The sequence below is a fragment of the Primulina tabacum genome, chromosome 15, assembly GCF_025594145.1.
Source record: "Primulina tabacum isolate GXHZ01 chromosome 15, ASM2559414v2, whole genome shotgun sequence".
NCBI classification, from domain to species: domain Eukaryota; kingdom Viridiplantae; phylum Streptophyta; class Magnoliopsida; order Lamiales; family Gesneriaceae; genus Primulina; species Primulina tabacum.
Window position 1 is genome coordinate 30,324,677 of NC_134564.1, and position 105,467 is coordinate 30,430,143.

Below are 105,467 nucleotides of genomic sequence, written 5' to 3' on the forward strand. Positions count from 1 at the left end.
TGATAACTCGAAAGATTATGCGTTTATTCGTAAAATCAGCTTTTAAAATCAGATCGGATCGACGAGGAACAAACCACTTGTTAGGTTTCGACCTACTCTATAAACAATTTCAACGATCGAACCGGTCAAAAATCGGTCAGTCAGACCAGTTAAAAACCGGTCAGATAAGTCGTGAACCTGCTGGTTCACCATATTTTTTTATTGTTTTAGAATTTAATTTTTTATATTAATTTTTATAAAAAAATATTTTTTATATTTAAATTTTTATTTTTTGTCATATATATGATTATTTGAATTTTAAACTTTGTTAAAATTATTATTTTAATACTATTAAAGCTTATTGTGATTTATTTTTTTTATAAAAAATGAGTAGATCTCTTATGAGATGGTCTCGCGAATCTTTATCTGTGAGAATGGTCAACCATACCGATATTCACAATAAAAAATAATACTCTTAGGATAAAAATTAATAATTTTTCATGAATGACACAAATAAGAGATCCGTCTCACAAAATATGACTCATAAGAACGTCTCACACAAAATTTTGTCCTATAAAATATAGATATAATTATACTTGATTATATGATGTTGTTTTTATTTCAAATTTTGATTAAAAAAATTTATTATATATATATATATATATATCTAATATTTTAAAATTTATTATTTACTATATTATATTATTATTTTATATATTATAATAGTTTTCGATTGAACCGTTTTTATAAGAGAAGTCGCTTTGATCATCGGTATGGTACGATTTATGATAACATTGCTTACAATTTGTATGCGTTATGTATTATTTAATCTTCCGTGACCCAAAAATTAATTTTATCTCAGAGAGAAAATAAAGAAAAATATCGAGGATTATGGCTCATTAGGGTAAAAAGAGTTCGATTGGCTGAATTGCAGGCGGTTGAATGGTCGACCAACTTTTGAGATGTCCTGACGCGACATCAACATCATGCAAACAGAATCAACAGAGAAAACCACAACTCAACCAATCACAAATACTGGGAACACTTGCAAATATTTTAGCTCTCAATTTTTAGCACTGTGTTTATATATTTTCCGGTCTAATTTCAATTTTCAGATTTTATTTTCTTCATTCAAGTTTGTAAAAATAATTATTTTTCAATTCTTAGTGGCATAATCATGTGTTCATACCACGTGAAAAATTTCTCTTGTATTTTTCAATAAATTCGTTTGTTTAATTGCGTCAAACCGAGGAGAACAGAACCAACGCTTGAATAAGGAGGATTCACATCGTTATTAAGTTTTTTTGTTGTTGTTGTTGTTTTATAGTCATCCTAAAATTGAAAATGTTTTTTATATTTAGTGGTTTACTTATTTAATCCAAACTAGATCCGAAAACCGTATACTGTACCGAAAATTACGGTATAAAAAAATATGTACCGATATACTACGTATAACTAGCATACCGATTATACCTAAATTTTGTGGTATATCAAGATTTAGGTACGATATCAATATATGTTTTCATACTGAAAAAACTTTATATTTTTTTAATTTATTACTTTATTATTTAAAAATATTATATATTTTAATTTATATTTTTTCAATGTTTCGGTATTTCAGTATATATCGAAAATTTTCAAATTTTATACCATTATTGTATTGAAAATTTTGGTATCGTTACTGATACTCACGGGAAATTTAGGGTCCGATCCCAACGAGCGTCACTACTTCAGACGTGGGCTTTAAGATTACCCTGAGCCTGAAATCAAGAAGAAGACCGTTAGGAGAAGGCCAGGAGGGTGTCCTGGCGTAGCCCCTCCGACGCTCAATTCAGTGACCGAGGATATATGAAGGGAGCATCTAAGGGTGCTGCTGAAAACAATATATTGAATTTTTGAACTGAACACTTAAACCTGGTATTTATATGAAAATACCTGGGCCCTTGATGAGCTTGTCTTCCATTTGGGCTAGGGATGAGCCAAGGATAAATACCTGAACTCTTGATGGACTTGTCTTCCATTTGGGCTCTCGCCTCCAAGATGTAATCCGGGCCTAGGGGCCCACGGGATATCAGTTACCATATCGTACATATACCAAAAATTTTGATAAATTTGGTATTTTTGGATACAGTAACCTCAGAATAATAATAAGGAAAATAATAATATTCAAAATATGGCATAGATAATTTGGCCCAACCCGCCCGTTGAAATCAAACATGATAGAATAAAATGTAAATATAACATTTGAGGGGAAAAACAATTGTTCCAACATAATTATATATATATATTTGAAATGAAACATAATTATATTTTAATATGTTAAAAAAACATAATTATTATATTTTAATATATTAAAAATATTATATATGTATATATATATATTAATACCAAAAAAAAACAATAAGCTTTTTCCCGCCAAAAACAATCGGTTCCATCGTTAGAACAGTGCCTTCCTCCTCCCTCCTCTCTCCTCTTAAAAATGGAATCTTTACTATTCAATAATTGCTTAAGATCCCCTAACTACGTCTCGCAGAATCCCACTGATTTTTCTAGGTTTCGCTTTCGTCGCAACCATGTCAGCTCGTAGCATTGGCCATTCTTCGCCGCTTTCTCTGTCGAAATCCGCCGCCACCACCTGTTCTTCTCTCCTCCGCGAACTCCAGGTACTTCACGGCGAAGTTTCTTCGTTATTACTCTATTAGCAAACATTCCGTTACTTTATTTGGGAAAAAAAATATTTGTTCCAGGTTACGTAACGTGGAATAATTGCTCCGACTGTTCACCCATTGTACTAATTTTAGTGATGTCTACATTCTATTGAGTAAAAGAAAATAGGGGAAATAAACCAAGGCCTTGCGTAATTTACTAGAATTCCTTTAATTTTTTTTAATTCCGTGTTAATACCCGAATTTTGATGATGATAAGGAAATGGGAAATGAAAGGTATCCGATACCAAAAAAATACATAGCATTTTTAGTACATGGTGCATGTAAATGAGTATCACGACGAAACCAGTAAACATCTCTCATCGTTATATTTGTACGAACGCTTCTTTATTGTTTTCCATCAAAACCTCTCAAAGATTTAGATTGTCACTTTGTCAGCGGACCATTTAATATAATTAGTGGCAGTAATATCTGTCAGCGCATCGTCTACATCTACCATGGACCTGAAATTTATTGAATGGATGCATGAAGAATTAAAAAGCACCATTCTGATATTGATTCACCTTTGGCTTTTCATATACCTGATAGCAAGCTGTCAATATACTGATCTAGCTATTAAAAGGTGATGATCACAACATTCAGATATCGTGTCAGTAGTTCCACTCACCTGACTTACTGAGCATAGAAAACATTTAAACGTTTCGATTTCATTTGAACTGAAAATTTTGGATTGGACATTAACCTACATTATCTTGTTATGCTGGTCCACTGTCGTGGTTCCTCTTGAATTTTACATATTTCGCAGTTTCTTTTCGCTGAACCTTCGAATACTTGTGGTTGTTGAACGTGCCCTTATTTGGTGAAATAGGAGACATGGGATGAAATTGGAGAGTGTAACACTGACATAGATAAGATGCTTCTTCAGTTGGAGCATGAATGCCTTGACATATATAGCAGGAAAGTGGAAAGAAGCAGAAAATACAAGGCCGATTTACTGCAGTCCTTAGCTGAGTCTGAAGCTGAAATTGCTGGACTTGCTTCTGCTCTTGGGGAGCAGATTTCCTATCCAAGGGTCTGATCGCAGTTATTGTTTTGATTTCTTTAATTGAATTTCAAAGTCATTGTTGTACAACTATTTCGACCGCAAAAGAATTTCATGTCATTTTCAATCTACAAAGGTTTTCTAAAAGGAATCTTCCTATCTTTTGATGCATCATTGTTGAATCCATAGTCGAAGTTTTTTATATTGAGTTAATCTATCATATTTTCTCTACTCTCTAGAAGCCATACCTTTAGTTATCGTCAGAGATAGATGTATAGTTTCACTTATTTTGAACTCTCTTGAATCTCTTCATAATTTGTTAGTTCCATAATATGAAAGAGAACCTCAAGCAGCAAATATCCATTATAAGCCCCACGTTGGATAATTTGAGGCTAAAGAAACAGGAGAGGATTAAAGAGATTGCCGAAGCCGAGTTCCAGATTGCTCGGATCTGTGCTGAAATATCTGGAGATGATCAGATATCTGATCGTGATGGAATTCGAGTGGATGAACTAGACCTGACAATCAACAAGTTGCGAGGACTGGAATCTCACCTTCAGGAGCTTCAGTGTGAAAGGGTTTGAATATAAGTCTATTTTTCCCTCATAATTTTGAAATTAAAAATTATTTGAATAATTTCTAACTGCACCATGTTTATCATTGCAGAATCTGCGTTTTCAGAAAGTTAATGCTCATATCAGTGCAATTCACGACCTCTCAGTTGTCATGTCTCTAGATTTTAAGAAGATAATGGCTGAAATTCACCCAAGTTTTCTCGATCCTGCAATTGGTCAATCAAAGAGCATAAGCAATGAAACACTAGCCAGATTAACTAATGAGCTAAATTTACTGAAGAAAGAGAAACAACAGCGACTATTAAAGGTAACCCCTTAACAACTCATCTTTTTCTTTTCTTCGTGTCAGAGACCTAATTATGTTACGGTGTTTCAGAATTTCCTCTCTTCCATCATATCCTTGGGTTGAACTGATTTTAGAATTTAAGTACTCATGTCAAATTAGAATTGAACCAGCTGGAGTGTAATTCAGTGAGTCGTTCCTATTCATCTTCTTACTGCTCTGGTTGCCTGCAGTTACAGAAGCTTGGAAGTACGCTCTCTGAGCTCTGGAACCTCATGGATACACCTGTGGAGGAGCAACAAAAATTTAAACCTGTCACTTGCTTAACTGCAGCAGACGTCGAGGAGGTTTTTAGCCAGGGATGTCTATCTTTTGATGTCATTGAGCAGGTAGTTAATGTTTTAGCACGCTTTTCCACATGAATTCTTATTTCGAGACAATTCGCCAAAAACTAGACTTACTGAGTTATTGTCCTCCTGATAGATTGGAGTTGAAGTTGAGCGATTGAATGATTTGAAAGCCAGTAAGCTGAGAGAGCTTATATTCAAAAGACAATCTGAACTCGAAGAAATCAACAATGCGGTTCATATGGATGTTGATAGTGAGAAAGCTCGGAAAATTCTCATCACTCTATTGGAATCTGGTCCTACTCAATTATTATTTTTTGATGCAGTCAACTACGTTTTTTGCTTCATAACTTTTGTAACCTTTAAAGTTACAAATTTTCTTAGTGTTATTCAGTATTCTCTTCACTTTTCCACTGTTAAAAAAAAAATTCAAAGTTCCTTGACTATCTGTTCTTTCATTTTTCTCGTATGCATATACCAACATAACTTTTATGAGCTATTCCTGTTACCTCATTGCACCTTTTATTATGCCCCTTGTCATGAGTCCACTACTCTATTTTAGTAATTGATAAGGGTTTCTAGTTTTGACAAAGATTTCCTTTGGTTCACATCTATATATTTCCTTTCAATTGTTGTTTTCAGTCTTTGAGAAAAAAAGAACCTTTCATCAACTATACTCAGGCACCTGCCTGCATTAGTACTTTTCTTTGATCACCTCTATTTTAAAATATTATTATTTTATTGGACGTGTAACTGCAGGTAACATTGATCTTTCTGATCTTTTGTCAAGTATGGATGACCAGGTCGCAAAAGCCAAAGAACATGCTCGAAGCAGAAAGGATATTTTGGACAAAGTGGAGAAATGGAAACATGCAGCCGACGAGGAACGCTGGCTTGACGAGTATGAGAGGGTAATGTTTATTATACTATAAACACCTAAACTTTATTACTCCTGGGTTTAGAGAGTATCTGTAATCTATAACCTCAAGAGGAAGTCGTACACTTGTACTCTTTTTTCTAGTCTTAAATGTTTTCCTCTATGATCAGTGCATACGTTACTGGCATACTATTGTTAAAGTAGAGGAAAGCTTAAGAATTATTAGTTTGAAAGTTGTCATTGTTGTATCATCTCATCGACTGATTGCTAAGTTAACAACCTCAGTCATGATAAGTTAGTTACCTTTAACTCACATTGTGAATACCGCCAATGTCATTTTTTTTGGTTTTGTGGCTGTCACTTACTTTCAACTTGTTTACACGTATAATTTGACGGGCTTAGTCACCAAGGACACCGACCTTTAGTCCACCCAAGCTTACCAACTTTTGTCATTAATTTTATGCCTTCAATGAATTTTATTGAAGTTTGTCAAAATCAAGTTTCTTTACGAGAAAATTATGCCTTTTCAAAGTGAAGAAAATTCTTGTGTAATTAGAATTATTTTCATGTATGCCATGCAGCCATGCTAGCTTTTGACCTTGTTGTTAAAAATAGAAATGATCGTTTTTCAATCGCACGTTTATAGTAAAGCAATTTATGTCGATTATGGCTCCAAATATATTAGCAATCAATTGTCAGGAAGTACGAACATACGTTATGCCCTATGATGGGGAATACGAAACATGTCCTTTAGTGGCTTACAGTAGTCATTTCCACAATCTACTGTAGGCAATAGACGAACATGACTTAAGATAGCTATGATAATTATTAATTTGTTTGTATGTTGCCTTGTCTGATTCATGCAATTCTGGAAGTATTATGAGTGGTTGGCCGAGATCCTATTGCATCAATGTATTATGTTTAAGGAGGGAAAATCACTCTGTAGTCCTGTTTTAGCACACCTATCAATATATTTTTCTGCTATTCTTGGAATTTCATCTCTTCTCCTCTTATATTTTTTAAATAATCCATAGAGTCATCTTCTAGACTAATAAAACATGTTTCATGCAGTGGTTCCGTTTCAAAAGTGGACATCTTTTGAAATAATTCGATAGATTAGTCGTCTTAGGACCACCAGGAAATGCTCTTGACCTTTTTGTTTCAGTTCATTTCGAACACCAATGATGTGTTTTTTTTCCCATTTTTATTAATTCGTTGATACTCTCTAGTTTTTGTTGTTAAAACTCTCTTATTTCAGTGTTTCTGCTTGAATTATTTATTGTGTCGAGTTTCATTAATATTGATCTCTTTTTTTAGGATGAAAATCGTTATAGTGCTGGAAGAGGAGTACACAAAAATTTGAAACGTGCTGAGAAAGCCAGAATTTTAGTAAGCAAGATCTCATGTGAGTTTTTGATCCTGAGGTATTTGTTTCACATTGTTTCTCTTTTAACAATTGAGTAGAGCTTATAGAAATTGATGAATGTGTTTTGGGTTTTGGGTTTTGGGGTTGAGCATATTATAGATTAAATATATGCCGTTAAAAATCGATGACTCCAACTCCTATATTCAACGTCCATGAAATCTCTCTTCCTACAAAATCCTGGAAGGGGCTTATTCACTGAAGGGGCAAAGCCCCCATGAAAAAGGGTGCGCCATTGACACTGACAAAAATAGATACATAGGCATGGAACATACATTTAACATCATAGTGCTCATCTAATTTTGATTAAAATCCAAGTCACTACACCAAAAACTGTGACGGGTGATGGCTTCACCCTACTCATTGATTCCATCTAAATCACAAAGTGTGATATTCTTCACGAGTGAAGCATTCGACACACTTAATATCAATTGAAATATCTAATTTAACCCCTTTTGAATACATAGTAATGAAGCATCACAATTAAATTCTCAGTCACCCACTCACCCTAATGTTCTTATTAGGTGTATCATATTTTTGGGGCCTTATTTTATGTACATCAAATAACATGAAAACTATGAAATTCCTTTAGTTGTGGCTGTTTTGCGGCAAATGCATTTTATCTCTGCCTTTGGTCTGGTAAGGTACCAATCTTTTTGCTCCTTCCATCATCAACGACGTTGTTCTTTATCTGTTTTTTGTTCCTTCCATCATCACCCTGAGAAATTTAGTTGGAAGGCATCATTCACTTTCTATTCGAGTAAGATTTTGGTATTTTTAGGCTTGTAATTGAGATATGTATGTTTGAGCATGAAATTCACAGCAAAGAGTGGAATCAAAATTTTGGTATCATGGCCGTTGGGCATGTAATGTATTTCTGACATCCAAGTAATTTGGTGGTTGCTTCACATTATAATGACTTGTTTAAGCCATCTGCTTGGTTTCATCTCAATTTGATTTTACTTGGGGTTGTATCAAACCAAGCAGGTTCAGTTTTCCAGCTGTTCTATTAACTCATGAAACTGATCTCGCAAGGCTAGATTCTATTGTTTGTAGTTTATTATTTACTTAAATGATGTGGTTTTAAATTGAAACTGATGTGTGAACTCTACTGCAGCTCTTGTTAAGTGTCTAACTGCTAAAGTAAGAGCTTGGGAGATAGAGAAGGGAATGCCGTTCATCTACAACAAGGTAAGCAGCTTCGCCTGTTTCATGTTTTATCTCTCCAACATATGTTCGAATCTTTGATTCTAGTTCTACTTTGGAGTTTCAGGTTCCTCTTTTACGGACACTGGAGGAATTCACTGTTTTCCGACAAGAAAAAGAAGAGGAGAAACGCAGATCTCGAGTACGTTATCGGGTTATCTTTTTTGTATCTTACAACAGATAAAAAATGTGAGAGATACTGGCACATAAACATTAAAATCTTTCTTTTAGAAGAAAAAATTTGATCCATTGTCGATCGCCATTAGTTTGATGAAATTTTGCATAATATAGGAACAAAGGAAGCTACAAGAACAGTTAGCTACAGAACAAGAAGCACTGTTTGGTTCAAAATCAGCTGTCAAGAAACCTTTGGCTCAAAGCACACACAGTAACACAATGGTGGCAACCCCAAATGGTCGTCGTTTGAGGACTCCATCCGCTAATCTTGGAATCTCAGGAGGCAAAGACAGAAGAGATAGTGGCAAGGCCGGTAGTGTAATTCCCATAAACTACGTTGCTCTTCCAAAGGATGATAGGTGTAGTTAAATCTCGTGGTTTTATTCTGTATACTTAGCTTGTCAATATTAACTTGATACAGCTTATTTCAAAGAGCTCGTTCGTGTTTGATTGATGGATTACACCAACACTAATTGATATTCTTCCACATTATGACCAGTAAAGCTGAGGTGTTAAAAAATCTCTCAATGTTGATGCTATATTCACACGATCAAAGTTCACTGAAAGCAATTACATGTTGGAAATTTAAGTTGCAAGTTCCAACATGTTAATTTTTCTTTGAACCAACATGCTAATTAGATTTAAGAAACTCAGTGGTTATTTTCTATGTGTATATTTTTAGCATGTGTTATATATATATATATATATTTTAGTCACCAACGTTCTAAATATTTATCAAATCTAATATGCAGTGGATGTATATATATGAGTTTGAATTCTCCCTCAAAAAGAGAGGTTTATACCACTTTATATGGAGGTGATGACTGTATTAGTTGTTATGTCTCGTGACCGAAGCTTGTTGACATCAGTGTTTTAAAAATTAAAATCGTAAAACAAGCCTCGTAGCACTAATCATGTCAAAACCAGTCCATATCATGATCAATCATTGTCTTTATAATGCAACAAAAAAAAGGTGTGGAAGTATACTGTAAGGCTCGAGATTTTATTACTGTGATCTGAGATTAATCTGAAATGATTTATTTATTAATTGAGATGATTATAGACGGAACGGATCAGACCGGGAGAGCCGAAAGAAGATTTGACATGAGGTGCAAGGAAGAGTGCCCGCGCACATGCGCGACGTGTTGGGCGCACATGTGCGAGGAAGACAGAACCATGCGCGCACATGTGCGGCTTGAATGCGCGCATATGCGCGGAACGTCCAGAGAGTTCGGCGCACATGCGCGGCGGAAGGCGCTCATATGCGCGAGTGAAGGTATGTCCGAGACAGAACATCTCGCGCATATGCGCGAGATATGTCGCGCATATGCGCGAGAAGATAAATGCGGAAGGTGACGGGCCGAACCTCCGGCGCATATGCGCGGCATGCAGAATGGAAAAATGCCACTTGGTCTTGAACCATGAAACATGTATATATATATATATATATATATATATATATATATATATATATATAAGACAAGCCAATCTTCAGAATAGGAAAAGAAGGAATCGAAGGAAAATTGTTGAGGAATTTCTTCGTGAAATTCTAAATCAAGATTTCATAAAATCCGCTCGTCCGATTTTAGATCCGACTTCAGTACTGTACTCCTACTAACGCAGGCTACAACTGGACGTAAGTTTTGTTACGTTTAGACACGATTTGAAATTATGATATTGTCAGAATTGAATATGAATTAGATATAGTGGTTCTGCTACAGTAGACATTGTATAATTGAAGTCAGATTAAAGAATAGACTGTTTATACAATTGTTATGATTTTTGAAAGATATTGATTGGGATTTGATATCAGAGTTGTGTTGTTACTGATATTAAGTGTACAGATATTGAGATTATGAATTGTACTGATACTGATTATGAATTCCGATATTATATCTGTGATGTTGAGATGGACGGGGATATCGAGATCGTATTGTTATGCCGTCGAAACATCAGTTGATTTAGAGTGATCAGATTCAGTAATGATTTCGATGATATCGTTGATATAAATTAGATTGTACCTTGTTCAGATATGGATCAAATTATTTACTGATTTGAGTATTGATCAGAACAGGTTTTGAATCGAATTATATACTGATATTGTATTTATGCGATTGTCATTGCCAGACTGGGTATGGACAGATTGGAATACAAGACTTCGTCTTCGTCAGACCGGGAAGACAAAGGTATAATTCATGTTTTGTTTGGGGAAGACACAACTCAAATGAGATTCAACTTGAGTTTCCCAACAAAATCACATGCTATAATTGTTGTTTATCTTTTTATATGATTATGCTTTGTTCATAGAATTATATTCAAGCATTTGAGATAGGAAAGTCATTTGGTAGATTCGCCAAATTACTAGATGTTCGGTGGTATCGACGCTTCGGATCAGAGTCACTTCGATTGTAGATATTCGATACAGACAGGGTCGAAGTCTAGGAATAAGACGTACAGTCACCCCGATTGGGAGGGTAGGTGACAGACAGTGACGTCTTATTCACACCGGGATCCCTAGAGTTAGAGTTGAGTTGAGTCAAGATATGAATTGAATTGAGTTGCGTGCTTATTTTATTTTGGTTTCAGAGATTATGGAACCCATTGTTACTGCATGCTTATTTTGATTTAGTTTCATAGACTATGAAACCTATTGTTATGGATTTTATGCATGATAATATATTGTGTATATGCATGTATACATGTTTTATACTGGGATTTATTCTCACCGGAGTATCCGGCTGTTGTCTTGTTTTGTATGTGTGCATGACAACAGGTGGGACAGGATCGGGGTCAAGAAGAGGATGAGAGAAGATGAGTTAGAGTGGTGATTCCGGACTTATTGTAGACTTTGTTTAATACTTGAAATTTAGTAGTTGAACCTTAGACTAGTTTGAATAATTGTTGTACATTATTGTACTTTTATATTGAGATGTATATTAGTTAAATTCCATTACGTTCCGCACTTACATTTTTTTAAAAAGAAAAATTTTTAGACCATGTTTATCTTAATTGATAATTAAATCTCAAAGATGATTAAGAAGATGATTAGCGTCCGGGTTCCCACATATACAACTTGAAATAAAAATAAACTAAAACAAATGCATGATTCTTTAGCTTGATCTTTATCACCGTTCTCAAAATATTTCTTGTTCTTTAGCTTCCAATTGTTCTTCATTCTTATCTGGGAAAAGAGAGTAAATGATAGATATTTTGAGAAATATTCAACAAGTTGGGCTGATCTGAGTACGTATAACAAATACATACGAATTCTTCGAAACATGAATATTTCTTAATAGAAATAGAGTATATCACAAGTATATAGTGAACATGAAGTACTTGAATTTCATCATATTTTCATGATTTACTGATATTAGTTTTTATTTGTTAATACTCTAAGGGACGATGTTATACAATAATTATAATCTCACTGTATGAAGACTCTATTTTATCATAATTCAGAAATTGTATACATAATCTTGAAACTAAGGAAACATAATCTTAAACGAAGAATGCGTACTCCGTCGGATTTTTTAAAAAACATATAATATAACGAAAGGGACTTTATGTATATTCAATCTTTTAAAAAAATAGTTTACTCACCAAAAAGACAAGTGTGCAAAATTTAGTTTCTTGGGTCGAAGGTTGGATATAAACTTTCTGAAACCCGGAATTTACAGCCTTCTTGCTCGAAATTTAGTCTTAATCTGAATATTTTAGGTGTGATTTGATATAGATTGATACACAATAAGCCGCCAAAAGAACACATGAAAGAAAGAGAATTACATGAATTTTTCGATTTGTATATGTCCGAAATTCAACCAATTTGCAAAAGCGTGTGCCATATGTTGAACTGTCGGATCGAGCTGAAATCTGGTCGGCATATTTAGAATGAAGTGAAGCAAATTGTGAACAGTGGAGATTAGTTTTGAACATTATATAAAGCAGTTTCTGAATGACAAACAAAAACTGTCGATTTATCATATAATCCATGAAGTTTTCTTGCGGAGGCATATTTGAAAATCGGACCATTGGATTGAGCTGAAATTTGGACAAGATATTCAGAATTTGGTCTGTTATATTTTGAATAATGGAGATCAGATCAAAATCACATTATAGATGGAAATAAGTTCCCGGACGGTAGCCTTTGGTGTGGCTTTGTTCAATTATAGATACACTAATCACTATTTAATGGAGAAAATCGGAGAGAAGAATAGGCAGCCAAATTATGGCTATTAACTGCTCGTTTAATGGCCTAAATTAACCATGAATTGACATTTGACAGCATAATAGATAATCAAAAGGTTACTAAACTGACTAATCAAGAGGCTATTAAAATGGCTAATCAAGAGACCATTAAATTGGCTATTCAAAAGGTCATCTGAAAAAAACTTTGTCAAATGTGTCATTAATTAGGTCATTCAATTTTTGAAAATGAGAAAATATGGCTAACTAAAAATCGAGTTTCATGGGCTGAAATTTTTGGTTTTATCTTGATCGGTTCGAATTTTCGGGTTTTTACATTAACAGATAACATGTAGCTAATACAATTGCTGTGGATTTAGTTTCAACATTGTTAAAGAAAACATTGTTACAATACATTACATTAAAGAGTAGGTATCTTGTGAGACGGTCTCACGAATCTTTATCTGTGAGACAGATTAATCATACCGATATTTACAATAAAAAAGTAATACTTTTAGGGTGTGTTTGGTTGATGTGATTAAATAAAGATAGATGATTAATCACATATTTATCTAATGTTTGGTTAAAATTTTAAGATATATTAATAATCATTTTGACCCGGTTTAAGACCTAATTTTATGATTAATTATTTGATTATTAATCTAACAAATTAAGTGGGATAAGTTTTCAACACACCATAAGTTACATTTTTATCCTCTTATGAAGATAAATATTTATTAAATTTTAATTTATTGTGTTTAATGATTACCGTAATATTTTCAAATATATTTATAATAAATATATTTAAATTAATTTTAATAAACATAAATTATAATTATAAATATTTAATTATCTATTTAATTATTTCAAGAATATTTTTAAAAAATAATAATATTATAATATCACTAAACTTTATTAAACATTAAAATTAATATTCATAATATTACTACTATTTTAATTATTAATTATAAATATTTAATTATCTATCAAATTATTTTAAAAATATTTATAATTATTTTAAGAAAAACAATAATATTGTAATTATTACTAAAATTTTATTTAACATTAACATTCAAATTATTATTGCTATTTTAATTATTAAAGTAAATACATATTTACAAATTTATTTCTAATAAATATATTTAAATTAATTTTAATAAATGTAAATTATAATTATAAATATTTAATTATCTATCCAATTATTTTAAGAATATATATATAATTAGTATTTGGGGCATTTTGGTCATTACAATAAAATTTACAAAATTAATCCATCATTTTAAAATCATAACGAACACCATGTTATTTATCCTACCATACTATTAATCCATATATCTCATTTTTTAATCACTCTAATTATTAATCATTTACTTATCCAATCACACGTACCAAACGCAGCCTTAGCATAAAAAATAATATTTTTTCATGGATGACCTAAATAAGTATTTGTCTCACAAAATAAGCATTTGTCTCATAAAATAATATTTTTTCATGAATGACCCAAATAAGTATTTGACATTTTTTTATAAATTAAAATTATTGATCCGAAAATAGTATTTGTTAAAGGTTTTTTTGTCTCGGGAAAGATTGGCAAATTTAAGAAGGTGGTTTGGTAATTTGTTCCCTCAAAGCCCAACCTGAGTTGTATTAATTGCTGACGTGAAGACCAAAAGTCTGGTGAATTTGTTGTTGTTTTCGACATCTCTAGAAAAAAATTTGTTTTTGGCATTTTTTTATCATTATCTATTCTAGTCGGAAATTGTTTCAGCTGTAAAATCCAATATCACGGAAACAAATTTGGGGATTGTTGAATTTACTTTTAATATTAATATATATATATATATATATATCAATTTGGTTTTATGTCGTGGAATTTTCAGTCGTATTTCAATTAGAATTATTTCCTTTCAAATTGAAAAATTCTCAAATTTGTTGTCATGCTATCGGATTTTACAATCTAGTCAGAAATTTTCTATTAAAATTGAACACCCCGATAAAATTATAAAATATTAGAAGTTAGCAAATCAATCCTGAAGATTGACTACTTAAGGGTCCGTTTGGTGTGTGTGATGGGATAACTAAATGATTAATAATTTGATTGATATGTAGTTGATAAGGAATGATGTGTAATATTGTTTGATTAATTATTTCATGTGTGGTACACTTTTTGTTAGTTGGATAATATTTTGTTTGACTAACATGCCCTCTACTACCTCAATGTAATTCCAAAATTACCCTTGAAAACACAAACCATATTCCACAATCGAAGTTGACAAAATTAAATACCCTACTTTGTGGACAGAAGGTATAAAAGATTTTTTTTCAACTTTTCCCTTGAAGATGTTGTGGACGGCGTTATTTCTTCTTCACCTGCAGTGCTTCTTAGGAAATGAATGGTGAAAGGACGAAGCACGATTCATCGATGACTTGCGATTCTGCTTGTTAAAAGTATTTTCATATCTGCAAATACTGGTAACTTATTTTTTTCCGTTTTACACAAACCACACAACTTATAGATCTGAAGATGGCAGGTTTCAATCTGTGGGAGATGGATGGTTGTTGTAAGTAATATCTTCGTTGCAAACTTCTGATTTAATATTTTTTTTTACGGAGACGAAATTATAAATCTGTTCGGAAGCTGTCGTGCAAAGCCCGGCGAAGGAAAAATTGGAAGTTAGGAATACCTATTTCTGAGTAAGCTTTGATTTTCAGTAATTTCCGTATTTTTATTTGTTCTAACAATTTTGTTATGTAAATTTTAATTTAGATTTTTTAGTGGTTGACTATGAACTCATTCCATGTTGATACAGTAGTTACATTTTGTTTGAGAAAAGTGGTAATCGTGACTTTTTTTAAACTGGAGAAAATTTTATTGAAGTAATAATATTAATTACTTTTGTATACAGAACAAGTGTTAGTTTCGTTTCGAACTTGTTGACTTGCCGTGAAAACCCATTTGAAGAACACATATGAAGATAAATAAGGGATTTTGTGAGTAGATGTCCTGTGCATAATTCTTATCAGTGTACTTTTATTAGAATACAATGTGGAAACTTTAATCTTAAACGATAATAATTGTTTAATGTATTTGCATTTTGCTTTTGATATTCATGCAGTAGTTAATTGTGGGTGGAGAAATTTGGTTGACAAAAATTATATTGTTTGTGAAATGTACTTTAACTTAACATACCTTAAATTTTAAGATGATTCTCATATATCAATGTTTCTAATATTGTTGTAAGACAACAATTGAACTACTCGGTTTCTAATTTATGAGTACTTACAATTTCAAACACCGTTCTTTGTTCTTGCGTAGGTATCATGGAATTGAAGATGCCACCACAATGTGAGTGTGGGAACGGGGCCATGGTTTTAAGGACAGCTGGTAACTACTCAACCCGTCCTGGTGAACAATACTACATATGTCCTGTGGGACTAAAACATCGGAAGAGATTCTTCTGGTACAATGAGTACCATTCCAGAAATGCAACATCCACCGCTGAACGATCGTTTAACAACGAAAGCAACTCAACTGCTTTTGAAGATCATTCATGTTATAGTAGTAATAGAAGGTGTTGTATGAACAACACAATGAATTCATCCTCTACCCCATATGATTATCCTTCGAACCAAGGTCAGCCTTATTCTAAGAATAAATATGACGAAACAGTATGTGCCATGTCCTCTGCAACACAAGAGTTACCCGTTGAGACCATGAAGAGCACATCTTATGGACGTGAACAAGCTTGTTGCTGTTTTGGATTCCTTTGCGCGTTGATCTGTCTCCTGTTTGTACTCATCATAATCCTTATCATTAGAATGTGATATATGTTGTCTATGTATGCTTATAAATTTGAACCACTGCATTGTTGAACCCCATATGTCATGTATTTTCCGTAACTTCGTTATTAACGTATTGTGTGCAAGTTTTTAATTCAATTTGTTACTGATTGTTCATAAAAAAAATTTTGGCTTTCAAACTAACATGGAATAAAATTGCAGCAATGTTTGTACGTACATGAAACAATCATCAGTAAGGTATGTTTCCCAGTAATTCAATATTTTGTTACTTCTTATTTTCTTTTCATATGCAGTGCATAACAAAAAACTAAGAACAAATGATAGTGTGACAATGTTTCTTATTCTTCCTACTATATTCAGAAACTTGTAAATTGAATTTCCCTTTTATTTGAAGTTTAACCAAGGTGGTAGACGCTGTTCATACTGTAATTTATAAATTCCTCATATTTTGGTAAGTTTTACTAATGACTTGAGAATATATTATTTGTATTTGTTCCAGCACGTTTTTGCTTTTTTTTTTTTTTGTATTTTTTCCTCATGAGTTTTCATAATTACACTAGGTGTTGACCTATATTGGTATATCACATCATTATTATGCATTTTCCCTTTGGAATGACCTGCATTTATAGTTGGGTTGGTAACTACATTTAATGGTAAGTTAACTTTTCCTATACTTAAATACCACGTTCCTTTCCTTTTTACGGTTCAAGTCACGTGAGTGGTTTTCTGAAGTTATTTTCAACAGGCATACAATGTCAGTGATATACAAAGCAGCATCCGAGGAAAGTGTAACAACGAAGTACAAAGTCGAAGTTGTTACCCTCTCAGATGATGAACATGAGATGCAAAAAGACATAGTTGTTTGTCACCAGACGAAGACAGAAGCTGCTGCAAACAAAAGTCCAACTGTTGAGTTGAAGCCCACGACACAGAAGGAGAAGAAAAATTGCATGTGGATGGCGGAGCACAATAAAGTTATGCAGCTGGCTATTAAAACCTCAAGAAAATGTTGTGTCAATACTCCCGAAACTAACTCTGCGAAGCGGCTTCTGATCAGGAATGACACAACTCCGTATATAGTACTTGAGAGCTCCGACGACGAGAAAGATGCACAATGAGACTTCATCTACAGATCCCATCAGTGTAGTTCATTTTATTGGATGTGTTTGTTGCTGCAGTTTGTTGTTGTAGTTGCTTTCGTTGTGTGGCTTCTACCCTTTTGCTTCATTTTCCTAGTCGTGTCCTAACTTCAGTGTATTGTACTAGTGTTGGTACGTACTGAATATTTGGTTTTGGTGTCTACCAACGTACTTAAAATGCATCCTAGGTCTGTTTAATATTGTGTGTGTTTGTGTAAATAGTTGTTCCCAACTAATGCAATTATGTGTGTTTGTGTAAATAGTTGTTCCCAACTAATGCAATTTGTTTCATTATGTCAATCATCATTAGTTGAGCGCTATTTCGGTAGTTTATTTTCTTTCACAACATGTTTGAACTTGTTTCAAATATTTGTAACTATATCGGAAAATATTCTGTACTGCTTTCAGACTTCATACTCAATCTGGATAATAAGGTTTCGCATATGAATATGTAGCAAAAAATGTGCAGTAAGAGGTAGTTGGTCAGATTACTTTGTAACAATTAATTTCTGATTGTGGTTTCTAGTGTCTGTGTAAGAACGCTGTTGTAATTGCAGAAGAAAAATTGGTACAGAAGACTCGGTGATCTTATATACTTACGACTCATGTGAATTGTAAACATACTCAGACCAAAATTAAATATAGGTTTGCAACAAAGGGACCAATATTATTATACAAATTTCAATTACATAAGCATATGTGATATTAGTATGTCAACAAACTTAAAAAAACATAATAGAACATTATGAGCAAAACATACGATAGTTACTAGACAAACACACTTCACTTGTACACAAGTTACACACCGAAATCAAACAAAATTAACAAAACCAGCCTAGTCGTATTCGATCCCATACCACAACGTTATCCCATCAAAAAATTCAAAACAGAAACCAGCAAGACTTAGGGATTCAACAGCCTTTTGCTTAAGCTAAGCCTACCGTCATGATCAAGCTTCAAGAACAGACTTATTTTGTTCGGGTTATCCACCAACACCTCCGCAACACAGACTTTCTCATCAGAAGTTAACTCCGTAATGGTTTGTAATGTCTCCAGCACGCTGTCCATAGCAGTTGTCATCTGTGATTCAGCTAACTTCTTTTCAGCAGCCATTTCTTTTATGAGATTTGTCATGCTCTCTTTCGTGATATCTGCTAGGTTGTTGATTGCAACAACAATCTTATCATCTCCTTCACTTATTTTTTTCCGTTTCTTGGACTTCACCTTGCTACCTACACTCGGGGTCGATGGTGATGTATGTTTTACGGACATTGATTCTCCATCTCCTTCCACGAGCCGATAAATATCTTCCATCTCCACTTCGACATCATTACGTACTTGTTCTGTCAAATTTAACACACCATGGACAGCAGCTACAAAACTCTCCGCTCGGCTACCCGTTGCCTTATCATTACCAAAAATTTCACACCAGTCTTCATAGTATGGCCACCGCTTGTATCGCATAACATGTACACTATCGTCCACCTACAAAATGTTTTGGCAAGGACATCACATAATGCTAACAAAAGCGAATGTAAACAGTTTCACGGAAACAAAGTACCTTCAATTGTGCTTCCCACGCCTCATTTGTAGCGTCAAGCATGTTTTCCGTATGATTCCAACCAATTCCACTTTTCGCTAACATAGACGACAAAGAACTGTAGTTTTTCTTCCACACGTGGATTTTGGAAGTTATATGTGGATGGCCGCGTATATCAGTATCCGAAAACGCACTTTTCATGGCCGATTCCAATAAAGGTAAATAGCCGTTACGAAATCCATTTTCACTTTTATATCATTTGCTTATTACATCTTTCAAAGCTACAATTAGCACATCTTCCTCAGGTGTTGTCCAACAACGACGCGACTTATCCGTCTTTTTACCTTGGCAATTAATGCTCTCGTTTGTTGCTAAGCTATCCATCGCTTCAGATATTCCTTTGACGTTTTCCTGGAAAAAAAAAAGACCAGAGTTATATGAACAAAAATTGAGTTATAAAATGGTATACAGAAGAGCACATGTTAACAACAAATTATGTACGAAATGTTTTGGAATTTCATAACAAATACTTGATACACAACATGTGTGCATCCAGAGTTCCAAACATAAGCAAACAACATCAGTATATTAATTGCAAAGGAAAGTAAGTTTACAAACACAATACAAAATCAGCCACAACTTTTTATTAGTTGTCGTGGTACATCGACATTGCAAAGTTATCTCTCCACGTATCCCACGCATTTGAGGAATTGAAATTGTCAACGAAATCATCATCTGTCTCGGAAGGTGGGTTGAGGGTGTCATCTTCCATGTCCTCGAGAAGATTGTCCGGCATCTGAGATCGAATGAAATTGTGTAGCAAAATGCAAGCCATAATGATTCGATTCTGAGTTTTCAGAGGGTAGAAACAAGGACTCCGCATGATAGCCCATCTTTTCTTAAGCAAACCAAAACCTTTTTCTATCACGTTTCTCGCTTTGCTGTGTCTCCAATTGAAGAGCTCTTTAAAATTCTGTGGGTAACATGTGCGATTGCCCCAAGCATCCCTATGGTATGATACTCGTCTATGGGGTCAAAAATCGATGTACGTTTGCGTATCCGTTGTCACACAAGTAATAACAACCTACAATTAAAGGCATATATTCATTTCAATACGTAATGTTGATTTTAATTCATGATAACATGAATACTACATATTGAACTGATACCACAATTTAAAAAAAATAATAGTTTAACCTCTTTGAACTTTTAGTCCATCCTCCTGAGTTAATGCATCACGAAGAACTCTTGCATCTGCGGCTGATCCTTCCCATCCACATAGTGCGTAAATGAAGTTCATATCCCGGTTGCACACACCCAAGACATTAACGGCAATGGTTCCTTTTCTAGTTCTATACTTTCCCTTTTCAGAAATTGGTACATGAACGTTTACGTAGGTACCATCCAATGCACCAACACAGCCCTGCAAACAAAAAATGCGCTTTAAACAATTATGTGTCAATGTCGGTATTGCACATCATTATGCTTGACAATTAAGTATTACCTTGAACCACTTCCATGTCTCATCGGTGCAGGTATCATCGATTGCAGAAGGCCTTACAAGCAATATAGTATGTAACTTGAGGACCGAGTCTAGAACTTCATGGAAATGAGCGCTAATTGTTTGACCGCTTCGTACATAATCATGACCAATTATTCGATTCTTCTTATGATGTGCCAAAATAGACAAAAACATTGGTCATGATTATGCCCAGCAAATGTACATAATCATGACCAATTATGGTATATATGTTAATACGACATCGTACGAAATTATACGTTTTTTATGGTATATCTGTTAATACGACATATCCAGCAAATGTTTATGACATATATATTATCGAATCTAAAACACTTTTCATAACAAATTCACAAAACTTTCGGAATCGATTTATTCGTGGTAAGCAAATAAAGAACGACAAGCTTCGAAATTTCACCTACGAAACAGGTGGATTTGTCTTCAGATCTGTTCTCCGATGTTGGTTGTCTTCAATCGTTCCATTTGAAAGCTACTGTTTCAGATGTGGGTTGGCTAAGAAAGATCCGCCGGCAATGAGATTGTGAGAGAAGATATGATTAAGAATTGTCAAATTTGGTTGATTTAATAATGCAGGGACAATTTCGTATTTTCCCAACAATTTGCTTTTGTACTTGAGAAGGATTGATGTAATACCTGGCAAATGGATGGACCGATTTTCCCACACAAACAGTAAAGTAATATGTGATATTGACAGTCAATATATTTAAAATCGAGTCAAACATTGGATATAAAATCTATCAACATTTAGTCCATCCTACCAAACGGGCCCTTACATGACTAAAAGAGGAAGAAAAAAGTTTGAAGACCAAAATAGTTTTTTTTCCCCAAAAATAAAAAACTTTTTGTAGAAATATATTTTTATAAATTAAAATTAAATTGAAAACTATGATACTTATATTACAATAATGAGAGAAATTACTGAGCCGATAGTAGTTTAATAATAGTTAAGGTATTTTTATTCTAAAAATATATATATTTAAAAATTTATAATATTGCTAGAATATTATAATAGCAAAATTAATTTTAGGTATAACTTAAGGTCATTTGATTTTTAAACCAAGAGGTCCCCACATGTGATGATTTAGGGAACCAAAATTTCTTTATCTGAGATAATGAAAATATAATAGAGGCATTTTCGTACGAGGAATTGAAAAATTAATTGACATTGTAAAAGGTAAAAATGAAATTTAAATGATTTATTCAATCCTCAATAAAATATAATTAATAGATCAAACTTCATTGAAACAAAAAATGCCGCATAACAATAATGAGTAGCGAGGGAATTTTAAACATTAAAATTACCGAAATTCCCATATTATTCAACAAAGTAAAAGTGAAATGTACTCATGGTAAACACAAGCAAAACTAATATACTCCTATGATTTCATTCTTTCCCACAGAAATCTAAATGAGACGACCAAATTTCAAAGAGGAGGCGAGGCAACTCACACAAACGCTGCATAAAATCTTCTAAGCTGTCACAAACACTTCTCCTAGCACCACGAGACCAGCACGTCTTCCATCGCGAACAACCAGACCCGCTTGGAAGCAGAAAAACGCAATTCCCATTACACGTTAAGTTGTCCTATGCTATGAAGCTCATTTTTCGAGAGAAGAACAACTAAACCTCCATAAATTCCATATCCGATTATCATGGTCTGGAGTCTGCCTTCCTTTGACAAGGCAACTACCTTACCTGCAATAACGTAATAGGACACGAGATTGAGAGAAATCACAGTAGGTGCTCAGACAATAATTTCTTATTTACAAAAGTTTGTACGCAGGAAATATCTCACCTGGACGAAACAGCACTTATCCAACTGCTATACCTACTGTGATCTTTTATTCTGCATTGGCGAATTCAGATTATCAGTTTACATGGTTGAAAAGAGATGAAAGCGTAACATTAGAAAAACGCAAAGAAAAGTGACCATGGAATGAATATGTAGCCCAGTTGGCTCTAAATTTGCTAATAATATGAAAGACAGACCAAGTTAAATTTTGGGGGAAAAATGCACGCTACACTAAGATAGCTATGGATGACATTTTTAATCACAATTTATCACCCATATTTTCAACCCTATTCTTTCTGATGACGAGCATTAAAATCAGTTTCATATGCAAATCTGGAAAATATTAGTACTTAAATACGGAAAAAAACTAAGTAATCTGTGGAGATAACTAGATGATCACAGAGGAATATGAAACTGCATTTTATCTTCCTTGATGCTTTCATGCATGATTTATTCTATACATGCAAGCAGCTTCCTTTCGGATTGAACTGTTTTCTTCTTTCTTTCTAAGATTTGAGTACTAGGGGTTCTTAGTTTGTCTCACCGACAGCCTTCAAACAGAAGAGGCGATTGTTAGATAGTTACATTTCTTACATAAAAGGTCAATCCTTTTTTGTGGGGTTGTTACATCACGCGCTACCAGTGATTTGGGTATAGTGTATCAGGAAAATTCTTATCAATTCATCACATGATTTGTTAAACTCAAAACAATTGGTGCTAATCGCCACCCCCAATTTTCTACGATAGTGATGTCACAATTTGTTTAGTTTATACCTCACATTCAAAAGTGCAAAGTTATGTGTAAAATATTACATCTCGGTAATATTAAAAGTATAGCACAGAAGAATGGTAATTACCCAAAGGAAGAAGCAAAAAAAAAAAATCCATGTAATGCAATCACAAACACGTGCAACATCAACCAAGGGAGAGAAGAAAACTGTCAACCAGAATATAACATTTTGCAGAGCAGGAAAGCATAGTCAACAGTATATTTTCAACTTACAGGTACATATTTTGTGGATCAAGTTCATGAAAAAAATTGACGTAAAAGCGAAACCCATCGGGACTAACATCTCTGCTCAACAATCCTGCAAGAGAAACCAATCATCAAATCATAAACATCACTTAAGCTTGTCATTAACAGAAACTACATGCCTTTGCCTTCAGCAGCAAGGAGATACTCTTTAGCCATAGCTGGAGCAACACCCAAAGTCCTTGCAGCATCACTGGCACTGATACCAGCTAGCAAGGCCTCTGGCTTCATTATTAAAGAACTTACTCGGGCATATACCTTAAAGAAAGAATTATTCAGATAATAATGACTCAATAATGGCATACATCAACATTTTACCTGAGAGTCAGAGACAATATACAATTTAAAAATATGCAGACTATGCCACTCCCCTGAGTACATATCACTACCTTTACTTCATTTGTTGGTTATAACCAATATCTCAATCAGAAATGTCCCCTTAAATTTTGTTTTTCATCATATTTTCTTTTACAATAAAATCAGTTTGGTCACCAAAAGAGCTTATAGAAGATTGGAAGTTTTTTAATATGTAACACGAATGTAAGAGAACTACATTCATGAACAAGTTCAAAGAACTATTCTTTAGAGTAGCAAAAAAATAGAAATTTTACAAATATCGAATGTTTCAGATGCCTTTCTTACTGTAAATCATTTGTTGGCATTACTAGATAGTAGCCAATCTAACCCCAAAAATCAAAATGTGAAATTCAAGAGGGCACCAAATTAAACCTTTTATTTTACCTCCTCAAACCAAATAGAAACAGTATTAGTAAACATCTCTGTCATTTAAGCGCACTCCGGGAGGGGGAGTCATAATTTAAGGAGAGATATTCCAATTTGAATCACACAGCACTGGAGATAGAAGATATATTTGTATGGGATAAACAGCTCGCAGATAATCAAAATCTTTTCAAAGTTTTTGAATAGAAAACTGATATAAAGTTCCTTTATAATCCTCGCTTTCTATCTCCTAGATATTAGAAGAAGTATGTTGGAGCATAATGTATCCACAAACAATGACAAGGAGAAGATTCCAAAAATAACAACATTATAAAAACATGTCATATCTAAAACGAATCACCTCATCATCACTGTGGGATTTACTCTGGATCACCATGACACCACTATCAAATTTCCGAAGCATAACCGAACTGGCGGAATTAAAAAAAAAATTAGAATTATTAGTTAAAGAAGAATACAAACATCAAAGCATCAAACATGTATTAAAAATCTCAATTTTCTTTAAACTATCAGAGAAGTAGCAGAATACGATTGACACAAAATCGTACGTACACATCAAACTTTTCCCAGAGAGAACATGCTTGTAGCAAATCATCAGGGGAGATCAATTCTGAGAAAGAAAGCAATCTCATTATAATCAAATCTTTTTAAACATATGCACAACGAGCAGTATTTTGAAATGACACACTTGAAACAAAAAGGATTTATAAGCATACGACAAAAAGAAACAAAAAGATGAAAGAAAACCTGTCCCACGGGCTCGATTGAAGAGGCAATATATATCAATAAGATTAATCATTCCTCCAGCTCTTTCAAGAGGTTTCTTGACAAAATCTGCAAGCTAACAACCAACATATTCGTAAACACCAGTAGCCAAATCACGGTAAAATTAAAAGCTCAAAAAGTCGCATAATATAAGAAATGTCACGGTACAGTACTAGTACATGTAATTCAACAGGAAGTTCAGATGAACATGTTCAATAAGTCTTAAATAAATGAAAACAATCTTTAGCAGCCAAATTCTGGACTCCTGACTTTTCTAATTTGAAGCCTGGGCGTTCGCTTTAAGAAGAATTTTGGATATATGTCCTTCTCATTTGTGTCCAATATAGGTATCTGCTTCTGTCTAGCAGTATGATCAGCGTAAGAGACTTAAGTTATTATGTTTGTTGCCTAACGTTGTCTCATTGAAGCATTATTCTCATCTTCTCCTGTTCATCAGTGCTATCATCACTCATAAGAACAATCAAATAGTGGTCGACAATCACTAAGACATTTCCATTTCTCCAGTAAATTATCTACAATCCATTGAAACACCCCATCTCATACATCTGCACAAATGAGAAAACTGGAGGCTGTCCCTCGAAATTTCAATTCTAAATCATTTAGTATCCTATCTGAGTGATCTAATATATCTACTATGTTGCTGTATTGTAAACCCACAAAAATATACCCACTCTGTGGAAGTTACACGTGTATAAAATCTCGGGATTCCCAGCAGAAGCCTTGATTAATTTAGTGGATAACAGTTTCCCATTACAATAAACATGTTTATGTTCCTTCATAAAGGTGGTATATTTCTATAATAACATTTCTCCAATAAAACTCTTATAGTGTGATTCCTTCAAAAAAACTGCAAGAATTTTAAAATAACATGAGAAGTAATGAAACCTCTTCAACAAATATCCAGAGCAGATGCACGTAGTTTACGAGATTGGATGAATCAATAAGACTAGCTCGTTCAGGCTTATATTTACAGGTTTATCACCCATCCAAAAGCGAGCAACATTTATGAGAGAGTTAAATAGTTACTTGCTAATAATTAATGCATTTAATGATATTTGTATACAATAAAAGCAGCCATAAATCAGGTGGTATTTTTCCGTAAAATTTAAAAGGATGGTCTTGAGACTTGAACTCATTACCCATCCTTGGTTTGGTATTGTCAAATGACTACATCGTCCAAAACCTCAAGTAATTTAAGAAATGAAACATAATTGTAAATCCAAAAATGGGCAATCTAGGTAAAGAAATATTGGGTTAAGATGTTAAAATAATTTAGTAAGAGATCAACATAACCTTTAGTTTGTAAAAAAGTAAGGCAACAACAATATCCACACTCCTTGTGGCCATTGATAGGATTGGAGGCCTTTTTTATAAGTGGCCATGGAAAAAATGGAGTGAAAGAAAAGACAAGAGTACCACAATGTAATTGTTGACCAAAACATTTATGCATGGTTAAAAATTAACAACTAAGACATATTCTACAATGGTAGATCTGATTCCAGGATGAAAAGCTTTCCCAATCCTGTTGGACAAAATAGCACATGAAACGGATAAAACATACCTGACGAGATAGTTGTTGATGATATAAAGCACCAGCGGACTCTTTTGTAACTGGAGATACAATACCAACACTCAACAGCCAATCTTGCATCTCTTCCTTACTACCCATCTCATCGTCACCTGCCCCAGAAGTTTGATTATTTGAGCCTGATAGAAGCTTTGACCTCATTTTCTCAGCAAGTAGCACCATCTCCTTTGCCTTACTCTATTTTTCCATTATATTTCACAATTAGAGAAGCAAAAAAATAAAGTAATATTATTTAACAGAAAAGGACAACTGAACTCAGTGTCAAACTAAATCATTATCATTTAGTTCCACAACATTTAGAAGTACTAGAGTTACAGATGCCAACAACAAGTCATGTTGATAGATATAAACCTCACAGCTGGATAGGATTTTTCGGGTTGTTAAATAGTCCGTTTAGAGATTAATAACAGAAACCCTACAAGTAAAAAAATGTCCTTCAAAATAAGTATTTAAAGTAGTTGTCGAAAAAATACTATCCTCCAAATGCTGTGTTAAGGTCCAACAAAAGAATGGTCACAAACTTTCGGTGACATACTCATATTCAGCAGTAAAATATATTTAGTGTCACAGTAGGATAAGGACTGCTAAATGTATCAATTTTCATGTAGCTTGGCCTGCTTCTTAATTTTATTATCACCCCTTCATGATGCAATAAATCCAGAGCCACGCCCATACATGGTATATCAATTCAAGAATACGCCTACTTTTAATCATTGTGGACATGTTTACATGACCGTCTAAATTCCTATTTCATCATTTAAAGCCTGGTACCATAAGGTATATATAGTAAAATTTGCATCAATGCACAACTATCCTATAAAACTTGACTTTTCCTGCATCCTCCTGGTTAATGTAAATCTTCATTAATTATTAACGCATACTAAATCAAACAACTTGACAGAAGCACATTAGTTGGATGCATTTCGTTAATCATTCATCAATTTGACAGTTTGATGCCACATCATGAGATAAAAGTAATATAAGTACATAATCAATTCAGTAAACCAAACCATTGCCAACATTACCATCTATGTAATTCATATCCTTGCACAATAAAACCAAAGTTCAGGTAGAAATACTAGCCCACTTAGTCTTTCAGTATAATTAAAGTTAATATGAGAAGAATTTTCAGCAATCAGATAATCTATATTAAAAAACACAGACCATCAGAGCGTTTAAATCCTGAAAAGCATCCTGCAAGCTCTTGTCAGTACTCTCCCACATATCCTGCTCTTTCCTCAATATCCCAGCCACCCCCACCACCGGCATCCTAATCGCCAACGAACTTTCTCCCGAGCCCACCCCCGAAATCGAACCCGAGGAAGACCCAGTAGCTTCCCAGGCTTTTCCTCTCCAGGCATCCCAAAACTTTTCCAAAAATGAATCGGGGTCTGTTTTCCCTCTCAATACCAACGTAATCACAACATGTTGGGCACCATTTTCGGTAATTTTACCATCCGGCGTAGCGCCCACCTGGAAGCGGATTCTGGGACTTTGGAACATGGACTTCAGAGATTTCTTGGCGGATAAAATCTTTTGGATTGCGGAGAGAGGGACGTAATGAGACTCAGAGTTTGCAACAGTTGTTTCTTGAGGGAGAAAGAGGAGGCGGTGTGTGGTGAGAATTAGGAGGCCTGATTTGAGGTGGGGGAAGGAGATTAGGTCATCGGAGAGAAGGTCAACGGAGGATAGAAGAGAGCACTCTACCTCTCCGGGGCTCAGAACTGGGCGGCCGTTGGCCGTCAGCGTTGCCGCCGGGAGGAAGTTCCCGGCCATCACTGTTGAGAATTTAAATGGCAACTTCGAAAAATGATTAGTCGTACTCGTAATTTGTCAATTTTGGAGGAAAATTATAATTTAAACATGACTAACCTACTCACTATAAATATTCTAATTGGTTCACAATCCCTTAATTATTTTAATAGATTCATTAATTTTTTTAGATTAGGTCTCTTATGAGATCATCTCATGAATCTTTATATGTGAGACGAGTCAACTCTACCGATATTCATAATAAAATTTAAATACGACCCATGAGACCGTCTCACACAAGTTTTTATCATCCTCCTATATTTAAAATATTAGATTAGATCATGTATTTAATCGCATTTATAAAAGAAAAATAAAATATTTGTGATTATGAAATGACTTGTATACTCTATATATATATATATATATATATATATATATATATAAAATGTTATATTAGTAAGAGCACCCACAATAGGGTATTAAATGAGTGTTATAACACCCATTTAATACCCCCTCTCCATTGTGAGTGACGTTATAACGCCCACCCACGAGAGAGAGAGGCGTTCACTTGTTTGAACGCCCCTCTGTCAGTTTATTTTTTTTTTTTAAATTGGACAATTTGCGACGATTTTTTAAAAACCGTCGCTAATTGCGCCGGATTTTAAACGGATTTTTAAAATCCGTCGCTAATTTGCTTGAATTATTTTAATTTTGTTTTTAAATTTTTAAATTGTGACTTTCCCTTCAACGATAAGATTGGTTTTTTTACAATTTTTTTTTTAATTTTCATTTGTAAATCGTTGTATATATTTTATTTTTTATTTTAAATATTTAATTAAATTCGAATTAAAAATTCAAAAACTTTGTAACGGTTAGTTTCAATTATTTTCTATAAATACCCACAAATGTGCACACATATTTTCATTCTTCCAAAAATGTCTCATTCTACAAGCAGTTGTAGCTCAAATTCTAGCTCGACAAGCAACGACAAAATCCATGTCGAAATCGATGCGCAAGCTTATGATCCGGTTGAAGAAATGATGTCATTGGTACTTCAACAACACAAACAACTTATGGAATCATATCAGATGAGGGAAACACGCAGAAGAAGAAGGTTCATCCAAAGAAATCGTGAGGCCGGGAATGAGAGGCTCGTCAATGATTATTTCTCTACGAACCCGGTGTATCAGGATGAAATATTTCAAAGACAATTTCGAATGCGAAGAGAGTTCTTCCTCAGTATAGTGAATGCATTAGAGAATCATTCAACGTTTTTTCAACAGAGGGACGATGCTGTGCGAAGAAAAGGGTTCTCACCGCTACCAAAATGCACAGCTGCGATTCGTCAACTGGCTTACGGAGTCCCCGCCGACAATCTTGACGAGTACCTACGTATGAGTGAATCAACTGTCATCCAGTGTCTTTTCAATTTCTGCGAATACGTGGTTGAAATATTTGGTGATAGGTACTTGAAAAGATCAAATGCTGATGATGTTCAACGTCTTCTTCAAATGCATGATGAGAGCCACGGCTTCCCTGGCATGTTTGGTAGCCTTGATTGTATGCACTGGAAATGGAAAAATTGTCCAGTTGCTTGGAAAGGTCAATTTACAAGGGGACATGTGTCACCAACAATCGTGCTTGAAGCGGTCGCGTCTCATAACTTGTGGATATGGCATGCATTCTTTGGGGTCGCCGGTTCACGTAACGATATTAACGTGTTATATGAATCTCCCATATTCAACGTCTTGCAAGGAAATGCACCAGAGATTAATTTCACGGTGAACGACATTACATATACGAAAGGTTATTATCTAACAGATGAAATATATCCTGAGTGTGCTACTTTCGTTAAGGCTTTTCCTTGCCCGGAGGATCCCAAGAGGAAGTTGTTTAAGGAAAGACAGGAGTCCGCAAGAAAAGATGTCGAACGGGCATTTGGGGTGCTTCAATCTCGATGGACGATTGTCAGAGGTCCAGCTCGTTATTGGTAAAGGAAAAGGTTAAAACAAATCATGTTAACATGCATTATTTTGCATAACATGATCGTTGAGGATGAGAGAGGTCACGTGACAAATTGGTACAACGATGAAGGTGAAGAACCCGCACAACCTATCCATGGCTCAAACCGAGGATTTCAAGATTATCTTCGGACAAATTCTGAGCTACGTGACACTCAAGTTCATCACCAACTTCGTGCAGACTTAGTTGGGCATATCTGGGGACGATGCAACAACAATCTGTGAATTATTATTTCATATGTTAGTTTTAATTTCATCAAAGTGTGGTTTATTTCTAAGTTATTGTTTCATTTCAATTTCATATATTTTTTCGAACACCTACTTTATTTAAAAAATATATTTTTTAAAAAATTAATATTATTTATTAAAATTATTTTATTAAAAAGTAAGATGGTTTTAAAATTAGAATAATGATTTAAATAATGTAAAAATATATTTAAAACATATTTAATTAATTAGTGGACTGTGGGACCCATATATAATGAGTTTGAATGTTAAAAAAATGTGAGTAAAAGAGATATGTTGTTATAATAAGTACGTGGTAGTGGACCCCACGTTTTTTGATGAGCCCACCCATTGTGGATGCCCTAATCAAGCATACACACTATGTATGTTTAATATAATACATATAAATATTGTTTTTTTTTTAAAAAAAAATAAGAGTGAATAATATTAAATTTTATAGCATTAGCAAATTAGAAAAAAAATAATAATAAAAGAAATAAAGATCATATAAAATGGAAGTTAGGAAATTTTGATGTTAGTGTGATGTTACAACCGTCGATAGATTAAAATTTGAAAGAAAATATATTTTTTTACATTTTTGTCCATAAATTGTTAGTTAACAATAATTATATTTTAGAGTTACATATAGAATTCGACATTAGTATAACTAAGTTGAACATAAACAAGATAATATTGAAGCAGTACAATTGTAGAAAATCATGCATGATCAAATATAAATAATACATTCATCTTGACAAATATGTAATTTCATATTGAGTAATTCTCTTGTGAGACGATTTCACGAATCTTTATCTGTGAGACGGGTCAATCCTACCGATATTCACAATAAATATTAATACTTTTAGCATAAAACATAATACTTTTTCATGGATGAAACAAATAAGAGATTCGTCTCACAAAATACGACACGTGAGACCCTCTTACACAAGTTTTTACTTTTCATATTATAATCATAGTCATCGTTTAAAAATAGATTAAGAATCCCAATGGTCACTAAAATATATATGATTTCCCATCAATTTATTTTAATTGAAACTGATATAACTTTTTAAATTTGATCAAATAGAGTGACTTAAAGGGCAAGATAATATTTACACGTGCTTGTTAAAATAAAATAAAAAAATAACATCACATTTTGACACAATCTAGATTCAAACCATGTGTTTTTGTACAACATAACACCTTGATGTAAATAATTATATACATATCATATATGGGTCGAGTTTTTTCACATTTGGATCGAGTTTGGGTTGAGCTTATCTTATTTAGATCGAATTTTAACATTTAGCCCGAGTTTTTCATATGTAGGTCGAGTTGTTTACAAATGGATTGAGTTTTCACATTTTGATCAATGTTTTCATATTTAGATCGAGTTTCACACATTTGAAATGAAGTTTGAGGTGGAGTTTCTATTTTGACTACTTTTAAGTTTTTATTTTTATTGGCAAAATAGTAAAATCAAAATGACTCCATTTTTTTATATTTAGAACTTAACTGACTCTCAATTACCTCATTTCCCCGAATCCTAAAGTAGGCTAAGGATTTGGTTTCCAATTTCTAGACTGTGTTTTCACGGGCCTATGTGATTTGCCAGAAAATGTTCCGACAGACCAAACACTTCCTAAAGGTGTATGATATAGTAAAGAATAGCAAAGATATGTGGTCTTTTTCACAACCCGATTCGTCGCTGTTCTGTTCCAACCTGGTGACCAATTTCGATATACTGCCCAAATATCACCACCCCTAGGATAGATTCTCACACAACCTCCCCTACCAGTCTTCTCCATTCTCAGAAGAAGAGAATATATATTGACCTGCTCCACCATTTCAGAATATAAAACTCTAAGACTTCCCCAAGATTTCGTAAACCCGCAATCCAACCAATACACTGGCCCGAATTCACTATCAGATCAATGAGATGACTTCACGGATTAGACAATACAGGCGCGGCATGCCATCTTCCTCGTCATATAGTGCCCATATCTGCTTGGGTTTAAAACATTCTTCTAATTAATCCTGGCCAAAATCAGGGAAGTCAGAATTTGTATCTGTTATTGTAATAGAAACGGATATCTTCAGTTCTGGTTGACGAGTAGTGTCAATTGATCCGTTTATAAGCTTCGGTTTTCTTTGTGGAGTTCAACGCTGCTGCTTCTTCTTATGGTTAATGTAAAAATAATATGGAAAGTCGGGCAGATGGAAGATCATCCAAAATTTGAGAAGTGGTGAGACAAATAATTTTCTATAGTCAGGGGTAGAGCAGAGGAGCAGCAGCAGAAACAAAGAAGAGAGCTGAACGAATTGGTGAAACAAATAGTTTTCTATAGTTTAAAAATCTAAAAAAGGCATTCAAAAATCCAAAAACCGGAATAACACAACAAATATACATAAACGATCAAAATTACTCAATAGTTTCTTAGAAAGCAAAACAAAGTATGGATTCTAAAATCTGTCAATTGAAAGTTTTAAATCAGCTCACAAAAGTGTTAATGAAACCGCAGCAGAGCGAAGCCTAACACCATCGTCATCCCATCTGCTTTGAGGCGCAGTTGCTCCGGCAACAATCGCCTAAAATCATGCACGAAAAGAGGGTGATTTAACAAAAAATATTCACAAACAAGTATTTTAAAATCCCATATGAGAATTCTAGGCGGGAAATAAATTTCACAAAAAACTAGCATGTTTCGTTATTTTTCAGCTTAAAGGAAGAAGGTTGAACTATGGCAAGAAACAAAAAGGGTAACCTTTCCACTATTAACAGCAGCTACTAGCGCAATATGTTGTTCTCCTTTACCAAATTCGTAGAAATAATAGTTCCTGAAATATAATGAAATAAATCATTTTCACCTCATTTTCAAGTTCTTTGCACAATACAAATATCTCCAACTCATTTTGCATTTATCCTAAATAGGCAATTTAACTCTCACCAAATCAAGAAATGGCCTCGATTATATATTCTATACCAACACACTCAAAGATATTCTCAAATTTTAAAGTACCCCACAAACTATTAAAACAACTAAATAATTCAACATACTTCTAAAACATATTTTCAGGAAAGCAATTCCCAGAACATCCAAAAACAATACCAAAATATTAGCTAGATAACCTTTTAGAATGTTTATTGATCATTGTATCCTTAATCATATACTCTACCAAGATGTAAAATGATACTTATTTGGAGGGTGAACCTAGCATTCTAATTACTAAAAGCTACCATTTTGTTCTACATACTTTTTTTCACAAACATGGATAGTTTCACTATTCAACGTTAAACTGATGATAAAATTTGGCAAAAATGCTACCTATAACCTCCGTCTTCCTTAATTTTGATGGTACGGGCGGAGTATAGAGTTGATCCACCTGTAAAACATGATGTAAATAAGTAAATAAATGTTAAGTGACCACCATAAATCAATTCGATAACACGCAAACCTCAAAGGCACACCACAATAATTACCTGGAACAAATATTTTGGCTGCCTCCTTCAGTGAACCTAAATCAGTAACGTCTTTGGCCTGTCTAAATTATAACAATAAGCTTATGATGAGATGGTGAAACACTTGACATATCTTTTTGCCTACGGCTGAAGCGTTCCCAAATTTTATACATTGCAACAAGATGAACACACACACACACACACATACACATACACATACAAATAAATATTCTAATTTTGAAGTTCAATAAGAGAAATTGAGTGCTGCTGAAACCAATCAATAAATTCCAAGTAATTGATTGAATTACACAGAACCCAGCTTAAACGTGAGAAGGGTCTTTAAAAGAGAAGATCAGAAAGTGTTCCATAAAGATTTTCCTCCGCCTATCCTCCTAAAGGGCATGTAGCCAAAAGAACGGATTGACTTTTTAACCCCAGTTTAAAAGATTTTCTTTGGCCTTTCTTCCTAATGGGCACATAGCATAAATTTAAAATATAAATTTTGACCTCGATTGGATTTTCTAGACAGCCACAACCAAAACTGTGTTTTAATTGGCATTATTCTTTAACAATAAATTGGAATAACCAACTATAATATTATGTATGCCACAGATAAAACTAATTTCTGTATCTTATACTTTTGAGAGGTAACACAGAAGGATTTGTAATTACAAACCTCTAAGAAGGTGATCTTTAGTCGATTACATGGGAGGGCAATAACGCTAAGAACTTCAGATCTGTATCACATTTCAACTGTATAAGGATGCATCCTTGCAGGATAATAAAAAAGGACAGAGTATAAATTCCAACACAGAATCCAAATGAAGGCTCAGTTACTAACATAGAAACATGTTCACATGACTGGCAAACAATGAAATCAGCCTTTTAGGACTGTCTGAAATGACTAAGAAGTTGCTTAGTGTCTAAACACAATTGATATAGATTTCTACCGCACAGGACCAGTAAATAGATATAATACGGTTACAATACTAGTAAATTAAGTCTATTTTTCATTTTAAGAGTAACTCCTCTTAAAGAAGTCAAGTTCTCAGCCAAACACCTTAATACTTCTCTGATGAAGAAAAGGGCCAATAGTTTCACTTACCTAAGCTACGTAAGTCACATCACAACAAAGATAAATGACTGATAAATGGAAGGTAGCAAATATAACACAATTTGAGGTTATACAATAGTCAGTCAGGTTAAATCATGAACCTTGTAGCTTCCCACATGATGCACCAACTGCTCTGATATTAAAACTTAATTGCATGACTAGAACAGCATTGCAAGCATATTTTAACATGGAATTTCTAGGAATTTTCATTCTCTGGCTGGACATAGAATTTTCCAAAGATCCTCGACAATTTGATGCTAGAATTTCAGTAAAATATCTCAAATCATCAAAGGCTAAACATATGTCATTAAGACCAAATAACTTGGGTAAATAAGCGAAGCACCAAGGTTCATTGGGAAGGAAATACACCAAGAATCCTTCGTTGTTCCAGTCTTACATATGCCAGTCAAATTATATGCTTATAGTGATGGGATTTTTGGATTTAAACAAGAAGACTTTTCAAATTCGAGAATATATGAAAAATGAGGAAAAAACGGAAATTTTCACAATGAAATAACAAATAAAAAACCCTGCATACTGATCATTGCTAGAATAGGCAAAGTTGCATGCAAGATGGAATACTTTTTTGCATCTTGGCACCACAAACTGTTGTCCAATTCCGAATTACAGTTAGCTGACACTGTGACACCGGGCTTTGGCTGATATCGATAAACAATATTGTACTCAATAAAGTCATTTATCACAGTCTTATCCTTGAACTATTCAGTCCTGAATCTTGTTGATATGATTCTTTTAAGTTAGAGGCAGAATGATTAGGGAGAGGTTTTACCCATCGGCAGTTGCAAAACGTGCAGCAAATGTCTTTGGCTTAGCTTTGTCACCATAAAGAGACAACCCAGCATTGTAATCCTAAAAAGGTTGAGAGAACAATTTAGCCAATCGCAAGCTCAAAAGACAGTCGCTAGTAAGCAATAATTCAGTATAATTGGGAGTAAAATGACCATAGATTGCATTTGGATTGATGAAAATACAACCATCGTGTTCCACCATACCATAATGACATATTCCTTGATCATTCATCTCCTACCCAAAAAAGAGAAGGAAAAACAAAGAAATACCTCAGGTTCCATGATGTCCTCAAATGCAGGCGGGACACGAATGGAAAATCCATCGCCGTAGAACTGGAACCAAGACTTCGTGCTAGAAATCCCAGAAAGAAAAGATTTTGACGGTGGCGTTCCAGCAGATGAAGCAGAAGATATCATCACAAGGGAAGATATAGAAGAAGCCAAAGTGAAAAGTCTTCTCGGAACAAGATTCACACCATTTGTAGGCTCCAAGAAAAAGGGTAACGTCGAGTTTATGTCGGATTTTGGCACCGTTGGTTGGCTTCCATAAAGACACATTGGGGTTTTAGAAATGGCCATGGCAGGGAATGAAAGAAAGTGGATAGGATGGATTCATTGCTGCAAATTTACATTTAGTCATTTTTACCCTTTTTTTTTTGCACCGAACATCGAATATTTACGTTTAAATAGGTATCTTCAACCTTATTTTTTTGTATAAAAGTTGTAAAAAAACCTCTTGCACTACCCATAAATCTGATATATTGATAATATCTACGTTTAAATAGGTATATTAAACCTTATTTTTTTGTATAAAAGTTGTAAAAAAAACCTCTTGCACTACCCATAAATCTGATGAGTTAAAATATTTTGATAATATCTCATGAACTAGTGATAAAAATGATTATCGAAAAATAGTTAGAAAGAAAACTCAATTGACTACAAATTATATTTTAGGTCGTCTAGTTCAGAAGTTATCTGTACTAATCGAACATTGTCGGTTGTTGTATCTGTGTCATCTAGCTCGATCATGCAACGTAGAATTAGCATAGATAACTTTTAAATTAGTCTAGTCGTCTGAAATGTGACTTATAACAAATTAAGTTTTCTTTGTCATTGTTTTGTCCGTTTGTCATTTTGATAATTGGTCTATGAGATATCATCAAAATGCTTCAACTCGCTAGATTTTCAGCTGATACATAATGTGTTTGTGTAATTTTTATAAAAGATTAAAGTTTAAGATGCCTATTTAATTTTCAAATGTGAGATGTGTGATTTTTCGATATTTCACAATTTGATGTTAAAAAAAACTTCTTTTTTAACACTTCACTATTTTATTATTCTTTTTTCCTAATTTTCTTACAAAAATAATTTTATAGTACAAAATAGTAATCGGCCACAATTATCAGTTATCACAATTGTTGCACGTGATTAAGGTAAGATGGATTAACCTTATTACCACAAAAAAGAAGAAGAGAATACTATGAGGCTAAAATCCGGCCTTGTAATAGTTAACGAGATCTATATTATAGGCAAAATTTAATTTAAGAAATGGATTCGAAGATGTAAATAGCACTTTTTGGAATTGAATCAAGGATATCAATTATTATTTTCAGTTCAGAATTGGCTAAAAACAAACATTGGTAAGAGTTATAGGACCAAGTTTTTTATATACATTTAACTACATAAAATATTTAAATTAATAATAAATAACTAGTTACGAAATTAATTTTTGATGCTCGTTAGAAAAATATCTAACATTCATGTGACCGAGTAAAAATGGCTATGATATGTGTGGGTATTTTACCGGGTCGGGTCATGAGAATGATGAGAGATGAGAGCACAACAAGATGTGTCCAAACCGAAGGTTTTTCTCCTGAGAAAACTGGTGTTGTCATGCAAATACGAAGATAACCATGTGAATGGGCCGTCAGAGGGATGTCCGACGTGGCCACTCCGATGCTAAAGTCAGTAGGTGAATGGAGAAAAAGTCATGTAACAAAGAGAAATGCTATATAAATGGTGTATATGCTAGTAAAAAAATGATGTGGGCAAGATATATGTGAATGAAATTAAATTCTAGTAAATTCTAATTTATTTTGTTTATTGATTTAAATTAAATTTAATAAATATAAATTATAATTATAAATATTTAATTATCTATCAAATTATTTTAAAAATATTTATAATTATTTTAAAAAAACAATAATATTGTAATTATTACTAAATTTTATTTGACATTAACATTCAAATATTATTGTTATTTTAAATATTAAAGTAAATGCATATTTACAAATTTATTTCTAATAAATATATTTAAATTGATTTTAATAAATGTAAATTATAATTATAAATATTTATTTATCTATCCAATTATTTTAAGAATATATATTTAATTAGTATTTGGGGCATTTTGGTCATTACAATAAAATTTACAAAATTAATCCATTATTTTAAAATCATACCAAACATCATGTTATTTATCTCTCCATACTATTAATCAATATCTTTCATTTTTTAATCATTTTAATTACTAATAATTTACTTATCCCATCACACATACCAAACGGAGCCTAATGTTTAAACAAACATGGTGTTTATAGAAAGTCAATGATGACCTTGTTTTCAGTATCTACTTACTAATTATGGCAAGATGATTACTCATATCCTGCTTGTCTGACACGTCAAACTGTCCCTTTCGCCTTGTCAAATCCATATGATTTTGACAGTAATGATTACCGAAATAATGTATCACATACTTGTGCACTCGAGTTCGGTGCTATTATCGAAGTAACCCGGGTGGAAAGCCATCACCCGAGAACTCGTTTGGAAGCCCGGGGAGATGATATCTCGGACATACATTTGTCCGAATGATATCGGACAGGTCCAAAACTTTTAATAACCTGATCCACGAGCCGGGATCATCCAGAACCCACGACCCGAGCCTCCCGGGGTATCAAACATAAAACACAAGGAGTTCTCACACCAAAAAGCAATTCCCCGAGCATGCTTCGTATTATAGCCGCTAGAAATATTGATTCTGCTCAAAAGCAGAAGATTAGCATATCCCATAAACTATCAAAATTTCCACCTGCATCGATGTTCTTTGTTGTACTTTAAATATGAGAAAATATTGCATACTTCAAGATATCTTTGCAATAAAAAGACACAGAGGATCTGTACGTTAATTATCCTAATATGTTGAATGTATTGCAAACAAATACTTATCCTTATTCTCCTGCAAGAATTACATGCATTTCTCATATATAATTGAATTGTTATAATACAAAATGTTCGTGTATAAATATTAAACGTGTACACATGCAATGTGATGATTAGGAATTCTCTACCACCATCTAAGAGAGCAGAGAACTTCTCACGTCTTCGGATTACAACTTTTGCCTGCGTCTATTACCGTTGTTGCGTCCATCCCACCACGTAGGAACAATGAACAATTAGCACTCAGGTTTCATGTCAATCTGATAAAACTTTATTTCTCTTGGGCTTTCCCACAAACTGCATGCCCTTGAACTCCACTAATGCCCTAAATTAATTAGTCTTAAGATGTTTTGTTTTATATTTCGGAGGTGAGTGACCAGCTCTCATTAACAGAGTTTGAAGTAAGCTCCTGGGATCTGTTCCATCTTTTGTAAATCTTTCGTGATCACTAGACTCGCGAGGCTTCTTACTTTCACGACGGAAAACAGATCTTTCTTTGCATTGATCACCGGAAACCAGCTCCTGTATAGCAAGTATTAGGTGCTTTCCTTCTTTATTGATGTCCAAGCAAGGATCTTGACGCTGCATTTTTCCAGATTTATAGAGCAAGAATGAAAAGCCATCAATCCAATATAGCATTTTTTATTAGGATTGTAAATGCATAATCAACTACCAGCTAAAATAAAATAAAGTCAGAGAGTTCATAAAACTAACGAAACATTAAGTGTACTCGAAGCTTTTGTCTTGTAAGGAATCAAAGACGTCCATGCATACAAAAGTACCATTCAAAGTTTTACCTTCCAGGTTTATTAGTAGTAAGGATACAAGCATACCATCCAAATACCGTCTCTTCCTTCGGTACTCTGCAACTCTGGACTTTGGAGTCATAGTATACGACACCTCTCAGTCGTGCATCAATGTGAGGACTTTCAATAAGATGGTTAACATTTATTCCCTAATATCCGTGTAGACGACCCCGCAACTAGCGGGAATGTGCTACGATGATGATATATAAAATTTAGATGTTATAAATTAAAGCTCACTAAATTAATTTCACGGATTAAATCTGAGAACAAAAACTCAAAAAAAAAAAAAAATCATCGAGCTTTAATTCAGTAGATTAGATTTACAACCTTTGTTGGAAAAAGGTGTTATTTTGCAACCGTATTTATGAAATTAGTATTCCTCTAATGACAATAGATAACTAAGTCTTGGGACATACAGCGTAGAGAAAAACCTGGCCATCATCCATTGTCTTGAAAGACATTGATGTTTCTCTATGCTGCACATAAAGAAGAAATAATGGATCCACTTGACTGTATTTAGTTGCTTAACTTCAATAAAAGTGAAATATTATACCCACCACAACAGAAGCGATTCCAGGGAATAGACCGGAGCATATTACAGCACGAACCAAAGACTGGTTGTGATTTAATCTGTTATTTATTGATCCATCCACGTCAAGCAACTGAGCGTCTTTCAAAACATAGGTACGAACAAGAGCCATGTGATCACTATAGTCCTTAGCAGAGAACATAGACTTGGCAGAGCCTGCTAACCGCGTTAAAGAAAGTGAAGTAAACAATGTCATAAATCTTCCCATAAAGATTCAAGGCCCCATCATCAAAAAAAGCAAGATAATGTAAGTAAAAACAATCTCAAGCACGGAAATAACAGATGCTTATTCAGATGGTGACATGGTTAGATTCAGGAATATTTTGGGAGGGAACCTGATAGAAAAGAAAAGCCTCAAAATTGGCTACTTGGATGTCCAGGTTCATGTATAGGGTGCATGTATTGTGGAAAAGAATTTTTATGCATGGATATTTATCAGACAATGTTATGGAAACTATCTCCTTGATGAGACAACTAAAGTGTTTGGCAAGTCAAAACCAAAATATAAGACCACAGTGTAGCACATAAAACAACACAGAAATACCTTTGTTAACAGTCATAGCTTTTTTTACATAGTAGCTTCTAAGCAACTTGGGCCATTGTCGAGTACACAACAAAAACAGAACATTTTACTCGGTATAATTCACAAAACTAGGGAATTCACAAGATGTAGGAAAAACGGAAGTCAGATAAACACAAGAATTATCTTAAGTTCACTCTCTACATTTGAAGATGAATAACAATGAGCAAAAGAAATCAGATTCACCTCCTTGTAATAGTAACTCCTCTTGCCAGGGATATCATATTTGAGCAATATTTTTATGCATATGCTTGTTGTTGTTATACAGCCTCAGAAGTGTGAAGGCTCACTAGTGATTACTGTATCAGCACCCAAATGGAACATCTAGGTTTAGGTAATGAGGATGTTGAAGTGAGAGAGAGAAGTCAAAATCGAAAAAAAAAAATGGAACTGCTATTGACTGAGAAGACATGCACAACACTCATGAACTATAATGCTAATGCTAGGGTAAGACAATGAACATCAAATATATTAGTGATATATACAAACAGCAAATAAAGTTTTCTATTGCGTAATACAAATACAATAGTATATAACAAGCATGAGAAATCATGTTAGTAGATTGTATTATACTGGCTTAGTGTTCCGGTTTTGTGAAAGCTATGTCAGAATTGAAATCAACTTCAAGGACACAAACATAAATTTTTATACATCTAAGAGACGTGGATATTATTTTTCAAATATTTACTGAAAATATTTTCTTACCTCTCTTCAAGGGCGCTTATCATACAAATCTGGTCTGTAGTTAGGAAGAGGAACCTTGCTTGCAACTACCACTTTACCATACAGTTCACTGCAGAGGGCAATTCACATTAAGTCAGAAATGTCTCCCCACTAACGCATCCAGACAAATGTAACTCACCCTTGGGAACCTTGCTTGCAACTACCACTTTACCATACAGTTCACTGGAGAGGGCAATTCACATTAAGTCAGAATTGTCTCCCCACTAACGCATCCAGACAAATGTAACTCACCCTTGCATACCAGTAAAGCCCCATGTGTTTAGCAAGTCCGGATATTTGTTCAAAGTATCTCCTGTCTCTTTTATCTCTAGATACAACTTCTTGATCCTTACCATTACATAACAGCATGCTCAGCTTCCATTTCCCCTCATCAATGTGACCGGATATTTGTTCTAAGTATCTCCTGTCTCTTTTATCTCTAGATACAACTTCTTGATCCTTATCATTACATAACAGCATGCTCAGCTTCCATTTCCCCTCATCAATGTTCACCACTGATGATGACGCCTACATTCAAACACTTTCATGTTTACACTTCAACTTTGGATAGATATCCTCATTTTTACAATGCAACTAATGCTATTATTTTGTAGATGCCAGAAAAGACAAAAGAACAAATTTAAGCAGGTATGACTTGTATTTATTAGTTAAATAATTTAATTTAAAACAACAATGTTAAATGATTTAATACATTATTATGCGTGTCAACCATTTCTATTTGTGATTGTTTATTTAACGTAAGGACTTCTCAAAAATATCATCGCAGTGCAACTATTTCCGCAATTTACTAGTACTCTCATATTCTTAGTTAAATATCCAAGTGCTCGAGATTCGAATTAGGTAAATTAATTACTCTAACCCATCTCAAAAGCTATTTTTAAAATAACATTCTTTGTTTCAATAATATAGCCTTGAACAGATTATTATTCCTAAAATTGTTATATATAAATGCAAAATACTAACCAGAGAGAATACAAAGCAAAATCAAGCAAAACAAGCCAATTCAATATATAAAATGAGGTACATGAATGACAAATTTATAGGTACAAGAAATCATTAGATAAGGTAATTATGATATCAAAAGGAATTAATATGATTACGATTCTCTACCATCCCCAAAAGATATGAGTACCCAACCTTTGATTATCTTGACATCCATAATATTGCAACATTCCCCCTTGGATGTCCTTCGATGAGTATGTCTCGTTAAAACCTTACCAGAAAAACCCAATAAGATAAAACCTGGTGAAGAAAAAATAGTATAGCATTCTTCGTGGGTGTTAAATGTCTCGTTAAAAATCTTGTCATGAAAATCACGTGGGAAAATCACGGGCAAAGGAAAATAGTACGATTTGGATTAACTCCCCCTATTGCAAATATCACTTGACATCTTTAAGCCGCCGCATCCCAATCTTGTATACCAGTTTCTCAAAAGTTGATCTGGGCAATGATCCAGTGAAAAGATCGGCCAGATTATCACTCGAACGAATTTGTTGAATTTCTACAAATTATGAGTGAAAAAGAACTTTGGGGATATATGCTTCGTTCTATCACATTTGATGTATCCATTCTTTAGCTGCACGATATATGTCGCGTTGTCTTCGTAGATAATTGTCGCTGCTTGTTCACTTGAAGACAAGCCACATTTCTCTTTTATGTGATGAACACCGATCTCAACCAGAAACATTTTCGACTAGCTTCATGGATTGCAAAAATTTCCGCGTGATTAGATGAAGTGGCGGCAATAGTTTGTTTTGTAGATTTCCAAGATATAGTTGTTCCACCATAAGTAAATAGATATCCAATTTGTGATCTTCCTTTGTGTGGACCAAATAGATAGCTAGTATTTGCATAACCAATCAATTGCAAATCACAGCTATTACAGTAAAATAAACCCAAATCATGGGTGCCTTGAAGATATTTAAATATATGTTTAACTCCATTCCAATGCATTCGTGTTGGGTAAGAACTATATATCGCCAATAAATTTACAGCAAATGTTATGTCCGGTCTTGTGCTATTTGGTAGATACATCAATGCACCAATTGCACTAAGATATGGTACTTCTGGACCAAGCAGTTCTTCTTGCTTCTCACGAACAAATAATCGCTAAGTCGCTTTGAAATGTCTACCGTTTTAAAAATAGAGAAATATATATATATATATATATATATATATATATCTTAAACATGAACCAATCAAAATCTTAAAAATCATCAACGTAGGAAAATATTCATCTCCACTCAATCTCATAAATTATAATGCGGAAAATATGCGGTCCTCGGGTCGTGTCACCGCACCAGGTCTGCCTACTCAGAGTTCGGCACCTCTAGTCCCCTCATCATTAAGCCTACCTGCATCACACACGCCTAGTGAGTTTAAATACTCAACGTACCTATACCAGGAATAACAAGTACATATAAATGGCACACAGCAGTGAAAAATACAATACTCAACATATCTTTCATGAACTTTAAAATCTTAATTTAAACGTGTCATATGAAATTGTGACGTGTCAAAACAGTTCATCGTTCATCATTTTTTTTAATCATCGTTCATCATTCATCATTAATCATTCATCGTTCATCGTTCATCATTTATCATTTATCATTCATCATTGGTGAATTTAGTTCATTAGAGGTGACTATCGTACATCATCATTTATGATGGATCCATAGAACCACGGTACCCGGCGGCTGTCGGACATTAGTGACATGATTAACCATCCACTGTGCCTAGACCTCATCATCAGCATTTACATATATGTCTTAAACATTTACATATACTTCGATAGCCACAACTAATTTCCGTCATTCAAAATCATTATCATTTTCATCACTTATAAAAAAAGTCATGCACATATGCAATTTTTTTTAAATTCAAGCAGACAACTTATATTTTCATAAAATCTTAAAAATCGTGAATCATGATGCATGAACATTTAAAAGATAGTAATCTGTGCTTAGGGTGCTGCCAAGACCAAAATCTCACAACGGATGCAAAATGACCATTTTGCCCCTAGAACCCAAAAATTATCGTTTTGCCCCTAGACGTAAAATTCCACGTTTTTGACATTTTCTTAATTCAATTGACTCTAACATGTCCCAAATAATTATTTAAGCCTACAAGGAATATTTTTTTTGTAACGACCATGGGCTCCCTCGGAGGCCTTGTCCCATCTTGGGTTCCCAATGGGGCCTTTTCTCTCACGGGCTTTTCCATGCGTCATTACTCATAGAACTTCTCCAGCCCAGGCACTGGAGCTTTTACCTTCCCAGGATTAGAACTCAAGACCTCCTGAACTTATATAGGTTTTGGCAGCAATCCTGGTACCAGATTGGGATAGCCCATGGTCGTTCCAGAGCCTTCAATAATGCTTGTACTACCAGATTGTGTCAACACTACTTTTTCTCATTTTCAAATATGAGTAGTATTGATTTCTTTTAAATATGGAATGCGTTATCGCACTATCAATAATATATAAATCTTCATCATTGACTTCATGTCCAAAATCCATATTCTATTAAAAATAATAAAATTAATAAGAATAAATTATTTTATTCATAACAAAATGAAATAACAATTTTTATTCATCATAATTAAAGGTAAACCAAATCAAAATAACACGAGCATTATAATAAAATCACATCCTAAACAAATAATCTAAATAAGTCATAAATACGATATTACCAAATAAATATTCAATAATTTTGCACGCTTCCATCTCAAATCAAATGATCGATTCTCCCTTCCGGATCTTCAAAGAAATCAGAAATATCAAAATGTGCTGGAAGAGGTGGGACTTGATTTGAATCTTCACCTTGATGAATAAAATTAGTCTCAACATTCTTTGTTTACTCTTTTGATGCTTGATAGAGATCAACAAGGTATTTGGGCGTACGACAAGTATGATACCAGTGCCCTTTTACTCCACACCTATAACACTAATTTTCTGATTTCATTGGATTATTATTTCGACCACTTTCATCTTTGGGTCATTACCCCAATTTTGGTAGTTTGTACTCTTTCGATTGCTTTGATTATATCGATCATTGTAGTTACGAGCTTTCCACGCCCACGACCATATGGACGAAAATGTCCTCCACGTCTCCCACGACCACGTCCATGACCATGACCATATTCGGTCTTATTTTGTTTTCCCTTTTCATCATGCATTGCCATATTCACTTTAGGGAAAGGCTTGGCACCACTGGGACGGATTTCATGACTTTTCATCGATAACTCATTATTTTGCTTAGCCACAAGCAAACATGAAATCAATTCAGAATATTTTTTGAAACTTTCTTTCTCGATATTGCTGCTGCAGGAGCACATTAGAGGCATGAAAAGTAGAGTATGATTTATATGTTTGAGAAATTTATTTTATCATTCTTAATTTGTTATGAATGAAGTTATTTATAAATCCGTACAACAATAATTTATATTAACAATATTTTTTTAAAAAAAATATAGAATTTAGTATGAATTAGTGTATAATTACACAATAAATTTGGTCAACTTAACATATTTAGAATAATAATTTAATTAACAAACTTATTTTAAGGTCAAATTTGATTATGGGGTTCTATTTTAAAAAAGCCATCGTTTTATTATTCAAAATTTGCATATATTAGCTATGTGATTCGAGTTGAAAATTATATATTATAAAAAAGGCCTAAACTAACAACCTTACAACATCAGATAAAACAATATAACAGTTCATATGTACCTTCTTATTTCAATTTGTATTGATATTAATAGAGTAAATCAAATACGAACAAGAAAAATGATATAAATCCACTTATATCATTGTCCACACACACTGAACCTGATACAAATACAACATTCAAATACAAAATCTATGTGTGTAATGACGACAACTCGAGCGCGCAACGGTTGCTTTAATTTAACTTGATACAAATCACAAATCTATAAAAATGAGAATGGAAGTAACAATGGCAATGAACATACGAAGGAGCCATGAATGCTGTTTTAAACATCGATTCTATTGTTGATTTTCAGTCATTTTCCCATCTGCACTTTGATGCTGCGGCGGAGGCGTTGCATGGCTTGCATTCATTAGCGACTCAAAGTTTTCAGACTTCTCCAGCACAATTTCAATCTGAGCAAATATTAAACGTAAATAAGCCGATGAGAAAAATGTTAGTTCTCCCTGAAGTCTTAAATGTTTAGGCGTCATTCGGTTAATAAGAAGAGATGATGAAAGAATATAATATATGAATGATAAATCAATATATATATATAGATAACATGTATATTTGCACCGAAACGTTAGATGAAATAATAATATATGATCATTTAACGTCGTTTTTTCGCACCGAACTATGTGTTTCTCATCAATTGTTATGATAAATAAAATATAAATAGCGCGCTTTCGTCGCTTACCCTGGCTTTGTGAACAACGCGGCCCTTGGTTTCGTCTTTCATATCCACGGTTGACGTCAAAATACCTACAACAATTATTAATGATTTTTATCATTTTGAATTTGTGTAATTTTACCTTACTGTAATTTGATTTTTTTATTATTTTTCATTTCGAGAATTTAGAAAATTAATATTGTTTGAATTAAAAGCATTCAAGAACTAATATAATGCTTACTCTTCTCCTTCGCAAATCCATTATTCTTCAGAATCTCAGCTATAGTGACTACTGTTGTGATTGCTGTAAACGTCATAACAGCAAATTAAAATATTACTAATTTGAGACATAAATAGTTCTATTAAATCCAATTTTTTCTGGAAAAAAACAAATATTGTTTTCTGGAAAAAAAGAAAATAATTTATATGCAATACATTTCTGTTTTACTTTGTATATCCAAATCAGTTTTAATTTTTACAATTCCTCTAAAAGTGATTGGTGTCACAATGTAAAAATAATAAATATTTTTTTATTCCAGAAATCAATCCAACAAACTCCCGCAAAATCGATGTTATAAATTTTCTCGTTTTCATCCATTAAATAATATTTAATTAATGGAAAAGTCTGTTTTAAATGCTCAAGTTGTAAATAGTTGTTTACCAAGATCTGATCACGAATTAGTAAACGGTAAAAAGAATAATAAAAAATCCCAAATTTTAAAATGACGCATTGAAAGGGTTCAGAAAGAAAGATATTTGATTTTTTTCCATCAAAATTTAACATGATTAATTAAGAGCCAAAAAAGTGAGATTATGTATTGTTACCCATGCCCAAAGCTGAAAGCTCAATCTCATCGTTCTGTTGTAAGTACCTCTGCATAAAAGAAAAACAGCAAATAATATTAATTTTATTAAAAATTAAACATCCAATAAATTAAAACTATAGCCTTGGCCATGGCAGCATAATCATATATTAATGGAGTATTTTAAGAAATAAAGTAAACTACCTTTGCAAGATTGACGTAGAAAAACAATGGTTTCTTTGTATTGGAGACTTGGATTCTGTTCTTCTTCAAGTTCTCATTTTTAACTTGTTTCAACACTGGCGCAGTCGGTGCCTCGGATGTCATTTTTCTACCCCGAGTTAGCAAGTTTAATTTATTTATCTTAATGATCTTCTCGCTAGGTTTTCACTGATTCTTACTAATTAAGTTGCTTCTATTTGGCTATGTATAGTACGGGAAAAGTGGAGATATTATAGAGAACTAATGGAAGCCCATAATAACACTATTTTGACCATGTAACTCAAATGTTAAAAGAATGAGAGGACGAGAATAAATCTCTAGCTTTTTTACATCCACACACACATATATATATATATATATACATGTACACATGCGCGCATCATGTGTACATATACATATATAAGTGCGTGTGCGTGTGCGTGTGAGCACAAACACATATATATATACACACACGCGCGTGTGTGCGCACATGTATACATGCAGTCATCATGTGTACATATACATATATAAGTGCATGTGTGTGCGTATATATGTGTGTGTGTGTTGCATTAACTATAAGTAGGAAATTGACCGGATAACATTATTTAATTTGAATTTAAGAAAAAAATGTTTTTTTTTAATACCAAAAGTATTTCTTTTTTCATGAGTTGGTCTATGTCATAGATCCGTGAGACGATCATCGCAAAGATACCAAATCTTTTAAAAACACCTAAACTCATATCCGACTTGATTTATAACTAAAATTTAACGAGTTTGACCTATTAAATCTATCTAACAATTATAATAATAATAATTTTCCATATTTTTTTATTTTAAACTAAAAATTAGATTTAAAAGGTTTAAATTGAAATTAACTAGTGGCTAACTCTTGTTTTATCACTATATTTTTCAAAAAACGTTTATTTTCTGTCAAATATAGTAAAAGAAGTTGATATTTTTTAAATAAAGTAGGCTAAAATAAATTTTTTTTTGAGAAATTCATTGTAAAAAAAATATTTAAATATCTGTCAACAAAAAATACAGCAGAAAATATCTCTATGTATGTTAGGTACAATAATTATTCCTATTTGGTAGAGCGATCGAATCGTGGTGTTTGGGCTGCTGTGCAGTTTAAAATTTTTGAGTTGCACCATTACTACAAGCTATAGCTTTTGATAAAGAGGCAAGCGCTCGGTCCTACAATTGGTATCAGAGCCAAGATCACGGGTCCGATTCCCATTGATTGCAAGGAGTGCAATTATTGGGAGGGAGATTGTTGGGTGCAATAATTGTCCCTACTTGGTAGAGCGATCGAATCGTGGTGCTTGAGCTGCTGTGCGGTTTAATTTAAAAGATTTGAGTTTCACCATTACTACTAGCTATAGCTTTTGGTAAAGCGGCAAGCGCTCGATCCTACAATTGGTATCAGAGCCAAGGTCACGGGTTCCAAAACTTGGTCAATATTTTCGCTTCCAAAACTGCAATACGAACAATATTCAAATGACTATGTATCGGTTTGAAACATGAAATTCATATTTTGTTTGGATGTTCTTTATTTTATTAGTATTTGTTTATGACATATTGTTTTGGATTATATATATTTTTTGTTTTTTATTTTTAAAATTCATATTAATTATATTATCGTATGTATCGACGAAAAAATATGTGAATATTAAGCTTTTAAGGACACCATTTTTTTTTGTTCTTGCCTCATGTCTAAAAAATCTATGTTCTTATGTAGACACATATATTCCAATAAAAAGATGATAATAAAAATAAATCTTAATTTAGTTCAATAAAATAAAACTATGACTTCAAAATAACTTGCACAAAAATAAGAGCAACAAAGTGTGCAATGCCAAAATCTTGGATGCTTCATCCATTCATGGAATTTTGAATAGCAATCAAACTTAATTACAATAAAAAAAAGTATTTTAAATCGATATATAACTACTGATATACAAAAAAAAAAGATATAAAATCTTTATTTAATAACTTATTTGTCGTGTCTATCCATTTTAAGTTGTATAACTGATGTCGATGCACGAACCATTTATATATTATGAATTAATAAAATCTAAACGTGTAATTTTAACTCTAAATTCTGAGCACAACCTATTAAATATACTTTAAAAAATCATGTGAGACCATCTCAATGATCAATTTCTCAAACGAGTCTCCGACCCTACCCAACTCAAAAATATTATTTTTCATTTATGACAAAAATATTATTTTTAACTGATATATTATAATTGTGATTAAAAATTTAAAGTCATTTTAATAAAAAAGTAGTTTTTTTTGTGAGACGATTTCACGGATATATATATATATCCTTTGGTGAAATCGTCTCACAATCCGTTGGTGAAATCATCTCACAAAAAATCTAATTTTTTATTAATATATATATATATATATCCGTGAAATCGTCTCACAAAAAAAACCTACATTTTTTTATTAAAAGGAGCTTTAAATTTTTAATCACAATTATAATATATGAATTGAATGGCTTTGTCTTAGCATGTTACATTGTAGGACCGAGCGCTTGCCGCTTTACCAAAAGTTAGCTAGTAATGATGCAACTCAAATCTTTTAAACCGCACAGCAGCTCAAGCACCACGGTTCGATCGCTCTACCAAGCATGGACAATTATTGCACCCAACAATCAATTTTCTCAACCACTTTTTTATATCGATAACATAACCAAGTCATTTAGTCTTTCTTGTAACGTAGTTGATCAAATATAAGTTTTGAGCAACTTCAACTTGAAAACACTTTTCGCCATTTGCAACTTTTGATGAATCACAAAAATTATGTGAGAACCTGAAATTCCAGCAGTAGCAGCAGCTAGCAAATTTCAGCAGAAGCTAACAATTCCAGCAGCAACTTAGATTTCAGAAGATGGTATTTTTCCAGCAGACAAAATCCAGCAGACAGAATCCAGCAGCAGAAGAGTTCAGTAGCGAGATTCAAGCAGATAGCTACTGGTTCTGCTCAGGACTTGTAACTGAAGCATTTAACATGGAATAAAGGCTGTTAATGGTAGATTATGGTCATTAATTGGAAGGCTAACAGTCAGATTTTGGCCTATAAATAGCACCCTCAATCTCTGAATTGATGTTACCAAAATCTTGAGTTATCACTTGAAATTAGAGCTAAGAGAGTGCATTTTTCGAAGCTGTAAAATCCAGTAGCGAGGCAAGCAGATTTCCAGACTTCAACCGAAAAACTCTAGCAAATTACAGTAAGTGGGCTTATATATAAATATCTTGAAATCCGTTTGATAATTCTGTTTTAAAGTTCAGTTCTGAATGTTTGATTTCTGATATATGATTTTGAAGCACTGAAACTCCCTAGTGAACTAATGGTAGGAATATATATTCTGAACACTTCTGAATTCTGATTCTGATTCTGGCCTCACCCCTTAGAGGAGAGAACATATAGGGGACTGATATCAGTTTAGCCATGAAATTCACTAACGTGCTCAGTGCTTACTAATTGTGATTTCTGTTCTGAAACCTGTGATCTCTGAATTCTGATTACTGTTCTGAAAATATAAGTTTCTGTATATTATTGTATTACTGTTTCTGTTGAGAACGATTTCGAAAACTGAGAGTTATTCCCGCCCCTGCTTACTGAGTGACAACCATATCACTCACCCACCAAACCCATCTCAGATAAGAACGATGGAGAAAAGTTAGAAGAAGAAGAGCATATTCAATTTTGGGGCTGGTGATGAAGATCGTTGATTTCAGTTCTGATTTATATTTTATATCCGCTGCATCTGTTCAGACATTGTATTTCTGGTTTTACATTTCCGCTGTAAAACATTATTAATTGAGTTGTATCAGGCATTGAATATTCAGTATTATGAATAAAAGACTGGTTTCTGAATTCTGTACTTTTGAGGCTTGTTGTTTTCGAATGTGAATTGAGAGCAACGCCGGTGTCAACCAACCCCCGTCCCGGGGCGTGACATTGAAGTGGTATCAGAGCAAACCAGGTTTCATAATCTGGGGAGGAAGAACTAGAAATAATAAGTTCTGATAGACTACTGAAAATAAGTTACGGTAATGCACTACTGAAAAAAAGCTACTGTAATAGACTACTGAAATGAGTAGAAAAAAAAATTTCAGTAGGCAAAAATCAATAGACCAGTAGACCGGAACCAGCAGGTAACAGAAAAACCAAAAGACCGAAAAACAGTAGTATCAGACCAGTAGTCTGAAACTAGAACCAGTAGGTCTGAATGCAGAATACTGGGTCAGTAGACTCGGAATACAGCAGACTGGTTCTAACAGTGCTGGAAAGCAGCAGACAGTGCTGGAAAAGCAGCAGACTGATTGCAGTAGCATCAGAGTTGCAGTAGATAGGGATCTCATTTAGCAGGCGCATGCAGTAGACTTTGCAAATGGCATGGAAGTTGAGGTGTTTTTCGCGCAAACTTCAAACGGCCATAACTTTTGATCCAGGAGGAATTTTTACTATTAAGAGTACGCGTTGGAAAGCTCTCGACGAGGAGAACCTAACTTAGAACCATTCAATCATTTCTGGCACCGCCGAAGAACCCCAAAATCCTTCGTTTAGATAGGGATATCATCATTTCTGTAAAATTTTTCAGATTTTTGAAACTTTGAGGAATTTTCATTTCCAAACGGCTTAGTATTTTTGCACCAAACTTGGTACACTTTATGTTCTTGATGTGAAGGATTTTTAGTAAATTTTTCACTCCATTCTGAGATTGAAAAATTTTTGAGTTATTTTCTTCTACTAAATGTTATAGGCTTACTGATCATATTCATTCCAGTACTTGTCTATAACTTGACTTATAACCTTGAGATCATTTCTGAACCTTCACTCTCATGTTTTGGATGTAGGATATGGCTGACCAGAGTAGCTACATTAAGAGCTTAGAGAGGAAACTAGAAAAACTCAAGGAGCATAACTACTGCCTAGAGCTGGACAAAGACGAGTTAGAGCGTCGAGCAGAACACTTGAGGTGTGATGTTCAATGATATGCTCACTATCTGCATGAAGCAGAAGAGAGGAATAAGAAGACTCAAGAAGAGTTTGAGACCTCTCAAGAGACTGTTGCCGAGTTCATCGAGTTACGTGATACCTTGGTTGAGAAGATCCAAGTGCTTAAGGATCAAAATCACCAACTCGTTCACCAGCATAACCAGTATAGTAAACAGACTGATGCTCATATTCAAGAGCTGCATGACACCGTGGAAGTTCTTAGTGACCAGAATGCAGTTCTGCATGGTCATATTGAACATCTACAAGCAGTAATAGCCAACCAAGATGAACCTGAAGAGGATCCAGAAGAGGAAGAAGAAATTGAAGAGGATCCTATGGAATTGGGATTAGGAGAATTGATAGATTAGACATTCAGTAGTAGTGCTTTGTAATACCACGTGTTCCATTTGCATTTTTGTTTTCATTTTCGAAGATCAGTTATAATTGCACTTTTTTGGGAATCAATAATTTATTTCTATCCATTGGTTTCATATTTAATTTTGAGCAATTACTTAATCATTTTGCTTCCTTTGTTTAGTCTCTATTCTGTCATCAATATTAGAACTTTCATAATTGTAGGAAATGGACGGACGACCTGTGAGAAACAACCGTAACCCTCGTTACAATAACCGCAATGATGAAGATGCACAACAACCACCACCAGCAGTTGGCCTCAGTCAGGTGGACTTGATGGCTATAGCCACGATTGTGGCAACCACGCTACAAGGGTTGGTGAACCCTAATGCTAACCAGCCACTGCCACCACCTCCAGTTCAGAATGGGACTAAGCAGCAATATGAGGCTCTCCGAAGATCAAGAGTCCCAAACTTTGATGGAAGTTCCGATCCCGAGGTCGGACAGAATTGGATGAAGGAGGTGGAGAATCATCTTCGATTACTTGAGGTTCCACATCAAGGTAGATGTTATTACACATTTTCTTGTGGATAAAGCAGCTAAATGGTGGGAAGGAGTCTCACCAGCTATGGTAAGGGCGGGACCTATCACTTGGCAAAGGTTCCGAGAGGCATTTCTGAAGCAGTATTTCCCGACAGCAGTTCGAGTACAGAAGCTGTCAGAATTTGAAAGTTTGGTTCAGGAACCAAACATGACAGTGGTGGAGTATTCATCCAAGTTCCACTCATTGGGAATTTACTCCCCAACCATCATGGGAGACGACGCCTTGAAGATGCATCGCTTCAAGAAAGGATTGAGCCGTATTCAATCTGCCTTTGCCGTTATCGAACCCGATAGTTTTGATGAATTGATGAGAGCCGTCATCAGGGCTGAGAATGACATTAAAAGGCGTGAATGTGAGAACAAACTCAAGCGTCCTCAGCCGAGCCAGTACCAACCGGGCCAGCAATTCAAGAGGCCTAGGTTTTCAAGCAATTAATTTACCAGTGCCACATCCAAAGGAACCACTTTTTCTCAACCAAGCAAAGAAGGAGTCAAGTGCAAAACTTGCGGATTCACACACACCGGTGAATGTCGTAGGAATTCTGGAGCTTGTTTCCATTGTGGAAAGATGGACCATCGCATTGCTCAATGTCCTCTTCCAGATCCAAGGAACGGACCAGCAGGAGGAACAACTCCAAACAAGCCTAAGGAGAACAAGCCAAATGCTCGAGTTTATGCTATCACTCAAGAAGAGGCCGACAACTCAAATAATGTCGTAGTTGGTACCATTCTAATCAATAATATACCTGCTTATGTGTTATTTGATTGTGGTGCTACGCATTCATTCATGTCTAAGAGATTTGCCAAGATGTTAGGAACTAAGCCTGATAACTTAGAAGAACCATATAGAGTAGCAACTCCTGCAAATCGAATTTTAGAAACTCGCACTCTATATCGGGATATTAGTGTTCTCATAGAAGATCAGAACTTCAAGGCAAATCTGATTCAACTAAACATGGTAGAATTCGACGTAATTCTTGGAATGAATTGGTTAGCCAAGAATCATGCTTTAGTAGACTGTCAGGGAAAGACGGTAACTATCCAAGCTTCACACCAAGAGAAACTTTTATTTCATGGCAAGACAAAAGAACGAAAGACTCTTCTTTCTGCTTCTCAAATTTTAAAAGCCATAAAAAGTGGAGAAGAAGTTTACATAGCTATGTTAAGCGAGGTAAAGAAAGAAACCACACTTACGCTAGAAGAGATTCCGGTAGTACAAGAATTCCCGGATGTTTTTCCTGAAGAACTCCCTGGCGAACTTCCCGACCGCGAGGTTGAATTTGAGATTAATTTAGTGCCCAATGCTGCACCAATCTCAAAAGCCCCATACCGAATGGCTCCGGCAGAGTTGAAAGAACTCAAAGAGCAACTTCAAGAATTGTTGGATAAGAAGCAAATCCGACCAAGCGCATCTCCGTGGGGAGCTCCTGTCCTATTTGTAAAGAAGAAGGACGGAAGCTTGAGAATGTGTATTGATTACAGAGAACTGAATAAGATCATTGTCACGCCCCGAAAATCGGGATTGACACCGGCGTTGTTTAACAATCACACAATCGAAACAACAAGCCTTTCGTAGCACAGTATAAACCGAAACAGTTTATATATCATAATTTCCACGAAATAACATTGTCTTACAATAACGAAATCCAACGAAATAGTAAATAATGCGGAAGCGTCTTACAATTCTTTAAATCATAAATTCGAACATAACTACTACTGGTCTCGTGAATCACCATCCCCAGAACTGTTCGGACTCATCTTCCTCAACCTGTTCTTCGGACTTATCTGGGAAGGGTTGTAAGGGGGTGAATATTTTGGGAATACTCAGTAAATGGGGGACTTTGAACACAACATAACCAATTTAATAACATTTTCAAAACATATCATAAACGTACATCATGCTTTTCATAAACGTAACGTAAATTTCATAACATAATAACACTGCGATTTTTCACATTTAACGGTTTACTGACGTCAGTCCCTAAGTTTTAATCCTCTAAGGGGGCGAGGCCATAAAACAGTTTTATCCCACTGTTAAGGGCCATATGTTGGAATTCCACCCATTTTCAGGGAATCCTCACAGTGTCAAACATAAACGTAATAACTTTCGTAAAAACGTATAGACAAAACGACGGTACTCGACCGTATTTTTAAACCACAAAACCGGAACTTTAATGTGCATAAAACAAAATTTAAAACAGCCCACTTACAGTGTTTGGATGTACTTAAAAAAACGTGGATGATTGGCTTCGGGATTTAGATCGCTCCTCGCTCCTTGTCCGGGCAGCGCTTCGGTTCGACTTCTTTGACGATTTTCGGGACGATTTTTGTGCAGTATTTTGGCTAGGGAGAGTTGCTGAATTTTCGAGTTTTTTTCAGCTCTAGGATTTCGAAATTATGTGTGTTGAATGAGTGGGGTTGATGCACTATTTATAGGGGAGGATGGTGGAGCTAAATTTGGCACTAAAATCATACCAAAAATTCATGTCAAATCTCCTAATATTGACTCCAAATATCCTTGCCATTGCTGATGATTTCTCTTCCTAATTCGTGAGATATAAATCCTTGATTTATATGAATATCCGAGATTTTATTTATCTTGTTTCCTTGCATCTTGTATGATATACTAATTTGTAATATTTCCTACCCCAAAATTCGAAATTTGCTTGGCAATAAAGATTTCAACATGGTCATCTTATTCTAATACAATAAAAAGAATCTTATGAGGTCAGGCTACCACCAACATGGCCATCTTATTCTACGGTCTTTTCCAAGCTCGACTTAAGGTCAGGCTACCACCAACTCAAGGTCAAGACGGACGATATTCCGAAGACAGCCTTCCGAACAAGATATGGACATTATGAGTTCATGGTGATGTCGTTCGGATTAACAAATGCTCCGGCAGTATTCATGGATCTCATGAATAGATTGTTTAAACCGTTTCTTGACAAGTTTGTTGTGGTATTCATCGACGACATTCTAGTGTATTCGTCAAGTGAAGAAGACCACAAGGAACATCTTCGTCTCACCCTCCAGACACTGAGAGAAAAGGAACTGTACGCCAAGTTCAAGAAATGCGAATTTTGGCTAGAGAGCGTAACATTCTTGGGATACATAATATCAGCAGCAGGAGTATCTGTGGACCCTAAGAAAGTAGAGGCAATCTCAGATTGGCCTAGGCTAAAGAATGTGACAGAAATTCGAAGCTTTTTGGGACTAGCAGGCTATTATCGAAAATTTGTTGAAGGATTCTCGTCAATAGCCATACCCCTCACCAAGCTCACACAGAAGAACTCTAAATTTCAATGGAGTGAAAAATGTGAGCAAAGCTTTGAGACTTTGAAGAAGAAGCTTACATCCACGCCAGTGTTGGTATTGCCAACTGAAGGCAAAGACTTCACCATCTACAGTGATGCATCTAAAGAAGGTTTAGGTTGTGTACTCATGCAAGAGGGAAGGGTGATCGCATACGCATCAAGGCAGTTGAAGCCGTATGAACAAAATTACCCAACGCATGACCTCGAACTAGCTGCAGTAGTATTCGCACTAAAGATTTGGAGACATTATCTTTATGGAGCCAAGTGTGAGATTTTCACCGATCACCAAAGTCTCAAATATTTGTTCACACAAAAGGAGCTAAATATGAGACAAAGACGATGGATCGAACTCATGAAGGATTACGACTTGACAATAAGCTACCATCCAGGCAAAGCCAACAAGGTAGCAGATGCTTTAAGTCGAAAGAATATGAGTAAGGTGATCCTGACATCACTTTCAGCGCAACCATGTCTTCGAGAGACAATCAAGATAAATCAAGATAGAAATTTCGCTTTGGTGAAACTAAAAGAGCAAGTTAAAGAAGGGAAATCACCAGATTTCGAGATAGATAACAAAGGAATCTCGTGGATGAAAGGACGATTGTGCGTACCAGACATCGATAACCTTCGACAAAAAGTAATGGCTGAGGCACATAAGTCGAAATTTTCGTCCATCCTGGCTGTACCAAGATGTACAGAGATTTGAAGAAAATTTTTTGGTGGAGTGGAATGAAGAAAGACATGGCAATATTTGTTTCCAAGTGTCACGTGTGCCAGCAAGTCAAGGCAGAGCACCAAAGACCTGGAGGACTTCTGCAACCTCTAGAAATTCCAAAATGGAAATGGGAGCATATTTCTATGGATTTCGTAGTGGGTTTACCAAAGACGAGACAAGGTCATGACGGAATATGGGTAATCGTAGATAGACTCACAAAATCTGCGCATTTCTTACCTGTCCGCATGAATTATAATTTGGACAAGCTAGCCACCTTGTACATGAACGAGATCGTGCGATTACATGGAGTACCAGCTAGCATACTATCAGACAGAGATCCTAGATTTACATCTCGATTTTGGAAGAGCTTTCAACAAGCTATGGGGACTAAGGTTACTCTTAGTACGGCATATCACCCTCAAATCGATGGCCAAACAGAGAGGACAATTCAAACTCTAGAAGATATGCTGAGAGCATGTGCTCTAGATTTCAGTGGTAATTGGAGCGAACATCTGCCCTTAATTGAGTTCGCGTAAAATAATAATTACCACATCAGTATTGAAATGGCATCATACGAAGCTCTGTATGGATGAAAGTGTCGATCGCCACTCTATTGGGATAAGGTAGGGGAAAAAGCCATTGTTGGACCCGAAATGATCCAAGAAACAGTTGATAAAGTCACTTTGATCAAGGAGAGATTAAAAGCTGCACAAGATCGACAGAAAAGCTGGGCTGATCAGAAAAGACGACCCGTGGAATTTGAAGTTGGAGAAAAGGCATATGTGAAAGTGTCACCCATGAAGGGTGTAATCCGATTCAATAAGGCTGGGAAACTGAATCCCAGATGCGTCGGACCATTTGAAATTCTTGAGAAAGTGGGAACACTTGCTTATAGATTAGCACTTCAACCCGACATGTCAAGAATCCACAATGTATTCCACGTTTCGCAGCTGAGGAGATATATTTCCGATCCTAGTCATATTCTTGAAGTTGGACCACTGTTGGTTGAGGGAAATTTAAATGAAGGACTGAAATATGAAGAGATTCCAATCCGAATTGTGGATAACAAAGACCAAGTACTGAGGCGACGAACTATTCCATATGTCAAAGTACAATGGTCCAACCATACCGAAAGAGAAGCTACTTGGGAGTTGGAAGAAAAGATGCGAGCACAATACCCTTATCCATTTGAAGATCATGCATAGCCAAGTTTCGAGGACGAAACTTCTCATAAGGAGGGAGAGATGTGAGAACCTGAAATTCCTGCGGTAGCAGCAGCTAGCAAATTTCAGCAGAAGCTAACAATTCCAGCAGCAACTTAGATTTCAAAAGATGGTATTTTTTCCAGCAGACAAAATCCAGCAGACAGAATCCAGCAGCAAAAGAGTTCAGTAGCGAGATTCAAGCAGATAGCTACTGGTTCTGATCAGGACTTGTAACTGAAGCATTTAACATGAAATAAAGGCTGTTAATGATAGATTATGGTCATTAATTGGAAGGCTAACAGTCAGATTTTGGCCTATAAATAGCACCCTCAATCTCTGAATTAATGTTACCAAAATCTTGAGTTATCACTTGAAATTAGAGTTAAGAGAGTGCATTTTTCGAAGCTGTAAAATCCAGTAGCGAGGCAAGCAGATTTCCAGACTTCAGCCGAAAAACTCTAAGAAATTACAGTAAGTGGGCTTATATATAAATATCTTGAAATCCGTTTGATAATTCTGTTTTAAAGTTCAGTTCTGTATGTTTGATTTCTGATATATGATTTTGAAGCACTGAAACTCCATAGTGAACTAATGGTAGGGATATATATTCTGAACACTTCTGAATTCTGATTCTGATTCTGGCCTCACCCCTTAGAGGAGAGAACATATAGGGGACTGATATCAGTTTAGCCATGAAATTCACTAACGTGCTCAGTGCTTACTAATTGTGATTTCTGTTCTGAAACCTGTGATCTCTGAATTCTGATTACTGTTCTGAAAATATAAGTTTCTGTATATTATTGTATTACTGTTTCTGTTGAGAACGATTTCGAAAACTGAGAGTTATTCCCGCCCCTGCTTACTGAGTGACAACCATATCACTCACCCACCAAACCCATCTCAGATAAGAACGATGGAGAAAAGTTAGAAGAAGAAGAGCATATTCAATTTTGGGGCTGGTGATGAAGATCGTTGATTTCAGTTCTGATTTATATTTTATATCCGCTGCATCTGTTCAGACATTGTATTTCTGGTTTTACATTTCCGCTGTAAAACATTATTAATTGAGTTGTATCAGACATTGAATATTCAGTATTATGAATAAAAGACTGGTTTCTGAATTCTGTACTTTTGAGGCTTGTTGTTTTCGAATGTGAATTTGAGAGTAACGCCGGTGTCAACCAACCCCCGTCCCGGGGCGTGACAAATTATGTGACCAATTATTAGAAAATCGTCTGAATTGGAACGATGGACAGAAAAATCAAGTGATAACAGGCTTGTTCGTTGTAGAATAGTATATGATTTGTATTTTGACGGGAAGCAACAAGTGTGATATTTCAGATTGATTATCTATTATTATTTAATGTTAAGGGGTGACATTAAAAAAAGATATTATTTATGAGATGAACTCATGTATTAACTATATTACACTATACTAGCTAGTAAAAAAATGGGTGCTCCCAAAATTTGGAAGCGACTCAGATTTTATATTACATGTCTGAGCCTGCATAAGAAATGCTGTTATTTTTGCATTCATGTCAACTGTTATATTTTTGATAATTTATTATATTTAAAAAATATTTTCGTCCCCCAATTCGATTTTCTGGCTTCCTTCTTCCTTGAACCAACTCAAATTAGTTCAGGTAGAAAGAACCATACCATATTCCCATTTAATGTACCCAAACCCATCCCAAGTATGATATATTTAGGTCAGATCTTTTTCTTACTATTTTCGGTTTGTTTCAACCTACCCGTGCAGGCACTGCCTGCACGGGCAATGAACGGCCCGGATCACTCCACATGAGTGATCCGGGCCCACTTCCCTGTAAAAAAATAAAAAAAATTGGCTCGAAAAAATCCGAGCCGTTGGATCGACCCCTGCAGGCAGTGCCCGCAGGGGTAGGGTCGACCGAACCACTGTTTTCCAACCGCATTTCCTATTGGGTCCTAGTGTTATAAAATAATATATGATTTTATATATATATTTTTTGATTTTTTTTAAATTAATAACAATTCCATTCAGAAGCAAAGATAAAATTTACTATTGTTATCCTAGTGTTATTTTAAATCATATAAATATTTTTTATATAATATTTTAATAATAAATTATATAAAATAATATTATGATACGATATTATACTTAGTAAATTGTACGTGTAAAATACAAGTAATTTAGATAATTTATATAGACTCGTAAAAATCCAAATGCTTTGATAATCCATCGGAAACGGAGAACCCTCGTTTCATACAAGCGCCCAAAGAATCGGCCATGTCTGTCGAATCAGTATCTGTAGTCCCAAGAAGCCAAGTACGCTCCCGTTTCCGTTTTTTTTCCTTCTCTTCTCTTGTGGATTTGTTTTTCATATTTATGCATCTGTGATTTGATTCTACTTTGTTGATGCGCATGTATCTGTAGATTGATTTGCTGGATTTTGTTGATTGGTCTGGTGTTGAATGCCTAAATCAAAGCGGCAGCCACTCTCTTCCAAATGCTCTGAAGCAGGTGATTTACTCTCTAGATTTCTTCAGAAAATTTAGGGTTTTTAATCGTTTAGTGAATCTTATTTTAGATGATATAACTAGTGATGCGGGGAGATAGCGCGGCGGTGGCATTTGTTGAATTAGAGATTAATCTAATCTATGTTTTTTTATTAGAGTCTCTGAATACTGATTGATTCAATTTTGCGAGTCAGGGTTATAGAGAAGATGATGATTTGAATTTGGAAAGCGATGCAGATGAGCAGCTATTGATTTATATTCCTTTTTTGCAAGTTATTAAACTGCATTCTGTTGTCATTAAAGGGCCGGAGGAAGAAGGTGACTGATTTATTTCTTGCATTCAAACTCATTGTGTGTTGTATTGATTAAGGCACATTAGTTACCCGCTTACAGTTTTTTTATTTTCTGGTACAATGTATTATATTTTTTGGCAGTCACCCACTATGTTTTTTGGTTCTCTCATGCATTTGACGACATCATTTTGACGTGAGATTTTGCGGGAATTTTGGTTTTTATTGGGTTTGGCATGGAAAAATACGACGTTAGATGGAGTTGGATTGCAAATTCCGAACAGTGAAAATCATCAGGAAATAATTGGAGCTAGTATAGCTAGTATGATGGGTACTATTTACTAAGTAGGTAGGTGGGCAATGTAGAGAGAGGAACATATGGATTTATTTTAGCATTGCAAGGGCCAAGGAGACAAGAGTCCGTTAATCAAAGAAGATGAAACTATGAAAGTATTGGTTTGCATCATGGACATAGCAGGAAGGTATCCCATTTGGTCTAATGTTAATTGGATGACACTCATAATAGCTTAAGAGGTTTGTACCTGTAAGGATACAGATTTAAATTGATAATGGACAAAGGTTCGTTGTCTGTTCAAAGTTTGATGGAGGAGACACGACCAAATTACGCGCGATATTGTCAATCAGTCTTCGATTTTGTTTCCTTGTATGCGGTCGTAGCCGGTGTTGTGATTTGGTTAGGATCTATGCATCCCTTTTGGTTTGTAACTTTTTTAGCTAGTTTATTTTTTTGCTTTCTCTCTCAACTATCTGCATAATATTGTAGCTTGTTGATGGGAAAAATGCAAAATAGTGATAATAATAATAGTAGTTGTAGTAGTAATAATAATAAAAATAATAATAACAGAAAACATGTTTCTTCTCAACAGTGTGCCCGGTATTAATATCTCTTAGTATTGTTTGAAAATTTTCAGAATAATTTACTTGTCATGCTTAGCAATGCAAGATCTGGTTTGAATAGATTTACGACTAGTAGCTGAAGCCTGAAGGATGTCCTATCCTCTGTATATACAACTGTATTGTTAGCAATGGATATCGTTTCTCGAAAAGATGTTAGCTAATCAGTTCAAATAGTTCTTATGGAAAAAAAACACCAAGATTCCTAGACATTGTTGGGTTAGATAATCAAGAAAAATTTGCTCTTATTGGAGAGATTTACACAGTACGAGCCCTACTCTCTTGTCAGCTATGGTTCTTACAGCGATTTGACGCAAAGAAAATAATTTTCAACGTAGTTGTCTAGAAGAGGAGAGTCATGTAGACCTAGGGCCGAACCTTTTATGAGGCCAAGGAGGCTACCCCCTCAGGGCCCGGTACTTGAGGGAGTCCGAAATATATATTTTGAGTTGATGACCTACTGAAATAATTTTTTTTTGCTCAATATCAAATAAAAAGAAGAGTGATTTGAATATTTTTTTGTTTATAATTGATCAAAATCGATCTTTTCTTCAAGTTCGGTTTGAACAATTTAGACAATATCAAGAGACTTTCGGGCATTTGTTGAGTTTAAAGAAGTTAACGAGTTAGTCTTTAACTAGCTTGATAAAGTATTGTACATAGTTTCAATAATTTTTTAAGATGCTACAATGTTTGGGAAAAATGAATGATTTATTCTCAAATACTTATATACTTATATTGCCTATAAGATTTTGTTATCCATCCTAGTATCAGTTGCATAAGCAGAAAGAAACTTATCGAAGTTGAAGTTAATAAACATTTATTTTTAATCAAAAATGTCACAAAATAGACTAAATGAGCTAGCTATGTTGTTGATTGATAAAGAAATAATCTGAAAACTGGATTATACAAATTTGATATATTTTTTCTTCTAAACTATCTAGACGACTATTATTTATGTAAATATTTCACATATTTATTGACTTGTTTTTTTTATGTAATATACTGTTTCTTGTGTGTTTATGTATTATTTATTATTTTTATTATTTGTTAACTGAATTTTAGCATTATTTATAGCAACAAGAGAACCCATATTTAAATTTTCGCTTTTGGCTTCATCGAACACAGTTATGGCTCTGTAGACCGTCCAGCTAACCAATGATCTTAATTACAGATTCAGAGAATCTAGAACATACATGTGCAAAATACATAGGAAGTATATGAAATGTTGGTTGATAGGCTTTGCTACTAATCCTACACTCACTCTGACATAACCCATGCAGTCAGTGTGGCTTGTCAATTCATGCAATAATCCTGGGATGTTCATCTACTAGTTGTTTTTAGGATCTCGAACTATCTAGCCATTAGTACTATTTTCCAAGCTGGAGATGGACAGTAGTTGTTCACTACCTCGAGAATTTAGTGCCAGAAAATTTGGTATATGCATATTCATGATTTTCCATTTATGAAAGACCCAACTCCTATAGTTTTGTGTAGTGTATGTATCTTGTTTTTGTTTGCCAACATTCAATGCTTGTTTTCTTGGGTGAAATCACTCTTGTGTTGTTTCTGTTGAAGCTGGGATCAAAATCAATCTTTTCGTCTCAAAGTTTGACATTTTGTTATTTATCTGGCTACGTTAGAAATTCTGATATTTTCAACTTGAATGCTGTTTTATTTGAGTCTCTGTAGATAACCGATGGACAAAGTTTTGATCCAGAATCTGAGTATGAGTGTTATTTTCCAGGTCCCAAGACTGTGAAGCTTTTTGCTAACAGGGAGCACATGGGCTTCAGGTGATATTTAATGATCAATCTTTTGTGCACTAGTGTTTCGTCCGCTGTAAATGAATCATATCTAATTAGGTTAATAAATGATGCAGTAATGTTAACGATTTTCCCCCAAGTGACTCGGCTGTTTTATCCACAGAAAACCTGGAGGTACGCTATTGTGCTTGTATGGTTCATTTTAATTCATGAGAAAAAGATTACCTAGCTCATGTAGTAATATAACTGGTAAGTATTGTTTATTGAAGCAACATGCCTAATATGCCTAATCATTGCAGGGAAAACCAGTGATTGTGAAATACGTCAAGTTTCAAAATGTCCGAAGGTATATTTGCGGTCTTTGTGTGCCCCTTTACTTATTAACAATTGTTGTTTCATATCTAAAAGAAAGTGAGCCCGTTGTTAATTGTGCCTGAAACAGCTTGACAATTTTCATTGAAGAAAATCAATCTGGTTCAGAAATTACAAAAATCCAAAAGATTGTTCTCTATGGAACTACGTAAGTTTCTTGTTGTCTTTCTGGTTCAGAAATTGCAAAAATCCAAAAGATTGTTCTCTCTTCAAATTTACATCATCTCAAAATCAGCGGAGTTGGTCGAATTATGCCTAGTTTTCTTTGATTGTTCACATGCTATTTTTGTCATGTTGCAGGGTTGAAACAACAGATATGAAAGGTTTGAAGAAGATCGAGGATCACTGACCCCGTCGCCTTCAAAGAGAAGCTAATATCGTTGTATTTGCAAGCATTTCAATATATTCTCGTTCGGTCAACCGGAAGAGAGGACTATAAGTATACGTCAAAGGGAAATTTATATTGCCTTTGAGTATGGCTACTGTTATTTTTATGTTGGTCCAACTTTGCACATCAGAAGTTTACTTTGACATGTATTCGTGTTATGGTAGCATTGATACGTTCCAGTTTCAGCATTTCTGTTATTCAGTCAATAATCAATTTCAAATACAAATTTGTCCATATTGTTTCAATCATTTGAAATCTATGACTTCAACAAAAAAATCCTCAAAATTTATAGATGAATAATTATAGAATTTAGGGTTGAATATCTTTTTGTAGGTGTTACCCATTATAGTTAATTGATTATTTAATTATTTATTTATGTTTTTCGATTCCACTAACTGCTTTTGTTTTAAAAAATTTAATTTAATCTGTTTATATTCGTTTTTTGTAAGAAAAAATAGGCTATATCAGATCATATTTGTGAAATCTTGGAGGAGTCGGTTAATTCTGTTTGGAAAAGTTCGACTTGGTTGCAAACGCTATCTGTGGTAGAATTAGTTGCATGTCTTAATTTGCTCATAATGATAAACATTATAATTACAAAATTTATTTAGTAAATCAAGACGAAGACAAAAACTTTCCAAAGAATTTAACACAATGGATTTGGCCAAAATAATTTTCCTCGTCATTTCAATTTCAAATGAATAGGTCTTTTTGTGAGACGGTCTCACGAATCTTTATCTATGAGATTATGTGTGAGATGTGTCAATCCTATCGATATTCACAATAAAAAGTAATATTCTTACCATAAAAAATAATATTTTTTCATGGATGACCCAAATAAGATATTCGTCTTACAAAATACGACCCGTAAAACCGTATCACACAAGTTTTTGTAATTTCAAATTTATCTCTATAGATTCTTTTTTTTAAGTAATCCATATTTCCAACTTTCAATGCAAATATCAAAAAAAAAAAAAAAACATTTTTTGTTCATTTGACTAAAACAACAATGAACTAACTTCTTTATTAAATAATGGGAAGAAATATTTTAACTCTATTCTTGGAAAATATTTATCCCAACATGGTATTATTCACCAAAGCTCGTGTATCGAAACTTTGCAACAAAATGAGGTGACGGAACGCAAAAATAGGCACTTGTTAGATGTTTCGCGGGCTCTAATGTTCACTATGCACGTTCCAAAATACTTGTGGGGAGATGCATTTCTAACCTCTGCATATCTTGTCAATCACCTTCTTAGTCACCTACTCAACTTCAAGAATCCTTTGTCTACCATTACTATGCACTAACCTTAGTTTACACCTCATGAAATCCCCTTAAAAATTGTACGACGTTTGTCCACCTTCATGAACATCACAGAAGCAAGTTGGAATATCCTAGGGCCATCAAACAGTTTTTGTGGGTTATTCTCCAACCCAAAAAGGTTATAAATGTTATTGCCTTCGAACCAGAAAGTTTTATGTTACATATGATGCAACAGTTTTTGGAGAAACACACTACTTCCCATATGCTTCAATTCAGTGGGAGAAACTGAACGAATCTCGAATCTCGCTTCTGGGATGGTTTGAGTCTATCCTTTCCTATTGATCCACTGCACAATACCATATCCGATTTCATCCAGCATTTTTTCCAGCCCCAACTCCTGTATCTCTAGCCCTCATGTTATCCATACAATTTAACATTCCAGCCTAGAAGACGAGCAAGAGCACACTCCTAGACAACAAGAGCTACAAGTCTACGCTCGAAGGAGAAAGCCTCAAACTGAGAAAGAAGTTGTGAACCCCACTCATTGTCAAACAACCGAACTGATAGTAGAGCCACTCAGCAAGCCAGGTACGTACACTTGTCCCATTATTGATCTTGACATGCCAGTGGCTCTCAGGAAAGGTGTTAGATCTTGCACCCAACTCCATATAGCTCAGTTTGTTTCCTACTCAAAATTGTCACCCTCATTTCGGGTTTTTACCTCAAACTTGACTTGTATATTTATTCCCAGGAATGTGAAGGAAGCATTAATAATCCCCGAATTGAAGGTGGTTGTCCTAGAAATGAATCCCCTGAAAAAAACAAAACATAGGATTTGGTGAAACTTCCAAAAGGCAAGACAACAGTGAGGTGTAAATGGGTTTTACGGTTAAATACAGGGCGAACAGATCAGTGGAGGGAAGCAAGGCTCGATTGGTTGCCAAAGGTTTTACACAAAATTTTGGAATTGACTATAACGAGACATTTTCCCCTATTGCCAAACTAAACACGGTTCGGATTCTCATTTCATTAGCAGTCAATCTTGATTGGCATCTACATCAGTTTGATATAAAAAATGTCTTTTTAAACGGGAAGTTGGAAGATGAAGTCTACATATGCCAACATCCTGGATTTGAATTAGAAGGTGAAATTATTTGTAAACTTAGTAAATTTCTTTATGACCTGAAACAATCTCCACGGTTTGACGGGTTTTCAATGCTCTTCAAGAGATTTGGCGACAAACAGGAACATACATATCACACGATGTTTGTTAGACACTTTGAAAGAGGTAAGATCACCATTATCACAGACTATGTGGATGTCGTCGTCATCATCACTGGAGATGATATGGAAGAAATTTTGAGGATTAAGCCGATGGCGGCAAAAGAATTTGAAGTTAAAGACCTTGGATCATTAAAATACTTCTTGGGAATAGACGTAGCGAGGAATAAAAAAAGAATTTCAATTTCTCAAAAGAAATACACTTTAGATCTCGTGGAGGAAACATGGATGCTTGGATGCAAACCGTGCAAGACTCCAATTGAGCTTGGTAACAAAGAAAAGATGTTGGAAGGAGAGCCTGTTGACAAAGGAAAATCTCAATGCCTTTTTGGAAAGTTAATCTACATTTCCCATACAAGGCTAGAAATCGCATTTGCAGCCAGTCTAGTTAGTCAATATACGCATTCTCCATGTCAAGATCATTTTAATGCAATGTATCAAATCTTAAGGTACTTGAATTAAACACCAGGGAAAGATTTGTTCTTTGCCAAAACCAGCGATAGGAGTATAAAAGTATTCTTCAATGCTGACTGAGATGGTTCCATTGATAATTGAAAGTCAACTTCAGGATATTGCATGTTGTTGTGTGGAAATTTGGTGACATGGAATAGCATGAAACAGTCCGTTGTGGCTAGGAGCAACGCAGAAGAAGAGTATAGGTCCAGGACCGATGGAGTATGTGAACTTATTTGGATTAAGAGGGTGATGGAGGAATTGAAGATGGAATTTGAAAATCCTATGAAGTTCTTTTGTGATAACGAGTCTACCATCGGCATTGCTCGCAACCCTGTCCACCATGACATAACAAAACATGTTGAAATAGATGACATTTTATTAAAGAAAAATTGGATGTTGGCACAACTGATATCGAATACGTTCATACTTCCCAACAATTGGTTTGATCTACTTACTAAAGGGTTAACAGAAAATTCACTTGAGTCTCTTGTCCACAAGCTTAAGATCATCAAGATCTACACCAAGCTTGAGGGAGAGTGTTGAGATATATGACTATACTAGGCTAAATCAGATCTGGTTAAATGTGGTTTGTAAGATATTTTATCTTTGGTAGGATCGTAAATTATTTAGTTTGATGCTGTTACCGAGAATATTTGGATTATGATATATAATCTATGCATTATTTAAAGAGGATATTCCCAATGAATAATATACTACAGAAAAGAGTTCTTCTCACCTTTATGACAAAAAAGTATAATGTAGATGAAGAGATCGATGGGGAACCCACCAAAAAGGCAAAAAAAGTCGTATTGAGTTGCCAGTCAATACAAATTATCCTACAATTTATAGACACATATAATTACGTTCTATGTTCAAATACTTTGTATTCAAATCTTATTTTATATTGTTATCTATGTATAAATTATAGAGTAGGTCTCTTGTGAGACAGGTCAACCCTACTGATATTCACGATAAAAAGTAATAATATTAGCATAAAAAGTAACGATTTGTCATGGATGACCCAAATAAGAGATCTGTATCACAAAATACGACCCGTGAGACGGTCTGACTTAAGTTTTTGTCTAAATTATAATGCATGATAGCTCTATGATTGACACAGACAAAAAAGTTTATATACATAGAAGGGGTGGATCAGCATCCTATTTACTATTTTTTTTAATCTTAGAAAGAAAAACAATCTTCTTTTATATTATTATTTCAATTGATTTCTTTAACAAAATTAGTATATATTTTTTAACCGTCACTTTCAATTCAAAATTTTCATCTTTCTACAAAATGATCCCATGTAAATGCTCAAATTATTTTTATTTCTTCTATTTTCCAACAAGGCTTTGGTCTCATGAGGAAGATTAAAGTTGACTAATTCAAAATGGGTTATTTTTTCCCACATCCACGAAGCTAAATCAAATTACATAAATTTCCCTAAGGCTTCGAAAAATTTAATTTTTTTGAGATTTTTAAAAAAATGTAAAAGATATAAGCAAAAGTGGAACATACGAGTTTTGATAATTTGCAAGTGATTGAGAGTTGAGAAAACTCAAGTCAATACATGTGCACGATTTATCAGTAACTTGAATTCTAATTCATGTAAATCTTATAAAAATATTCGGAAAAATGAATTTTTTGGTCCATTAACTTGTTAAATTTTGTTTCAAAATTTGGTTTTGATACATATAAATAATATAATTTTATTTTTCAAATATTTGATTTAGTTATTATGATTAAAAGTATAAATAGTTAGTTGAGAAAAATATGAAATAATTTGTAAGAAATGTTATGGCTAGGTTTGAAATAACATGTGGTGGCGAATAGTTTCTTCCATCTACGTATTTTCCTACTTAATTCTACTTTTACAATATTTCTATATCTCCGATTTCAACTATAAATACTCCATATTCCCTCCCTAGCTAGTGCATCAACACAAACTCCTTGTATAACCTTTTTCTTCAAAATGATCGTTTTCGATTCAAGAAAATCCTATGCCACACTTTGTACCCTTTTAGCCATAGCTCTCACTGCCGGGAAGTTGGCTTTCGGGCAAAACTGTGGCTGCACGTCTAACCTTTGTTGCAGTCAATTCGGCTATTGTGGCAGCACCGCCGCTTATTGTGGCACCGGATGCCAATCCGGCCCATGCTACGGTTCCCCAAGTGGTGGTGGAAGTGGAGTTTCCGGTATAGTGACTGTTGTATTTTTCAACGGGATAGCTAATGGGGGCGGTGCAGGTTGCGAGGGGAAAGGATTCTACACCCGATCGGCTTTTCTCAATGCGGCCGGCTCATATCCGGCTTTCGCCAGTGGGTCTAATGATGTTGCTAGGCGTGAGGTTGTTGCGCAAATGTCGCACACGAAACTGGAAGTACGTAAGTTTAATTTAAGGTTGCATTTGTGATGATTGGATTTGAAATCCGTAGATTTCGATTATAGTTTTAACTTTAACGACATTACATATTAACATATTTTCTACTTGAACTAGAATGAATTTCAAATACCTCTGTTATTGGGTGAACTTGAAATTCATCGTAATTAACATCATACGAGAGCTGATTTGAAGTTTATGGTCTCGTTTACCTGAAACTATAAAAATGCATCTAAATATATTTGAAATCTATGATTTTAAAATCTCTAAGTCCAAATACTAACCTAATGTTTACAAAATTTTTGTGTGTTTAAAGAATGAAAATATAAAATTCCATCTTCTTGGCATGCATAATTATTAATATATATTTTATAATACAGGTCTGTGCTATATAAATGAAATAAACGGGGCATCGAGAAACTACTGCGACCCCAATAACATACAATACCCGTGTGTGGCCGGCAAGGCTTACTACGGGCGAGGCCCCCTTCAAATTTCATGGAACTACAACTACGGGTCAGCCGGGCGAAGCATCGGGTTCAACGGGCTAAACGACCCCGATATCGTGGCTAGAGACAATGTCATATCTTTCAAGACAGCCCTCTGGTTCTGGATGAACAATTGCCACAATGCTATAACTTCGGGACAGGGATTCGGGGCCACGATTCGAGCCATTAATGGAATGGAATGCAATGGAGGGAACACGGGTGCGGTCGATTCTCGTGTCCAGTACTACAGAAACTATTGCAGCCAACTTGGAGTTGACCCTGGTCTCAATATTAGTTGCTAGGCTACGTACGTACTCGGAAATGGGCAGGCTTGTTTTGCTCTAATAAACAAACATACCAAATAAATGAAATGACTACCGTTTCTATATATACTTCCTATCTCATCATCTCTTTAATAAAATAACAAATTTTATATTACATACTATTTGTACAATATTTCGATTTGCGGACGTGTCAGATGCAAAGATACACCAATTTGTGCAAAATTCTCATAGATTTAATTAATCGTTTCATGGTTTTCATTACAACTTTCATTAGTTCAAGTTATTTTATTTCCGATTTCAAATACATTATTTAGTATATATCAATATTTTGTGAATTCCTACGTTTTATTAAAAATATAGATACTGTTAGAAGTTTATATCTCAATTTCCAGTAGTATTTATCTAGCAAACACGTACTAATTAACTTTTAATGTATTCGATAAAATTTTCAATTAATTACAAACTCAAACCTACATTATATGGGTTATGCATGCATTGTATGTTGGTATAGTTATGACTTTATTTAAAATTTTATTTTTTTCGTTTTACTGATTTGTGTAATTAGTAAGTGGAATAAGGATATTTTTTTGAATTTAGATTAAAATAGGATAATATTATAATTATTAAAATTGACGGGGAAACATGGGAATTTCATAATTACTCGTGCCGCGGATCAATTTTATTTTTATTATGTCTAGAAAATAATATATTTAATCACCATCAATCATAAATATCATTATTTGAACATGATAAACATCCTCGATATTAATTTTATAAAAATGACATCTACTCAATTATTACTAATTTATTAATTTTATAAAAATTGACTTCTATTAAATTATTGTCAATTTATTTACATATTTATTAATTGTTAAAAACAATCAACCCTTTTGAGGGTTTTGGTGTTTAGCATTACGTATTTCCTCTAATTTGCTTCGAAGTTGTGAGGACCTAAGAATTAGTTACACAAAGTCATAAATTCAAAGAGGAATTTGAAGGGACATAACAACATTTTAATGGTGTTTAAAGCCATAAGGAGGCCATAAACATGGTGGTAATTGTATCGAATGGTAGCATCTTCACTTCCCCTCCATGAATATGGTGGTAATGGCACTGAATAATAGCCTCTTCACCTCCCCTCCATGAACCTATAAATACCCCCAAGAGCTAAAAGAAACCACACCAACAAAAAGGCACAAGCTGTCCATATTTTCGAGCTCCATAGCGGTTATTCTCAAGCCTCGGTTTACCTCCGTCCTACCCACATTTTGTCCCAAGTTTTGAGCTAAGGTTGCTCCTCAAGTGCTGCCACTATTCGGAAGAGTTCGAGTGGAATTCCTCCCACAAGTTCTTCACGTTTTATTCCGAAGATAATAATCAAGTAAGTGGGTTTTTTTTATAATCTTATGTACACTTGCATTTCATAAGTGTAATACTTGATATATATATCGACATACTTGTTCTTTGTAAGTATGTCCACATTTGCTTAAAAATACGTTATGTATGTTTCTTGAAATTCGATCGGCATTATATATTCGTTCCTATTTGTTATGAACATTCTTGAACAATTTTTTGTTGGGTATTATTGAAAATGCACTCTAATGATTGGAATTAGAAATGGCAAGAAAATTTCGATATTTGATATGTTTTGTTTAAGGCCCTGATGCGATGGGATATAATAACCGTTCTTTTGGCATCGCCCCTTAGAGGAGTAACATATAGAGGACTGATCAATAAACCATGAAAAAGAGATGATTTTCAATGTTATGTTTGTATCTTGTTCGTATTTGATTCAACATGATTATGATTGAAATTATGATAACGTATTCGTATAATTATAACATTGATATTTGTTATGCCCGATCGACCCCCATTTACTGAGTATTTCTCAAATACTCCCCCCTTACATTCCTACCCCAGATAAGAACGAGGAACAAATCGAAGATAAATAACAATAATAGTTTTGGGAATGGTGATGAAGCTAATCCAATTCAAGACAAGTCTTGTCATTCGGCCTTTTAGTTGTTTTATCGTGTTTTACGCTTCCGCATTTCGTTTTAATCGCATTGTAAAGACGATTATTGATTTATGTAATAGACTGACTTTTGGTTATTTGATGTACTACGTGGCTTGTTGTTATACGATTTTAAATTGTTAAACGACGCCGATAGCACGTCTCGATTTCGGAACGTGACAGAAGTTATCTTGTCTCGAACTCCAAATAGTGTGTTGTTTTCTTTTTTCTTTTTTCGTTTTTGAAAAAAAAGAAAAACTGGTAACTAGAAACGACCTCATGATTTAGGTCGAATTTGGATACAAAAACCGTAACTTGAAAAATCACGTTCACTTTTAAATTTTATTTATTTATAAAAAAACTATACATTTAGAAGAAACACAAGCAATACATATATTACTTAATTTTTTGTTGGATAGATCTCTAATGAGACAGTCTCACGAATCTTTATTTGTGAGATGAATCAACCATACCGATATTCACAATGAAAATTAATATTATTAGCATAAAAAGTAATAATTTTTCATGGATGACGCAAATAAGATATTCGTCTCACAAAATACGACCCGTGAGACCGTCTCACACAAGTTTTTACCTAAATTTAGTTTAGTATCATATTAACCGATCAAATGAGTTATTATACATTACTCAATTTTAATTAATAATATATAGATATGTTATCTATACTTTTATATTAAGCTAGACTAACCGAAAAATGTGACGTATCGTCAATTTTGATATTCCATTTGGCTTTTCAACTTATAATCTAGATGGTCTTTCTCAAATTGCACTATGTCTTTCGATATATATATATATATATATATATATATATATATATATGTATATATATATATATATATATATGGCGGTCGAATCATCCTACTCGTTCTAATGATTATTTAATTATTTTGAACAAAATAATAGTGTAGAAGAAGTGGCGGCTAGAGAACGATCACATCCCATATTCTTTATCTTGTTCTTCACATGCGACTATTCAACGAAGCATGCGTGTTGTTTTTGCTCTATCAGGGGTATTTTTATGTAAATATAAATATAATTTTATTATGTAATTTTTTTCATAGAAAAGTAAATTCTATAATTCCGTGATTTTAATCAGTGACGTCTAGATGAAAATTAAATACAAATACATCATATTTTTAACATTTTAATTCTAATAATATATTAAGTAATTACATAAATCGTGCCCAACTATTATTACTTCAATACAGAACGAATCAAACTTTGGAACTTTAAGGAAATTAATTAATTATATACTCACTTTCCCATTTTCAAGGATCGAACAACTTGAAATTGAAGTTTACAAGATATTATGAAGTGATCTATAAAACAGTCTATCTCATATGAGACAGTCTCACATGTCAATTTTGTGAAATAAATTTCGATTCGACTCGAATCATGAAAAATATTATTTTTTATGTCAAAAAAATCACTTTTAACTACAAATATGGATTGGATCAATTCGTCTCATATATATAAATCCATGAAACCGTCTTACAAAATACTTCTATGTAAATTACAGCCTCCTATATAGCATCTTATATTTGGTTACATGGTGTTCGAAGAGATTTGATTTAACCAAATGAAATTCCTACAAAATTGAAGAAATTAAGGCAAAAATTTGTGTGAGACGGTCTTGCGGGTCGTATTTTGTGAGACGGATCTCTTATTTGAATCATCCATGAAAAATATTATTTTTTATTGTGAATATCGGTAGGTTTGACCCGTCTCACAGATAAAGATTCGTGAGACCGTCTCACAAGAGACCTACTCAGAAATTAATGGGTTTTGACTTTTGAGAGCTGTGGACAAAATAAAATTATTTTCAAGTATCAAATTTTTATAAAATATCATTTCTCTAAAATTCTAATCTACACTTTATTTTATTATATACGCTTCGAGAAATTATTTTAAAACGAATTGTATTTAGAAAAAAAATAATTTCTACCTCTGAAAACCTCCAATATTTTTTAATACAAAAACTAATTTATCAAAATTTGGTAACTTTTTCTCAAATTTACCTCTCGATAATCTTTATATTTTTTTCATTTCTTAAAAAAACTAAAAACACAGTTTCTCTTTTAATGCACAAAATTATTTTAAGATATTTTAAAAAGTAAATAATATAAATTTTTATTATTGTTTAATTGTCTAATAAAATTCTTAAAAAATATGTGAAATTTAATTACCAAATGAAATTCCAAATCCCGTATGTATTCTTTCAAGTTTCCTAGATAGAAAGTCTCGGCACGCGTAATCTATCTTTCCAATTTATCTACGTTGCACTAATAATATATCACCAAATACATGCAACCTAACTAATCTTCCTTTCCAAACCCAACCTTTCTCCAATCAATCTTTTGTACCAAACATGATCATCTTCAGCACCAAAAATATTTGTGTCACATTTTACAACCTGTTAGCCGTAGTTCTAACCGCCGGGAAGTCCGTTTTCGGGCAGAACTTTCCGGGAATTTCCGATATCGTGACTGATGCATTTTTCGATGGAATCGCTAGTAATAAGGCCGGTGGAGGCTGCCCGGGCATAGGATTCTACTCACGATCCGCCTTCCTCGATGCTCTCGGTCCCTATCCCGAGTTTGGTAGCGGGTCTAGTGATGTTGCTAAGCGTGAGATTGCTGCATTCTTCGCACACGTTACTTATGAAACAGGAAGTACGTTCAATGTTTGCAAAATTCCCATGTTTCATTTTTAAAATGGAAAAAAAATATTCCCTTTTTAAAAAAATTAGAAAATTTACACCTTTATTTTAGTCATGTAACTTATACGTTAATATCAATTTTAAATAGCTATTTTTCAATGTTCAATTTGCTGCTTCTAGTCAAATATTCTGATTTTTTTTCCCACAAATATTTGTTAATTTAAGGATATTTCAAATGTATTTAATTACCCAAATTGATAGTCGGATGATTATTTTATGATTGTAACAAAGCCATAATACGAAAATTGAAAATCACATGTATATGTAAAGAAATAAATGCCATACCTCACAATAATATATATTATATATACGACTTGAAATATATTTTGCCAATGCAAAAAAAAAAAAAAATCCATTTTTATCTTAGTGTTTGAAGTGTGAGAAGATAAAATTGTAATGCGCAGGTTTGTGCTATATAGAGGAAATTCGTGGCGCAAATGGAGGAGTCTTTTGCGACAGTAGTAGCAGACAAAATCCATGTGTACCTGGGAAGAGTTACTACGGCAGAGGTCCCCTTCAACTCACATGGAATTTCAATTACGGGCCGGCCGGCCGGAGCATCGGGTTCGATGGACTAAACGACCCCGATATCGTGGCCAGAGATCCCGTAGTATCTTTCAAGACGGCCCTTTGGCTTTGGATGGACAAATGTCACAATGAAATTACTTCTGGACAAGGGTTCGGAGCCACGATTCGAGCTATTAATGTACTCGCATGCGATGGAGGAAGTCAGGGTGTGATTAACTCGCTTGTTCAGTACTACAGAAACTATTGTAGTGAACTAGGAGTTGATCCTGGTGGCAATATTACTTGCTAGATCGAGCATTAATAATTAGGGAATGTGCTTACATGAATAAAAGATCGTACGTCTTGGTATGATAAGCCTATTGTATATCATATCTAATCGAAAGTTAGTAAAATTTAAGGGGATGCAATTCGAGCCATTAATGGAGTACTCCAATGCGATGGACGAAACTCGGGCATTGTTAGTCAAAGAAATATGCTTGCACAAATAAATGGAATGGATTATATATATATATAGACACACACAAGTATTTAACATATAAATAAAACACATATTGGAATCAAAATAAGAAATTCAATATGAATCTCCAAAAGATTTACAAATTCTTCAAGAACATAAGGTTTGAAGATTAAAAACACAGGTTAAGAACACGATTAGTGTTGGTGAAGAAAGTAGGAAAGATGTTAGAGAAAGAGGTTAGTGAAAGAGAGAAAATGAAGAAATAAAAACTTGAATTAAAACTAGCGATGACAATGGGCCGGGGCGGGGCGGGTTTGCCATCCCCATCCCCATCCCCGAATTCCATCCCTACCCCCATCCCCGCCCCAATCCCCGTTTTTTCGGGTTCGAGGAATCCCCAAACCCGAAACTTCGGGGATCAACTTCCTATTCCCGCCCACATCCTCATTTCAAAAATATTAATATTGTAAGACGATAACGAATTCGGAGATTTTCTCAAACCAAAACTTATTATTATCTATTATTATTAGAGATAATATTAATATTGATATCAATATCAATATTAATAATAATAAGATTATTAATATTTTAAAAAATAATAATATTATTATATTATTAATATTAATAATACTATTATTTTATTATTGATATTATTTTCGGGGCGGGTTCAGGGATTTTGGGGATGGGGATAGTAATCTCATACCCTCCCCGAATTATATCGGGGATTTAAAAAAATCCCCGAACCCGAACCCGAACCCGAAAAATCGGGGATCCCCATCCCCGTTTCGGTTTTCCCCGCGGGGCCCCAAACCCGTGGGGAAAGTTGACATTCCTACTTAAAACTTGCATTCTTTTGAAGGGGTTTGTCTTTTAAAGATCATGCCCAAACTAATCTTCCCGACCCATCCCTAACCAAGATAGGAAGTTCATGATGTATCTCATGTACTTTTCTATAAATATCAGGTTTGAGAGTCTAATTATTCATTCATTACATTGATTCTTAGCAGCGTGCTCTCTCATTTTATTCTCAATACATGACTTGACTTCGGAGGGGCTACGGGACACCCTCCCGGCCTCCTTCTAACGGTCTCCTTTGTGATTTCAGGTTCAGAGTAAATTCGAGGTCTGAATTTTTTTTATATTTAAATATCACATATATTACAGTCATAAAATTGGTAAATGTTTTCACAAAGTTTGGTACGTCAAAATTTGTTAGGCAATTGAAAAGGAAAACTAGAAACTCCTTGCTTTTTAGGGATAATATATAATTAATTAATTAATTAAAAAAAGGACAAAAAGAGGCAAGCAAAATTGCTAAATCTTTGAGTTGGCAGTCAATACGGATCATTGTTTAGTCCTTGTAGACCATTAATTTCGTCTCTCATTACTACTGCTGAAAAAGAATAGCCATCGAGATATCATGGAATAATTTTATGGTAAAATTGTTTTATTTTTTAAAGAACAATTGAAATATGATGTTTGAGTTGCAATACAAATTAAAATATTTGAATTATATGTTACCACCAAATATAACTTCTGATCAAAATTTTGTTTTTCGTTGATTACAAGTGTTCATAAAAATTTCAAAAAATGATATGCTTAATAAAATACTATTTTCATGCCAAGAGATTGGATATATACCAACTCCATGACATATACTTATTTTAGTCTTGAGTCTATGTCTAATTCAATCTTATCTAACCTAGTCATACATGGTTATACTGATAAAATTGAATCCAAGTGCTGCTATACCACTTTAAATATTTATTATTTAATTAGACGCTTAAAGCCTGTTCAAGAGGGTGCATGATTGTTTTTGCTGATTAACAATCGAAATGTGATACTTGAACGGTTGTAAGATTTAAAAGATTTGAGTTGCACTATTACCACCAGCTATAAATTTTAGTAAAGCTCCAAACGCTCGGTGTATCAGAGTCAATGTCACGAGTTCGATTCTCATTGATGGCAAGGAATACCATTATTGTTTACAAAGAAACAATAAATCAAATCTTAAATTAACGTCTTATTTTTTTACATATTAATAATATAAAGTATATATATAAAGAATTTCAAATGACATCATTATTAAGTGAACTTGAAATTCATCATAATTAACATGAAATACAATATAAACATGTAAGAGGCAAATTTAAAGCTTACAACCTTACTTCTATATAATAAAAAAAAAACATTTGAAATACATAAATCCAATGGGTGAATTTAAAGTTTATGACATTATATATCTAAACAACAAAAATATATTTGAAATCAATAAATTTGAAATTTATCAATCCAAACACAATTTTAGATTATATTCTATTTTAAAAAAATTAATGTGATTACTTTGGATCTTTGAGACAAGAATAATGTGCAGCAACAGAAAAACAGTAAGTCGAGGCAAGGATGTATCTTTTGTCCGCAAGACGAAATTATCCGTATAACAGTGCTTTACATTAGCGGTAATTGTCTCTAAGATACAATGACTTCGAATCAAGAATGCAGCACTACAATTCTTGATAACAGCGATCAAAATATGAAAACCTTTCAAGTTTCGGAATAAAAGAATGCAACGAAATGAAATATATATATGCTAGTATGAATGCTTGGCAGATGGATATATATAAAGTGAGTGACAAAAGGGCACACCCCTTCTGTGATAAGACATGGGACGCGTACAAGCCAGGGGACGCACGATTCTGCACCAAAGGACATACGCACGAGAGCACTAATTCGGACGTGGGACACATGGTTTGGTCCAAACGCATCCTGGCTGATGTGAAGGGGCGGGCTAAGGACGCACTGTTTGGTCTAAGGGACACTATGGATGTGTTTGTGTTTCATCGAGACCCATCATATCAGCGTCTTTCTCCTTCTAAAAACTTCTGGTACCCTATGGGGCCCAAACCATTAGCTCAAACTTGGAACTAATGAGTAAGACTTTATTTGACTCATTTCCCAATATACGATAATTCTCGCATCCTTTTATTCACTACTAACTATTTATCCAACATTTAATACGTATGTCGTGTTGGAAAAATAAAACCAAATTATATATGTCAACTCTAGAAACGTAGTTATTTGAAATTAAACCTTCTCATCCACTGAACCAATTTTTCGACAAGTCAATATCAATGCATGCACAGCCAAGCGTTTCTTAGCGAAACATAACATGACGTTTGAAGTAACAAATATTTTGGTCGAGGAAAATATTTGGAAGAGACTGAATTTATAAAATCCATTTATTTAAACTCACCCTCAAGAAAAAAAATTAAAAAAATAAAACCATTAATACCATACCCATTTGTTAAGAAGTTAATTCAAGATATAAGACAAATTTTAAGCCAAAATATTACATTCAGCAGAATAAGCCGGATTAGGATTTGTGCGACCCTCATCGTCACATAAATATTGCACCGGAGCCGCGTCAATGGGATCCTTCATCCTAGCTGGAGGATAAATTACCAAACGTCTAGCATTCCCTCAAGCTTGGCTTGGTTCACGTTCATTCGACCTACTAATCGGAGATTCGAGAGACAGAGACAGGAATGCGAAAGAAGGGACCCGTTAGGGTTAAGAGTGATCCACCAGTGATCACGTATGATTCAAATATCTAACTAGTGCCAAGCACATGCATACCAATTTTTGATGATTTACTGTTATAGACATTATAGAAAAATTAATCTTTTAAAAATTAATTTCATTTATCTACTTAAATATACATAGCAAAAAGTGAAATACCTACACTTTGAAAATAAGGAAGCCAACTGATAAAATTTTGCTACGTAACTTTGATGCAAGTTTCCTAGATGAAAAGTCATCCCACTCAATTTTTCTTTCCAATTTCCTGTCGCTGCACCAATACTATAAATACCCCACATTCCCTATCTTGTGCTTCATTCAACATAAACTCATCGTTTTCTTTAATCAATTCATTTTGTACCAAAATGATCACAAAAAGCAATTCCTATGTCACATTTTGTACCCTTGTAGCCATAGTCCTGGCATTTGCCGGGGAGACGGCTTTCGGGCAAAACTGCGGTTGTGCACCCAACTTGTGTTGTAGCCGGTTCGGTTTTTGTGGTACTGGAGACCCTTATTGTGGTGACGGATGTCAATCTGGCCCATGCTATGGCACCTCATCGGGTGGTTCGGTTGCCAATATAGTGACAGATGCATTTTTCAATGGGATCGCTAATGCGGCTGGTGCCGGTTGCGCGGGGAAAGGATTCTACACTCGATCGGCCTTCCTCACTGCGGCCGGCTCATACTCTGGTTTCGGTAGTGGGGCTAGCGATGTTGCTCGGCGTGAGATTGCTGCCTTCTTTGCTCATGTCACACATGAGACTGGAAGTAAGCTTATTCTATTTGCAAAAGTCCTATCTTGAGTTAAGTAGTAAAAGTTTGAAAGTTCACATTTTTTAGTCATCACGACATTTTTATAGTTTATTCACGTACGTAGTCATCAATTTCAATCATGATATAATTATTCTTCCGTGTCAATTTTTGTCTCCTCTAAAAAAATTATTTAGTTTCATCATGAAATTTTAGGAATTCACAAATATTGAATGGAATGGAAAAAATTGACAATTGACTGATAAAAGTGACATCTACTCTAGCAATAATATTCAATTATTAGTTTAATGTATGACAAAGTTGAACTTTAATTCAGGTCTGTGCTATATAGAGGAAATTAATGGGGCATCTCATAACTATTGCGACTCCAATAATAGACAATATCCATGCGTATCGGGCAAGACCTACTACGGCCGAGGTCCCCTTCAACTTACATGGAATTACAATTACGGGGCAGCCGGCCAAAGCATCGGTTTCGATGGACTAAACAACCCCGATATCGTGGCGAAAGACAATGTCATATCTTTCAAGACAGCCCTCTGGTTCTGGATGAACAATTGCCATAATGCTATAACTTCCGGACAGGGATTTGGAGCCACGATTCGAGCCATCAACGGAATGGAGTGTAATGGAGGAAATACCGGCGCGGTTAATTCTCGTGTCCAATATTACAGAAACTATTGTAGCCAACTTGGAGTTGATCCTGGCGCCAATATTAGCTGCTAGACAGACTACTAGACAATGAACTTGTACCAATAAAATGAATGGCCAACATTACTTGGTTATTCCTCCCACATTGTAAAATAAAATGATGATAAATGAAATAAATGTCAGGGTTATAAGTTAATGCCAAAAAATTGATGTTGTCCGATTATAGTAATCCAGGTAGTCTGTGTAGAGCCGGGTAACCGGTTGATACTTGAACTAGTCCAAAAAGTTTACTTAACGAGTTATTACCTGCGTCACAAAGCAAAGTCAGAGGCGTCGGGATCCTGACGTAGACACTTCGACGCTTATGTCAGCAGTTGCTCAATAAAAATATCGAAAAACTAGAACATTTGACTAAAAAGATAGTGTACCTTAAAAATGAGGTGACTTGAACTATTTATAGATTTTCAAAAAGTTTTACGGACTTTAACCTGTACGGGTCTAGTTGAACGTATGAATCTTGATAAAGGACCTCAATAAATAATTTTAAAAAATTGTACCCGATTTAATGGGTTGGATGACAAACAAAATTTAGTGGACTGACTAATAATTGAGTTATAACCCATCAATTTCCAATCCAAATTTTCAGCACTGATCCATTGTGATTGTTCGGAGGGGGAGAAAAAAAAGAGACAAACGGGCATTTGAATCCAATCTTTTAGGCCCGTCAATTTAATTATGGTTTTCGGTAAATTTGAAATTCATTCTCGACATATCATATCATTTGTAATATGTTACATCCTCATTTCTTTCCAATCCCGTACATGTAAAATTGAAACAGTAGCTTATTTTTAATCGCCTCTAGTTTCCTGCTGTGTGGGCTTAACCCAGGGCGTGACTGAATGACATCAGATATGATCATATGCGAAAATAACAAGAGATAAGTGTAACTAATGACAATATCGTCTTCATATTGTATCACACCGTTAATTGAAATAATCGAAAGTTCGTAATGTTGTCGGGCCACTATTGGAGCCGCTGATGAACTCAAATACAATGGAGTAAACTTGGGCATGGTTAATTCATGGGGTAGCATTAGTTGCTAGTCAACACGGATCACATTCTCTTTTCGGTATTTGAAAAAGATGACTAAAAAGGTCATTGATATTCAGAAAAACTATCCTTTCTGATGACGTCGAATAAAATAAATTTAAATTATATTTATTAAAAATATATATTTAAGTCTAGAAATTCATAATATTTATATCATAATAAACTATATTAGAAAATACAATAATATATATTTTTTATATATAAAACTTCAATTTTTTCGGTTAATCGAAATTTTATATTAAAATTCGAAATCGAACCGAACTAAAAGATTATATAAAAAAACTATATGTAAAATACTTGTGTGTGAAGTTTCTATTATTATTATTATTTTTTTATTATAACACATGCGAGGGAGAGAGGATCGAATTCAGGGAGAAGAGCCAATTAATCTGACGGGTAAGATTCAGTAGGCTACAAGCCCGATCTCATTATTAATTTTAATAATATAGAAACGAAAAAAGACAATTTTCTCCAATATTTTATTGGGAAAATATTCCAAAATTCAAAAATAAAAAGTTGGGATAAATTTTATTATAATATAACAACTCCCGACCACCAACTCTTTACCCACGAACAAGAGGCAGATCAGATTCAGTTCTCGTTGTATATCTGATCAGCCTTCCCAGATATTATTCCCACCACCCATTCTCCTCCAATGGCCGCCGCCACCGCCACCGCCACCGCCGCCTTTCTTCCCTCCCCCACTTCAACCTCTTCCCTTCAGCGTGCCACCTCCCGTTTCCACCTACGTACCACCCCCTCCAAGTTCTCCATCAAGTGCCTCTCCGCCCCGATTCTCACTCAAGATTACCTTAAAAAACTCGCCGCCGATAAAGCCATTGAGTATGTGAAAAGCGGCATGGTACTCGGCCTCGGGACTGGGTCAACCGCCGCCTTCGTGGTCGACAAGCTTGGAGCTTTGCTCAAATCCGGCGAACTCACGGATATAGTCGGTGTGCCTACATCCAAAAGAACCCAAGAACAAGCCGCTTCACTTGGAATCCAACTCTCCACTCTCGACGCCCATCCGCACCTGGACCTCGCCATTGACGGAGCGGACGAGGTTGACCCAAATCTCGACCTGGTGAAGGGCCGAGGTGGAGCACTTTTGCGTGAAAAAATGGTTGAAGCCGCTTCGGATAAATTCGTCGTGGTGGTGGATGACTCTAAACTGGTATCTGGACTCGGCGGATCGGGTCTCGCAATGCCTGTGGAGGTCGTTCAGTTCTGCTGGAACTACAATTTGGTGAGACTCCAGGAAATGTTTAAGGGAGAAGGGTGTGAGGCGAAGCTCAGATTGGATGGAAATGGGAAGCCATATGTTACTGATAATTCGAACTATATTGTGGATTTGTATTTCAAGACTCCGATAAAGGATTCAAGAGCGGCGGGGAAGGAGATTGCGGCACTTCAGGGAGTGGTGGAGCATGGCCTGTTCTTAGATATGACAACTGCTGTGATTATTGCAGGCGGCGAAGGAGTGAGTATCAAAACCAAGTGAAGATAATTTTGACCTGTGGTAAGCAGAAAATGTGAAGAATTTTTTGAAATTTATTTTGTCCCTTTAATCTACATTGTCTCGATACAATTAATTTTGCTGCAAATTTCGTTGTAGCTCAGTGGAATGAACTGAAAATGAAAAAGATTATCTTGTTGATGAGTTGAAAGAAAGTACTTCGGATCCTCTGTTTCTTTACTTATTTTCAGATGCATTTTGTTTCACATATTAACTATTAAGTTTTTTTTCAATAACATGGTTTTATTGACTAGGATTCTTATGTGGCACGCATCAGTATCCTTCTTTGCCTGTAAAACATTTCCTTGTTTTGGTGAGAGGAACTTTGCTTGAGCCGTGGATATGTTTTGTTGAGTGGTCCAGCACTAAGATTGTTGAGTGAATTATGATATTTTCTTGCGGTAGGTGGAGGCAAGTCCTAGAATGCGGGAAAACTAACAGATGTAATAAAGAAGTAATATTGGTGATATGCACCCCATCAAGCCTGTGGATCCATTGCCGCGGGTGCCAACGGGATAGGGGGCTTGAGTTGGCTACACTATAAACTATGGGTTGCACAACTTCCATATTTATCCATGTTTTACGAAAATAAATGCCCCATTTGCTAGATATATCTGCAGGCTGATTAAGAACTAAGGGCATTATAATCACACATCTTTCAAAATATGAATTCCCCGTTACAATTGAACATGCTGATTCACCCGAGTTGTGATTCTTAAAGTGGCTCCCGAGGATTTATATGACTTTTATGCGAGTAAGTTTTTGTTTTGTACGTCCGAGAAGCGGCTTCCTTGTTTTGGTACTTTGTTAGGTTTAGCCCTGAAATATTGGTGGTTCTATTATTGATGGATTTGGAAACCATTCTCTAATGCACACGCCCATTAGATATTGACAAATATGCCTCTATTAAAGTTGACATGTTTGTGTGACTCTAATTGCCTGAAATTGGTGGCATAATCGTGTAAAACCGTCGATAACATTCCAAATTTTGAGCCTCATGAAGCAGTATATTTGATTAACCTATCGTATATCCTCTGTATGTACAAAAGATTAATGACTATGATGTGTGTGTGTGTCACCCTCTAAAGTATCATAATCTCCATGTGATTGTGCGTGATGACATCAATAGACTGCTAGTTGCTTGCTTCCTTTCGGTTCCCCTACTTGCTGATCCACTATTGATGCCAAGCTTCCCACTTTTTTGCTAAGAGGTAAAGTGTATCACCCCCTCCTTTTTCTACTATTTGCATGAGTTGTCTTATGTTCATCGACTTCAATATTACTTACCCGATTTATGGACAAAATGTATCATCAGACTTTGTTGCCTACATAGATGGGAACTTTCACAGAGACTTGCTTATGAATATATCCAGAAATTCAGTACTCAAGCCGGAATATGATATGTCCCGTATCGATTCCAGGGTAAGCAGATCTCAACTCTACTGACCTCTATCTAATCTAAATGTAGGTAGCGATATCCTTACGTTGGCTCCCTGTTTGATACCACTTCTAATACTCCGTCCGGGCGAATCTTGAAAGATGGCCGCGGTGTGCCTTCGTATCAACTACGGATATCGAGCTGTTATATTTTACAATGCCAGAATTATGCGTGCTGGATCAACTGATAAAACTGGGACTTCTCATATACAGCATAACAAGGCTTCACATTTTCATGCGTATCTGCGAATACTCCTTAAATATGGAAAGCACATAAACTAGGCGGAATAAAGACCAGAATCAAAAGCGTAATTCGGAACTGAGAAATTACAAGTTTCGAAGATTAAATAAATGGGCTGTTTTGAATTGATTACCTGATTGAATTTACGACTAATAGAAATGTCATATTTAAATATCTACAAAGAAATTATTATTTTTATTACTAGTTTTATTTTAAAAATTAAGTTTCGATTTTTTTTTTAAAAAAAAATATCTAATCCGCCATTCGAGTTTGATTCGAATGAAGCCAGACGGCAGAATATTTTATTTTAACAAAGCTACCCTTATTTGCATTACTTTGTCAATTTGTTATTAAAATTAATAATATTTTATTAGAAACCCTTCGTATCTTTACATATTGATTGTTATAAAATAACACAAAAATTCAGGTGAAATGGTTTATGGGTCAATTTGTGAAATGATGATTCAATTCCAAAAGTATTACTGTTTTTATAAATATAGGCATGATTAACTCATTTTATGAATAAAGATTCGCAAGAACATATTTACTAAATAAAATAAATGTTAAAAAACCAGATGCCCGCATCTTCTAAAAAACTTTCTTTTTAAAAAAAAAATGCACAGTCCATGCCATATTGGTATTTCTTTCTTATATTATATATATATGTATGTAAAAGCATGGACAGAATCTAGGTTTTGAAATTGCTAGAGAAAATACGTCTTCATGGATCAATCACTTTTTAATAGGCCAAAAATTATAGTTAATAAAAATATAATTTTATTTTTTTATACTTGTGTAATGTATAATGAACCTATTTCAGTGCTAATAGCTCTGATTGTTAGGTTCATGAGTTCGAGAAGATGTATGTCTATCTGTCGGTATTATCTCATATCTCTTAGAAATCAATCTTATCATTTTTTTTATCACCGGCTCCGTCCCCAACAGAAATATTATTACCCGTTAAAATTTGTTGTCGTTTTTTTATGATTCATTTAGTTAATCAGATCAAGTGGTGTAGCGTCGATAACTTACCCACGAGAAGTTCTCAAGAAATCACACGTATCAGTAGTACTGTCGTTCACGAACGATTAATTATATATTCATCGGATCTTTTGACGAAAAAAAGCATGTGAAATGAATAAAATAATCGTCTACCTCACTATTACACCACTCTTTATTTTCCAAATAAAGAATAAAATAATCGTCTACCTCACCCCTAATATAGATGTAGCCCACGTTTAATTAAAATAATCCCAATTTTTTAATTGATATAAGCATAAATAAAGTTTGATCAAACTCAATTTAACGTTTATAACAACAATAATTAATATTAATAATACTTTATTATAGATATCATGTGGACTGATTTCAACAGTACAAGTCATTTTTTTTTAAAATCATATTCTAGAGAATGAGAGGACTCGAACATGAGTCATTTCAATATTGAAAGGTTCCGAAACATAATTTATTATGCAATAATTTTTCAAAAAAAAAAAAAAACAATAAGTTTGGGCATGAAAATAAACAAATTAAACCACGCGAGTATCCAATTATTCATACTATATATTATACAATCAAAACCTCATCACTATAATTATACAATCAGTCTGAACATTATTTATTATACAAGAAAATTTATTTTATTTAAATTTATATCACATGCTGAAAAAATAAATAATATTGTGAAAGTATAAAATAAAAATCTCCCTACTTCAAGTAAATAAATGCAGTAGGTATAATCAACATAGCCATCCAGCTTAATATCCCCATCGAAATAGCTGTAATTGCTGCATATATGAAATTAAAGAAAATCAATTAAAAGTTTACAACAAAGTATATGATATTAATTATTTAGATATATATATACATATACACACATATGATTAAAATCGAAAACGAAAACGAAAACCAACCTCCACTATCATCAGTCGAGTTTGAAGACGAACCCGAAGTTGATTTCGACACCCTTATTCCAAGTCTTTGACAGTCGTCGGCTTGTATAGCACCTAAATTTATTCGACGTTAGACGTATTATATACATATATACATACGTACATAGAGTACGTATATAAAATCGATAACGAAAATATATTATGATCTTACAATCGGAGTAGCATGGAAATGCTGAGATGTTGAGGAGATTTGAATATCCAGGGTTGCATTGGCATATGTGTGTGCGTGTTGTGTTCTTCGTGCATGTCCCTTCCCCACAATAGATCCAATAACAAGCTGAAGCACACAATTTTATTTTAATAATTACCTACTTTTTATTCAAAAAAATAAATATTATAAAATTAAATATATATTTGATTTTAGAGGTGAAAAAAAAATTATTACGTACGGTCGAAGAAAGATGTGTTGTATGGAACTGCTGGAGCTGGCGGAGCTGCTGGCATGCACGAATAATCAAGGGAACCTGCAGTATTAATTAATTTACATGAAATAATCCTCCCTTGATCCGATCGAAATATTCCAAATTTTAAATGAAAAGTTGTATATTAATTCATCATGGATTTTGAGTTTGATTACTAAATGTAAAAAAAAAAAAAGTATACACACAATTTGGTATGATGCAAGGTAGGTAGAGTAGATGTTGCTCATCGGAATCGTTCAGCCGCGTTCGTCTCCAGCCGGAGTCGCATTGGCACCTGAACCCGAATGGGTAACTCCGATCTGACTCACAACTTCCCTTTCCACATTGCACTTCATTACATATGTTATCTAAATTTCCAAACACAAAAATAATGAATATATATTCTAAAATTGAAATCACAAAACCAAAAATCCCTTCTATGGATAAAATCACACTTCTTTTTAGCAGGTACACACAAAACCAAATTCTAAATTTGTCTTGTGTGTGTATTAAATTTCCTCCGATCAATGCATCGACGAAAATTTTAAGACTCGAACCCGAAATATAAAATCACCATCTTCGCCATCGAGATAGTTGATAGAACTGATTACCGTAGAAAGGTTCAAGAATATCAGCCTCCGTAATTGTAATTATAGGCAATATTAAGAGTAACAAGATTGTAGTAAAACGATGAAAATTGAAGAACCCCATTATTATTATTATTATTATAAATTAATCTTACAATATAATATATGTGTGCCTGGATTGGTTTTATATATACACATATATATACATATATGTGTGTATGTACATAAAACCAGCGGAAGCTTCTTCGACCTGTGCAAAAATTTCAAATATAACAGCGGTATAAATCTCTCCAAAAGTCAAGTTCATATAAAAATTTGTCATATATATATATATATATGTTGGCGTTTAATTTGATTTATTGACTTTTGGTATAAATTTAGTTGGTGGAGAAAGGGTCAGACTAGATTAGATGTGTGTAAATCATGGGTGGCTGACTGGAAAATAATGTGTGTGATTCCAGAAGGTCTTGGTGGAGTATTTGATTATATTACATATTTCTTGTTTTTAATAATTTAATATATGTGAGTATGTGGAATAGCTTCTGTAACAGTGCAATTTAGTTTTTCTAAATCATACAATACATTATTAGCGTAAACGTTGAGTTCTAATTGTTAATATATATTTATTTTTGAGTTTAATAATTATATTTGTTGTGTTGAGCAATCGAAATGTGGTGCTCGGATCTGCTATATGATTAAAAAATTTGAGTTGCACAATCATCACTAGATATAACTTCTGATAAAACGAAAAACATACACTCATTCGTTTATCAAGTATATGTGTAGTTATGGAACAAAAATTTAATTTATCTGCAATTTAAAAGAGAGTTTATGAAGATTTAGTGATATTTCCTGGACGATTCGGCTTCGCTTCAACATCTACTTTAGGCCTTTAGTGGTCAAATGTCGATAAAACGTAACATTTTTATTTTTCATACTTTTCTCTCTAAATTACCAATCAACCAACAAACTAATACAAATTATTTAATTCTCAACATTGTTATAAAATTTAGCAAAAACTTGTGTGAAACGGTCTCACGGATCGTATTTTGTGACAGATATCTTATTTGAGTCATCCATGAAAATTACTTTTATGCCAAGAGTATTACTTTTTTATTGTGAATATCGGTAGGGTTGACCGGTCTCACAGATAAAGATTCGTGAGACCGTCTCGCAAGAGACCTATTCATAAAATTTTTATATTTACATTTTTTTCTTTCTTTGATTAAATTAAATTAATTTATATAATTTAAAAAATATGATAAAAATATTATTTTAAGCAAAAACTTGTGTGAGACGGTCTCACAGATCGTATTTTGTGAGACGGATCTCTTATTTGGGTGATCCATGAAAAAGTATTACTTTTTATGTTAAGAGTATTACTTTTTTATTGTGAATATATCGGTAAGATTGACCCGTCTCACAGATAAAGATTCATGAGACCGTATCACAAGAGACTACTCAATTATTTTATATGTACATGCTCGTGAAAAAACTATTATTAACCAATCAATGATGTCATCGTTTCAGTTATTGGATGTTATATAATACAAGTTTCTTCGTTGAAAAAAAACAAACTCCTTAATTCAGTTTAAGGTCCATTTTGGATATCGACCAATGATATTTTTTGTCAAACCACTCGCCGTGCAGAACAAGTAAACAAACCAATTCGGATCTATAATGAAAATTGGGAATTTGAAGTATTTAATACATAATAAATAAAACTTATTATATTATATTTCTAGTTGGGAGGCAAAAAACTAGAGTATTTTTGTTTATATATATATTTTTTAAATAAACAGGTAAACCGACAAATTTAAATTTAAACCTTTTTTTAAAAAAAAGAATGAACATAAACACAAATTCGGCTATTCCACTTTCGTTCCTTTTCGTGATGCATAAATAAATTGTAAGCATAAAAAGCTACGTACAATTATTTTTATTTTCATTTTTTGTTGTCGTCGCTGAATGTGTAGAATGATATATTGTAAATTCAGAACGTGACGATGGACTTACAGATTTATATCCATGAGACGAATAAAAAAAATAATATTTTTTCATGAATTAGTCGGATTGAAGATTTTTCTAACAAAATTCAACTGTGAGAGAGTTTATGTTATAACATAATTGAAGTTTCTAATGTGGACCAAATTATTTATATATATATTGTGTCCAAAAAAAAATTAGACTTTGTCTGTCTATATATATATATATATATATATATATATATATATATATATTTGTGTCCAAAAAAAAAAATTAGACTTTTTCTGTCTATCTAGAATAAAATAGAGCCCCTTAATAATACCTTTCTCTTTTGGGGAAAAAAAAAATTGTAAGAGTGAAATGCTTATATTCATGTATCTGACAAATCATAAACGATATAATTTTAAATTCTCTCTTTTTCCCCTTTTGCTCAAAGGGAAAGCCTATGCAGGCCTATATTTTAAAACTTAATAAACAATTAATCAAAATACATGCGTATATATGTGTATAATAAAAATCCCACCTCCAAATTAAGTTGAATATTCGAAAATAGTGATCCAAATATATTCTTAGGTGTGTTGATTAGTATCATATAAACATGGGCAAGGCAGGCAAATGGATCAGGAATTTGTTGGTAGGGAAAGGAACAGAAGTGGCGATTGTAGGAGAAGGGCCTAAAGTAAAACGGAGATGGAGCTTCAGATCACATAAACTATTTGATTCCGCCGAACATGAACATGAACACGACCACAACCTCGAGCATTAAACTAATGCAGCTGATACCAAAATACAAGCCGTGTATCGTGCTCATTTGGTAAGTATACTCATATCTAGTCCCAAACTTCTCCATTTGTTGGTGCATCATGCTTTATAGGGGTTGAGATACGAACAGGCAAGGAAAGCATTGCGGGCTTTAAGAGGGCTAGTGAAATTGCAAGCCCTCGTGAAGGGTTACTTGGTTAGGAAACAGATGAATTATGTTCTAAGGTCTGTACATGCTGTGATGGCGATTCAAGTTCGCACCCGTATGCAAAGGGTTCAAATGGCAGACCAACCCATAAAAATATCATACAAACAAACATCGGCTCCTGATGCTCAGATTGCAAAACATAGAGCATGTCTTGTCTAGTTCTTTTATGGAAATTGCATCCGTGTCTGCAAATATTATGTGTACCAATGATTAATTGGCCACAGAATAGGGCAACATTTCCTATTACTCGTTCTAATTAACTTTATTACAGGAGAATAGGGTTGATCACGGAACAAGGGAGTACTTACTAGGAGGATAAGTGAGCGCATGGATCACAAACAAGCTCAAAGAGTTGAAGACTATGGCTGCAGCCATCTATCAGTCTCGCGACAAGAATATGATCTTAATCCCTGCCCCAGTCCATCAGCATCATCCTTCACAAATTCAAGTCCTAAGTCCTTTGATGGGCGACAAGAGATAATGGCACCTACAAATTCCAAACATTTCTGGATTTGGCATGACAACAAACCATTTATTCGAAGACTTGCAAACTGCCCAGATCAAGTCACATCCGACTCCAGCTTCCTACGAAATTACATGAGCAATACTAAATCTTCAAAAACCAAAACCAGGTCGCATAGCGAACCTAAGCAACGACCTTTCCCCGCCACTGATGAGAAAATCGAACGATACCATCAATGGACTGGAAAATGGCAAAAAACAGCGCCACTGGTCAATCGAGATTTACCGGTCCGGCAAATCCACTGACGACAAGACTAAATCAATAATCCCATTTGAAGTAAGTGTTCGTACTCTCTCTAGCGACTCATTTCTTGATGTTTAACCATCCTTGACTTTGTTTCGTTCTTTCAACTGCAACCTCCTGTTATCTTGTATTGATTCTTCCATATCCAAACCGGTCAGGAAATGAACTTATTAAGGTCGAGGCAAGATTCGCACGAGTACAAAATTATACGTCATTCACGTTCATGACAGCTGAGGAAGATCAAATACTTAACAGGAAAGTGTACATCATACAAGATTTTGCAAGTTCTTCTGGTATGATTGGTGACAGACCCAACAAAGGGTGATTTCTCTCCCCTTTATGGTGAAGTATTTCCTGACTGGATTGCACCAACGCATTTATGGTGAAGTAGATTTTTTAAATCTAAGGACATGCATGTATACATATCTACATAAGTATATATATAAATATCAAATTTTGATATAATTGTAAATTAATTTATGCTTATCCAACCATATTTCGGAATAATTATACAAATCATGCATGTCAACCAAATTAATATGCACGTATATCACTAAACAAATTAAACTATAATACATCCCTTGGTAATGATAACCATTTTTTAAGTATAAAATACAAATTATCATTCAAAATTTGTTATAAACTAATAAGGTATACTAATAAATAATGGACCGCCTACACTAAATAGAGTTGCTCAATGAAGAAGATGATTACTTTATACTAAATAACATGCATGGCAACTGCAAGTGACTCCAGAGAACACAATGCATTCAAAATAAAGCATTTGAATCAAATGCAGCACAGGCTTTCCAAAAACTAATTCTGAATTTGATTACATAGTTCAGCTGGGGATCTCAACAAATAAATCATGCTTCACAGGTGTCGCACCTCTAGCAACTAGTATATAGAAGGAATATATTTTCGGGTGCACAGGCAGATGGAAGTTGAGAAAGAAATTCGCTACACAATTTTTTGTTTAGCAAATTTGAAGAGTATACAAACTGCAATAGGATCCAAACATACCCGAAAATAAGGTGCTGTCGATCAGATTTTTCCCAAACAATTTAAGATGGCGGCTCAGTAATCTGCAGGTACAAATGATAGAATAGAAGTTAGTTATTCATTAGAACATTAAGTTAATTATAAAGATAAATTAGACACCCTCAGGAAACGAAGGGGTAAATGCCAGAAGTTATATGGCTTTAGCATGCGCGCATTTACTAAATTACGATTACATGATTATGAAACTATTGTATGTTGAAAGCAGAATCCATGCATTTTTGCAGTTCAGAAAATTGACATTGCTCGTGCAATTCAAGGCCAATCTTTGAGAATCAACTTTGGACCGTGTAAATCACAATGGGACAGTTGCAAAATTTTCTATTTTGGACTTCTTTGACTTTCAATCTCTCGAGTATATTCATTTCCACATACCGCATGAATGGATAGCACAAGATACAACTAAGTCATTAAACTCGAATCTCTTTCCTGGAACACAGGCTAACATGTTCACTTTGACGAAGTATCTCACAAGAGGCTCCCGGGGACCAGAAGTAAGTAATTGTCCTTAAGGGAGAAGACAAGCTTGATCCCAGTGGCCAGATAGAGAAAGTGATAAGTTGGCAGTTTTTTTGTCAATTGGTCATCATTTGCACTATGTGAGAAATCAGATTTAGTTAGTTCTCCCCCTTAGGACTGACTACCGAACACTCATGACTCCAACACATTTGTCAATGTGGCATGAGCCCGAAAGTCGTAGAACACTCCACAAATATCCAGTTAATGTGATCGATCATCCATCAATTTATTCATCCATGCATCATTCACATAACCAATAAAACTTTTTGTGTCAAAAATAATGAAACAAACACGATTGATCAGCCAAAGAAAAGAATGAAACAAGTTTCAGCATGAAATCTAATGATTTGAACCTAAAACATTGTCCACTAGCTAAAATTTTGATTTCAAGAATGAAAGCTGAATTTTTAATCCCATCACAAGTTTCTGTGAAGATCATATTTTAACATAACACCAATATTAGGCACCAAAATTCAGAATCAGTCATTCACACACCAAAAGGCAAATTTAATCAACAATGGCACATACTTTACTTGACTGGCCCTTTCCAAACTCCATGATCGAATCGGGATCAACATTCTCCTCAGGCTCCCAAGTGGGATCCTCCATATCTGTCCATTTTACCAAATACTCTTTCTTCCCTTCTCCTCCTTCCCTCTCATCTAAAATGCTTTCCGCCACTGCGTATTCAAGCCCAGCCTCAAAATCTTTAACCAAATCCTCCCCTATCATTCCGTTCTTCACCCACTCGTTAGCCTCTCCATCTTTCCACATAACTAGATATTCCGTATTCATCCCCTTCCCTCTTCTCTCCAATATCACCTCCACCTCCGAATACTCATATATCGCATCCTCCAATATCTTTATCACATTTTCAAGCCCCAATCTCCTAGCAAATTGCACAGGATTTCCCTTTGGTGTCACCCTTAGAATACTCCTCGCCAACTCCAAAGGAGTCTGCTTTCGATCATCTTCCAATTCTGGGTCCGCCCCATAATCAAGCAATAATTTCGCCACGCCAGGCTTCACATAGCCGGCGGCCATGTGCAACGCCGTCAAGCCACCGCTGTTATCTCTATGGTTTATATTAGCTCCAGCCTCCGCCAGAAATCTAACACACTCCTCCGAGCCAAGGCCAGATACAAACAAAAGTGCAGTGCGACCATCTTGATCGACGGCATCAATGTCCCTTCCATCATCGGATGCAATCAACCGCTCCAGAGCTGCGGCATCAGCCTTCTTGGCAGCGGTCCACCAAGGAGAGTCGTACTCAGCAACCACGTCTCTGGCTACATAGTCGGAGGGGACCCAAGTTGGAGCATGGTCGTCTTTCCACTCAATCAAATACTCCATCCCGCGGCCATTTTGAAGCGCTCTGCTGCCGATGATCTTGTTCACCTCACCGTAACTCTCATCTGCATCGTAGTCACCAAATTCTTCAGCTGGCACGGATGCTGATGCGCGGCTCTCGAGGGTGGCGAAAAGCGACAAAGTAGAAGTATTGCGGTGGTCAAGACTGGTTTTAACGGAAATTGGGAAGTGGGTCTGGGAGGGAAGAGGGAGCGGGACGAGTGTGAGTGGAGGGGACGAGGGCTTGAGGCGGGAGAGATGTTGAAGAATGTTCATTGAAGATTGAACGAGCAAATGCGAAGAGTTGCACTGTACTGAGACAGACAGAAGTGGCAACTGACGGGGAGATAATGTTCTTGTTGGTGTTGGGGATAAGAAATCACATCCACGGTTGAAGGTATTTGCAGTTTTGGTCCTTCATTTTGTGTTATTTTTAATTCACATCCTAGTCTTGGTTTAACACACGTAATAATAATAATAACTACTTACTCTGCACACGCGATATGTGTGTACATCTTTTTATCGTTATCGATAGATTAAAATAAATTTGACAAATTCTGAAGGGACTAAATTAATATTTGAGTTGTTGAAATAAAAAAATTAAAGTGTGTGTTGAAATTTAAAAAAACAAAAAACAAAAGTGTAATATTATTATCATCTAAAGGTAAATGTGGAAGAAAAAGTTGGTATCCTTCCTAACTGGTTAGTATCATGTGTTCAACTTTAATAAAATAGAATAAATATTACTATTTAATTATTCCTTTAAGGGGAAATTGGGGATAAATCCCTGTTTAGAAACAATTTTTGATGTTCACTCCTTATGTCAGAAATTTATTGTTTGCACTCCCTGACTCTGCCAAATCATTTTTTTAAACTCCTTATTCACCCATTTACTTAGTGCTGGCAAAAAACCCGAGATTCCCGACCCTACCCGATTCCCATCCCATTCCCTTCCCGCAAAATTCACGATCCGTTTATTTCCCGACCCGCAGGTTCGGGATTTTTCCCGTCCCAATTTATTTCGGGAGAAGGGTAGGGTATATAATCTCCTCCCGACGGGATTCCCGTCCCGACCCGAAAAAATATTATTAAAATTTATATTATTTTAATTATTAATATAATTATAATTAACATTTTCATTTCCCCCTTTCATTTCAGTTTCCCGATTTCTCCTTCGTCTAGGGTTTTCTCTCGCAGTCTCGCGCTCAGCCGAGGCCCGACGACTTGCAGCCAATGGACGGAAACCTCAATTCCTTCACTTGAAGTGTTGTGGTTGATGCTCAGTAAGATCTTTGTGCCTTAAATATCCTCACCTTTTGTTGCCTTTAGTAGTTAATGGCTCTGTTTTTCCTCAAAGAGCCATTTCATACCAGGCAGCCCTTCATTTTCCTTGCTCGTGTTGTGTTTTACTCACTTCATGATCTGCCATCTGACAGTACTATCGCTTGCTTGATCACCCAAGACTCAAGAGTTGGTTCTTCGCAGGTCAACACTTTGTGACACTTTTGCCAAAGGTCCTTGATTGTTTATCAACAAATTTCATGTCATTACAAAGTCATGAATGCTACTTGAGAATAGGTGCAACTCTACAGTAATTGTCTTGATGTTTTTAAATTATCGAAATCGTAACAGTGAAACATTTTTTTCTTCTTTGAAATATGTGTTCAGATGACTGAATTCTGCATACATTAAGTTATTTTGTTGAAAATTCCTTGGTGCTAATATAGTGTCTTTAATATTATGTTATCTTTTATTATATTGTATTATTTGCTATCTAAAATTAAGGATATTTTCCCATATATCATATATACACGGATGTTTTTGAAGTTTGTGTTCATTGGATAGATGCAAGGAATTCCTAGCAAATCTAAGTGACACCATGATTGTTCATTGAGATTACTATTATTTGGTAATTATATTTCTTATTATTGGAATATAATGTACTATGATTACTAATATTTGTCATTTGTTATTAATTAGGTGCACATGTGCAGTAATTGCAACATTCTTATTATTGGAATATAATGTACTATGATTACTAATATTTGTCATTTGTTATTAATTAGGTGAACATGTGCAGTAATTGATTCATTTTGGTTTGATTAGATACACGTGCAGTAATTGCAACATTCTGTTGAATATATTATTGTTCACAATATAATTGTACTCAAGGTTCCCACTAGCAAATATTTGCTAGTACGTACGAGGGAACATGACAGGGCAACCATTCATGAAGCTATGGAGCAACAAACAATTAGTGTAGCCAAGGTAATTTTTTAAACAACCATTCAGTAATGACTTTGAAGTCATTATACTTTAGCTATTCATTTCAGCTCTTGATTGATGAAATAAATATGTTGCCTTGATCAACACAAGTGTACTTGCTATTTTGTTGTGTTGCAGCATTGATTTTTCTATATTTGAGTATTTGACCACTGAATTATAGGTCTCGAGATATTTCAAAAAAAAAAATCGAGATATCACATCCCTACCCGACGGGATCCCGAACATTCGGGTCCCTACACTTGTCGTGTACGGGATCGGGAAAAAAAAAAGATTCTCAATTTTTATCGAGACTGGGATTGGATATGATAGTTACGGGACAGGTCCCAACCCGATCCCCCCTACATTTACTCATTTATTATCAATCTAAGTTTATTAAAATGTAATTTTCTCTCTCCTCGCCCATCCCACACGTCCAATCATCCCAAACCCTATCCATCCCAATTTCCCCACTGAAGAGGGTTTTTTTTTTTTTAAATAATGTAAATTTTTTTTTTTCAAAATTAATGTAAAAAAAAATGTTTGCAGAAATACGGCAAACTGTGCTTACTTATGTGGAGCAGCGTCCGTGCTTCGTAAGCATGGATTGAGTTCCACGTTGGCTTTTTAGCGACGGTTTTCAAAATCCGTCGCTATTAGCGACGGTTTTATAACCGTCAACCGTCGCTATATAAACACCGTCGGCAATAGCGACGGTTTAAAAAACTGTCGCCGATTAACATTTGCGACGGTTTTATTAAAACCGTCGCTATATAACAAAACCGTTTAATCGCACATTAATGTCCGGACATGATATTTTTTAAAATATTCTCTATTAACAGCGCACATAAACATGCACGTCGTTAATAATACTATTAACGGCGTGTCTTTATTGTGCGCTGCGAAAATTGCATTGTTATTAACAGCTCACATAAATACATGCTGCAGATATTACTATCCGCAGCGTGCTTTTAATGCACAGCACACGAAAATTGCATATGTTATTAACAACACACATAAATAGCGACAGTTTAACAACCGTCGGGAATAGCAACGGTTTTAAAAACCTTCGCCGATTCAAAATTTGCGATGGTTTTGTTAAAACCGTCGCTATATAAGGTTTTTAAAAATATTTTACAATTAACAGCGCACATAAACATGCACGTCATTAATAATACACCGTCGCTATATAAGGTTTTTAAAATATTTTACAATTAACAGTGCACATAATTTAAATTAATATATTTAATATATTTATTAAATCGGTTAATAGCACGCTGCATATAGTAATATCTGCAGGTATGTATTTATGTGTGTTGTTAATAACATATGCAATTTTCGTAGCGCACAATAAAAACACGCCGTTAATAGTATTATTAATGACGTGCATGTTTATGTGCGCTGTTAATACTAAAATATTTTTAAAAACATCATGTCTGGACATTAACAGCGTACATAAATCGCACGCCATCAATATTATTATGTACGGCAAATGTAGAGACGGTTTGTTATATAGCGACGGTTTTAACAAAACCGTCTCAATCGGCGACGGTTTTTAAACTGTCGCTATTGCCGACGGTGTATATAGCGACGGTTATAAAACCGCCGCTAATAGCGACGGATTTGAAAACCGTCGCTAAAATGCCAACGTGGAACTCAATCCGTATTTCTGCAAACATTTTTTTTTTACATTAATTTTGAAAAAAAAAATTTACATTATTTTTTAAAAAAACCCCACTGAAGAAGAGAAAGAAAAATCCATCGGCCATCCAGGGGAAAACAACACCGAAATCTTTACCAGCAACCAAAGCCCACCAGCCAACGACATCGATGGCCAAAAAAATTAAGTTTCATCGATTTTTCAAGTTTGCATTTGACTGTGAAGGAAGGAATTCTGTTAGCGCTAATAGGTTCCAGTGGCCGCGGTGGATACATGAATCGGACGCTACAAAAGTAATCAATTTTTTATGTATATAAATTCATCGTATTAATGATAATACGTAGAAAAACGGAACAATTATCTTTATATATATATGATGATTTCGTAGCAGAATAATGATAATACTCATAATTTTTATTATGTTTAGAACGCAACTGAAAATTGGAAAAAAATAATAATGAAAAATTTAATTTTAAAAACATTAATATGTAAAATATTATAATACCACTGTAATGAATCATAAGTGAAATTAATAAATTATTGAGCTACTATTTATTTAAATATTATTTAAATCAATTTATTGAAATTTATCAACATTAACATTTTTTTAATCATCTACATAAAAATATCAAAAGCTTAATAAATTTTTTGATATTAAATATGTAGGACCGAGCGCTTGCCGCTTTATCAAAAGCTATAGCTAGTAGTAATGATGCAACTCAAATCTTTTAAATCGCACAGCAGCTCAAGCACCACGGTTCGATCGCTCCACCAAGCAGGGACAATTATTGCACCCAACAATCTCCCTCTCAATAATTGCACTCTTTGCAATCAATGAAAATCGAACCCGTGACCTTGGCTCTGATACCAATTGTAGGACCGAGTGCTTACCGTTTTACCAAAAGCTATAGCTAGTGGTAATGGTGCAACTCAAATCTTTTAAACCGCACAGCAGCTCAAGCACCACGGTTCGATCGTTCCACCAAGCAGGGACAATTATTGCACCCAAAAAAATAATAAAAATAATTTAAATACATAAAAAAATTCTTAAGTTCCTAAAAAAATTACTTTATAATAATAATCTAATGTACTTGTAATAATCTAATAAAGTTAGAAACATATAATAGAGTTAAAGAGTTCACAAAATTTATTAGTTATATCTGAAATATAAAATATTTTATTAGAAATTTTCAACTTTAGCTTTTTTACCATCTATCTATATAAAAATTCAAGAGTTTCACAAATTTATAGTTTTTAATTAATAAAAATAATTTAAATTGAATATATAAAAATTATAAAATTCATAAAAAAATAATATAACGTGTTTATAATAGTATTAAAAAACTGAAAAATAGAGTTGAAGAACACACAAATTTTATTAATTTTATTTTAAAAGTAAAACAATCATTAAATAAAAATAGTATAGTTATTATGAAATAAAAGTGGTGGACCATTAATGTGTATTATCAATGACACATTATTATTTAAATTTTCTATGCATTTAATATTTCCAACAATGTTAAATAAAAACAATAAGCACAAAAACACCCGCAAACAATAAAAAATATATATAAGAAAAAAATAGTGTCACAAAAACAAAATGACATATTTAAATAAAAAAGTATGATGCTTCTTAGTTCATATTTAAAAATCAACTTGTTATAAAAGTGATGTATTTATATGTGAAATAAAAGAAAAGATAAGATAGAAACATTAAATATTCATTAGCAACCATATTAGCAACCATGAAAAACCAACTCATTTTAGCAATCAATTTTAGTAGCAACAAAGAAAAATTATTAGTAAATTGATGAATTCAATATGCATTAATGTTCAAAGTCATTTAAGATTGACAATGAATTACAAAAGAACCCATTTAAAAAAACTATTGATTTAATTTGCTAACTTAAATGAATAAGGGTATATTAGAAAATTTATAATTAGAAGTCATGTATTTATATGTACTAGGAATGATCACGTGCGATGCACGTGGGTGATCGCACTTGGGTGATTAATAATGAAAAATATAATAACGAGATTTATATAATTTTTAAAATCGTTTGAATAACATCTTGTTTATGAGTATTTATTAATCTAAATATATCAAAATACAATAAATAAAAATACATCATGATGATAAATCAAATATATTCACTTATTTATGTAACATTTTTCAATTTGCATGATTATATCATAATGACAGCTTTATCAAATTAACAAAGATATTTTTCATCCAAATATCATTCACAATGGAAACAATAAAAATAAAATTAATAGAATAGTAAATTTTACTAAAACCAAAATCACAATGTATTTAAATGGAGTGCATATAGCGATTGTCAAATAAAATTCTCTTAATTAACTAAATTATCATAATGATGTTAAAATAAAACACATAAACTTGTTATTAAGTTAAATATCAATTGTGTTTTTGCTAATTTTTAACTCCTTGCGAATTTTGTTTAACTTTCTCCTTTTTTAGAATAGATATTGCACATCAACTCAAATATTTTAAACGGTATAATAGCTCAATCGTCATGATTCGATCAATGAATCCAACAAGGACAACTATTGCATTCCAACAATACCAATAATTACACTAATTGCAATCTATGAGAATCGATCTCACGACTTTGACTCTTATATATGCCAATTGTAGGATCATGCATTTGTCGCTTTACCAAAAGTTATAACCGGGATAACGATGCAACGTTAACTAAAATCTTTTAAAATCGTAAAATAACTCAAACGTCACATTTCGATTATTCTACCTTGCATAAACAATTATTGTACCTAACAAATATGATATGGTTGTTATTTTACATTCTAGAAATCATTTTTCTAAATCAAATTTATTCTCACTAATCAAATAATTTCATCGAACACAAAGTAGTTTTAATTACTAATAATAATTTAAACATAAATATTAATTGTTAGGGTGACCACTTTATGTCCTTACATATGCTTTATTAAGTTGCAATCATAATAATAATACACAATAAATTGGTTAACATAACTTAGTTAATTAATTTAATAAGTGAGTAATATTAAATAACAATTTTGTTATTTTGAAATGTAAAATATAGTTTTTATATATATAAATTCATCATATCTAGTGATAAATTAATTAATATGTAAAAAAGAGAAAAATTTGTTTTTTATGTATATAATTTCATCATATACAATTAGAAATTAATTAATAGGTTGAAAAAAACAATCATGATAACAAATCAATATATTATATAAGATGATTTCGTAATAAAATAATGCTAATATAATCATACTTTGTATTATGTTTAGAACACAATTGAAAATTGATAACAAAATATATAATAATAGAAACTTTAATTTTAAAAACATTATTATCTAAATTATTATCATAATACATAATGAATCATAAGTGAAATCACTAAATTATTGAGTAATTATTTATTTAATTATTACTTAAATCAATTTATTAGAATTTGTCAAAAATTTAACATATCTTATCATCTACATAAAATTATCAAGAGCTTCATAAATTCTTTAACATTAATTAAAAATTTAATTTAAATACATAAAAAATTCTTAAGTTCCTGAAAAAATTATTTTATAATAATCTAATATACTTGTAAAGAAAGTTGAAAATATATATTATAGTTGAAGAGTTCACAAAAATTTATTAGTTATATGTGAAATATTAAACATTTTATTAGAAGTTTTAAACTTTTCGTCTTTCTTATCGGCTATATAAAAATATCAAGAGTTTCACAAATTTATAACATTAATTAATAAAAATAACTTAAATTAAATATATAAAATTTATAAAAAAAATAATATAACGAGTTTAAAATAGTATGAAAAAATTGAAAAATATAGTTGAAGAACTCAAAAATTTTATTAGTTGTATTTTAAAAATTAAAGCGAGTTACATCCATATATGGTACAAGGTTTTATACCACGCAATGAGAGGTACAAGTAGCAAAACCACAATTAAAAATAATTCATTAAAAATAATTTGAGAAAAGTATTGCAAAATTGCAATCACAGAATAATTTTACGTCAAAAAAATATTCTTACAAATAATCTTTAACATATTTCAATATCTACAAAATATATGATGCTTCTTAGTTCATATTTTAAAATTAATTTGTTATAAAAGTGACGTATTTATATGTAAAATAAAAGAAAAGATAAGATATAAATATTAAATATTCATTAGCAATCATTAAGAAATATACTAATTTTAGTAACAAATTTTAGTAGCAACAAAAGAAAAATCATGGATAAATTGATAAATTCAATATGCATTAAATCCAAAGACATTTAAGATAGACAATAAATTATAAAAGAACTAATTAAAAAAAAGATTGATTTAATTTGCTAAATTAAATAAATGAATAAAGGTATATTTGAAAATTCACAATTACAAGTCATATATTTATATGTATGTTAGATTTTAGTAACAAATTTTAGTATCAACAAAGAAAAATCATGGATAAATTGATAAATTCAATATGCATTAATATCCAAAAGTATTTAAGATAAACAATAAATTATAAAAGAACCAATTAAAAAAACGATTGATTTAATTTGCTAAATTAAATAAATGAATAAGGGTATTGTAATAATTCTAATGTTCGAAAGGTAGTTTGGATGAACAAAATTAAGAAAATGAGGTGAGCAAAAAGGTTAGGGGCTGAGTTACTGCCAATAATTATTTGAGTAGGTTTCTTGTGAGACGATCTCACGAATATTTATTTATGAGATGAGTCAACTCTACTGATATTCACAATAAAAAGTAATACTCTTGGCATAAAAAGTAATATTTTTCATGTATAACTCAAATAAGATATCCGTCTCACAAAATACGGTCCGTGAAACCGTCTCACACAAGTTATTGCCTAATTATTTTGTGA

At 34.0% G+C, this 105,467-nt stretch overlaps 13 protein-coding genes, 3 long non-coding RNA genes and 1 pseudogene across 19 annotated transcripts; 10 read left to right on the forward strand and 7 right to left on the reverse strand.

The window, feature by feature from the left end:
* The first annotated feature begins 2,411 nt into the window (after positions 1 to 2,411).
* Positions 2,412 to 9,098, forward strand: LOC142527954 (65-kDa microtubule-associated protein 5). The gene is made up of 11 exons (XM_075632960.1): positions 2,412 to 2,642; positions 3,514 to 3,717; positions 4,011 to 4,265; positions 4,354 to 4,569; positions 4,779 to 4,934; positions 5,029 to 5,188; positions 5,652 to 5,803; positions 7,087 to 7,174; positions 8,310 to 8,383; positions 8,466 to 8,540; positions 8,690 to 9,098. The coding sequence occupies exons 1-11, from the start codon at positions 2,553 to 2,555 to the stop codon at positions 8,942 to 8,944; spliced, it is 1,725 nt and encodes a 574-aa protein (XP_075489075.1). The 5' UTR covers positions 2,412 to 2,552; the 3' UTR covers positions 8,945 to 9,098.
* A 5,711-nt stretch (positions 9,099 to 14,809) lies between these two features.
* On the forward strand, positions 14,810 to 17,429 carry LOC142528099 (uncharacterized). Of its 3 annotated transcripts, none has more exons than XR_012815606.1 (3): positions 14,810 to 15,451; positions 16,074 to 17,211; positions 17,304 to 17,429. It is a non-coding gene; the product is annotated as an uncharacterized LOC142528099 (long non-coding RNA). The 3 variants fall into 3 exon arrangements; XR_012815605.1 differs by having other exon boundaries at positions 17,291 to 17,412; XR_012815607.1 differs by lacking the exon at positions 17,304 to 17,429 and having other exon boundaries at positions 16,074 to 16,795; positions 17,119 to 17,216.
* Positions 17,430 to 18,467: 1,038 nt separating this feature from the next.
* Positions 18,468 to 19,759, reverse strand: LOC142527610 (uncharacterized). The gene is made up of 2 exons (XM_075632453.1): positions 19,259 to 19,759; positions 18,468 to 19,182 (listed from the first exon to the last, which is right to left on the reverse strand). The coding sequence occupies exons 1-2, from the start codon at positions 19,436 to 19,438 to the stop codon at positions 18,601 to 18,603; spliced, it is 762 nt and encodes a 253-aa protein (XP_075488568.1). The 5' UTR covers positions 19,439 to 19,759; the 3' UTR covers positions 18,468 to 18,600.
* A 2,193-nt stretch (positions 19,760 to 21,952) lies between these two features.
* On the reverse strand, positions 21,953 to 28,570 carry LOC142526642 (vacuolar protein sorting-associated protein 36). The gene is made up of 9 exons (XM_075631164.1): positions 27,883 to 28,570; positions 26,692 to 26,895; positions 25,092 to 25,185; positions 24,897 to 24,954; positions 24,685 to 24,754; positions 23,726 to 23,861; positions 23,574 to 23,658; positions 22,574 to 22,624; positions 21,953 to 22,473 (listed from the first exon to the last, which is right to left on the reverse strand). The coding sequence occupies exons 1-9, from the start codon at positions 28,492 to 28,494 to the stop codon at positions 22,470 to 22,472; spliced, it is 1,314 nt and encodes a 437-aa protein (XP_075487279.1). The 5' UTR covers positions 28,495 to 28,570; the 3' UTR covers positions 21,953 to 22,469.
* An 835-nt stretch (positions 28,571 to 29,405) lies between these two features.
* LOC142526070 (uncharacterized) lies at positions 29,406 to 30,735 on the forward strand. The gene is made up of 2 exons (XM_075630343.1): positions 29,406 to 30,009; positions 30,073 to 30,735. The coding sequence occupies exons 1-2, from the start codon at positions 29,406 to 29,408 to the stop codon at positions 30,462 to 30,464; spliced, it is 996 nt and encodes a 331-aa protein (XP_075486458.1). The 3' UTR covers positions 30,465 to 30,735.
* A 2,278-nt stretch (positions 30,736 to 33,013) lies between these two features.
* LOC142526235 (uncharacterized) lies at positions 33,014 to 36,747 on the reverse strand. 2 transcript variants are annotated; one of them, XM_075630499.1, is made up of 7 exons: positions 36,370 to 36,744; positions 36,081 to 36,160; positions 34,853 to 34,913; positions 34,198 to 34,255; positions 34,043 to 34,100; positions 33,482 to 33,554; positions 33,014 to 33,305 (listed from the first exon to the last, which is right to left on the reverse strand). In XM_075630499.1, the coding sequence occupies exons 1-7, from the start codon at positions 36,676 to 36,678 to the stop codon at positions 33,213 to 33,215; spliced, it is 732 nt and encodes a 243-aa protein (XP_075486614.1). In that variant the 5' UTR covers positions 36,679 to 36,744; the 3' UTR covers positions 33,014 to 33,212. The 2 variants fall into 2 exon arrangements, with proteins under 2 accessions (XP_075486614.1, XP_075486615.1); XM_075630500.1 differs by lacking the exon at positions 34,853 to 34,913 and having other exon boundaries at positions 34,198 to 34,259; positions 36,370 to 36,747.
* Positions 36,558 to 85,639, forward strand: LOC142526236 (uncharacterized). The gene is made up of 2 exons (XR_012815210.1): positions 36,558 to 36,696; positions 85,525 to 85,639. It is a non-coding gene; the product is annotated as an uncharacterized LOC142526236 (long non-coding RNA).
* Positions 41,996 to 42,374, reverse strand: LOC142526760 (uncharacterized). The gene is made up of 3 exons (XR_012815346.1): positions 42,276 to 42,374; positions 42,181 to 42,196; positions 41,996 to 42,066 (listed from the first exon to the last, which is right to left on the reverse strand). It is a non-coding gene; the product is annotated as an uncharacterized LOC142526760 (long non-coding RNA).
* On the reverse strand, positions 46,809 to 48,632 carry LOC142527623 (uncharacterized protein At2g34160-like). Its single transcript, XM_075632466.1, has 5 exons — positions 48,421 to 48,632; positions 48,239 to 48,287; positions 47,655 to 47,717; positions 47,441 to 47,505; positions 46,809 to 47,156 (listed from the first exon to the last, which is right to left on the reverse strand). The coding sequence occupies exons 1-5, from the start codon at positions 48,541 to 48,543 to the stop codon at positions 47,040 to 47,042; spliced, it is 417 nt and encodes a 138-aa protein (XP_075488581.1). The 5' UTR covers positions 48,544 to 48,632; the 3' UTR covers positions 46,809 to 47,039.
* On the forward strand, positions 61,804 to 66,091 carry LOC142527500 (PITH domain-containing protein At3g04780). The gene is made up of 8 exons (XM_075632319.1): positions 61,804 to 61,935; positions 62,044 to 62,130; positions 62,321 to 62,444; positions 65,079 to 65,127; positions 65,214 to 65,271; positions 65,397 to 65,443; positions 65,540 to 65,617; positions 65,770 to 66,091. Exons 1-8 carry the CDS (start codon positions 61,897 to 61,899, stop codon positions 65,816 to 65,818), a joined length of 531 nt encoding a protein of 176 aa, XP_075488434.1. The 5' UTR covers positions 61,804 to 61,896; the 3' UTR covers positions 65,819 to 66,091.
* LOC142526982 (basic endochitinase CHB4-like) lies at positions 70,786 to 72,114 on the forward strand (annotated as a pseudogene).
* LOC142527066 (chitinase 4-like) lies at positions 76,353 to 77,707 on the forward strand. The gene is made up of 2 exons (XM_075631779.1): positions 76,353 to 76,717; positions 77,169 to 77,707. The coding sequence occupies exons 1-2, from the start codon at positions 76,414 to 76,416 to the stop codon at positions 77,579 to 77,581; spliced, it is 717 nt and encodes a 238-aa protein (XP_075487894.1). The 5' UTR covers positions 76,353 to 76,413; the 3' UTR covers positions 77,582 to 77,707.
* On the forward strand, positions 81,640 to 82,947 carry LOC142527828 (endochitinase At2g43590-like). Its single transcript, XM_075632791.1, has 2 exons — positions 81,640 to 82,099; positions 82,419 to 82,947. Exons 1-2 carry the CDS (start codon positions 81,694 to 81,696, stop codon positions 82,826 to 82,828), a joined length of 816 nt encoding a protein of 271 aa, XP_075488906.1. The 5' UTR covers positions 81,640 to 81,693; the 3' UTR covers positions 82,829 to 82,947.
* LOC142526234 (putative ribose-5-phosphate isomerase 3, chloroplastic) lies at positions 84,411 to 87,186 on the forward strand. The gene is made up of 2 exons (XM_075630498.1): positions 84,411 to 85,382; positions 86,848 to 87,186. Exon 1 carries the CDS (start codon positions 84,519 to 84,521, stop codon positions 85,362 to 85,364), a length of 846 nt encoding a protein of 281 aa, XP_075486613.1. The 5' UTR covers positions 84,411 to 84,518; the 3' UTR covers positions 85,365 to 85,382; positions 86,848 to 87,186.
* Positions 87,187 to 88,600: 1,414 nt separating this feature from the next.
* LOC142527241 (uncharacterized) lies at positions 88,601 to 90,179 on the reverse strand. Its single transcript, XM_075631982.1, has 6 exons — positions 90,022 to 90,179; positions 89,617 to 89,778; positions 89,399 to 89,473; positions 89,161 to 89,286; positions 88,971 to 89,063; positions 88,601 to 88,844 (listed from the first exon to the last, which is right to left on the reverse strand). The coding sequence occupies exons 1-6, from the start codon at positions 90,119 to 90,121 to the stop codon at positions 88,765 to 88,767; spliced, it is 636 nt and encodes a 211-aa protein (XP_075488097.1). The 5' UTR covers positions 90,122 to 90,179; the 3' UTR covers positions 88,601 to 88,764.
* Positions 90,180 to 92,581: 2,402 nt separating this feature from the next.
* Positions 92,582 to 94,321, forward strand: LOC142526071 (uncharacterized). The gene is made up of 3 exons (XM_075630344.1): positions 92,582 to 92,662; positions 92,858 to 93,106; positions 93,239 to 94,321. Exons 1-3 carry the CDS (start codon positions 92,582 to 92,584, stop codon positions 93,719 to 93,721), a joined length of 813 nt encoding a protein of 270 aa, XP_075486459.1. The 3' UTR covers positions 93,722 to 94,321.
* A 167-nt stretch (positions 94,322 to 94,488) lies between these two features.
* On the reverse strand, positions 94,489 to 97,006 carry LOC142526674 (signal recognition particle 43 kDa protein, chloroplastic-like). Its single transcript, XM_075631217.1, has 2 exons — positions 95,826 to 97,006; positions 94,489 to 94,804 (listed from the first exon to the last, which is right to left on the reverse strand). The coding sequence occupies exons 1-2, from the start codon at positions 96,921 to 96,923 to the stop codon at positions 94,784 to 94,786; spliced, it is 1,119 nt and encodes a 372-aa protein (XP_075487332.1). The 5' UTR covers positions 96,924 to 97,006; the 3' UTR covers positions 94,489 to 94,783.
* Between the last annotated feature and the right edge of the window lie 8,461 nt (positions 97,007 to 105,467).

Bases quoted from the DNA above. Each gene is read 5' to 3' on its own strand.
- LOC142526642 (XM_075631164.1), bottom strand. From the start codon at position 28,494: ATGGCCGGGAACTTCCTCCCGGCGGCAACGCTGACGGCCAACGGCCGC. The intron at 26,896-27,882 runs GTCTGTGTTTTT...ATGGAAAAATAG, and splicing joins AGGATTTAAACGCTCTGATG to AGTAAGGCAAAGGAGATGGT. The intron at 22,625-23,573 runs GTAAGTTGAAAA...TCGCCAATGCAG, and splicing joins GATCCACAAAATATGTACCT to AATAAAAGATCACAGTAGGT.
- LOC142527066 (XM_075631779.1), top strand. From the start codon at position 76,414: ATGATCATCTTCAGCACCAAAAATATTTGTGTCACATTTTACAACCTG. The intron at 76,718-77,168 runs GTACGTTCAATG...TGTAATGCGCAG, and splicing joins CGTTACTTATGAAACAGGAA to GTTTGTGCTATATAGAGGAA.
- LOC142527241 (XM_075631982.1), bottom strand. From the start codon at position 90,121: ATGGGGTTCTTCAATTTTCATCGTTTTACTACAATCTTGTTACTCTTA. The intron at 89,474-89,616 runs GTGTGTATACTT...TTAATACTGCAG, and splicing joins ACCTTGCATCATACCAAATT to GTTCCCTTGATTATTCGTGC. The intron at 89,064-89,160 runs GTAAGATCATAA...GAATAAATTTAG, and splicing joins ATTTCCATGCTACTCCGATT to GTGCTATACAAGCCGACGAC.
- LOC142526674 (XM_075631217.1), bottom strand. From the start codon at position 96,923: ATGAACATTCTTCAACATCTCTCCCGCCTCAAGCCCTCGTCCCCTCCA. The intron at 94,805-95,825 runs GTATGTGCCATT...TTGTACCTGCAG, and splicing joins GAAAGGGCCAGTCAAGTAAA to ATTACTGAGCCGCCATCTTA.
- LOC142527610 (XM_075632453.1), bottom strand. From the start codon at position 19,438: ATGAAAAGTGCGTTTTCGGATACTGATATACGCGGCCATCCACATATA. The intron at 19,183-19,258 runs GTACTTTGTTTC...AACATTTTGTAG, and splicing joins CGTGGGAAGCACAATTGAAG to GTGGACGATAGTGTACATGT.
- LOC142526235 (XM_075630499.1), bottom strand. From the start codon at position 36,678: ATGGCCATTTCTAAAACCCCAATGTGTCTTTATGGAAGCCAACCAACG. The intron at 36,161-36,369 runs GTATTTCTTTGT...CAACCTTTTTAG, and splicing joins AGGACATCATGGAACCTGAG to GATTACAATGCTGGGTTGTC. The intron at 33,555-34,042 runs GTAGCATTTTTG...ATTATATTTCAG, and splicing joins AAGGAAGACGGAGGTTATAG to GAACTATTATTTCTACGAAT.
- LOC142526070 (XM_075630343.1), top strand. From the start codon at position 29,406: ATGTCTCATTCTACAAGCAGTTGTAGCTCAAATTCTAGCTCGACAAGC. The intron at 30,010-30,072 runs GCATGTTTGGTA...TTGCTTGGAAAG, and splicing joins TGAGAGCCACGGCTTCCCTG to GTCAATTTACAAGGGGACAT.
- LOC142527623 (XM_075632466.1), bottom strand. From the start codon at position 48,543: ATGACATCCGAGGCACCGACTGCGCCAGTGTTGAAACAAGTTAAAAAT. The intron at 48,288-48,420 runs GTAGTTTACTTT...TCTTTTATGCAG, and splicing joins TCTACGTCAATCTTGCAAAG to AGGTACTTACAACAGAACGA. The intron at 47,157-47,440 runs GTAAGCGACGAA...ATATTTGCTCAG, and splicing joins GCGTTGTTCACAAAGCCAGG to ATTGAAATTGTGCTGGAGAA.
- LOC142526071 (XM_075630344.1), top strand. From the start codon at position 92,582: ATGGGCAAGGCAGGCAAATGGATCAGGAATTTGTTGGTAGGGAAAGGA. The intron at 92,663-92,857 runs GTAAAACGGAGA...CATGCTTTATAG, and splicing joins TTGTAGGAGAAGGGCCTAAA to GGGTTGAGATACGAACAGGC. The intron at 93,107-93,238 runs GTCTAGTTCTTT...GAATAGGGTTGA, and splicing joins CAAAACATAGAGCATGTCTT to TCACGGAACAAGGGAGTACT.
- LOC142526234 (XM_075630498.1), top strand. From the start codon at position 84,519: ATGGCCGCCGCCACCGCCACCGCCACCGCCGCCTTTCTTCCCTCCCCC.
- LOC142527500 (XM_075632319.1), top strand. From the start codon at position 61,897: ATGTCTGTCGAATCAGTATCTGTAGTCCCAAGAAGCCAA. The intron at 61,936-62,043 runs GTACGCTCCCGT...ATGTATCTGTAG, and splicing joins CTGTAGTCCCAAGAAGCCAA to ATTGATTTGCTGGATTTTGT. The intron at 65,444-65,539 runs GTATATTTGCGG...TGCCTGAAACAG, and splicing joins AAGTTTCAAAATGTCCGAAG to CTTGACAATTTTCATTGAAG.
- LOC142527828 (XM_075632791.1), top strand. From the start codon at position 81,694: ATGATCACAAAAAGCAATTCCTATGTCACATTTTGTACCCTTGTAGCC. The intron at 82,100-82,418 runs GTAAGCTTATTC...ACTTTAATTCAG, and splicing joins TGTCACACATGAGACTGGAA to GTCTGTGCTATATAGAGGAA.
- LOC142527954 (XM_075632960.1), top strand. From the start codon at position 2,553: ATGTCAGCTCGTAGCATTGGCCATTCTTCGCCGCTTTCTCTGTCGAAA. The intron at 4,266-4,353 runs GTTTGAATATAA...TTATCATTGCAG, and splicing joins AGGAGCTTCAGTGTGAAAGG to AATCTGCGTTTTCAGAAAGT. The intron at 7,175-8,309 runs GTGAGTTTTTGA...ACTCTACTGCAG, and splicing joins TTTAGTAAGCAAGATCTCAT to CTCTTGTTAAGTGTCTAACT.